The sequence below is a fragment of the Diplotaxodon limnothrissa genome, linkage group LG22 (genome assembly GCF_057381915.1).
Source record: "Diplotaxodon limnothrissa isolate DT_005_m linkage group LG22, D_limnothrissa_male_GT1.1, whole genome shotgun sequence".
Classification (NCBI taxonomy): domain Eukaryota; kingdom Metazoa; phylum Chordata; class Actinopteri; order Cichliformes; family Cichlidae; genus Diplotaxodon; species Diplotaxodon limnothrissa.
Window position 1 is genome coordinate 8,589,854 of NC_140616.1, and position 106,373 is coordinate 8,696,226.

Below are 106,373 nucleotides of genomic sequence, written 5' to 3' on the forward strand. Positions count from 1 at the left end.
ATAGCAGGAGGCTGTAAACGTTCCAAACTTCAGTCAAGAGAACAACTGAGATAATCCATCCACAATATGAGGTTAGTCATTAATATACTGCAACAACACGCGAATAGAGCAGCTGCGAGAGAATTCAACAGACTGTTTTGTTTCTCTTAATGCGCCTTATAACCCGGTGTGCCTTATGGTCCGAAAAATACTGTATGTTAATATAGGAAAAAAGTGATTTAGGGTTAGTGGAATAAAGTTTTACATGTTTATCAAATAATGTGGACGTGCGTTGTTAATCATGTGTGTTTCTGAAATAAAATCAAATACAGTGATGTTTGATAGAGTGATGGTTGTGCCAGCATTTTGTATCATTTCACTTTTCTTGTTCTTCAGTAGGAGTTGTGTATACTGTACCTGAAGATTATTAGAAAGTCTTTGTTTAAAGTTATAGCTGTTGTTTGCTCTGATCCAGTGTTCTGTGCTGAAGAGGTGTGGTCCCCTAACACTTATGCCGTCATTCAGTTTTGGGAATATGACGTGACTTTGAGAAGAACCGTGTAAGTGTGATGGGAGTTCTTTTTAAAGCTGTAAATATTACAGAACCCACTTGCTGCGCCTTGCCCCAGTTTCTCCAACAGCAGGAACTCAAATAACCCCACGCAGCTCCGTCATTTGTTTTTTCATCGAGGTAGCCGTGTCCACAAGGGGTGGAGTTGGCATGCACGGTGTGCCTGTGTGTGTGTGTAGCTGTGTCTCAGCTGGTACCTATCTTTGTGGCTTGTGTTTGTCTCTGTGCCTTTAAGAGGAGGGTCTGATATAAGTGTGTGTGGGTATTTCTCAAGCTGAGGAGGGGAGTGGTGGTGGTCTGGAATGATATGTACAGTTCAGAGTGGGAATACTGTGGCTGAGTGTGGGTGAGGAAGAAGGTGTGGACAGATAGCCAGGAGGGCTTTTATCAGCACTGAGGACACACAGATTCAAAGAGGGGTTTACACTGCCAGGGGAAAGTTAAAAGGAAAGTTTGAAGAGAGAAAGGTGCCCTAACCCTGACTCAGTATCAGCCAAGCCATGTCCATGCCCATGTTTGACCCAGGTCAGCGACTGCCAGAGGAGCAAGACTATGTTCAAGCCTATGAAAACGTCAGGGAGAAATATAAAGGTAACAACACCTCCTGTTTTCTTTTTGGAGTTTCAACTCAAATGATAACATGTTGAAAGCATGTTTGAATGGGAGGTGGGTGTGTAGAGTGAGTGCATGCCTCAGTGAGTATACTTGTTAAGCCTTGGCCAGCGTATTACTTTTAATTGATTCCATTTTGATTTTCATTGATGTTTCATGGAGTCTTTCTGTAAGCTGTGTTTCTAAAATAGCAATGGCATGGGCATGTGGATTGGTACTTTTGTCAGCTCTGCCAGTGATGTCTTTGTTGTTGTAGTTAACCCCCTGTATTGCAGACAGATCAACACGGAGAACATGGTTAAGTGGTGCACTTCTACAGGTGCAGTAACAGAACAGCTGCATCGATAAAACAAAGAGGACTCCTGTTCTGCATGCTTTGTGTCCTTCTCAGGCTAGGCTGCTGTCTTTGCATACAGGGGAATCTGTGGGCAGCGTGGGCACAGAGAGGTGAGACATTTGGCCTTTGGTTGAATGGCACAGGTCCAACAATGCAACGAGAATGATAAGAGCTGCCAGCCAACATGGTAGCGTATGAGAACAACATGTTTCCAGTTATGCAGCATGTGGGTAAAAGCCTACTTGTGAGTGTTTTTATTTTGTTTCAGAAAGAATTGCAGGGTTGATAGAAACAGGAAGTCCAGACGACTTGAAGATGCACCTGCACCTCATTTGTTTACTCGGTTCATGATTCTGAATTTGACCTGGAAGACAATCACCTCAATGCACTTGAAACCAGCTTCCATGCCATGTTCTCCCAGTTTGCATACATATGATAGTTGTGAAATTTGACACTGGTGCTCTTGATTGGTTAACCTTCAAAATTATGTCAAAACAAAGTTGTTTAAATTTAGCGCAGTTTCGTCTAACAGCATTAAGTGTATCCTTGAGGCCTATAATGACATTAAAGGATGCACTGATTGTGGAAGCTCACTGCCTTGGAAAGTTTTAACAGCACAAAATATGTGATGTGAAACTGTAGAGAAATATTGGCTGGTGCCACTGGAAAACTTCATCTTATTAGCCAATAAGTGATGGAGACAGTGTGACCGATACAAGCCATCTTTCTAATGACAATATTTTGAACATATCTGCATCAGTTATCATGGAGCAGACGTTGAATCAGATCATTATATAAATGGGACATCTCATATTTATATATATTTATTCCTGTGCTTGTGCATGAATCTGAGATTGGGTCTACGTGTTGTTTTTAATGTGTGTCAAGCTGATGGTTTGCAAATGCATTGATTTTTGCTCCAAGTTTGATAGATTAAGATGGATTAATTAATCCAGATTATCTTGTCTTGTTTTCTTATTGTATGGATGCGATTTATGGATTGATTCAGATCTATGTAGATCATCACAAAGACATTATTATGTCTTTGTAAGGCAGGTGAATTACATTGACATCTGCAGGTAATCTAGCTCAGGACACAGGCTGGCAGGAGCAGCTGTGCCGTCATGTTACACTTGTCAAACATGTCACACATCAGTGAGGAAACATCTCTTTTTCTAGAGCCTCAAATTAGTTTGTATGAGTCCCACACTGTGCACAACTCCACTGTTATAAAAGCATAATTGTTGAGAGGCACGATGAATAATTAGCAGAATGAATGATTAACATGTGTTGGAGGTAAAAACAGAACCCATAAGTGTGGGCCTGAAATTCCAGTTACAGGAAACTGTCAGTGCAAGTCTTCTCTGGGCCTTGGTATGCTGGGAACCGAGCAGTTCCATCCAGTCACATCAGTCTAGTAATTTTCTTCCCATGTGGTTGCCTACTGTGCATGTCACTGTGGGCAGTGTTCCTGCTGTGCCTCTCTGGCACCAGTCTGGTGCTCCACGCCCCTTTCATAACCTCCAGTCTCTCTGCCAAGATCAGACTTCCTGTTACTCTTTCTTATTGTTGGTTTTTAACCGGATGCTGTTTGTTTTAGATAATTGTACACTTAGAATAAATAGAACACATCTCCTTAAAGACGAGGAGATGGGCGATAACAAATATAAATGCTGTTTTTATCAGCCCTTACCTGTGGTTTCAGATGATCTGAGCTTTGAGCGAAAAGTAGGGTGCCGGGGTTTGTCGTGAGATGTCAGCCCCTTCTGTAAAGCTGTGTGTTGAGCTGTTGCATGTGTGTGCAGCTCTGTGTGTGAGCTGAATAATTCAAATATGGCCTAGATAAAGCAGTGTTCCTGTCATTTTAAAAGAAGCAGAAGAAAAGTTGAGTGTTGGAAGAAAAACTTTGATATGGAGCTGGATTAGAGAATTTAAGCTGGTCATTAATCACCTTAAGATGAAGCTACTCAATTAGTCCTATAATCAGGTGAAATTATTGAAACAACCATGAATTTATACTTGACTGGGATTGGTACACCACTCTATTTTTAGTCTGTGTTGACACCGGTTCAAAATTCACAACACAGGTGAGAGAGATCTGATCCTGATAAAGTGTCCATCATGCACAGATTGCATGTAGCAGGGGGAGGATGGACTGTTACTCTTGGCAGTATTCGTGCACACAGTATCACATGGTTAGGGATTAATTTCATATTCTAAAAGTTATTACTCCTGCGTGAGCTGGCTTATACATTTGTATAAGTTATTGCAACAGGTGAAATGCAGCTTCCTATGGGAGTGATGAAGGCTGGGTGAAGCTGTGTGTCAGAATAGCAACAGATCACATCTATTAGTGTAAAACATGCAGCCCTGCTTTAAATACGCGCTGCAAATGTATCCCTGGAGTTTACTCTGTCAGTCTTGGCATTATTCTGGTTGAAAGACAAGCTAAATAACTTCTGGCATTTAACTCAATGAGGAGTTTGTTATTAAGGTCGCGGTAACTTATTCCAGTCACATTTTACGTGTGTTGGACAAAACTCCTGAGATTATTCCATTATCAATGGTTGGCTGCAGTGTTGGAATTTCTTGGATAATCTAAAATGCTGACGCTGTAACATCGAAGGTTGGAGAAGCCTAATGAGTCCCCCAGATACAGCACAATTACCTGCACTTACTAATGACTCCAGTGACCCTGACCTTGTTGGGTTATCTTCACCTCAAATACTCATTCCTAAGAGGTTGGCTGATAGTTTTGTAGCCAAATGTCAGAGAAAGGATTCGCTCTAACTTTTGCTAAATATTCATCTTTTCAACCAAGTTGCAGAAGGAACAATGTTTCTAAAACACCATTCTAGTAAAGCTTAAAGAGTTTAAGCTTCCAAGTGACCATTAAAGAACTGAGCAATATAATCTTCTACAGCTACTTCTCATCCTAAGGATGAACTCCAACTTCACCATAATTGACTGTAGCCAGTATTAGTAGTCTAAGTTATGCTCTGCTGCCTTGCCACAGGATCAGTTCATCTACCTTCTGCAGGTTCTGGTTAGGAGGAGTGAGATCTATATTAGCTATAGTCCAAGGTGATGGAGTTATAATAAGTCTGACCACGGGACACAATCCTCTCTGGGGGAAGTAGCTAAATAATGTCAGTAAGTACTATAATAGCCAGCTGTAGGAAAAACATGAGACAGGAAAGCGAGTTAGCAACAGCTACATTTTCAGAATTTTCAAGAGTGTTTTCCACTAGTAAACTAATAGTGGTGGAATTCTTTCAGATGAAATGTAGTCATCAAATATAATTGGTAGGTGGTATTATGTGTGGGAAACACTGAATATATGTTAACAAGAGAACTGGAATAATACTTTGTTTTGCTCCTTTTAGCTTACAGGTGAACTGTGACAGGCGTCACATGGCAGTAGCTGTTTGTGCTGATGTGATCTTTGTGTTTGTTCTGTAAAGAGTTGGTCTGGGATGTAATCCTGCCTGCGAGGTGGATTTTGTCCCACTCCCCATTCTTAAACACACTTAAAAGAGTCAACATTGCGAGCTTCTGTGTGTAAATACTAACAGAGTTTACTTATAAAAGGGCTGCGATAAATTTGTCTTGTGAATCACTGTCGAGCTTGAGCACCCGCAGAGGAAGCCTCCGCTCAGTTCCAGTACTTGCCTCAGATAAGGTTTCATGCAACTTGACCTCACTTTCAAAAATAGTAATAGTGCTTAAGTTATGGACGCGTGATCACACATACACACAGATGTGTCCAGGTTGTAAAATAGGAAAAATATTCCTCTTCTGTCATTTAATATGTGCCAAGTGGACAACGCCTCTTTCTTTTTTCCCCCTGAATAATCCATTAACATCTATGAAGTTCTACAAAAAAAACACACTTTATTTGTATATTTTTTTTATATATATATTTCACATTATCATTACATTTACATTACATTTTTTTACATTTGTTTTGTCTAAGGAGCTTGGAAAGAAAAAGCGTCTGGACTTCTTTGAGTTGCTTGAAGACGTTTCACCTCTCATCCGAGAAGCTTCTTCAGTTCTAAGGGTCAAATGGTGGAGAGTCCCAGATTTAAACCCAGTGGGAGTTTCCCAATCCAATTCTTGGATGAGAGGTGAAACGTCTTCAAGCAACTCAAAGAAGTCCAGACGCTTTTTCTTTCCAAGCTCCTTGGACTACGATGACCTGGATGACTGAGAACCTTCACAGACATACATTTGTTTTGATTTTCATGTCCATGCATGTCCAGCTAATTTATTGATCTGAGCCTCCAAAGTGTAAAAACTCCTCATCCTGATCTGTTGAGCACTTTTGAACATCTGCAGATATTCTGACTGGTCTCTAACTGGTAATTACACGGCAAGCAACAACACATTCCTGATTAATAATCCACAGTTCAAGGCCAAACAGACAAATGCTGTTGGATGAATGACGTCTTTTCAAAAAGTTCAAAACCAATGTCCTATTTAAATGTGGCGGGTCTCATGCTCAAGACCGTCTCCTTGTGCATGTTTGGATAGTTTCAAGTGCTGTTTTTAGATCGCTTGATGGAAGTTTAGTTGTGCCCCCTAGCATTTTCATGCACTGATAGTTACTCTGCTCTGCAGCATAGCACAAGTTGAAGTCATGGAATTGAATTTGGTCTGAATGCATAATCAGAAGCCTTCTTCTTTGAGTTTCTGCCTGTCAAGACTATCGACACCGTCAGCTGAAAGCCTGAAAATAATCACGGAGAAAACTGTCAAGTCATCAGATAACACTCCTCTTAAAAACACACAAATTTATAAATCTTTTTTGCAGACATGAAAAGTTACAGGAGAAATAAAGGGGCACATGTATTGCCTGAGAGCTGCTGTCCTCTGACAGAGGACATACTCCTACATTATTCCCACATATGTTCACACCTACACTCCATCCCACTGTGCCAACAGCATGGCTCAGTATCTGGTAGATGAGTGAGGACTCAGAAGCTGCAGTAGGCCATTCTCACCTGTCTGTCTGCTAATTCTCTTGAGTTTATAAGGTGACCTTTTAGTCTGTATGTTCTGCTTAAACATGGTAAATGGACTCATTCTTATATAGCACTTTTATACCCTTGCAGAGGACTCAAAGCTCACCTTTAACCTCTATCACCTCTATTCACCTTTAAACATATTCCGTGCAGACTGCTGCACGTTAAGCATGTAAATCAGCAGCAACAACAAAATCCCACACGAGCAAGGTGAATATCATCTCGTTACAATGCAATCTTCTCATGGAAGTGATATGAATGTGGGTTTGATATGTATTATCTATTTAAAAATGGCTGCAGCCCAAGACCGACGCACATCACCACTCTGCAAAAACTGCTCAGTACTGCCTCAAGCCCAATGACAAAAACCCACCAGGGGTTGACTCTCAGACCAATCAAGAATCCGGAGGAATTCCTCACTCATGAGTTACAATTCTTTGCGATTATAAGTATCTTTATGTAAAAGGACCCAAACCTAAGTTGTCAAAATACTAATTTTAAGAATTATATTCAGTGAATCATTTCAGTTACAGCATGTATTTTGTGTGTGGTCGATCTTCAACTAGTGTAGATTTAGGCTTTTAACTTTTTATGTTGCTGCATTTAAAAAAAAAAAAAAAAAAAAAAGTGGTAGACCAGGCACAAGCTGTGTAATTATCTGAGTTATTATATGTAAAATTATCTGAAATCTGACCTTAGCTACACCAAGTTCTTCTTTCTGATGTTCATAAGGCCGTTCAACTTGTTAAACATATTCTAAAGCCAACAACAACCTCAGAAACGTCTTATTCCTGGATTAGGTACAGCGCTTTGAAATCTTAGAGGATATCAGCCAGTCTGCTGTGATTTTCAGAAACCTTTCAGTTCCTGCAGTAAGACTAGTCATCTGGCTGATTCTGTGCTGGTCATGCCTCTTTATCTAATAGATGCCCTCACATTCTTTCACGTAGTCCAAATCCTTTCTGATGATAAATGGCATATAGATGTAATTGGTTTGTGTCTCTGGTTTCTTTTGTGGAACTGCTTTAAGTCTGCGGAGGAATGGAAATCCTGACTGTGAACCGCCGTGAAGTGAACTCAGCCTGGCAAAGTTTGCTGGTGAGAGCCGCTGTAATTGAGATGGGATTTGTATTGGAGCAGAGGATTAGTGCCCTCCCAAATCCATGGAGTCAATAACAGCTGACGTTTGTTATGTAACCACACTGCAAAATGTTCAATGTATGAACTTTCTTTTAGTCTTTAACTAGATCAGAAATATTATATTTTTATTGTCACAGTCGCAGTGTTAAGTGGGCAACAAATAAACAAAGAAAAAAACGTTGCTCTGAAAATAGTCAGCTATAAGACTCGGACTGAAAATTATTGAAAAAGCAGCCAAAGTCCAGAGAAAAACTTTGAAAGACCTTCAGAAAGCCTGAAGAACTATTACTTAAGCAAGACTTTTGCACAGTACAGAGGGTCAGGAGGTTAGGAAATTAGTTTTAAAGCATTGCAGTTTGGATTATTGTTGTCACCCTACCAGGTGGACAGACAAGCAGCATGGACACCCCAGTTTGTGAATGCAATACCTCGAGAACGAGGTGAAGTAGGATTTTTAAATTGAATTTGTTGATGCGTCTATTAAACATCTGTGGATGCAATAATGCAAAAAGGAAGTCACCGGGATTTAAATTTATACCATACGTTCATCTGCTAGGAGGCTGAGGGGTAGCACTGGCAGTCACCAGTATTTTTGTAATACTGTGTATTCAGTTAGATTACACCAGATGTCTGTTGAGCTCTCAGCCACATGTAATTGTCTTGATTTTTGTATTTATTTATTTTTTGCACAAAAAAGAATAAATCTTTATGCATAAACTTTTGGCAATTTCTGTTTTTAAAAAAGTTTAAAAATAACTGATTATATTTGGACCAGCGGGCGGAGTGATGAGTAGCAAGCATGGTTACCAGGTGTGTGTATAGGTTTTATTGATGCATGGCACAAATACAGGTACCTGTTAACATACATGAGTCTGACACACCAAAACTAGAGAACAGGGATCTTGAACAGTTTTGTTTTGTTTTTTTCAATTTTGTTAGAGAAATGTATTAAAAATGCTCCAAACAATAAACATCACAAAATGTTTTTGTGGCACTGGTTTAGCTTTCTGCTAAAATCAACTGGTTTTCCAGCTTTCTGTGGAGTTGTTATGAAGAGGCCAAGCAGTTAGTTTAGTTTTGTTTTTGTTTTCAATTTTATTTTTAATTTATATGTTTTGTTTATTAGTCTTTAAACATGGGGACTGACTTGCTTTTGGAGTACCAAGTGGTCAATAGAGGAACTGCAGTTTTTGGTACCTCTATATTGTCTAAACTTTTCACTTACAGACGTTGCTGCAGCTGACTGAATGTTTGATCAAATTAACATATTAGTTGATAAAACACAAACAACACAGCTGAAGGTTGGACAGCTGTTATTCCCTTCGCTTGCCACTCTAACCGCACAGCTGCTTTAACTGTTTACTGTCCGTTTTAAGGCCAGAGAGAGCGAGAGAGAGGAAAAGAATCGATCAATAATCATCAACCTCAGGTCACTGAATAGGATGATGTCACTCTTTACTTCCCCACAGTGCTCTAAAGCACAGGTTTCGTACAGTGTGTCCGGTGGGTTATTGAGTGATAGCAGTGACACACAGAAAGATGTCTTTCTAATCTGTCTGAGAGGATGATGTCACTGGAGGAAAAATCATTCTGGTCGCAGGGAGATTTCAGTCTCCAGGATACAGTCATATACAAACTGTTATTTTATCCGTCTTGAGCGCTCTGCACAGTCAAGCTATAAAAGATTGTAAGTGCTTACAAAAATAGATTAAAATATAGTTCCACACCACGTGATATGATTTGTAGTTGCAGCATACTACAGCACAAAGTTCTGTATCCACAAATCCATTTCATTGACTGATTAAAGGAAAAGGTCTGTATTTTGGAATAAAGATCACTTTGGTTTTTCTGCTGCTTATAGTTAGATGAAAAACAGGATACAGTTCTCATGTCAAGCTGTTTAATATAAAACGCCATGTAGAAGCTCTCAGCATGAAGATAAAATAAGATGTACTTCCAAAACCAGAACTAGAACTAAGGAAGACAAAAGGCACTACTGCATAGGCGAGACAGGGAGAGGCAGAGATGGATAAAATAGAAACACAAGAAGGAACAACAAAAACTCGTCAGCACTGAAAGCCAGGATCGTGAGACAGGATGTACTCTTAGGTTTTTAATATAACTAGCTTGCTCAGTATGAGTACGTCTTCATTCATAATATTACAATTACTTCTTTCATCTCCCTGATAAAGACATTGTATTTGTGCAGCACATCCCACCTTACCTGAATACTTCTGCTCATCTCTTAGTCTAACCTTTGAATCAGGAAGCACAGAGATCCCAGCCTGATGTTTGTCCTGGGTCGCTGAACAATGGTGCTAACATCCCGTTTATGGCATGCTGCAGTAATCCCGACTAATGCCAGGAATGCCAGTAGGGAGCTGACTGGCATTCTCACTGTTTTTCTGCAGGGTTTGAAAATCCCTGCTGCTGCTTTTTTCACACACCACGACCCTTGAAGTCTGCAACTTCTATCTTCTTTTATTTTTTAATACTAACGAGGCTATGAGCAGTTTGTCTGGAGCGGTGATTCAACAATAACGTTTATATTGATTTCTGTCTCACCTCGTCTCATTTTTAGAGGTGAAACAGAATGAGCTCATCTCAGAAGTTACTACTCAAGTTATTTATTTTCTAGTGCTTTGCAACATTGAAAGAATTTAAAACAGAGTGCCTGCAAAAAGTAGCATATTAATTTCCCGGAGAAAGATACTGCAGAAGTTAAAAGCTCGATGAGTGTTTGAAAACGTGTTAGTGATCTTGATCTTATTCACACACAATGGATACGTTGTTCAGCGTAAATAAACTACTTCTGGGTGTCCTGACTCTGGTGAATCAGAGACACCCAAAAGGAAAACAGACATCCTCAATGTGTCTTTTTCAGAGTGCAGATCTGAAAGACAACAAGCCTTAAAACATATGTCATCATGACACATTCTGTGAATTCCTCTGGTGTTGTGGTCCTCCTGAAAAGTGCTCCTTTTCTCCTCTCTGAAAGGACTTTAGACAAAGCCTCATAGAACACACACACACACAGATTCCTCTGTGGTTGCTTTCTTTTCCTTTCCTTTCCTGGGAGCTTCTGTTACGCATAAATTGTGTAACCAAAATTCGATATAATGTAATAATTCTATTGCTGCGAAGACCAAAAAGTTTCAAAACGAAATAGTTGCATAAATGACTGGAAGCGTAACATGCAGTTAAATGCATTGAAAATAGTACTTGCCCAATATTTGAAGGTTTGGTATATGGTTGTGGCATAAAACCGGCAACACGAGTCTCGCTTTAGAATGTAAATGTTAACATAGTGAAGTTTTGCATAGATTTTATGCAAATACACACACACTCTATGTAAAAGATTAATGTAACTTTAAAGGATTTCTGTATTTACTTTTTAAATCTTAAACTTGCATTCTTTCTTATGACCAGTAGGGGGCGACTCCTCTGATCAAGTCAAAGAAAATAATCGTAAACATTTTTTTGATGACTTTACTTTCAGTCGGGTTTCACTACATGCTTTTGCCGTGTCCTCGACTTTCAGTCATTTTCACCCATCGCTGAGTTCATGTTGACAGCAAACTCAACAGGAGTCCACAAACCAGTCGATGTTGATGTTTTTTTTTTTAATTCCGTTAATATCGGGAAATTTGTCACCAAGTGGCCATGATATAAACAGGATGACATCCACCAGCTGTTGATGTTAAAATGGGCTCTTTTTATGTGTGAGATAATCAGGGAGTGGCAGTAGTGAAGAGATTATTTTTAGCTGCTGAATTCTCGGCTTGTTTGTTTGAGTTCAGATGAACTCCAACAACTGCACAGGGAGTTTAATATCACCGATGGACCTAGACAGGAACTGATGTGGGGGTATCACCACCTACTCCTCCACACGCCCCACCCTGAAGCCCAGAGTATGTTGGTGACACTCCAGCTTCTAATGGCTGAACTTCCATAGTGGGAGGAGCCACATCCCACAGAGGGGTGGAGCGGGTGTATCGGGTCTTCCACCTGGGATTAAAAGGCACTGGAGGCTTTGGCACCGCTGCTTGGAAACAGAAATATCATTCAAACTGGTGTGGAGCCAGGGGGCTTAATATACCTCACAATGATGTTTAGCTGGGAAATTGAATTTTCTCTGACTCCTCAAATATGCACAGAAACAATAGTTTTTACTGTGTAGGACTGTGCTGTTTTTAAGAGTAAACTCCAGGAATGAAATCCCCCAAAATAGTCACAGTTGAAAAGGAGAAAGTTGACAGTTAATCAAAAAACAAATCACTGAGTTATGTTTCTTTGTTATTGGCTCCAGCACAAGCTAGGAAATTCCTAAGGTGGTGTGCAAGTTTTGGTTTTGAACACTAACCCTTTTCCATCTCAAAACATTAGTGTGTAGGTGTTCAGAAAATGCTTATTATTGCCAGTGCTCCTCATCAAGGTGAGGTTCCTATGTGATTAAAGGTTCATGCACATTAATATTTACGTAAGAGGGAATATCTAACCTTAACATGGCCAAAGCTCTTTACTAAATCAAATTAAAATGAATTATTTCTGAGACTAGATTGTCCACTTTAATACCAGATGTTTTTATTAATGCACCCTGTGTAAGGTACATACATATCATGTAGAGAAATAAACCTGTTCCTTTCATTTTACTTCTTTTGTTAGAGTTTTTATGAAGCTGGTTTTTCAGGTTTCATGTGTAATGCAGAGTACGGTAAACTGAATTCCTCGACGGGCTGTAGTGAGAAATGAGAATCATGTCAAAGCCAGGCCCATAAAGCCCTTAACCAGTCAACCGCTAAACTTTATTAACGTTTATAATGTTCTCTTTACGGTTCAACAAGATGGTTACCCTGCAGCCAACTAACAACACACCATAACACAGGCCTGATTATGACCGATACTGGTACTATGGACTGTTTCGTAAAACCAGACGTATCCAGATGTAAATGCAAAGTCTTACATTTTTGTTCTTGCACATCTGTCTACAACTCTCACCTAGCTGAAAGTAGAAGCTTGCATTAAAAAAATAAACAACAAGAAAATATCTTTGAACTTCCACAAAACCACCGAAAAAGCAATCTTTAGAAATCGCTGCGGGAAGTCATCATCCTTCAGCCCGACTGCATTTGCTGGGGACAGTTAACTAATGCCAGCATGATGCCAAGTGAGCTTAAGAGGCACCTGGAAACCAAACATTCCTTCAGGGAAAAGCTTTGCCCACTTCAAAAGTTCAGTGGATAAGAAACAGGGATAGCAGGAGCGTCTGCTGGATTGTGTGGAAGTGTCTGATGTGGTAGTGGAACTTACTGCAAATCCCCCAAAATGTAGGTATGATGCATTAAAGTAAAAAAAATGGATAACACAGAGGCCATTTTTGCTGACATGAACAAAACCTTGCTTTTTGAGTCTTTGCAATGATGTATGTTACTCAGTCTCACATCTGTTCAAATCAGCCTTTAGTAGGTCTGTGCGATATGACCAAAATCTCATATCCCGATATAAGACATCTATCATCCAATAACGATATAAATCACAAAAATGTAACATTTTCTGTAAATTCTGTGAATCTCGGGCAGCTCGACTTGCGTGAAGTGTTTCCAGCTGGGCGTCATGTAGCTGGAGTCGAGTGTTTTAACCGATGCATGAAACTACATTTTTAGACATAAGTTGTAACGGCCGACGTTTTCTTTGTGAGTATTTATTACACGGCGTGCTGCAGGGAAAAGCCTGTTCTAACGTTTGAGTGTAAGGTTTATTTTTTAGCACCTGGCGGCTCTTTTTTACTTCTCATCCGTAAATAATCTGTTCTTTCACGTGATTCAGTTTAAGTCTCAACAGGATCTTGAGCTTTATTGCGAAAGGTTTATGTGGAACATAAACAAGCGGACACGCAATGGTTTTACCGACAACACATAAAAACAGGGGCTTGTCCGTCTGTAGTGTGGTTATATTAAATATAAGAGAAAGAGAGAACTTTAAGAAATTAATATAGCCACTACAGTGACCATCAAAACGATGAAAAAACATTGCCGTAAACGGTTTATTTTGCGACACCACGAAACAAACAATAGCGTAAAATGAAACGATAGACGTTTTTATATCGTCATCCGATATATATCGTTATATCGAACAGCCCTAGCCTTTAGCAACAGATTTGCTTTTTTTTTTTTATTCCTGTAAGGAAATATGCATGTGGAGGTGCATCTGTTTAGTTTGGCGCTCGCAACACTTTACAGACCAACGCTACGACTGGGTGGGCCTTATTTTTAACTTTAAGTGGTATATATGTTGCATGAGCATTTAAAGAGGCCCAAAATTGGGGATGGGTGTTTATTTTGACACACATGTGGTGTTTGCTGTTTGTCGTAACCACTGGTTTAATTTCCTCCCAGCTTAGTGAAGTCCTTTGCTCTACTCTGTTCTGCAGATCTGAGGCAGCTCGCGGTTGTTAAGCCGTGTTTCTTAACATACTTTCACAAAGCACTAAGACGAGGGGGAATGCCGCAGTTTTAGTGACTGAGTCATTAGATTAAACAGGTTTGCTTGTTCTAGAGTCACATGCATGCATCATGTGATTTAATAGTCTAACTTCTGAAAGTTCATATACGTGTCTGTTTGAGGAGCAAAGAGCAGTCAGGGTTTGCATCACTGGATTAAAATAATGAGTGGTTTGGACCAACATCAGTGTGAGTGAGTTGGCCTGTTTATTAGTCAAATTACTTGGTTGTTTTTTCATTCCTCTGTTTATCCATCTGTCAAACTTGATGTCTTGATTTTAAGAAAAACTTAAATGCATCTCAGCACGTTGGAATCTTTGTAGAATTCAAGGAGTCTTTCTTTTATTTATTTTTTCTTCAGTCAAATACTACTGATGTAAAGTTAAAGATTTCAGCATGGGAAGTGATCGAGTTTGACTCGCTCTCTGGGCCAGCCTCAAGTGGCCACTAGAAGAACTGCAGTTTCTAACACAAGACCAGCTCCAGTCGTTTGTCCTGCCTCACTGAAATGGTATGTTTTAGTGTGATGTGCACTGTCTTTATACTGCGCCAAATCACAGCAACAGTCGTCTCAAGGTACTTTATCTTGTAAGGGAGACACTTGAATAATACATACAGAGAAAAACCCAGCAGTCATATGACCCCCTATGAGCAAACACTTTGGAGACAGTGGGAAGGAAAAACTCCCTTTTAACAGGAAGAAACCTCCAGCTGAACCAGGCTCAGGGAGGGGCGGGGCCATCTGCTGCGACTGGTTGGGGTTGGGTCCCCAAGGACATTAAGACACTACCAGTAAAGCGCTTTGAGCCGAGTTGCTACATGTGACTTTTGTGTTGTTTTGGGGACTTTTTATTGTAAAAAAAATAAAATAAAATATGGAACTATAAATAAATGTAATTTGGTTGAGAATTTTGTTTTTTGTGATAGTTTTCTTGTACTCTAGAGGGAGTAATAAACAGGGCTGATTTGTGGATTACACAAATCTAAAAATGAGCGTTTGGTCTTGTTTGTTAATCTATCACAAACTGCATTATTGTAGGATCTGCTGTCATCATTTAAAGACTTAATCTCTTCCAGGTTCTCCCAATTAGCCCTTGCTTCTTGGGTCCCTGCTTATCTCTTTGCTGCTGTTGTAACTGGATCTGTGATGAGCCATTGATTTTTGTATTGATTGTAGAAGTGGTCATTACATCCTGCCTACATAACCTCCTCCATGATTGTGGCCTGTGCTTTGCTAAAATGTGCCAACATCACGATACTATTTGTCATGTAGGTGCTCTACAGTGGTGTAGTGTCTTTGGCATTTTTTTTTCTCACACTAGAACAACTGAAGCATCAGTGTGAAACAGTTTAAGGTCAGACACCAGCTGTTGAATTCAGCAGCTCTCTGTTAGGAGAGAAAATACACCTTTTGTAAAGTGTCTCAGTGAGAAAACATCCACGTCAGCAGCAGCAGCAGCTTCTTTTTTCCAGGGAATATTCAGCTATTTTTATTCCCGTCTGTCTACATGTGAGCTCAGAGATGTTTGTTTCTGCAGGATTTGAAGACATTTGTCCCCAGTGATTGATGCACGTCTCGTGTTTTTCATATACCTCATAAAACAACCTTGTTTTGTTAGATGTCAAAATTCTTTAAAGATGATTTATTGTCAGTGCTCGGTTTGCAGGCTGTTTGAAACATTTCAGCTATTTATGTTTTTTAATTGAAAGCAGCTGTCAGATCTGTGCGTCATGGATCAGGGGAACTTTTTAGACCTGCAACACTGAGAACCTTAAAAGCTCGTCCTTTGGCTTGTAACAGGTGCTTTTAAGTAGTCTGGCCACTGAACGATTAATTAGGAAGGGAAAAAAACTCTTAGCAGGGAAACACAGCCGACTCTGAGACTGAACCTTTCCCGTGAGTTTGATAGACGTAACCTACTCTTCCTTATTTGATTATGAGTAAACATAATCTGACTGGTTACAAAGGATTAGTCTAACTTAGGTCTTATAAGCCTATTACCACAACGTTGTCTGTGCTGACTCATTGCATTGTAAAGCAGATTTCTCCTTTAAAGGAGACTCTCAGGTTTAGACGAGGTTCTTGTACACATTGTGTTTCAGTGACTCATGAGTTTCACGTGTAGCTAAGCCGGCTCTCCTCGTAATCGTTACCTGTCAACTGTCATAATGCTTTGACACGTCAGCAGTAGAGAGCAGCACTGTTTCCACTCATGAACCAGAAAATGAGATTTTTCTCATCATCTTTTTTTTTTAATGTCTTGCCATAATGTTCCCTTTTTCATGTTTTTCTGAGAACTGTTTATTGCAGCTCAGCAAATGTCTGACTCCTCACATCTGAGCACAATTTATTTCAAATATTTTTGAAATACAGTTTCCAGAAGTTCAAACAAACCCTGCAGGTATCATCACCTCCACTTACCCCCGTCCACTCCAGCCACTAGATGGGGCAGGCTCAAAGAAAAAGCCACGCAGTCATGTTTAGGCTCCCAGAGTTGCATTTAGTAGATCTGTTATCGATGTCTGGCAATTACAAATCAAAAAATAAACTTTTTGTGCTTTGCTTGAATAGTCTCACTTGATTATAGTGCAGTTACTCTGGTGTGATGCATGTCCTATCACCTGCTATGTGTTTTTGAGTACAAATAAAATCTCTTTGAACAACTAGAATTGTTCTTTATTTAGTTGCATGCATCTACTGGAATTTGAAGCAAGAAAGTTTCCTGTGCTTTTATAAAAGTTCACAGATTCTTCATACAGCCGTGTGTTATGCTGATCACTCGTCAATCCTCTGTCGGTTTATTCGTGCTTAAGCAAAAAGCATTTTTGCTGTTGCTGACTTCAGGCACAATGCAGCGATGTCAGCCGGTCACTGGAGGCTTGAGGAGACTGCTGAGTCAAAGTCAGCATAACCTTGCTGTCATCTTCTAAAATATTTCTGTCAAGGCTCTGATAATGTAAGCCCTTTGATTGTTGGTTCATTGACAGGAACTTTCTTATGCTTTATCTGATGATAAGATTGAATGCTGAGAATGGCTGTTAATCCATGAGATGAAATGATGTGATCTTAGTTTGTTTTGTGGCTTTGATTAATGACTTCATTACTGTGACCTCTGCAGAGTTGAATCATGGTAGTGCTTAAAAAGATGCACGAGTGCATTTTATTAAGGCTCCAAAATTCAGTTTCCTAAAACTGCTCTGTCATCCAAAGCACCCTGAGGTCCCCTCTGCAGTACATTTAATGAAAATTAGAGGGACTCTTCCAGTCGAGTAGTGGAATACTTTATTGGGAGATGCTGAATCATAGTTAATGTTTCAGTGCAAAAATGAACAACACAGTGACTCTTTGTCAAGTTTATCTTAATTTTAGAGTCTAGATATGTTTGCAGGGGATTTGACCTTCATTTAAAGGTTTTTTCTTCCCTCCTATCACTCACGACTCGAGTCAAAAACGCTCTGCACTGCCTGCTCGACACCAGCTGCTTGCGTGCTAGTGATGTGATGGTGGAGGATGACTGGTTGAGGCACCTCCCTGTGAAACACCACAAGGATGAGAAGGAACAGCAAGAGGGAGGGGTAGGAGCTGGAAAAGAGGGAGGTGTGCTTCCCTCTTTCACAATTTCTTTGCTGACAGGGTTTGTGTGCAAGTGGGCAGAGAGAGAGAGAGAGAGAGAACAAAAACACTGAGCTGCCAAGTCCTGTGGGAGCAGAGAGGGAGAGGGAGGGAGGCAGAGAGTGGTAGAAACAGACTGCCGTTAGCTGAGGGACGTTTACATCCTCCAGCGTGGTGCTTCAGGGCTGAGCTGACATTGCAGGGCTCAAACTGCTGTTTGGAGACTCAGCAGCCGTGAGAATGGATCCTGGAAGGTCTATCCAGCATGAGATCAGCTCTCTCAAAGGTACCACGCCTGACTTTATTCCATAATTTCTTTTTTTTTAACTTCCTGACTTGTCATCACCATCATATGCTTTCAGGACCGCCTTGTTTTCCCACAATCCTTCTCTGGTCAGGACTTCCTCATTTGTATAGATGCAGGCTAAAGAAAAAGTTCAGTCGTGAGCGTTTCTGGGAGTTAAATGGGGGAATTATAGTCCCCTGTTCTCCCGCCTCGTTTCTGCGGATAACAGAGGTGAAAAGCTTTTCTTCCCCTTTGATGTCCAGGCGTGACCACAGGGGTTGGAGCAGGGGTCACTGTGAGGCGGTGTCTTTTATGAGCCTGGCTGGGTGGGTGGGTGTGTGTGTGTGAGATGCTGAGGGAGGCTGGTGCTGCTGCATGCGGCACATTGAATGCGTCTGCGCCGGGAGATGCAGAACTCAACGCCTGGTGCAGAGCGGCTGCTGCATCGCCGTGGTAACAGCAGGAATTATGGTTAAGCGTGAGTCCTGAGATGGGACCGGCGATGGTGCAGAGACGGAGCTGATCACACACAGCTCTACAGCCGTAGTCTGTGTTCTGTCTGCTGCTTGTTTGGCTGCAGCGAGCTTCGGTGTTTGCTTATAATTAGTGCTTACATCATCAGAGTTTGCTCCACCCACCTTCTCTTTTCAAGTGTCTCACTCAGCTGTACTTCAGTGTCACAGACGTCATAAATACAGTACTGCAAAGTGTCATTTTAACACTTATTATCCCCATTTTGAAGATTTTGATTTTTTAAATAAATATAAAAGCAAATTCACATTTTCATCAGCTCTATTACTTTTCTTTTGTTCAGTTTTAACCTTATGTTTAATATTTTGTCATATAGAATATAATGCATCTAGATATTCCTACTTTTTAAGCAGTTCTGTTACAGATTATGATTATTAGTTTTGGCTTCTGTAACATGGGAATTTTACAGCTTTTGAGATTAAAATGAAATATGTCTTATCCTATAAATGAAGGGTATCAAAATCAACCTTTAAAAGGTTCCTAGTTATATTTTTTTGATGAGTAGTTCCTGATTTATCTAATAAATATACTCATTTTAGAAGGCTGGCAGATTTCTTGTGAAAATGTTACAGAACTCAAATGGCTTTAACACTTGAAAAAATAATAACAAGTGAATATTTCTCTCAGATTTCATCTATAAAATGAAACATATGATGCTACCTGCTGATCCTGTGTTACAAGGGAAAAGGAAAGAGTTGTAGCTTTAGCACTGATATTTAAATGTAGGTCTCGTTCAAATCAATAGTTTAGAAAATTAGAAAAAGAAAGACCTTGTTAAGTTTAGGAATTCTAGCTGCGGTTTCATAATTTATGCATTTAAATGAATGTACATTTGTTCAGGTCATGGATATTGTTGCCTACTTCATGTAAGAGACAAATATATTTATATTTAGAGAGACAGAAAGCCCCTAATTTGAGGAGAGAACAACCAGACTGTTGCAGCTTTTTCTAATGCTGGTGTCTGTGTGGAGCTGTGGTTTGTCTGCAGTATTCTGGCAAAATGGGGTAACGCTTTGGAAAAGTTTTCCAGGCAGCGGAGGCATTTAAATGATCCTGGAGAGGGATCTGAAGGAGTCCTGCCCATTTGGATAGGCTGAGAATGTGTTCCCCAGGGCTGTGGAGACAAAGGCTCTTCGCTTCACTGAGCGCTCCCAATGGAGTTACTTAATATGTCGAACACCGCTGCTTACTCAGTCAGACTGAGTTCATTTGTAAGCATGTCGTCACTGCAGGACCATCACTCCCATTGTCTCTTTGTGTCACCTATTCTCAGACACTTGGTACAGAGTCAGGAGCCTGCTGGTGATCTGCTGTATGTCTTTAGAGGTGCATAGCAGCTATTATAGAAATTAGCATATTTTTTTCCTGTCTGCTTTACTGCTTTCTACAAGCTGATTCTCAGTCTTGACCCAATTATTTTAGCCTCATTTCAGGCTTATGTTGCTCTCAGTTGAAGAAAAGTTCTAAAAAAAAGTTATATTGTGGTGCATTCACTGACTCACTGAAATCTCTGCTTTTTCACTACCTGTTTTTTTTTTTCTTAAGTATTCTTTTTTGTATCGTTTTGCTCTCTTATAAAACAGTTTCCTGGCTTACCACACTAAATAAAGTGTTACTTTTTGTTTTATTCAAAATAGAAAATAACCAGAGTGAAGACATTCTCCTTTACTTTCAGCACTTTTTCTACCCCAGGGTTTCTCAAACTCTTGTCAGCAGGTTTTCTGTTATGAATGATGCTTTCTGAAGGATACGTGCTGGTGAAAGAAAGATGGCTGTGCTTTTCAGCAGCACAGGTCCACAGGATATCCAGTTAAAAGGAGTTCGGTGCAGGAGTCAAAGTACTTGACCTCTTGTGGTATTGTGTTGCAGGCAAAAAAGGTGAAGCAGGTCATTTTTAGAGGTATTTCCATATTTTAAACAGGTTTATATAATGAAATGGACTGCTATGTTTTTACATAAAATAAATAAATGTGTTTTATATAGATTAGTGTTAAAATGCATTTTGGGGTATTGGGGAAATCATGACAAAGTGAGGATGTTTTTTAAATAATGCCATCAGAAATACTTATCAGAAATGAAATAATCAAGAAAAACAACAGTTGAATACGTGGTTTGACCACCGCGCATGCAAGCACACTGGAGGTTGGCGAAAACATTCACCAGAAATGTTGCTTTTTGTTCCTCTTGAAGATAGCATCAAGATCTTATGATGTCTATGGAGATGTTTCCTTTCTAAATGAATTTAAACAGATCATGTGCTTTCCTGTTTGTAATGAATCAGGTGATCGTTATTAACCCACCAAGGAAAAGGGCTGCAAACACCACACAAGAATACAAGAAAACATTTGGAGATCCAGGGCTTAAACAGTGTATAAGACAAACTGTCATAAAAACAAAAAACATGAAATTTGGCATGATAATTAAAAAAAAAAAAAAGTCAACTTGAAAATTCCTGGATGACAACAGTAATTATGGCATGGACAGTTTGTTGATGCCCCATAATAACTCCAGTATATATCCATGTAGTGTGACTATATCCCAGCAGCTACAGGCCATGCTGCAGAAATGTCCCTTCATTGCAATGAGACCAGGGTAGCACTATTTGTAAGCTAAAAGCAGGAAGGCAACTGCTTCTTTTCTTGACCCTGTTAGATTTAGTCCTGTTCCGTCCACCGCAAAGTTATTGCTGTAGCCATGCGAAACACATAACACAACACCCACCAGTGCCGACAGCACAGCAATCCTTCAGAGATCTCACACTGCCGATGATGATATGTGAACATAATGCATAAGTGTCAAAAAAGTGCCCCAAATGCCCACGTTTGTTCATAAGTAAATCTGACCATATTTGGGAAACATTAATGTTCTTAATATTAATGTAAAGAAATATCTAAACATGGTGAAGCCTTAATTCCTGATTATGGCAGAAATAATCCTCAAATGCAGGGCTGTTCAAGTGCATGTTCATTTCATGCACAGCTGCAGCATTTATGATTAATCTTCTGCCTACTTCTCCATTTCATTGACTATTTGTGTGGTTTTTAACACAGAAACAAACGTGCTAATTTCCCACAGCTTTCTCTGTAAAGACTAATTGTCCAGCGCGTAAATGCACTGAAATTGTTGCACCATGAATCAGGAAATGGTGCCACTGACTAATTGTTACATCAGGCTGGCACCAATGTTGTGGGCCACATGATGCACATGGTCTTTGCTGGATTCTTGTAGTTAAATCCCCTTTTTTCCATTTACAATAACAGTAGCAGGCAGTCAGCGTCAGCCATTGTTTTTACTCTATAAAGAGTTATTTACTTTATGTACAAAGGGCTGAAAGACCAGCAGCTGAAAGCCTGTTTGCCAGTTAGACCTGCGGCTGATCTAATCAGCAGATTAAAGGCCTGAGTGGAGATCTTTGTGACTAACGAGAACAGAGACATACAGGAGGTGCTATGTATGGTCAGATAAGATGCTTGGTGACATTGTTTTGACAATTTAAGCGACCGTAGCTTCAGTAAGACAGTAGAACATACAATAGGGACACATTTAACAGCTGGAATAAATAGATTTGTGTTGGATAGTTTGATTAGATTAAAAAGTGGACTGTGCTTCGGTGAACAGATCTGATTTTGTGAGGTTAAAACGCCCTCGTCTTGATTGTCAGACCTGACTACCACATCCAGTTCAGTAATTAAACAGTACGTGGGCTTTCTTTGGTCAAATTTGACAAGTAAAATAACGTCATCATTGAGTTGTTATTAAAGACCTATATGATATAGATAGGAATCTGTAATTTAGGGATGAAGAAGTATTCCCCTTTGATTTGCTTACTCATTTTCCTACAGTTTCCCATGCATGTGTATCTCTGGTCATGCTCTGTTTCATATCTGCAGATATCTGCAAGAGATCACAGATTTCCTGTTGCTACTGCACTTTCTGTGAAGGGTATAAATGAGGGGCTGTCATCGTTGGGACAGAGAAGAGAAGGAACGCTGTTTGAAATATTAGTTACTCATAAGTTTACATCCAGGTTTCTATACAGCTTCATTTATTCACGGTGTATTTTTGTTTCTGCACACATCCTGTCTGTATTTTATGGATAGAGGGCTCATATATAGCTGTCTTAGTCTCAGTAGCTCGAAAAAGCTTCAGCTGATATCTGAGCTGCAGGAATTAGTCGATAACTATATTCAAGGTTTCTCTCTCTGCAGCCAGAGTTAAGATTCACTGCAGATGTGAAGACTAGGCTTGTTGCACAAAGCATTCCCCCTACACTCTGTGCACAGACATATATAAAACATGAAATCTTTGAGATTAGCTAAACATATGTCAGTATTCAGAATTTGTACTTAAGGTTTTCTGCTTTCTTTTGTCAGAAAAATCTACACATCGGCCAAAATGCCATCTTAAAGCTATCAGCTACTGTTTGGAGCTAATTTAACTTTGGGTAATTAATAAAAGATAAAATTAGATGTATTTGGACTGTAAAGAAAGGATGTCTTGTCTTGTCTTGTCTTGTATATCAAATACACTGGATACTAGCTACACTAGCTGTTCCCAGAATGGCAGACATGTCTTGATCTGTGGAAGATGACCTGCTTCACGAAGGCCTTGTGCTAAACTAACGAACACAACAATACTTAGTTACAGGTGACTTTGTATCACAGGTCTGTGGAACCACGATCCAGGTATACCTCAGTTTTTTTGTGCTGTGGTTTTGATTTACAGGTTTCTGGCTTTTCTATAGAGGTCAAAAACAAACAGAGCTGATGACTGGATTAATGACTGGAACACAAACAAAAACTATTATTTCCAATTCACGTTTTATCTGAATGATCTTTACACATCAACACACATGACAGAACTGTCTAGTAAAAAAGGTTCAATCACAAAATGAACACAAATCTTGTTCAGCTATTATAAACTGTAATCACCCAAATTTCAGCTTTTCTTAAATAACAAGTAGTTCCAGTTAGAAACATTAGCTGACCCACATTAGTGCAATTAAACAGAGGCAGTGTAGCCCCCTAATGGGGTCCTGTGTACTGAAGAGTGCTGGAGCTTTCAGCGAGGCTGTCAGTCATGCTGTTTGATAACTCTGGAAACGGTCCCCGCGAGTGCCCCCCTGAGTTGGCCGATGAGATTGCTTAATCCCATTAACCTTGGGTTTCCTGTAATTCAGAAGAGCAACTGCCTCCATAATTTGACACATCCTGTCTAATCATCCAATCCTTCCTCTAATCCCACTCTCAGTGGAGCGTAATTACATTCTTTATGCTTTGTTTTGTTTCAGCAGGGAAACTGAAACAAGGTGACCTCTGTGCCGCTTGTAAGACGGAGGGTTCACACGGCTAAGTTTCTTTCCCTAAAGTGGCCAGGAGGGGGCACTGTTAGTGCAGCTGCTGCGGCCTTAATGAGGCTATTGAGACGTCTGTTGTTAACATAGTTATTGCTGTTTGTTTGTTGATTCTTAAGATTTCAATTGTAATAAAAAATATAAAGGATTGGGTTTTAGAAATGGGAGAGAGTCTGCTTTGGAGGAAAGTTGAATTTCTCTTTTTTGCCTTTTTTTTCTCTCTTTCTAGGTAAGTTGCTGCTCCTGCCTTTTGTAACTTTGTGGGGTTCCAGGTGACAATAGGAGGCTGTCCGGTGTCACAGGACGGGTGAGCGCCTCCTGCTTGTGCATCAGATCTTTCTGTCCTTGCTTTTTACTCTAAAGTATCTTTTCATTTCTGTTAATGCAGGGGCATAATTAGACAAGCGAGTTTTGTATTTCGTTACAGTATGCAACTGTTCATTCCTCATTCCTTTGTGTGTGACAGTCTTCAAGTGAATGCTGCTTTTTATTTGGTATAATAGTCACTGGTACAACAGTGCTGTCGTTGTTTGTGGCACAAAGAGCTGCAGGCTGTTTGCCATCATGTCTTCTGTACTCTTTCTTCTGATGCCAAGCCAAGTGAGTAAACTGGATCTGCAGCTTGAGGCCATGTCTCGCTTTCCTTTTGCACTTTTATATCTCTGTCTTGTATCGTGTCTCAATCTCAATTTGCATCTCGCAATTATTTCAATATTCCGATATTTTTTGGGTCATTTTCTTGGTTTTGGTCAACAAGCAATTCCCAAATGTAAATATATTCAAGTTACAAGAGCATAAATTACTACTCCTTGAATTTCTTTCTTTATATACATGCACACACTATATTTTGCAAGTGTAAGAGTGGGCTGTATTCAAGGATCAGGGTGAAATCATATCCCTCCCACTGACATTTAACTTTGTCAGTAATTGTAAGTTTTAAAACCCTCGAGCTTGGTGCCGTTTCCAGAAGTTGCCTGGCATGAGACGACGTTATAAAAGCAACTGAGGCTGTTTGTCCGCCAACCCTCACCGCAGGCAAAACAGCCAGCAACAGCCAGCAAGGCGCCCTGCTGTATGAAAAGCCCTGTGAGACCCCTTCACTGCCACTTTCTATGAAGCAGATAACAGTTACTATCATGCTTATTTTTTTCTCTCGTGGGAGTGACAGTCTGGGAGTGATCTAGAAAAGGCCTGAGGAGGTGGGAATGTGGACGGGATCTGGACAGAGTGGAGGTGAAGCCCCAGTCACATTGTGTCAGGGCTGAGTTTACGAGGAGGCCGAGCTGATTTATAGGACTCCTCTAATGGCACTGAACACACATCATGCTGACATGTTGCTTCGGGGGTTTCCTGAGAGCGATGTCTTGTCAAAGTGCTTTTAAGTTTTGTTCTTGCTCGCTTGGTAGTAAACAAAACCCCATTGTGGGACCATGGTGGATCTATCACCCATTACCTTAAATCACCTTGGTGGGTAACATCCCCACAGTGACTACATTTTTGGACTTCTTCAGCTGGTAGTTAGTTGGACCTGCCTGAGAAGTTTGAGAATAAGGGTCTTTTAATAAGCCATGACTGAATATCTAACAATAAGAAACACAGGAGCTGTCTGATTGAAGCCCTGCAGCCTCCATGGAGAGAAAGTCAGTGAAGCGTGACTGTGTGCTGCTGTCAACATAGAGGCCAGTGGAAATCTGCACACCTGGCTTTATACTGGACATGGTCCAATGACTTCCTTTGGTGTTGATATGCACACTGAAAAATGTTTTGGTGAATTTACTCAACGCACCAAAGAAAATCATCTACGTCTTTGCTTAGTGAGCAAAATATACATAATTAACATAGCTTTTAATATGACACACTGTCACAAACTGTGCTTTTCACACACAATATCAAGCACATGTGAAATATACTTTGGTTTTCTCGCTGATTTAATCCCTCAAACCCTTAACTCAGCCCTCAACTTGATGATTTTCAAAAACTGTTTGCATTTTATTATCAGCCGTCCCATTATTGCTCAGTACCCGTCCGCGAAAACCAGAAGCAACAACAGTACTTACAAACATGGCTGAAGAAACCTCAGAGTCTAACACTGATTTTGCTTCGGAGACCTGGGACTTGAGGAAAGGGTTTTTCCACATCCAGTTATGTGAGCACAATTCAAGGAATTTTAGTGTTTCAGCTCCTCGTCTCGTCGTGTTGTCTCCTTCAACATAATGTCCAATGTCTCCACTCTTCTTGATGAAGACATAAATATACTCGATGGTCTTATTATATTCTCCGTATTTAATTTAACTTTTAAAACACACTTTAAATGAGATTAAACGTTCCTCTCACCACACGTTTAATCTCCATGTTTTTATGGAAGGCTGTGTAAATTAAGGATTAAAATAATCTGGAATGATTTTTATCATAAAAAGAGAATAAATGCAGGTCAGCCACATTTTAACTGTTTGCCACTTGATTAATTTAATATTTGTGGTTTTGTTGGCATAATTTAGCTCTTTTAAAATTACAAAGCCCTTTCATTGCAAAGAAAAGCATCTACATCAGTCAACCACAACACTGACAGATTCAAAAGAGCCAAAGAAATGCAGTGTTATCCCTTGAATTATGACATATAATACCAGGGATGGTGTTAATTAAATTTTAGGTTCAGTTATAATTTTAGCTTTCACGGACTGTTAAAATAAGATATTATTAAAATAAGTTATCTTTTCGTGCTTGGCCTATTATTCTCTAAAAGTTCAAATTCACTTCCCATCAGGGTGTCGCACTGAGTTCACGCTTATTTAGTTCATGTTCATGAAAATTTATGTAATTAAAAGACACATTTTACCTCTTTTTTTCTAATTATAATTTTTGTCACGATAAAGCACCTTGCAGGTCATCCTGCTGAAAACTGGTGCAGACTCCTAAAAACGGCTCCCCGACAGAACGATGCTCCCGACCACGCCCGAAAAACAGCTCAGGGAGAGCTTGAGGAACACAACAAAGAGCACAGTGTTGATGCTGCCTCCACACCCTCCAAGATTTTCATCCGAGAGTAAACTAGATACTCAGAGACCCCACTCTGCACCACATCAGATCTGTGTCCAGCTCTTTGATTGCACAAGGGGGTCCTGCACAGTATTTATTGTTTCTTTAACAAGGACGGTCAAAGTTATAGACATAAATATAAAATGCAAACATACCACATTTAATTGAAAGTGATAATTTAGACCTGTAGTCCCAATGCAGATCAGATAAATCTATGCAGGTGAAAATATACAGCTAATACATTACTTAAAAAACTAACATAATTAATTGTTTGAGATGTGCCTGAAGGGTTCGATCAATACACTGTCCCCTAATTATAACTGGTGAGGAGTGTTTGTTTACTCCCCTTTCCTAAGAACTTGTGGGTGATCTGTGTATAATCAGCTGGGATTCTCAGCAGTTTAAGTGCATTCCAGTGGTGAGCCAGTATCAAGGCAAAAGAAAAGAATACCAGAGAATTAAACTTGTCTCACAGCTTTTACACAGTAATCTCGATCGGTATGTTCAGTATGTTTTGAACAGTTCCTTCCTCGACAGTAAATCAATTAAAATGATATTTAGTGGTGATCCAGGGTTATGAGGAGGTCCGTCGATCCATGTTGAAGGCAAACGGAGCCTGTGGGCTCAGCAACAGGTTATATTTTAGGGGAGTATTCCTTTGAAATGCTCGAGTTGAGTTTCTTGGTTGGTGTGTGCGTGAATGGTAACGGAGCAACTCCAAAATAATGTCAAAACCAGAGTTTCTTTTGATGTTTTTATCACCTGAAACTTTTGGATCAGGTTGTGTGGTGAGCAGGAGAAGCTCTCAACATCTGGACGAGTGTGTCTGTTTCTTATTGTTGCCAGTAGCGATGCTATTGCCTCTGACCACTGTTCTGGCCTTGTACTCTATGCACTCATATTTCTTTGGTGCGTCATGTTACTGTGGCTGCAGGCATTCCTGGCCAGCCACGCCCTGCCATGGGTTTTGATGACTCATTGCAGTGGTCACTCACACACACACTTTCACATTTCCGTTGCTACGCTGTGGTTCCTCTTAATCATATGATGCTCCTATCTGATTTGGCGAAGTCTGGCGTTCATCCATTTTCTACTTTCCAAGTCGTCCATTTTAGGTTCAGGATTTTTCAAACCACCTTTGCACTGAGCTGCTTCATTCCTTCCCGTGTTGCCTCAGACTGGCTCAGAGGTCCATTAGTTTCTAACAGCATCAGCCATTTTTTTTTTCAGATGGTTTGTGATCCAAAGCTTTTATGCTGTGAACAGTATTTATAGTGGTTTGTGCATTACCAACAAAAACCTGTAGTCTAATAAGTTCGGCTTGACATTGTGATCCTTTAAAGCCAAATGAAAAACAATGCACTGATGCTGTTATCCATTTTGTGTTAATCAGTGATAAATATGCTTTTCAAATATTTGAATAGTTGCTACATTTTTCTAAAACTCACATGGTAACCATTTCTTGTCTTAATTACATATTTGTCCACATTTACCTGTGCATGGTAGGATAAAGCATGCTACTATCAGCACTGACAAGATTTTTGCTAAAACAAACACCAGCAACAACACAATAATGTTCTGCTCTCAGGCTTTGGTCACATTAGAGATTGTGTTCAGATTAGAGATTAGATGCTACTGATCAAACATGAGAAACATAAAGCTACAGCCATCAAAAATAGCTCAGGAAAAAAATAAGGCCTTGCCAAGTAAAGCTAACATGTCACAAGTCTGCCACAGCTCTGCACAGTCAGTAGTTTCCAGTAACCATTAAATGCTTGAAATACCCTGATACCACTCATCAGCCTGCAGACCTGTTTGAGTGTCAGCGATCTTCCTCTTGTTTGTCCCTCTTCTGCAGTAGGATGCTGCAGCATCTCACTCAAGGACAGTTTGACATCGAGGTGTGAAGTCAGGAAAGCTTGAATAGCCTTGTTGGCTGCCCTCAACTTAGCTGTCTGCTCATATACAGAGATATATAATTAGTGTCAGTCCCAGGTAGGCGTAAATCAAGTAGTCATACACACTAGGCCCAGGATCCTGCAGCAGCCACCAGGCCCAGGCTCTTCCAGCAGCCACCAGGCCCAGGCTCTTCCAGCAGCCACCAGGCCCAGGATCCTGCAGCAGCCACCAGGCCCAGGCTCTTCCAGCAGCCACCAGGCCCAGGCTCTTCCAGCAGCCACCAGGCCCAGGCTCTTCCAGCAGCCACCAGGCCCAGGATCCTCCAGCAGCCACCAGGCCCAGGATCCTCCAGCAGCCACTAGGCCCAGGATCCTCTAGCAAGGCACCAGCAAGTAAATCAACAGTGACTTCAACGGGCCATCACAAGGAAATACCAATCTCATCATTTTCAAAATGCCACCTAAAAAAGCAAACCCAGGAGTTGAAGGCAATTAACCAGTGAGGTTAATTGCCAGGACAGGCCGGGTTTCGGCAATCCTCAAGGGTGCTTCGCAACCAGTGGGCCTTAACGCTGTTAAGATGCCGCCTAAGAGGAGCAACGTTAATGAGGAGGAACTGGAGGACATAAAGAAATCCCTAAACTTTATGTCTGAAGAAATAACAACAATTTCCAAACAACAAAAACTGATACTCAATTTAATGGATGATATTAAAGAACTAAGAAGGCAGAGCGAGGAAAAGGACAAGAAGATTGCTATGCTGGAAGGACGGGTGTCAGATCTGGAACAATATTCAAGAGTAAATGATGTGATAGTGACAGGACTGGAAACCAAGCATCAGACATACGCACGGGTAGCAGCATCAGAGAGAGGGGAGCCACCCGAGCAAGAGCTACGCTCTTTGGAAGAGCAGGTAATGGCCTTCTTTAAAAGCAAAGGTATAGAAATGGACAGTAAAAATATTGAGGGATGCCATCCTCTTCCGAGAAAAAATCAAATACCTGCCATTATCATTCGTTTTGTTAATAGAAAACAGAAAAAAGAACTGCTCAAGCAAGGAAGAAAGCTAAAAGGTACAAATGTTTATTTAAATGAACACCTAATCAAGAAAAATGCAGACATTGCAAGACAAGCAAGAATATTAAGAAAACAGAAGAAAATACAGTCAACTTGGACGTCAGACTGTAAAATATTCATTAAGTTAAATGGAACACCAGAGCAGGCTAAGGTTCTAGTCATTAAAGAGATGACTGAACTAAAAAAATATAACTGATAAATGCAAAGCAGTGCTAAATATGATGGGACCGTCCAAGTGCACAACCAATGCAGATGTCTGACAATTTTCAACTAACAACTCATATAGATATTGAAAATAAGACATTGATGTATGACAGCAACATAGATCCTGATTGTAATTTCTTTAACAATAAGACAAATGAATGCAATTATTATACAAATGAGCAACTTAAAAAGGAATTCAAGGTAGAACAGGGTATAACAATGGTTCACTTTAATAGTCGAAGCTTATATGCAAACTTTCAATCCATCAAAGACTACATAACACAGTTTGAACAGCCATTCAATGTGATAGCCATATCGGAGACCTGGATAACTCCTGGAAAGGAAGAAGACTTTAAAATAAATGGATATGAATTCCTTCATGTAGACAGGATCAACAAGAAAGGAGGTGGGGTGGCACTTTACATTGATAAAAACCTAAAGTACAAAAGAATGGGAAGAATGACAACTGTTATTGATGGAGTGATGGAATGTTTATCAGTGGAAATAAGTATAGAAAAAAGGAAAAACCTAATTGTCAGTTGTATATATAGAACACCAGGATCTAAGATTGAGATATTTAAGGATAATATGGAGGACTTATTTACAAATATAAATCAGAAAAGAATGTTTATTTGTGGGGACTTTAATATTGACTTATTGAATCCAAATCATAATAAGAGTACAGAAGAATTTATTGATTCCATGTACAGCATCGGTTTATTTCCACTGATAACAAGACCGACCAGAATAACATCTCATTGTGCAACTCTATTAGATAATATATTTACAAATATAATAGAAGGAAAGATAAAAAGTGGGCTGTTAATCAATGATATAAGTGACCATTTACCAGTCTTTGCATCTTATAAATGCCATTATAAAGTGAACAACGATGGACATAAGATTATTTACAAAAGAATAAGAACAGAGAAGACCTTAAATTGTCTTAGAAATGAACTTTTAAAGCAAGATTGGAATATTGTGTATGAACAAACAGAAGTTAATAAAGCTTACGAAGGATTTTTAAGAACATTTAACACATTACTTGATAAAAACTGCCCAGTAATTGAAATCAATAGGAAACACAACTATGCAGGAAGACCATGGATGACAAAAGGACTACAAAATGCCAGCAAAAAAAAGAATACCCTATATCGAGAATTCATAAAAAAGAGAACAATAGAAACTGAAATGAAGTATAAAACTTACAAAAATAAATTAACTAATATAATGAGATCCTGTAAAAGAGAGTATTACATTAAAAGGTTAGAACACAATAAAGATAACACAAGAGATATATGGAATGTATTAAACAGAATAATCAAAAATGAATCAAGGAATAATGATTACCCTGGATACTTTATAGAAGGGACAAGAAGTATTAATAACATGGAAGAGATAGTAAATGGCTTTAATGAATTCTTCGTAAACATAGGGCCAAAACTGGCAGAAGAAATAAAGGTTGATGGAATAGAAAGGGACACTGGTGAAAATATTGAAAGGAATAGTAGCTCAATGTTTTTAAGAGCAGTGGAAGAGAAAGAGATTTATGACATAGTTAGAGGACTTAAGAACAAAACCAGTACAGACTGGAATGATATTGATATGGTAACGGTAAAGACAGTTATTGATGGTATCGTAAAACCATTAAAATATATATTCAACTTGTCGTTTCAAAAAGGAGTTTTTCCACAAAAAATGAAAGTTGCTAAAGTTATTCCCATTTACAAAACCGGTGAAAGACATCATTTTACAAACTATAGACCAGTGTCAATACTCTCCCAGTTCTCTAAGATACTGGAAAAACTCTTCATAAAAAGATTTGATAGTTTTGTGGAAAAATATGAATTAATGACAGATAGTCAGTATGGGTTCAGAAGCAACAGATCAACAGCTTTGGCACTGATAGATTTAATGGAAAAGATAACGGAATGTATGGATAATAAGAGGTATGCGCTCGGAGTTTTCTTAGATCTAAAGAAGGCGTTTGATACTGTTAATCATGAAATTCTATTAAAAAAACTGGAAAAGTACGGGTTTAGGGGAGTGGTTTTGGAATGGTTAAAAAGCTATGTAGGGAATAGGCAACAATATGTACAAATAAATGAATATAAATCTAATTTGATGGATATAGCTTGTGGAGTACCTCAAGGTTCAGTACTGGGTCCAAAAATGTTTATTATGTACTTAAATGATATCTGCAGAGTATCGGAGATTTTAAAGTTTGTAATATTTGCAGATGACACAAATATACTGTGTTCAGGTGTGGAGTTGCCACAGGTTTTGGGGATGATCACACAGGAATTAACGATATTAAAGAAGTGGTTTGATATAAATAAATTATCATTGAATCTAGATAAAACCAAATTTATGTTGTTTGGAAACCAAAAGAAAAACATCGAAGTAGAAATATGTGTTGACAATGTATATTTAGAAAGAGTAAATGAAATAAAATTTCTTGGGGTGATCATTGACCACAAGCTCTGTTGGAAGCCACACATTACTTATGTTCGGGGGAAATTGGCACGGGGCATTGCCGTCCTGGGGAAAGCAAAGCATATGTTGGATCAGAAAGCACTGCACATTTTATACTGTGCTTTACTACTGCCATATATGAGCTACTGTGTAGAGGTCTGGGGAAACACATACAAAAGTAACACACAAACAATAACTATAATACAGAAAAGGGCCATTAGATTAATAAATAATGTAGGGTACAGGGACCATACAAATGCACTCTTTGTCAAAATGCAAGCTATTAAATTCCAAGACTTGGTGAAGCTTAAAACAGCGCAAATAATGTATAAAGTAAGAAATAAATTGCTTCCCAAAGAAATCTGTAAATTGTTCATAGAAAGAGAAGGTGGGTATAACTTAAGAGGGAAATGGAATTTAAAAATACAAAGTGCTAGAACAACTTTAAGAACTATGTCTATCTCAATTGCAGGAGTTAAATTATGGAACAGTCTAACAGAAGAAATAAAAGACAGTCAAAACATAAAACAGTTTAAAGTAAAATATAAAAACCTAATTTTAAATAAGTATAAGAATGAAGAAAACGGGGTTAACCCAGGACGGTAATGTTGCTGGTAATGGTGTTGCGGTTCTTTTTTGTTTTTTTGTTTTGTTTTGGTTTGTTGTTTTTCCATAACTTGTGTATCTGCAAATATACACATTCTGTATTTTTCATATGAAAGAAACTATACTGTGGTGGGGCTTGCTAATTTCTTGTTTTTGATTTATGTATGTTATGTTTTGTTTTACTTCATATGTTTCATATGTTGTTTGTTTAATTTAAGACAAAAAAAATTAAATGAATGAGAGGTAAAACTTGAGGGGGTAGGGACAAATAAGTAAATACTTCAGCCTACTCCTTTTCAAACAAATAATGGAATGATATTTTGTAATGATTGTGAAGGCACATGTTTGAAATGTTTGAAATAAAAATGAACTGAACTGAACTGAACTGAATTTAAGGGTGTCTAAAAGCTGTGAAAAAGTAGCTTTCTTTCTGTTATTAGCTAAGAGAACAGAAAAGTGGACAGTGGTGAGCAACAGCCCGATCATGTCTAAATTTACTTCAAACCCACGCTCTGCAACATGTATCTAATACACGTATCTAATAAACATTGAGAAGTTCAGTATATTTAGATGGTGCAATGACTCACAGGCTGTGACACAAGGCTGCGTTTCCTCTGCTGTTTGTTTACAGGCTACATCCTTCTTGGTGCTGTCATGATAACAGCATAAAGACACTTCATACAAACAAACTCCTGCTGCCACAAGCAGCTCTCTCTTTCTCCTTTGATTAAAACAATTTCATTGCAGTGGGCAGCTTTGACCTGGCCAGTGTTTGGAGCTCCATTTATAGCTTCATTCTTTCACTTTGGTTGTTTTTCTTCTGGGACAGGCCCAAATCACACAGTGTTTATTCAGCTTAACAAGGACTCATTACTGCAGCAGAGACATGGCTCCATATGAAATTGATTAACTCCTCGCTGAGCACTGATAAAAATGCTTATGAGAAATTCTGCTTTCTCCTATGTGCATTTTTTAATGATGCTATCCGGGTAACAAGCATATACGTCCATGATGTTAAAATCAGATTTGTCAACATTAACCATCTATCAGTTCCCAAAAAACCTCTAGCTGTATTTTTGGTTTATATGGGATGTTTTAATTAAATGCATAATCAAAAAGCAATATATTAAACAGCCAACTGGATTTGTATTTGTATAATATTTCAACATTTGCAGTTTAATCAGGTGCGATTCATCTTTTTCTGATGAGATTTAAGTTTCCTTTTTCAAATACATTTAAACTAAACCATACTAAACTAAACTGCATTGTAGAGATTCCATCTCTAAAATTAGTATGAAACTGCTACAAGCTTTGTTGGTGAATCTTATCACTCTGTTTAGTTTAATGTTAGGTACACTTACTTTCTTGTGTGTGTTCTCTGTTTTTCACTCATATTTGTGAGTGGGCTGATGTGTAAGGGTAGAGATGTCCATATAAAGGTTCCATTATATGGAGTTTCCAGCAAATTTTAAATCCATGAGCCATTCTGCTAAAAGTTGACACCGTATCCATCTGCCTTGGGAAAAAATGTGCCTTTTAAATCACTAAAAGATTTTTGCACTCGTTTTACATGAGGTGGACAGATGTAAGTACTAACTCCAGAAGCACAGATGGATCAGAGAATAAGACGGATGACGCCTTTAATGCATACATTATCCAGAGGAATTTGGCCTCCATTGCACTGCAGACAGTTCAGTTTGCAGAATGTCCTCAGGACTTAACTGAACATCGTGTCAGGAACATGTTTTAAGTGCAATAGTTGCAGAATTTATCACCACACGTGTGTGTGAACTGTTTCAGCAATAGTCCTCCCAGCATTTTCCCACTGCTCCATTTCCAAATGTCAAAATGCAGACTTGAATTTAACGACTTGGAAGACAACCATACAGCTTAAACGACTCGCTATAAAGTACGCACTGGAATGTGGAGAGCATTTATCTGCCAGTAGAGTTGAATAGGTTTATTTTAAAGCACCCAGTGTCACTTTGAGTTGTCTTCATTCCCTCGACCTCGACCATCTGTTAGGGAAAATGTTCTAAAACACTTCTTCAGTAAAGACTCAGAGAAGAGAAACACACAGAAGTTCTTGCTAGCAAGGGCAGTCTCCACACTAAGAGACTCCAGTGAGAGAACTGCCCTGGTCTTTATTTATACTCTTGAGCGTATGTGTGTGTGTGTGTGTGGTGTGTGTGTGTGTGTGTGTGTGTGTGTGTGTGTGTGTCACTGCTGATCAAAAGGGTCATATAACATACAAACACAAAAGGTACATCCTTGGTCATAAAGAGGGTAGTCTCCCCCACCCTAGATGGCACGGTGAGGAAGTCCAGCAGTTAAAGCACTTAGACTGAAACAGACATAGCTACGTTAAAACAATAAAACAAGGTGCGACCTCTCCCACGCTCCCAGGCGTGGGGGTGCATTCCTGGGATGCACCCCAAGCCTGCAGCCTGTTAGAGATCACACACAATTAATTATATGCCTCTAAGTATACATGGTTGAATATTTTCTAATACAAATAACTACATGCAGTATTCTACCATATGCAAACTTATATCACTAAAAGATTATACTGACTACTAAATACAATTTTCCATTGACACCATCGCCACCATGGCAATGAGCTTTCATCATGACTTGGAGAGAGCAACAATAAACATCTACATTATTTATATCCAGACAAAGGTTGAGGATGCGTATATTTTTTATTTTTCCCATCAGGCTTTTTTAAATAAGATTGACTGGAGATCGTCAATCTCTAGATTGCATTTAAGAAAGGCTATAACTGAAGCTGTTAGAGGTGTGACGCAGGTGCAGACAGCTTCACTTCACTCCATCTATGATTCTGTGTTTGAAAACCAAACAAAAACTCTATTGTTGCCGCCAGTGTGTTTGATATAGAGCCACGGACAGGTAATGGAGAACACATGGCGATTAAGTCTCTGCATCCAGTGAGCCAACACAGTCCTCAAGTTTTTTTGATGAATCCCAAGACCACTAAATTCTTGCGCTGTGAGAGGCCTGTTTTCTTTTACCAGAAGAGTTCTTACCAGCTGTGCCATGCAGCAAGAATTTATCTGTGCTAGCAAAAAGATTGTGATTCATTCTTCCAGACATCTTCACTTAACGCTTCAGTATATCATTTCGAGTTCTATGACAGCCTATCGAAATACGATGGAACTGGCAGGAGATCATTTGCCGGGTATGATCTGCAGTGGAGCCTCATCTGGCGCAAAAGTTATTTGCGCTGATTGTTGCCATGCCCCAAAAGGGCGGGGTTATATCCATCTCCAGAATTCTGATTTATCAGTGGCAGTGTTTATGTGACTGCATAATGTTGAAATAGCTTAATACTGTTTGCCCCAGACCTGCTAGAGGGAGTCATCTTCCCTCTCCTGCATGCTCTTACTCAAAGCGATTTCTTATGAAACATTGCTCCCAGTAGAGCAATCAAGTTTCTTGACAAATGGGTTTGACACAAACAGGCAAAAGCTGATTTTCATTAAGCAGATTATAAAATTGATTGTTTGGAAAAATTATTAAAAAGCTTGAACCTCTGTATTTATTTCAACACTTCACCCTAATAGGTTTTCTGTTCAGAGATTTTAATGTGATCAGCAGAGATGTGCTCCTATATTCATTATTATTAAATGACTGTTAAATGTTGCAGCTGTCAGAGAGAAGAGGGAAAATTAGGAAGAATTAGGGAAAATCACCATCTCCTGCAGACTTTTTCCAAACCTCCTGTTTGTATTTTTAGCTCCACTGGCAGCTGTTGTTACCCTGGACTCTTATAACTGCTGTTCAGTCTCATTTGGTCTCAGAGGAGGTTGAGTAACATGGACCTAAACACAGGCACAATTGTCTTTTCTTATGGGGAAATCCACGACTTGATGGCTTTTCCATCTAGGTTTGCAGAATTGGCTGGCCGGAGATGTGGGCTATGAGTGAGGAAAGGAAAGCATGGAGACCAAAGATTATACACTGTTTGTACTTAATGTTTGACATTTAGGTTTGGTGTCTTTGAATAGCACTGAAGAACCTTTGGAAAACATTAGTGACCATGACTGTATATTATATTGGGCAAATTCAGTAGTTTAGAATACAAAGAGAGCCTTTCATTCTGGAACCTTGTATTTCATCAAAGTGACATTTTCAAAACCTCTTGCCTTTAAAAACACATGCCGATGATTCGCCACAGCTGTCCCTGTTTTGCACAGCATTGTATGCATGGTTGTTATCCCCTCAGGCCTGTTCGGTGTTGGTTGTGTCATCCCTGCCCCATATCAGATGTTTTAGCTTTCAGCTTGTTTTTTCCCTGTTATCTGTTACCTACACATCTGTTTGAATGTTAAAGTCTCATTTCATTCATGCATGTAACACGGTATATGTACTATTCTGCAGTGTGTCTGTCTTACAGATGATTGGATTACCACCCATCACCGCTAATTGTTGTATCCCTGTGTTATTACAGGTGTATTACTTCTAATGTCTGATGCTGTGTTAGAGTGCTGCACATTTTAAATCACCATCCTTTTACTGAAAATCTTCTGTGCAGTTATTTGTCCAAATGACTCTGAGGTATGCTAAAAGGCAGAATGTAATGTCTGGCTTTTTTGGTTTTAATTCTTTAGTTATTGCCAGGCTCCGTTTGGACTGTAGTCAACATACCACTAGCTCATTACAGTTACTCCAATCCTGCGTTATTAAGACCTTCAGTAAGTCCTGCAGTGACTTTACAAAAACTATTTTTATTGTTTTTGTCTCCAGTGCTGTTGGTAAACTCTTGTTGTTGTTCTCATCTGAGGCTGGTGAGGAAGGATTAAGATGACAACCTAGTGATGGTGAATTTGTGTGTGATGCACAGTTTTCTACACCATCAGCTCATATATGAAATAACTAATAGTACTAAAACTGGTTCACGTTAAGTAACTAGACATGAATAATATCTTGCATTTTAAATATTTATTTCATGATTATATATTGTCATACACTGTCTGATTTGTGCATAGATTTTGACGGATTATTTAGCAAAGAAAGAATTAATTGTTTGCGTTTTTATATATATAAAACCCACACTGTTTTTGCACTTTGTGTTGAAAGCTGGCTAAGGTAGCAGGGGTTTTGTAGCAGCGGCACTGCCCATTACCCACACAAGGTCCAAACCTCCTTTTCTCGTCTCTGTTTGGATCCTTTTGGTTTCTGTTTGCATCCTGTGTGCGCACACCCCTTTAGATTCTCCTCCTCTCTTCCCTCTCGCCTCTCATCCGCACTGTTTCTGTTTCGACTGGGGACTGAGAAGGTAGGAGGGGTTCTGAGCATCGCTGTTTCTCCATGCTGACTCATGATGACAACTGGGTAGATAAATGCTTCATCAAAGTGAATCCAAAATTATGTAGAATTAAGAATTTTTAACAGGTCTTCTTTGTGATATATTTCTCTATGCAAATACTGCACATTGAAGTGCTTATAGTATCTGAAGAAGGAATTCCTTGAGGATCTCAAAGAACACAAGGGAAGACATAATGGTGGCTGGAATGGTAATGCCATTAGCCAATCTGAAAGCAATCTACGAGCTTCTCTTCAAAGATGGCGTCATTGTGGTTAAGAAGGACAGGCGGCCACAGTCCATGCATCCTGATCTCAATGGGGTGAATAACCTAAAGGTGATCCGTGCCTTGGGCTCTCTCAAAACTAAAGGCTACGTCAGGGAGACTTTTGCCTGGAAACATGCCTATTATTATCTCACCAATGAAGGTATCGGGTACCTGCGAGATTACCTGCACCTGCCTCCAGAAATCATGCCTAGAACCCTTCATCGCATTTTTCGCCCTGGATTTTCTGCTCGAGTTCAAAGCGTGAAAGGCCCGAGATCTTCCATTTCAGAACTGAAGGCCCAAGGAAGAACCCAAGAGGGTGTTACGGACAGGCACGTTTACCGTCACAAGAGAGTTGAAGAAGAACAACCTGACAGACTTCCAAAAACCTTCAGAGGCTCCTACCAGATGTCCATTGGTCAGCCTAGAGATCAAAACACTACCTTGTTCAAGGTGGACAAAGACCTCTGCATAGAAGAGGAAAGTCACAGTAAAGTTTTCAATGCTTCTGTTCTCCACCATGAAGACAAAGCCACCAGAGGTCATTACTCAGTCGAGGAGGCCAAGCAAGGTTTTCATTCTCCTTCAGTTGTGATAAAGTTTCCAAAAGAAATCCAGACAGTTCAGAAGGTTCCTGGTGTTCCAGTAACAGAGGTCCTGCAGGAATCGTTTAAGAACACATGTGCTGAACCACAAACAGGTTATAAGGAGTCTGGACGTGTTGCTATGGCCACCATGAAGGTGCAGAAGACTACAACTGAGGAACCTGTAAAAGAACTGATCTTAAATGAGATGAGAAGAGAGACCAAATATCTGTTCTTGGGGGTTCTTGAAGAAGAGGTACCTGCGAGTGAATGCGGTATACAAATGGTAGCAGACCCCCAGGCAGTCCCTTTGATGGAAGAGCTTATTGATGATGAAGAGAAAGATGAAGACCTTCTCCATGAGGTTGTCAACTCAGCTCCGTTTGGATCTTCTGCTGACGTTGTGACAGAAGAATACCACAAGAAGTTGCCAGGTGATGTTGAGGAGATGAAACATGTGATGGTTGAAGTTTACAGCCCTGCAGATAAAAGTGAAACATCCAAGTGTGACACTTACAAATCTGTGCAAAATATTCCCGAGGAAAAAACAATGGAATCTGACATTACAGATACAGAGAATGAAAAAGACAGTGAGACAATAGTTTCTGCAGAAGTCATGATTTCTCATGATGCATCTGGAGCCTCCTCCACTGCAGCCACTAAAGCAGACCGTCCCGTCCCTATAGTCCCACCAGTTTACCCAGCTCTGAAGATCCCTCTGCTTCAGGTAGACTGCACCACTCTTACAGAAGAACCTGAAAAAGGTAAAGATGCTCAGAAGACCGGGCCTGACTTCCCTGAAGGTTTGAGCTTCTTCTAACTCCTCCTCCCGTTTCTTCCTCTTTCATTTGCAGTAAAGGCTATCTTGGTGTTGCTATGGCTGCTGGCTCTGTTTATGTGGATGAAGCAGAGATAATTTAATCTCGTCTCTTATTGATACAAATAATGGTCCTGTCATTTTTCATATAGCTAAATAACAACAGACTGTCAATTAGGTGTCATTTTACAGATGCGGATTGTGGCAACCAGTGGCCCACTTACACAGACAAGCTTTGTCTAAATGTGAATCATGCACATGTTTGCATACTGTATGTTAGTGAGGGTACAGTTATATTTTTAAAATGCATTAGTCCTCATTTTGTTTACTGTCACACATCTGCTTACGGGACTCACAGTAACTAAAACTCGAACTGTAGAAACATTAAGAATTTATAACAAATAAGAAAATAATGTGACTTTTATCCAACACTGATTATTGAGACACCTTGTAGATCATTCGTTTTATGTGGCCTGTGATGCTTTACCTCTGCTAGTCTTCTTAACTGGAAACACATATAACTCTTTCTTTGAGATGTTTCGAGGGTTAAAAACAAGCAAAAAGCAAAGATAACATATGAAGCTTCTACATGTTCAAACTGCATCTGTCAAGCAGATTATTACTGTCGTATATTCAGCAGAACAGGCAGTTTTGTTCTGCAGTGGTTGTGATCTATACTCAAACGAAAAACAGTGTGTTCAGTTCCCCAAGGAGAACAGCATCAACTACCCATTAATTCAATGAATATTTAATTAACGTCTTGTTATTTTTAAGGTAGCAAAATTATATTTATGTAGCACAGCAGGTACAAACTGCAGCACAACAATAGAGAGATCAAAACTAAACTGAAAGACTCACAAAAGCTCCTGAATTAATGAAAAGGGGTAAAGTTGATCATTTTAATTCATTAAAGAAATAGAAATTTAAAAAGATAATTATTAAATTAAAAATGTTTTTAAAAAAAGATGTAAAAATAAAGTAAATAGTAAACTTGAGAAAACCAACAAATTAAATTAAGTAAAACAACCAGAACTCAGTTAAAATTATAATTAAGACCAGCAACTACATGACTGACAAACACAACCAAACAAGAATCTTTTAATTTCTTTTACTTATTTATTTTTGTATTTTTGAAGCCTTAAAGATCAAAGAGGCTTCTCTGGTATTGGTGGAAGAACCTGTCAGCCTGTTGAAGCTGGTTCATAGTTTACTGACACGTCTGAGAGATATTGAGCTTCCAGACCAGAGAGATGTCTGCATCGTGTCAACAGACATTAAAATATTCAGATAAACTAAGTCTAAGTGGAGGCAGATACTGTAGTTACCTCTGTGTGGGTGTTATATGGTCAAATCTTCTTTTTTAACTTAAACTCTGGCAAACATGTTGTGGCGTTGTAGGGTATCTACAGGTGTCTAAACACAGTATTCAGTATTAAATCCATGCAAACATTTGTGCTGCTGCGTGCGCTACATCAATGTGGCTGATTCATTAATTCTGGCATCTGCTGTTCTGCAGCTGCATGCACTCGCGTGTCCATCTCTCTTCATCTCACAGAACATGCTGCATTTCACACGGCCCCCAAACTAGATATTAATACAGCGCATAAAGACTTATAAAAGATAAATGCTTCTGCAAATCCACGTGCTGAATTCCCTGGCTCTACCTTTTCAATATGACATCTGCCTGAGAACCTTCCATTGTCAGGCTGATATATGACTCAGCAGAGACTGGAAAAATGTGAGTGCCATTAAACCACACTCAGCTTTTCCTGTCTGTGCCTCCACAAAAAAGGGCGAAGCAGCAAAGCAGTCCAAAACACAGAGTGTGTGGCATTTGCCACCTTTCATCTAACCTCCACTTAGCCCAGCCTGCAATGAACATGAACTCCAACATTTAAAAAGACCATACTGTATTTGAGTGGGTTAGCTGCAGCAGAACACAGAGTGTGTGACCTGCTGACTCCTAATCTAGTGTGTGCTGCATTTTTCATATAATACAGTAAGAAAGAAAAATCATCAAGAAACCTGTTTTGGCTACGATGGAAATGAATTTTTCTAGAGACTTTATGGAGGCTCTGATTCAACACGGCCAAGGTAGGAAGTCTTTCTTGTTGGAACAGTTCTGTCTTCTTACCAAAAGGTGTCAGCACAGAAGTACTTTATGGCCAGTCTCAGGTTATCTAGCGGACCAAAGAGGATGAAGCAGGTTAGGGTGTGTCTCGCTGCCGCAGATCAGATAACAGCTGAATACTGGCCATTGTGTCTGGGATTAAGTACACAATCTTAAACACAGTGTTTAAGACGTTTTTAATATTGTTTTCTTAAAAAAACAATTGCATGTCTACCGTCTAGTTTATTTTGATCCTAAAAGAACTAATGTGTTTTTTTTAAAGATTAGGAGTAAAATTTATTATAGTTCATAACTTTAACATTGAAGACCTTAAGTTAGACACCTCCCACGCTGCCTGCTGGCTGCGTCCGGGATCAAGTTTCCTGGTGTAAAATCCAGAGGGGTGTGGGCTGCAGGATGGCCCCTGACTGGCTGCTTCACCTCTCTCCTCTGCACAAAATGGTCACAGTGAAAAAGAGGCAGACCAGGCAGGGCTCGGGAGTAATGGGCAACTGAATAGATAACATATCTTAAGATGCACTTTTGCATTCTTTGTCTGTTGGGCTCTAACTAATGATCCATATCTTTATTGATTAGTTTTAGGCCACATTAATCAACCAAAAAAAGTTCAGAAAAGGTGAAAATGTTGTTTTAAAAGCAGCTTAGAATTAAAGATAGTCAACTTTTAATTATATTTAAGCCACAAAAAGAGCAAAAATGAGAGCTGGGGATTTTTTTTTGACATTTTTGTTGTGACACTTCAAACTTTTTGTGTTATTTATATCTGATGTATCATGAACATTTATTTCATTGACTTTGTCAGTTGGGCAGAACTTTAAATAGTATACGAACAACATCTTATATCGCAATTCTACACAACTACATGATAAGTCTGAAAATATTGTCCAAGAACTGAGCTAATATGTCTGACCTGTGTAGTTTTTGTGTGATCAGATTAAAATGTTCCATCTGTGACTTTAAAACAAAGCCGAGCTATAGTAGCGTAGAGTGATGCACATCCTGTGGATACGGCTGCATAATTGCACTGTTTCCAATAAATCTTTTTTTTAACGGCTTTCACAGAGCCGCCTTTGTTATAGCTGGCAAAAGTCACGTTTTCCGTTCTTTGTCTAAATCCTGTAAGAAAAAATGTGAATGTGTCCCTGGGAGTCTCTCTGAAGCCTTGCACATGGATTCCATCCAGCGGCGCTCGCAGCAACCACCACGCATGAGATGCTGTTTCCACTGAGGAAAGCCTCACAAATTAAATCAAACTCGCAACGCTGTGTAGTTTGTACTTCCCAGCTGTGCCTCCGCTTTTCTCTCTTGCTCTCACTCTTTCCTTTTTTTTGGGTGTTTTTTCTGCACGCCCCCCCCTCGTTTTTATCAGAACATAATGTCATGAGGTCAGCTCTGACTCCTTGGCAGTTCTGCATTTTCTCTAAAAGTTGTGAAGACGCTGAGAGAAGATGGAGTTGTGCTGTTGCTTCTGCCCAGGACCTCCCAACGGTAGGTTTTATTTTTACCGGAATCTTTTTTTAGACTCTTTATCAGTGAACTTAAAGATACCAGATCAAGAATAAACTATGCTGAGGTTAATTTCTTGAATTATGCTTGCCATCTGAGGACACTGCCACTCCCAGTATCAGTACTTTAGATTAAAAACATCTCTCACATTCCTCACATTGCTTCGCTAGTCTTACCTACGCTGTTATGTGAAAGTTGGGCATTAATATCGGAGGCTTTTTAAGTGAAATTCTAAGAACTTCTGAATTAATTAAATGTGTAACTTTGTGGATTTTGGCTATGTTGCTTTCGCGGGAGTATGTAGAATGTGTATCACAATATGGGAATCATTGAGCGAGTGCATACCATGTGAGAAGAGGGGGAGTGGGCTGGCTCCTCCCATGAGGGAGTGGTGAAATGAATTTATTCCAGACGTCTCTACTGCTCCCCTGGATTTATTCCCTTTGTTCAATCCTCACTGTAACTAATTGCCAAATTGCAGTGCCAGTTTCTAAGGCTTTGGGGATTTGGTTGACATTTTCAAACAAGGATCATATAAGGTCTCTCCCCAAATCAACTGCCAGCACTTTAGACTAACAACGCCCACTTTTTCTTCTACACTTTTGCTTCTGGTCTTTGTGCCTAAACATAGCTTCTTTTTTTTTGTTTTAAATTTAGTGCAAACTATATTGTGTAAGACTATTCTGTATTCCCTTCTTTATATAGCATGACACAGTGCTCACGCTAAAGACAGCACGAGGTCGAGGCCGTCTCGACTATTTTTGCTTTCTCTATGGTGGCTGTTGGTGTGTGGCGTCGCTGTAAATGTGCGAGGGTGACACTCGTCTTGGTGTTGGGTTTCTGCACCACAGCTGATGTTCTTTTCGTTTGTTCTGACAACAGAGACCTTGGCAGCGATGCTGTTTTGCCTCAAGCAATATTTTATTTTTTTAAACAGTGATGCAAACAGGTGATGTGTGCATATTTCTGCAGGTGCAGTTAGTGTTTCACAACTCTGTGTTTCGAGTTAGGCTGGTGAGGAGAAGCTCCCACAGAGGAATTTCATTGTGATCATTTGGTGACAGAACTGTTTTAATAAAGGTGATTGACAGGTTTGAAAATGATTGCGCTTAAAGCGGCGTCCTTAAAAGGCATGCAGTCTGGTTCCAGAGGACATCTTCCCTCGAGGCTTTTCTCTGTTTTAACAAGAGAGCCAGGGTAAGATGGAGAAAAATGAAAAACACTTTAGGATTTAGAGCTAACAGTGCAGCTGGCAGTTCAGAGATGCTGAAACGGTTGGTTGTAAAACAGGATCCAGTTTAATCAGGCTCTGGGAAGCTTATACACACTGGTTGGGCTGTCCAAGCATAAGGAAACTATTAGAATTACGGGAAAATTGTGAAGTTACATAAGGAGAATGAATTGATAGGGAGCGGATGATTATGTGATGAGGGAAAATAAAATTGGGAGGCATGGCTTCAGTATAAATATTTGGAAAAGGCGGAAGGGGTTGGCCTGCGACTGTCTGTGACTCGTAAACCGCGATGGAAAATGGGCTTCAGTCGGTAAAAGAAAACTTATGGAGTGAATCAGTTGGAAACTTTGACTCCAGCTCACAGTGGATGTCCCTTAGTTTGCCTCTTATCAAGGCTGACCCGACTGAGCGTGCTCTGTGTGTGTGCTCGTCACACAAAACAGCCTCATATATTATTAACTCCTGCAGATAGTCTGCAGCTGGCAAGGAAAGCAGAGAGCAAGTTTCTGTAGGGCAAAACCAGTGGAGTTACTTGATCTGTGGACAAAGAGGACAAAACTTATTTTTAACAGCGTCAGAGCTCCTCGTGCTGCCAGAGTTACAGCTTTTACTTTTAAAAGAAGTGCAACTTAAACATGAATATATGAGAAACAGAGAGAGGAATTGTAAAAGTGCAGAGGAAAAAGGGGGAGGGAAAGAGTGCCGGAGTGAGAGAGATCAGCCACTTCTGCCAGAGGACTGAGTCACAGAGCAGAGCGAGGTGTGCTCTTTCACTCGTGTCTTGTAAAAGTCGCGGACAACTTAGCTGCAGCGCTCGTTTTAAAGTCCGGGGTGACACCACACCCCTAGACGCTCCCCTACTCCTCCCCTTTACTCCCCCCCTCCACCTTACCTTCCAACTCCCCCCCCCCCGCCGCTACCCTCCCCAACCCTCCCACCTTTCAGAGCCTGGGACTCTCCACTTTGTACCAGGCCCGATGCCGGCAAGCCCCCCTGGAAATGTGTTCCCAGCCCTTGTGGCTGTGGGCCACATCGTTACCTTGATCGTTTTCTGGCAGTGGAGAGTACGCAAGAAGCAAGGTAAGAAAAGCTTGAAAAACTCATCGCTTCAAGGCTTGCGCAGGGAGAGCTGACGGCGAGATCGGCAGATCAAAGATTTTCCTTTGCAAACAGTTTGTTGCCGGCAGTCCTGTTCTGTCGTCTCTACTCTCTCTCGTCCTCTGTGTTTTTGCAGCACACGCTCCTCTCTCTCTCTTCCTCACTGCCCCCCTCCTTTTTTTCCCCTCACACATCTCGGTTTCCTGTGCTATGGAGATGTTGCGATTAACCCTGTAAATGCTGGCTGGAGGGTGATGACGTCCGAAGAGCTGGAGTATTCTTGTGGAGAATGGGGTTTCGGCTTAGTCAGAGCTCTGACGGGCACTCCTCAGCTTCAGCTTTGCTCCTAAGTTGCAGTTTTTCCCTTCTGAAAACTATTCCATCATTTTTTTTTCCATCTTTGTTAAGATCTGGCTAAAGATCTATGTGTGCAGCTCTCTTAAAGTGACTGGATATAACTTTAATCTCTCCACTTTACAGACCTATCCCAGTTGTGGAGGCTGCTGTATTGTTAAAATGCTGGTTCAACCTGTTTCATCTTGGCACACTGGCGTTGTTAGGTTAACCATATCCTTTTGTTAACCAATCTTGCTGCAAGCATAGAAGAGTTACACGATGTTCAACTAAACTATGCAGCCTGAAGGTTGGTTGCATACTCTTTAATGTCATGACACACTCCTCAGGAAGGCCCACGTTATTGTTGACACAGCTTAACACTGTGGTGGTTGTCAGACACACCCCTGCAGGTGACACACCCTGGGGTGCTTTAAAGAATTTTTGACTGACAGTCTGCAGGTAAAAGAGAGAACAATTGTTGTTTTGTTTTTTTATTTTGTTTTGTCTTTCAAATGGGAAACCTGTTTGGCAGTTTAAAACAACCGTGCACATTTACTGGATAATCTATTTGCACATAAAATAGCCTTTACATGAAATCTCTCTCACCTAAATACGTTTTAAAAAACAAAACTAACATTTTGAAATAGTTGGCTGTTAAAGCTAAATTAGAGCACTACTGTACTATTATCTGACCAGTGCTCTCAGCTGTAAACTACACAATCAGGTTGTAGTTGGGTGGAGCAAGACACGCCTTGAGTAGATAAGAGCAGTTTTCACAACATTCCTCACATTGTTGTGAGCAGATGAATGATTTTCAAAGAATTCTGAAAAGTCTTTCCCCAAAAAGGAAAAGTCCCTGTCCAGAGACTTAATATCCAAAATATGATCAGAACATAAGCAAAACAGGAGAAATTAACAACACATGTATCCTCCTCTCCCTCTGTCTGCGTGACTCGAATGCGTGTGGTCTGTAAATTGCACGCAACTGAAGCCGCGATCAAAGGTTGCCAGGAAGTGCCGTTTGACTGGTAAATCGTGTGCCAACACTGCATTGCAAAACTAGGCCATGTATCATCACTAGCTCCTGTCGATATCAAGGTGCTTTGCATTTGGGGAAATCTGCTTTCAGCTCTGTTCTTGCCGCAGTGCAGACAGTAAGAGCTGCACATCAGGTGTGATCGTATTCCCTCTTTATAGCATATTTCTGGCGGCGGCAAGATCAATATCAGGCTGTCTGTTCATTGTTTACATTACAGATTCAGTCATTCAAGTCAAACATTTCGATTTAAGGACACAACCCGAGTCCACTTGTGTAAGTTGAACTGTAGTTTGCTGGAACACCAAGGTGCCTTTGACACAGGGGGAAGGTGGAAGTAGGTAAAAGGGACTTTACCCAGAGCCAGGTTTAAAAAAAGCTCCGTGCCACAGATGGTGACTGACTAATGGTAGTAAACTCGACACTGAGGACGGTGGCCTGCGTATCCTGGATACAGTCATAACAAACGATCATTTAGATCCTCGGGACGTTAGAAGAATCTAAGTCCTGCTTCATTAGAGGCTCCTGCTCATTTTGATCTGTTCTTTATGATCATTTAATGCCCTTCCCTGTTATTTTTGACTGCGTTTTTTTTTTTTTTTAACTTTGAGATTTCCTCTAATTGTTTTGTGCAAAGGTCTTTTTAAGACTCTCAAGATTAGGATACTGCATTCCCATCACAATAAAAGTCCTTAACAATATTGTCTAATCCATTTAGGAAACCACACCCAAATCTGCAACAGTATTAATGGCAGACTCAGACTGGCAGCCGTGTCTGCTAAACCGCGCGCCACAGACAGCACAGCGTAGGATCGGTTTCAGATTTGGTCTCGTGGTGTTCAGCCGTGACTCACTTTCCTGTCTCCTTTCACTGTGGTGGTAATAACAGACTGAGGAGGGAGGACGCCCCGCTGGGCAATAACTGAAAAACGAGAAAACATTCTGTTACTAAAGGACACAAAAACAATAAACAATGCACACCCAGCGTGTCCCTACATGCCCTTCACAATACCCAGCCTAACATAAAACACATTAGTGGTAAACCTCAATAGTAGCTGGGTTCATTGACTGTCATACACAGCATACAGTACAGCGTGTGTCTGCGCTGAGGGAGGGCCTTGGTTCTTATCCTCATCTCTGTCCTCGACTGTTTTTTCTATCTAGGCTGTTGCCGTATTGGCATCATCGTTATTAATGAAAAACGAAGCCACAGCCAATCAGATGCTTTCCGGATTGTACTGCAGGGCATTTTTCTGCATTCATAATTCTGTCAGTTTCGAAAAGATCCCCAACACCACACAACACCACCTAACCATGTCAGAGCCTCCGCCATGTTTTACAGTTTTACAACAGACACTGTTGCACTGCTCTTCTGACGTCTTCAAGACCTGTTGCCACTGATTTTCAGTCTGGTTCTTGAGTAATTTAATCATAATAAAAATAATTTAGAAATAATAATTTGACATATCTCAGCCTTTCCCCACCTTCCTTAAGAATGGCTTCCTGACAGCCACCATTCACTGAGAACATTTCTGATGAGCTTCACTGAACAATAGTTGCATCAATTGAAGTCCAGATGCATCTATTTCACACCTGTCAACGTGTTGTCTTTGGTATTTTCCATAGATTAATGTAAAGAAATGGGAACTCACTCAGGCTGCTAGTAACAAAGTGCCTAAAGAAACAGTTTAAAACTTTGTTTTAGACACATCACTAGTTAATCCCGTGAGTTACTACTGGTATTATTTTATTGCTTAATCAGAAGTTTTGTTACCAGATTGTACCTTAACCCGCCCCCAATTAAAAGAAATATAACTTCTTCATAAATTAATTCATGGTCATGGCAGTTGGATTCTGTCACATGCGGATTAACGAGGAGCCAGCACCTTTTCAGTTATGTGAAGTATTTCTTAAAGTTGCGCAAAAACGGAGAGAAAATGAGCCTCCTGTGTCGGGGATATTTACGAGGCACAGCTGTTATGGATGTGAAGGGAATGTGATGATTTATTACCGGGGGTAATGTGCGCTCTGCCCTCCTGTGAACAGTCACTGCGAGACAATGCACAGAACCTGTCACCGCCTGCAAGTTTCGCGTCTTCCCAGAAGTCATTCCTGTTTCTGCTTTGCATGTATGGGGCTGTCGGGGGTGTATGTTATGCAATCTTGTGAAAGGTACAGTTATCACGCGTGTTAAAATAAGGACGCGGTGTGCAGTGTCTCTCCGCGGCGCGTCTCAATGGCACAAGTCGTCTGACGGATCGGAGGAGGATGGAGCAGCCGGCAGCTCGCCACTTCTTCTCGCTAAACAAAACGAGTGGGTTGGGCTTGTGACAAAGAGTCTGCAATCTGACTCGACCCTGTTTTTTCTCCTCCATGCGAAGTTTGGAGGGCTGGTACTACACACGCGAGAAACCCACGAGTGAGGGGGGCGTTTTCGAGAAAGTCCAGCGCGCTCCGCGTTTACGCGCGGCACAAACAAACCGGGATGGCCGAAGTGGACGATACGGCGCAGGCTGCCCGGCCGTCCTGGTACGGCGGGCTGGAACGGGGATTTCTTTATCGACGGACTAATTACATCCATGAAATGAACTGCAGCGAAGTGGGGTCTCATCTGTACAGCCGAATGTGTTGCGCAGGTAGGTCCGATCACTGCGCCGCTCTATCCATCGCTCAGTGACTGTAATAGGAGGAGGCTCTGCTTGGGAGGGGCTGCTGGGGTGCTGATGGTGGTAATGTTAACCTTTTCCGTTCCTCCACCCATGATACAGCAAGCCCTGAGGGCCAAAACAGTGGACGTCCAGAACTAGATGATTGAAATTAGAGATGCTTAAAACTATTTTTTAATTATTTCGTTTTTATTGTGATTTATTTCCGGCATTTAGAAAACAAACCTCAGCCTGAGATAATCAGCTTTAAAGTCTTCATTCAGGCACCACAAAATCGATGTGACACAACAGATAAACACTGGCTTGTGCCATGGTCAATACCATCCTGTTTGCTGCTGTGTACAGGCAACACTGCTCATATCTGCGTCCCTATTCAAATTCAGTAAATATATCAATGGTATTTTAGACATATATAGAATTCAAAACTTGGAGAATGTTGTTTATTAGTAACATCAGTGATGAAAGTCTGATAATTAATTACTTTCCCACTGAGCAGATGATAAACTGTAAATCAGTTCGTCAACAGAAAGTTAATTTTGGATACTAAATCGTTTATTTAAGCATTTTTAGGTAAAAATAACTAAAAACCCTGTCAGCTTCCAGCTTCTTAAATCTTTAATTTTTAAGCCCTTTAAATGTCTCACGTTTGGCTCTTTTCAAATGTCTGCACTGGGCAGAGGTCTGTTATCTGAGAAAAGTTGATTTTACGATAACGAGGTTACTTCATGTCCTTGTATGCAGCTTCTTGACTCGATCATTTGTCTTGACGTTTGAATATAAAAGCGACTGAGTGACTCAGTACACAGTTAATTTGTCACTCTCCGGCTCACCCTGAATATTCTACAGGAATGGAAACTGTACTTGGTGTTTGTGTTTACCCTCTGATAACGCCCTGTGAATGTGTCATGTGTTTTGTGGACTTTGGCATTTTCAGTTCTAAGCAGAAATCCACTTTCCCCCTGCACTCGGGTGTTTCCCCAGATGTTCTGGGCCAAAATGGTGTTCTGATGGACTCTCAGCTTCTGTGTGTTTTTACTATGTTGTCACGGCAACCATGTACACAACACACTTTTCCCACACACAAAAATCATTTGCCCACTGACATATGTAAACACTGCAGGGCCCCAAGTGACCTTGAGCTTTCTTACCAGTAGTCTCAGGTCTCTTTAGGAGCACACAGGGATGATTGGAGCTACTAGTTGTTGTGACATTAAAATGGATTATGGCTTTAAATATTCAGCTTCCCATGTTTTGTGTTGTAGCCTTTCGACCAGAAGGGGGAGACAAACTGTGCTGAGCAGCAGTTTTCACATATGAAGATCATAAATCCAACAATTATCCAGTTCTCATCTGTTCGTAACCACAAGATTGTAAACACCATGTGTGGCTGATTACGCATGTTTTTGTGCACAAAGTGCTTGCAAGTGATGCTGATATTGCAAAAGTGATGCTGAAACATAATACGAGCAAGTTTAAATGCAGCTCTAAATTGCAGTGGTGGTCAGGACATATTCCTGTGTCGCCTTTGGGGTTATTAAGTTATTTTTCCAGCTGTGTTTGCTTTTTAAAAGGAATTCATTATACCGTTCAGGTATAATAGCAGACACTACCCGGTCGTCTTCTCTGACATGTGCATGTTTTCGTGCACTTGTCATTGTCAGCTCCGGGTTGGATCTGCCCCACCATGCCCTGGGGCTTTGGCAGAGTTTCTTCGCAAGTCATCCAGCATTCGTACCATCATGAACCCTAACAGGACCTGCGAACCAGATGATACAAGGTGTTGATTAACATTCCTGTCCTCAGTGGGACTGACATCGCGTGCTGTCTCTTGCAAAAAACACAAATAGGGGTGTGTTTTTTATTTTATTTTTAAAATTCTTTTAGGAGAGAGGCGGCTCCCCCTGTCTGTGAGGAGGGTCGGCTCGCCCTCAGCAGGAATTTACAGACTTAACACGCTGAGCTGTCACCTTAAAACTCCTATCAGCTCTCACTGCTCAGGATTATCGCTGTGTGTTATCAAGGACAGGGAAAGGAGGAATATCCACACAATGCTGCACTGTGTGCACCAGAGCGTCATTTAGATACTGGATAAGACAACTGTTTTGCAGTCTTAGAATTGAGGTGCAAAAAAGCGCTTATATCTCTTTGCCACCTTTAAAGCATTTTAGCAAACTGAGCTTTAAATGAATAAATCTAGTTAATTCAATGCCGAGTTTGATTACACCAGGATTTGTTCAAAGAAGCACAAATTTAGCTTCCAGTGCTTTCATGTCTTAAAACAAATACAGTTTAGCAAGTTTGGAAACTGGAAGTGATTACTTGCGGTTTTCAGTTCTTAAGCCTGCAGACAAATACTCTTTGCATTTGAAATTGAAAACTATAATCCACAGATTTTAGATTTTAGTGTGTCGATCAAAAGCCATTTTGCACAAATTATGTTTAGCTAACTTTAGCGTTTCTGCCTAGAGTCTTTGCTTTTGTTTGTAGCCCGTTGGCGTTCAGGGTCTGTTTAAAGTCTGAAGGTGCAGTCAAGGAAGCTTTCATGCCTCAGGTCCCAACAAGTCACCTCCCTTTATAGGCATCCAAAAAAATTCCTTTTCTTTACAGTGTTATGTCGGTAACTGCACGTAAAATTGGTGTTTTGCAGGGTGAAAGGTGTTGAAGGTATTTTAGTGTGGAGGTGCTATTTGTGATCACCTGGAACCAAATGGAAAAACAAATTCTGCACCCAGTTTTTCAGGGATGTTTGACAGAAGTTATTTGCATGAAGAAGATGCAAATGATTGTTGTCATGTGCACACACTGTTCAGTCTATCCATGCGGAGCCACAATAGCTGCTTTGTGTCTCGGATAATTTTCTACTGTCTGATGCTTGTCCACCCCCTCCATCCCACACCCTCTTTTTTTTTTTTTTTTGGTTTGTGGTATTGAACTGGCACGACAGGGTATTGGAGGTCCATCCAAGGGAAAATAGTCTAAATCAAATGCTTCAAATAAAACTGAAGTCCTGCAGTTTGTTCTCATTATTCTTTCTGGTGCTGAATTGTATCCCGAAGACGGCTCCCTCGGTGCCTTTTTATTCCTTAATTATCTCCTGATGGTGGAAGAGCTTTCATGCTCGAGGTTTTCTTGTGATTGTACTGTTTGGGGAAATAGCTGAGGACGTTCTTTCTGATGCCTCCTGGCTTCGGCTGTGTGCTCGGGACAAGTTTTTCCATTGATGCTTTGTGGCGTTGTGGTATGTCCCGCCACTCTGCCTCTGACCACACGCTGGTTGGTCAGAGGCACCGCTAGCTTGAGCAGTGGAGTTCAGTTGGGGTTAACAAGCTTCAGTGGTCCGTTTCTGTACAGCTTAGTCTAAATGAGGGAATGTCTCCTGTTCTGGATTAGTGATCTGTGGGGTCTTTGTGAAAATGAATCTTTGAAAATGAATCTTAGTGCAATAGTTAGCTGTAGCTACAAGATGAGTGGGATTCTAAACTGTTTTTTTTTTAATCCTCAAATTAAACAGAAAATAAAATTAAAAGTGCAAAGAATAATGTAAATTGAGGTCTGAGCTCTGGTTTGGGTGGGTGCTGTGTGAGGGTTTTTTCATGGGTGGGGTCTGGGTGTAGATAACAGGGCTGAACCAGGAGGAGAATCTTCCCTGCAGACCTCTCTGTGGTGAATGTCTCTGACATTGCTGCCTGCAGGCAGGCATTTTGCAAGAGGTGGTGAAAAAAAAATGTGGCGTTGAATGTCAGAGACAGCAAATGGAGATAGGGAGAAGAAAGGGAGCAAGTTCAGGAACTGAATCGGTGGCTTGAACACTCCCACTTAACTCCAGGAGCCCTCAGTGAGAAGCAGTGTTTCAGGCAATAAGAAAAAGTAGAAGTACACAACATCATCGCCTCTGAACCTGCAGAGGCTTCCGTGTGGTTTTGATAGCTGGCAGCATGGCGATGGAGCAGAGATTCAGAGCCTACTCCTCTGATAGTATGGGTAGTGATGGGGTGTTCGTAGAGGAGTCCTACTACCAGGGGGTGCTCAGGGCCATGGACCACAGAAAAGGTAGAGTTTATTCCAGCAGTGCTGCATTTTTGAGCTTTGTGTTTTTCTGCAGTTGCATTCTTTGGTTTGAAAATGGTTCAGTCTGTATATTAGCTCTTGGCTTGGCTTTGTTGTTTCGTGTATTACGTAAAAGTCCAAAAGTTGTGTCTGGATGTCTGAATTTGCAAAGAGTCAAGTCCAGAGCCTCTCTTTTAACAGATGGGCCACACCCCTTTTTGTGTCACATCTTTTCCTTTTTTATTTTTACTGGTGAACGTTCCTGTCAGACAGAAGAAATCTGTTTTGCTTTAATGTGAAATCCTAATTTGAGGTTTTGCAGCACAGATAAAATGTAGCCTGTTAAAAAGACGTTTGAAGTGACAGAGCCACTGAAATTCTTTAGAAGAAAGAGAGCACCCTATTTTGAGCATTGCAACAAGTCCGTGTAATAACATTCAACATCCCAGTTGCAGGATTTGGCAATGTGACTCATCCATGCACACTGTTTTTCAGGTGATCTAATATCTTGCACCTTTTTTTGTCACAAGGTGAACATATAAATCTGGGCTAAATCTGCAGCCTCAGGCTACAAAACTCAGCCAAGAAAACGCATTATTAGTCAGAGAGATCAGTAGATCTTGTGTTTCAGTGTGATGTATTCAGCCTGGTTATTTTAGGAATTTTTAGTGCTCCTTTCAGCCGACCTGAGAAACAGAAGTATCCCGAGCTGCTACATTTCATTTGTGCAGAAACGCATCTTTTATGTTTCGTAACACGTGTCCAACGTGTTTGCAAAGCCATATATGAAAAGCCCGAAATCAAAACCAGTGAAAAAGCAGAACTCATCTGTCTGCTTTTGAGGTTTATTTCACTTCTCTGTTGAGACCGCCTCGTGCGTGAGTGTGCCTGTGAGTCATGGACATAAAGCCACCGTGATTTGGGCGTTGGTGCCACGGGATGTCCTCTTCTTTGGTTCCCTCTTCATCTGATCACTTCTGTTAGCTTTGATCACAGAGCAGATAATACTATCAACTTCTTTACAGCATGTCACTGATGAGGAAAAAAACATTTGAACATTAAACATTTGTTTTGGTGAACTGCTCTGTATTTGACAAGCACCCTCATCGCCAACTGAAGCACTGCACCGAAGAGGTGAAGTGTACGTTTGATGGTTATCTCTTCAAGTGGCTGCTTAGATGGCAAAATTTAGGAAAAGCATTGCATATTATATGTTTGATACCTACTAGTATATGATAGGCTTGTTGGGAATAATCTGATTATGAAACGACTACAGCATTGCAGGCTGAAACATGTTCCAGCTGAGGTGCTGCTCCAGATGATGACAGAGATAATCTATTCAGTGTTCCCCTGATAAGCAGGGAATTCTTTGTTTTGCTGCAGTAAGTCTTCTGTAATGTGCTGTCCCTATTGGGCATCAGATGTCCGTGTCTGAGTCAAAGTCACATGTGACTTTTTGTTCTGTCCCTGGGCAAAACAAATATGTCTCACACTGTTTGTGACTCTGGGATGAAAAAACAGATAAAAAAGATTTGAAAGCGTTTTGCTGGAGGTTTTAATCTGAAGCAGGGCCATAAAGGCGGTTTAGGCTCAATAAACACAAATTATATTTAGTTTCGGCCATCATGTATCCAGGCCTATGGGTTAGATCAGCGGTCCCCAACCTTTTTTGTGCCACAGACCGGCCTTTAAGGTGTCGCGGATAAATACAACAAAATAAAATCATACGACCAAGACAAAAACTGTGGTGTTTTGTAAACATAATAATAAACGCAAATTCACTGTGTAATTGTGTAACTTTATTAGCAACGTCCTCCTGAAAAGTGGCAACAACATTGAGAGTAACATGCTCTCTGGTCACTATGGTAATGCGTAAATATTTCTTTCAAAATAAGACGCACAACTACCGAGTTAACAATAAAACCTCTGAAAACCATGAATTTCACCCCTGAGCCTCAAGACTCGCGGCCCGGTACCAAACGACTCACTGACCGGTATCGGTCCGTGGCCCGGGGGTTGGGGACCGCTGGGTTAGATGGCTGTATGTAGATGGTGGGCAATGCATGTACTTCTGTGCAAAAGTCACAGCCCAAAAAGTTTGGGAATCATTGTTTCAGACTTCTCAAGCTTGATATGGATGTAGTTCCCGTGTCTGTGAGTTATTCAAGGAAACTAGCCTTTGATGAGTATGATATTTAAAGTGATTATCTGCCATTAAGCTAGCATGCAAAAAAGAATGACTCCTCCTGTCTGCTGGCAGGTTAGACAGTCGTAAAGTAGTTTGTTTTGGAAAAGCCAAATACAAGATTTCTTTTTGGGGGTTTTTAATAATTGTGCTTATGGTTTGTTTCCGTAAGTCTGGACCACTGAGTTTGTAATACATGATTAGTGATAGTTGTTAAAAATGCAAAATCCCTTAAATTAACACCATAAATTAAACAGAGTGTATATTTGCTGTGTTTCCACAGATGAACGGGACAGAGTTCAGAAAAAGACCTTCACAAAATGGGTCAACAAGCACCTTGTGAAGGTAAGTTCTGCTTCAAACAACCCTCACCCATGAAAATACATACATTTCACTGCAGATAGATTAAAAATCTCCAAAAACCTATTAAAATGTTAAGTTTACGTCATGTGGAGTTTATAACTCAACTGTAATTCTCCATGGTAGGTAAAAAGGTCTCCTGCTGTCCTCAAATAACACCAAAAAGCTGGACTTTCTTTCATATCCCATCTGGTTTTAATAACTTAAATTACACAAAAACATTTTCTTAGGAGATGCGGCGCTATCTGATCTCACTGCTGGGAAACATTACCTGGAGATAAAACTGGAAGAGAATCTGAAACTAAATCAGATTTAGATTCTCCACACCTCCTTTTAAAAGCTTTGGAAAAGGTGAACAACAGATACAATAGCAACCGCGCTCTTTCCGTTAACTGTATGCATGTGAGGGGGTGAGTCACACGCACCTGGCCTCACTTTAGCTTGGCGCTCGGGAAGAGCGGTATCGTTGCCTGGGCTCGGTCAGGTTACGCATCTGGAATCCAGATGGTCGGGGCGGCTCATCAGGACTGTGCAGGGGGACAGGAAACTCCAGGACTCCACGTTGAATTAGTATTTGATTCAGTGTGAGGCGATCAGTGTTAAATACGTCTGAAACAACACTCAACAAATGTTCTGACCCTTACCCTTAAAAGGAAATGCTTCTAACTAGGTGAGGAGCAAAGTCCTGTTACAGTAAGAAATATTTTTGGTAGCTATCACTTAGCAGATTATCCCGACTAAAACAGCTTTCATAATAGCAATAATTAAACTGATTTATTAAGCATAACACCAAGATAATAACTGGTTTCAGCTTCTTAAATCTGATTTGCTGCCCATAAATTTTACAGTCAACATAAATTTAACATATCTTAGTTTTGCACCGATGGTCTGACAAAATGAGTGATTTAATATCTAATAGATATTTTCAGTTCTGGGAACTTGTGGTTCTCTGTGTAATTCAGAGGATAATCAAGTGATTAGCAAGATATAGGAGCCCTGAGTTTCAGTTCACTTCAATTTAGATTTAGCCAAATCACAACAACGTCTCTAGGCGTGTTATGCTGGAAAGTAATGGAGAAAACCTAGAGAAGGCCCCTATGAGCAGCACTAAGGTGATGTGGGAAGGAAAGAACAGTGCAGAGCCAGGTTCTGGGAGGAGCAGCCATCTGCTGTGACGGAAAAGAAAAAGGAGAGCTTAGAAAGATACGAAAAAACACACACTGAAAGTGAGAGAAGACACAGTCTAATGCGAGGCAGCAGTGGTAGATAAAAACCTTGACAGAAATGCTCAGTGCATCATGGGAAGTCCACTTGCAGCCTAAGCCTAGAGCAGCATCAATAAGGGATGGCTCAGGGTCACCTGATCCATCCTTAACCACAAACTCCAAAATGAAAGTTTTTTTAAAATGTGGAGGGAGTCTGTCTCAGTAAAATGTAAGAACATTTTGAACTAATGAGCTACTGGTTCGTAATTTTTATGTAGTAATTAGAAATAAGAATAATTTAAAATGTATTTTTGCTTCCTTAAAACGTAATGATTACTTGTAATGAAATGATTTCATGGGTGCCTTTAGTTCGTTAGTTTATTCCGAGCGACCATCCAAAACCTAAGGAAAGTCCAAATTGAATTTTCACATCTATGACATAAGACAGGAAATGTTTACATTTGAGTCATTTTATGAGTCACTGTGTTACTCATAAGTGGAGAAGGCAGGGATTTCTTAAAAGAATCCTTTAAAAAAACAAAAAACTTGTCATATGTCATGTTGCTATGACAACAGGAAACTAATAAAGAAATAAAACGCTAACTTTGTATGTTGGAATCTCAGGTTTCTAGCATTAGCAGGTGTTATATTTCTATAAGCAGATTGGTTCTGTCTCATAATTATTTTTTAAATAGCTGAAGTATAAACGTGGCCAAAGATTTAAATAATGAAGTCAGCGTGAGTCAAAAGCTCAGACCCAAGACTGCTGTAAACACTCAGCTTTAAGCATTTTTCTGCTCTTGGCTCCTTTTGATGTTAATAAGAGCTCCTATCCTTATATGATCATCTATGTGCCTGAGGCCCCGCCCACCTGAGGATCACACCTACTGTTTGCAAAGAGCAGCCTAACAGAAGAAAGTTGCTTTCGATCAGGTTATATTAAACAAGTTATTTTTAATATTTAATTTAAAATTGAACCATCAATTAGGGAAAGAAAAAAAAACAGTCCTATCTGGGCGGTGTCAGCTGGACCTTGTTGCGTCTCTACAACACTTTCATGTTGATGAATCCTTGTTTTAACACGGGAAGTGAAACGTGTTAAAGAATGTCTGCTGTCGTCCATGTGTATCCTGTGATACCGGGCTCCGTCCGAGATGACTCCCAGGCTTTGTCCATAGTCACTGTTTATTTCTCGGGTAATCCTTCTGATTTGGGTCCAAAAGACTTCAGGCAGTCTGGCCCTCAAGTCACTTTGGACTCATGGTCACAACAGAGTCATGAGATTAAACTATCCGGTTGTTCAGTGATGACGCGACGAATCCTACTTCCGGGTCTAAAGTAGTCTGCGTTTAATATGGCTTTTGTGTTGTTAACATGTTTAATGTTATGTATTTTCTTCTATTTGATCTCAAAAAGCTCCTAAAACAGTCAGCGACCACTGTTGACCTCCCTCGGCTTTTATTACCGCTAATCATTTATTTAAGCTCAGTTTTTAAAACCTTAGGATGTAACTACAGCCCAGCCCATGCAGCAGTATATGAATGGCTAGCCTCGTATTGTGGATGGATTATCTCAGTTGTTCTCCTGGCTGAAGTTTGGTCCTTTTACAGCATCCTGCCATGCGATTACATTTGTTCCTGACCACCGAGAACACTCACATTAACTTTTATCGAGTGGAAAAAAAGTTAGCTTGTTTATATTATGCTAACATAGCTGTGTCGCTAGCGGTCACGTAGCACATCATTATATACCAGCTAGCCCAACTTCAGTAACCCTACAAACGTCACTGCTATTTAGTTTTCTGTCTTCATTTATGCTGGAAGTGATAGCAGAGCTGTACGTTTTAATTTGTTTCCAAAACCCCGCAGTCAGGACATGCTATATTGTATTTAGATAGAAGCTAGCGAGCTAACTCCCTGCTAACTTCTAACTCCGTTAAATGTCATAAATTCCGTTTTCATGGATGCCTGGATGTTAAACTCAATTGTTACACCTGGTAGAGCAGAACGCTGATCATTTTATTAAAGATGAAAGACTTTAGACAGTTTTTCAACTCTCAGTAATGCCATAGTGATCGTTTGATATATGGACCTGCAGCGGAGTTTAGACCCAGACACGGCTAGTGACGTCAGACTGAACAACCGGATGAGGCCTGTAAGTCTCACGGTCAGCTGTCTGATAAATGCTATCTACTGTAGCTTGTTTTACACTTCACTTCAGATTGTGAGGAATGAAAAACAGATGCTGTTCTGTGTTTTATAAATCCTTTTTAGCTGGGTCAATCCCACTGAAACCAGTGCAGATCATAGAGAACTAGGGCTGCCACGATTTGTCGACTAGTCACGATTACGTCGACTATCAAAATCGTCGACGACTGATTTAATAGTCGACGTGTAGTTTGAAGCTTTGTAAGATCGCAAAAGACACAGGAATAATAGCAGGATTTAAGAGTGTAATAACGGACTGAAACAGAAGATGGCAGCACAGCATGTACAAGGATGCCAGCTGCCGTTAAACCCCGAAGAAGAAGAAGCAGCTGTGTCCCAGAATTCATAGCGTGGCCCAGCTTAGTTTCCAACAATGGCGGTAGCTAGTTAGTTTTAATATTACTCTTATTATTCTTTCTGGGTCACAAAATAAACGTTTAACATATTTTCAGGCGAGAATGTAGCTGTGTAAACCTCAAATATCTGCTCAGTTTATCAGGACACCGCATATTTTCAAAAGCGCTCCGACGTTTTCGGAGACATCTGTTACCCACTAGCTCGATAGCTAGCCGGGGGCTAGGTCACTAGCGCCGTGAGAACACCGGACTCCCGGCAAATTGTTTTCAAACCCACCGCCGTCTTTCGCTACTCAGGTTAAATATATATGAGTCACTTAGATAAATTAAAAATGTTATTGTTTGGCTTTTTTTTAGTATTTTATTTGTTCCTGAGTAAATCGGTTTGGCTGAGATTAAAGTTATAGTTTTTACACAGCTGAATAAACGTCAAGCAGACAGCTGATTATCAGAAGTGTGAGATGCTGGAGAATATACTCCGGTGTCCTGTTATATTTTAGATAGCAAGGAGTTTATTAAACTTTACCGAAACAATCTGCAAATTTCATTAAAATTGAATAAACTATCATCTTGTCTTTATTTTTAGTTAGCACCTTAAAAGCTTAAAGCTGTAAGCTAATGATAGTTATATAAGAGCAGATGCTGCTGGTGCAATAAGCTGTAGTTTTACGTCCAGTGGATGATGATCTGATTAGTCGACTAATCGCATAAATAATCGGTGACTAGTCGACTATCAAAATAATCGTTTGTGGCAGCCCTATAGAGAACTAAAGTACATATAATAAAATTAATACAGCGACATGCACATGTTTCTTTAGTTTGAGGGATAGAAGGAATCAAATTAAAGAATTTGAAACGGAAAGCAGCTGACTGTCCTTGTTTATCCATCAAATCACACCATCTGTCTCGCTGTTCCCACTGTCCTTTTATGTTTTACATCTTCTCACATCAAACTGTTTCTTCTTTCCATCCTTCACCCTGTCCTCCTGTTCTTTCCCACCAGCACTGGAAGGCAGAGGTAGGTGCTGTCTGTGAGCAGAGAGCTACGTGGACACACACACATTTGTTCCTCCCTGCATGTTTGTGTTGACATTTTTACCCTCCCTTGCCCTCTCTCCCTTTCATCCACCCTCTTTTACTGCTAACCTCTGATCCTTCCCCTCGCTGACTTCAGCTCTTTTCTGTCTACTTTTGGAGCATTTTCTGCAGTGCAGCATGTGTCTGCATGTTCTTTGGCTACAACAGCTCAAAAGTGTAACTACAAATAATAGTAAGGAGCACCCCTTTTATTACTGTGGCAGGTAATAAAAGGGGTGAAATCCTTAAAAAGCCAGAGCAAATTGCTTCTGCAGAAGGCAGAGGGTAAAAGCAGTCCCCCCACTGTTGTGTGTTCACGTTTTTCTTTTTATCTTAATTTGTTTGTAGATGAGATTTGTGACTTATAAAGTTACATTTTGTTTTCCGTTGTCAACTGTGAGGAACTCTCAGCAACTGTTTGTGTCGTGTGCAGTGATTCAGCACTGGTGCTGACATCATGGGAGTCTGAATGAAAAAATAATGTCCCTGTATGCATCAATACTGATAAAACTGGTTTCTTTCCTTTCTTTCCAGGCCCAGCGACACATCACTGACCTGTACGAGGACCTCAGAGATGGACACAACCTCATCTCCCTGTTGGAGGTGCTCTCTGGAGAGACTCTGGTAAGCTTTTGGTGGTATTTCACTTCCGATATTAGAATTTGTGCTTCTTCTGTAACCCCCTTGTCTTGTCTAGGCATTTCTTATCATCCCAGCTCTACTGCCCTACTCAGCGTATTTGCTGTAATCTTTGTTCTACTGTCCAGTCTACTCATTGTTAATTCAACCGCTTTAAATGTTAATAAGGCAGATATTACTCTGGATTTCTTCTTTCCACTTCTGCATGTGTTGACTTTAATTCTTTAGAGATTTTTGGACATTTCAGTACATGCTGAGGCTGTGCACACTCTTTTACTTTACTTAGCTTAGCACTAGTCTTTTTGGGAACACACCTTCTGGTGATGTAACCTTAAAACACTAATTTCATTCTTTGCTTCCATCGTTTAACCTCTCTGCACTGACTTGTTTGATCCCTGGTTTTTCCTTTGTCTAATTCCTGTTTGCTGACCTTTGCCCTGACCTTTCCCCCTTTGCCTCTGCCTTCCTCTCTTGCGATGCTCTTGCTGTGGTAGCCGAGGGAACGTGACGTTGTGAGGAACGTGCGGTTGGTGAGTGGCGCCTGGACTGTGGCTGGCCGCCTCCGCGGGCGTAGCATGTGTCACCACCCCAGGTGGCTGCTGGGTCGTGCATGATGATGGTCACACTCCCTGTGTATTGTCCCTTTCTGTGTCAACATTGTCCTCTTTCATTTTGTCAGTGAGTTGGCAGGTTCAGGAGCCATGATAGGAAACGTGGTTAAATTGGTGGCTTTATTCAGAATATTTGTAGTAATTATTTTAGCGTTTTCGTAAGTAAACATTAAAGTTAGCTTTCTTTAAGAATAGAAAAGAATAAACTAGAAAAATATACTGTTTTTGTTCTTAATGTAGCTTTATGTCCTTACCTCGTTAAAGGGCTGTATCATAAAAAGTGCAAAGACTCCACCCATAAAAATTAAGAAACATGCCTGATTTAATTTGTCAAGTCTCACCTTCAAGATCTTCTCCTGGTGCACCTCTGGATCACTTCCAGGATGGATGCCACTTTTAGATCACTTCACCATGGAAACCACATTATGACTGCTCGTATTTGTGCATCAGCAGTTTCCCCAAAGACCTCAGTGTGTCAGTATGTTTAGACTTTTCATGTCATGTCTGGTCTCAGATCCAAAGACAATTATATCAATGGAAAATGGCTGAATATACCAGCAGCAGTCATAGCATGTGCTTGTGCAATGAGGATTGATTTTGAAAACATTGCTAGACATTCCTGTTATATAAAGGTTGATTGACTTGGGAGATTTCCAGGATAGAGAGTATGAATTTCTATCTTCTGTTATAATACTTATTTGTAGTTGATTGTCTTTGTCCTTTTAATAACTGTTTATTTTATTATCAGTTTCAAATGGTGGTTTCTTACACTGTAGTGAAATCAAAGTCACTACAACCTAATTCTGCAGCTTAGAACTTGGAGCACGAGTGCATGTCAGGATCGCCACTCCTATAATTTCTAAGGCTTAAGAGTTCTTGAACCTTATGGAATCTGCTTGATTGGATTGCACTGCAGCTAAAAACAGAAAAGCAACATTTATCAGTCATCAGTTGACTCGGGGCAAAGTGTAATAATCCATTATCCAGGGAGCAGTGTTTGAAAGGTCTTGGAAAAAAAAGAAGAGTTGTGACTGATGATTGGGAGAATCACTGAGAATGTTTATCATTCATTATCATGCTTTCACCTGCAGACATCTTGGCTGGATCTCTGATGCACTTCAGGGTCTTGTAGGGTCAGCTCTGAACGCTTTGATCACAAACACGCAGAATTTGAATCACACTTCAAATTTGCTTTCTTTTAAATTTAAGTTTTCGAGTCCATGACTGTGAAAATATGTACAGTAGAGAATGGATCTTTGTGTTACTGGAGCCTGAAACACCTGTTCCTCAGTCATGGGGCTTTGCTGTTTGCTGACCTAAAGTGCTCCCTTCACTTCATGTTTGGTCTCATCTGGTCTCTTACAGCCTCGGGAGAAAGGCCGTATGCGCTTCCACAAGCTGCAGAATGTCCAGATCGCCCTGGACTTTCTCAAACACAGACAGGTAGTTAAGAAAAATAACAGTTTCATATTATGTTTTATTTTACTTAGTATTCAGCACAGTAAAAATATTTGTATCCACACCCTTTCAGGTCAAACTGGTCAACATCAGGAATGATGACATTGCAGATGGAAACCCCAAGCTGACCCTTGGCTTGATATGGACCATCATCCTTCACTTCCAGGTAATGTAGGACACTCATAAGTCATTTTGCTGTAAATTACTGTATGGCAGTAAAGCTAATCTAGAAGCAATTGGCAGTCACTATGATAATGCTTCTGGGCAATCTCACGTTAACAAACCAACCTTTACTCAATGAATGTAGAGAGAACTGCAGTTTTTACTGTATATGGAACACAAGAGACACCTATAGAATCACAGGCCAAATCTAATTAAAAAACATAAATTAGATAAATGGGTAAAGGTAATTATTATCCCAAAATTAAGTTTTTTTTTTGTTCCTTATTAAAACTTTATTTACAAACCACAGCTCTGACTCATTCCACAGCAGGTCTGAACAAACATGCTACTTCATGCTGAGGTTGCCATGATACCATAAATGCAGTGGTTAAAGGACTTAATGATAATTATTAGCAATGATGTTTTCACTCAAATTCATGAATAATTGCACTTAACTGTTCTTTGGAAAGGTATTAATGATTTATCATTATCAGCACGACTGTCGACAGCGACCAGCAACTGATTAGCTGTTAGCATGTCTATGCTAGCTACCTATAATTAATTTGGCTAATAACCAACAATGGGATTAGAGACCACACTTACTATTAGCTTCTCCTATTTCAGTGATGAACTGCACAAAGAAGCCTTCCTGTTATCTAAGGCTATTTTAATATGGCTTGTCTCTGTAACAGCACTCGAACACTTTAGTTCAAAACTTTCTCGATTTTTTTAGCACGAGTAGCAAAGCAAAGCAGCAGACAAACCTTATCTGTACTCTTGCATTTGTGCATAAATACAGTTGGGTCGAGTTTCCTGGCTTAGCTGTTATAAAGAAGCTGATTGTTTGTATTGATGGTGTTTCACTGTTCTGTAGCTTTACAGTCAGGATTTTGTAAGTGCCCTGGCTCTGCTCAAACTCCGAGTTCTCAGCATGTATTCAGCATGAACTGACTGATGCCTGATGGGACAGCTGAGTCGTATCTCCTCAGCTATGATGTGTTTTACTTTTAAACTGCACACTTAATAGATCTGATTATTCCACTGGATGAGTAACATGCGTTTTATACTTCATTGTAATTATTTTGCTTCTGTTTTCTGTTATTAGACGTTTGGCAGAAGATGGATTGTCACATGCCTGTGAATTTCAGATGCATTTTTATAGCTATATAGGTTTCCACCAAACTAAATATAAAGGTTTAACTTCCTATTTCATAACATAAACAGTATAAAATTGCTTATACTGCCTATAGCAACACACGCCACATTGGAAGAATCAGTCGGCAGGCAGATGTCTTCCTCATCTGGGAGAAAAGAGTGGGAGTACTTTCTTTGATGCTGTAATGACTGTGATGTTGAGATGTGCATGTGGGATCAGTCTCTGTGTCCCTCAGTATGACTCAGTGATTCCCATGGGAAAGCTGGCAGGAGACGTGGAAGCTCAGGCCTTCCTCAGAAGCTTTGCAGTGGGGAAAACAGAAATGGTCACTCACTGCTAATCAGTGCATAAAAGGTTGAATATTCTCTTTGCTGTAAAGCAGTAAAGCAAAAAAGTCATCTAGCAGACATTATTTCATCAAAACAAATCCAGAATTTTTTTCAGCACATGCTGTTATTAAAAACAATGGTGAATTTCCTCTGAGCTCCCCAGGTGCAGCTCACAGCTGACTAATGCACACAGGTGATTTGTCTATTAATAAAAAAAATAATGGTCCTGCTTCGTGACAGAGAAAGGGGAACGTTTTAAAACGAGAGGCAGCGAGGGTGGAGGTCCGGTTTCCACCCGCTGTCTGAGTCATTTTGTGCCCACGATGTAGCACAGGGGCTTCCCTCGTCAAGGAAAAATAACATAAGGAAGAAATGCCTTCTTTTTCCATTCTCCACCCTTTCCTGTCAAAAAAATGTAAGTAAAATTATTACTTCTGCTGTGACTCATCAGCCTTCCCCAAAACACTGGAAACGGATTGTGGTGGCGAAGCTGCGCTCGTTCCACTTACACACCATGAAATTTTAGAGCGATGGAAGTCACTTAACCCTAAAACAACCAAATGATTCTAGCGACTAAAACGACCAAGCGAGGTCCTGCAGGAACGCTTACTTTATGATATCCTGAAATTGTTGTAACGGCATTATGATTTTCAAGCATTTTTATGTATGAATATGAATGAACTGGCGACTCCGTAATACTTTTACTTTAATTTGATGTTGATCAAATTGTCATAAATATTTTAAATAATATGTACAGAATAAGTCAAAATATTTAAAAATACAGAAACATCTGAAAAATAGTCAGAACAAGATTCCTAGTTGTAGAATAATTACCAACAATTACAATAAAATCGTTTAAAAAAGCCTACATCTCCATGATGACAAATGAATCCATAAAACTAACATTAGATTGACAAATCCATGGCATGTACATGTTTACTATTGAAAATATCAGAATTGCACATATGATTCCACCTGATCACTTAAAGCTTAATGCATCACCAGCAACTAAAATATAGTAGACTCATCATACTCTTGAATGTTTTCTGGGTCTTATTGTTGTTAAAAGTCAGAAGGTTCTAATACAGAGACAACAAAAACTTGCTGATGTTTTGTTAAATCGTGCAGCAGGTTGTTTTTTCTGCATTGAGAAAAGAGGCAAAAAGAGTTTTCCAAAAGATTTCCTTTAATTGTTACAGCATGTGCGTAGTTTAGGTGAGACCTCCGCCCATCTGGTACGTGAACCAGGCAAACAAATACCAAAAACATTCAAAAGCACCATTTGTACCACACTGGGAAACTTCTGGGTGATGGATTCATGCTAATGGTCACACTCCGTCAAACAGCTTTAAAATGTGAGCAGTAAAATTCATGTCCAGGAGTTCAAAAGCTGAAACTCTAAAATGTGGTCTATTCTGTCCTTTCTCTTCTTTTATGAAGATCAACCATTTTGCTGTGGGAAACGTTGGTAGCATGCTCGTGTGACTCATAGCTTAGCCTCGCAGCTCTTAAAAAAAGACGTTTCCTGTGGTGTTTCTGCTGCACGGTCCAACTTTCGTTTACAGCTACTGAGACATTTATTGTAAAGTTTTGTTTGGCACAACAACACTGTAACTTTAGAAGATCATCAACTCAGTTGCTCATAAACAATTTCGCTCTAAAATTACTGTTTTCTGCTCGTGTAATTAAAAAGCATCCTCCAAAAAGCGAGCTTAATGGATGTCAGGAGCTCTCCGAGCAAAAGTGCCGTGTAACATTTGAGGTTTAAAATGTGACTCATCTCAAATCTGGAAGAAATGAGCAGGGAAAGTTTTACTCTGCCCTCCAATTAGCATTTCAGTCTTAGTTAATCTTTAAATGTGAAACTCAAGACAAGTTGAAAAATAATAATCATCCCATCCATCCATTTTCTGCCGCTTTCTCCGTGTTCGGGTTGTAAGCAAAGAAGTCTAAGCAGAGACATTAGAGTAAATGTCATCAGCCACCACCTCCAGGTCTTCCAGGAAAAGAAGACCTCTTAATAAATATCACCTTTTAAAATTCCTATTATATAGTGTTGCATCTCTGCCGCTTTCTTTAAAGGAAACAAGAACAGGAAAAAAATGGTAGTGTACTAGCTAATACCACCTTTGTGCAAGAACTGAATGGGAGAAAGTTGTCTAGAAAAGCCACAGACGAGCTGTGAGCACAGTAACACAAGTCTAACTGATATGAAAGGAGATCTCTGTAGTTCGTATGACTGACTGTTTGCCCGTCTTGCCCTACAGATCTCAGATATTCAGGTGAACGGTCAGTCGGACGACATGACGGCCAAAGAGAAGCTGCTGCTGTGGTCTCAGAGGATGGTGGAGGGATACCAGGGCCTGCGCTGCGACAACTTCACCGGCAGCTGGAGGGATGGCAAGCTGTTCAACGCCATCATACACAAACACAGGTGAGCAGCATCCTCAGTGAGGTGTTTTGATTTTAACTCGGCCTTGCGTGAATAGAAATCATGGCCATTTGTACCACAGAGGTGTTTTTCAAGCGTCACAGACACATTTTCTAGTTGGAAAGACTTGCCTGGACTTGGGGATCTTGTAACACCGCAGGCAGGAATTTTACACGTTTAACCTTTTGCATATTTCACGTTGTTGTTTCTTCCTTTATTTATCGGCATAGATCCAGGCAGCAATCCTAAATTCATATTTGAATTTGGCATTCGTGCAGTGTTGGACTTGTCAGGACACAAATATGGAACACTTACTATAAATCAAACATTAAGAGAAAAGTCAAGGGAGACTTCATTCATTATTTCATTCATTCATTCTGAATTCAGATATTTTGTAACTAAAAACATTTCCTTAAACTCCAGTATTTAACATTTATGAGTTACATCTAAATGCATGATTTTCAGCAAACTGTAACTTTATTAGTATAATTTCATTAGTTAAATTATGTATTTTTGTTTGCGTCTTTAATGCTATGATTTACTGGGACACTTAATTTAACTTGTGAGCTCTTATTAAGTCCACCTGTGTGTAAAAACCATCTGTGGTCAGTTTGTGCAAAGCTATTTAAGTTTCTATAAGAGTAGAAAAGACGTATATAAAAGGATATAATTGACCATGTGGCTTGCAGGAGTTTTTATTGGATGTAACATAACTTCCAAAGAAGCTTAATCAGATTTTCTGCTGTTCAACATGTCCCAAACAATCTCTGGTTCATCAAAATAAGGTTAAATAGAAAGTAATTCGGATGGAAATGCTTTATTTTGTTGTATGTATGAGTAAAAAATAGAACAAAATAAACCATTTGCTGCTGTTCAAAACTGTCACTATAAGAAGTGTCGTGACTTTAAGTGTACTACAGCTGCCGTTGTCCTTGTCAGTAAGGAAACTGGTGTTTAACAGCCACCCATCAAACCCGAAGGAGGTGACTATACGCTCGAAACATGTACTTTGGGTGGAGTGCCACTTTGATTCTGTTTGCACAAACCTCCAGCTCCTGCAGCACATGGCAGACAAAACAGCACACTATTAGAAAGTCGACTTGAGCTGGCATTATTCTGTGAAATAAGAGACAGAACGGGTGTATCATATTAAATTGAGGAAAAAAGGGCTGCCCTGGAGGTGGAGGCTTGGCAGGTTACAGCAAAACGCTAGCACTCGAACTCCTCTGCCACAGTTTCTTTCTTGGTAGAGGAAGAGAAGGATGTGCTGAGGACTGCAGTGAGGACTCTAAAAAAACAAAATAAGAAAACTGACAATAACTATTTGGATCCCAGCAGGAAGCGGCAAGACTGGAATTTCTAACTGGTTTCCATTGCGTCACGTTTTGGGTTTTTTTTTAATTAGCTTCTGCTTTTGCAAAATCAAAGCTTGGAAACTTGGCTCTTACTACGATGCACAGCCTGAAGAGAAAGTTCCGCTCGAAGAGGCGTCTGAACAGCGCCTCCAGCAGCACGTTGGGCTCCCTCAGTGACCTGGATGAGCGGGTGATCATGTTCTGTGAGGATGTTCCCACCGAGAGCTCATTTGACTCGGGTCAAAGCTCGCACAGCTTATGTGCCCGCCCCAGTCGAGGCTCCCAGAGCGAGGAGCAGGAGCTAGGATTAGAGCGTCACGTCATGCACCTGAGCAGAGAAAGACACTCCTACAGACAGGCGCGCTATGGTGACAGAGAACCCCAAAAGGAGTACTACATACAGAGAGTTGTGGAAGTGTATGGAGAATTTACTGGATATTCTGTGTCCTTATGCAACCTTTCTCTCTGAAGTTTATTGGATTTTGATCCCTTAAGATGCTCTGAGCTTGTTCCCGCATGTTATTACATTGCGGTAAACTTCCTGGCAAAGTGCACAGAGAAAAAAAACTGTCTGTGTTGTTTAATTTTAATCTTCATTGTGGTAGCAAGTCTTGTCTTTGCCTGCCCTTCATATTGTAATAGAGATACTAGACGTGACCAGCTAGCCTCCAGCAACTTGACTCATGAAATATGTAACTTGTATCATTTTAACCTGTCAATAGAGCTTCAGAGATTATTTATCAATTAGTGTTTTCATGAAAAAAATGGGATTATTAAATAGTTTTCAGAAGCATTTTTGCTGATATTTATACTGAAAACCGATATTTTTTGCACATTTTAGGGCATTTTTTATAATTTAACACTCAGATTAAGCCCAACCTTGTTAATTAACCTCATGTTTTCTTGCCGTCATCTATCATTTAAATCAAATCTGGATCAGCAGTAATAAAGTGTATTGCTCTGATTCCGCTCACTGTTCTTCCTGGCTGATTACTGCCTGCAGACCCTCTCTGATCGATATGAGTCAAGTGTACCGACAGTCCAACCAGCAGAACCTGGAGCAGGCCTTCAGCGTGGCAGAGAGAGAGCTGGGTGTCACCAGACTGCTGGACCCCGAAGGTGAGCACAGTCACCCTCAAACATTTAGTTTAGGGAACACTTAAGCATGAGTTTAGTCACTTTTAATTGTAGGCAAAGCGTTTTCCCTTTCCTTTAATTCTCCTGCCTGCACTGCTGTACGAGTGGAAATCTACGTATTAGCTGTTAATAGTTTGATATTTATATGCTGCAAAACGGGAACGAATACATGAGTGAGTGTTTTTGTGTTTTAATATTTCAGAGGTCCCACAAATAGACTTGGTATTCAAGTTGGTAGCTAAGGAACTTCAAGTCACCACTCATCCATCTTTTTCATTTCCCTGAAACATGACAGTTTTTTTCCGTCTTTGTTGCTCTGTACAGATGTCGATGTGCCCCATCCAGATGAGAAATCCATCATCACATATGTGTCCTCTCTGTATGATGCCATGCCCAGGGTACCAGACGTCCAGGATGGTGTCAAAGCCAATGTGAGCCCACCTTTTTGTCATCACTGATTAATTATTCAGCAGCAGAGGCAACATCTCGGGTGCCGCCTTTTATCTGCAGCAGTAAAATGCAAAATATAAATGCAATATTAAGAGTTATTCTTATTTAAATGCCCTGAGCTTGCATTATAGTCATTATAAGCTTGCATTTACTTATTATTATTATTATTATATGTAAAATACATAGAAATGATCATCCTGTTAATTTTGAAGTTGCAGCCTGAGAAATTTAGCACAAAAGAAATCACATGTGGACAATCTGGAAAACATCAGCATGTAATTATTTTGAACATCTGTGCTTCAGGAGCTGGAGCTGCGTTGGCAGGAGTACTATGAGCTGGTCACCATGCTGCTGCAGTGGATCAGACACCACATCCTCGTTTTTGAGGAGAGGAAGTTCCCCACCAGCTACGAAGAGATTGAGGTGACTAGATCACGTCCTACAATCTGAAAGAATCAGTGTGACACAGATCAAGTAGCTGACGATCAACGTGTTTTTTGTTCTTTTGTTATTTACGTTTATCATCTGCAGGTTCTTTGGCGTCAGTTTCTGAAGTTCAAGGAAACGGAGCTTCCTGCCAAAGAGGCAGACAAGAACCGCTCCAAACACATCTTCAAGTCTTTTGAGGTGAGATTTCCCAGCAGAACAAAAATCAGCAGTCACAAAAAATATGAAGGGATGAAAGGCTAATATTTTAAATAGTTATCCCACCAAACCGCAGCACATAACAAATAGTCTTGGTTCCAAATACATTTCTGTATTTGTAAACGACAGATAAAAAGAAGATAGATTTGCAAAAGCAAAGTGCAAAACAAATAGAAAATAGTGTCCATTTATTTGCAGTAATAAACTAAAATCCCACCTGTTTTTCCACGCTTACAAAAGTCACTAAAAAAATACATAAATTAAAGGACATCTTTCCAAATACTGCTATGTCCACGGCCCACTGAGCGTACCCCTTCAGTCTGAAAATCTTTTAAGGAAAATCTTCCCACCATCAATAAATTAGACCCAGTTTTATAAATGTTTATTTTTTCCCTGGAGCACAGAATTATCGCTTAAGATAAATAATCTGAGACTGAGCAGAATTTGAGGCCTTAAATGATCACAGATATTATCTTATGTTTTTTTGTATGTTGTTTGTTATCTTTCGCAGGGTGCGGTTCAGGCTGGTCAGGTCAAAGTGCCGCCAGGTTATCACCCTTTAGATGTGGAGAAGGAATGGGGTCGTCTGCATGTCGCCATCCTGGAGAGGGAGCGTCTCCTCAGGACTGAATTTGAGAGGTAACCAGGCTGTTATCCAAACCTCATCACATGCGCTGTGTTGCCAAAGCACAAAACGGCAGCAAAACCACAAAGCATGAGGAAACTGTTCCAGTTTGACCACGAGCATGACTCATCTCCTAATGATAACGTCCACTTTGGCAATAAAATTAAACTGAGTCGGCTTTGTGGATTAGTAAGTACCGATCATATTAGGGCAAACACATGATGGCTGTGTCGTCTCCATGGCAATAGCCTTAGACTAAATAGTCTCTCATAAAGTTGTTGTCTAATCACAAGGAAGGGAGGGCACAGCTTCTAGTTTAGTTGTTTCAGATCATCTCTGCATTGCTGGGCACACACAGCTCAAAAAGGAGCAACAACATGGCTTTCATGCATCAGGGATATGCGTTAAAGTATTTATTCCGCCAGAAGACGGAGTGAGTGCTTTAATATATCCTTTCAAAGTTTTTCTTTTTTAAATTATTATTAACATTTTTACTTTTGAGAAAGAAGAGAAAGTATCCTGTAGGGAAATCCCTGCTTGTCAGTTTGCACTGTTTGAATTCTTTTCTGACCTCTGACCTTTCATCTTCCCTGCAGGCTGGAGCGACTTCAGAGGGTTGTCAGCAAGGTCCAGATGGAGTCAGGGGTGTGCGAGGAGCAGCTCAACCAGGTGGAGACTCTGCTGCAGACGGTGAGACACAAACTCTTAAGGACAGCCAATAAAAGCATCTTTGTGCAAATTATTTGCAGTAAAATAAAGAGATGTGAAAACTTGTCTGTTGAAGGATGTGAGGCTGATGAGCTCAGGGAAACCTGCAAAGCACACAGCAGAGATGGAGGCAGATCTGGAAAAAGCAGAAGGGATGATCCGCCTCCTCTTCAATGACGTTCAGCTGCTAAAAGATGGACGCCACCTTCAAGCTGAACAAATGTATCGCAGGTACAAAAGAAATCAAGCTCTACAGACATCATGGGATTTAATCAATTTAATTAGTCAATTTTTTCCTTTCTAATTACTTTAAATGTCAAACTAGTGAATCTTAGAACTTTACATTTTAAATCGATTAACGTTTTTTTCATCACATGTTTCTGTCTTTAGAGTTTATCGCCTCCATGAGCGGCTTGTAAACCTCCGTAGCGAGTACAATCTGCGCCTCAAGTCAGGTGTGACCATCACACAAATCCCCATGACGCAGATCCCCATGACCCAAGTCCACACGACCCAGGTCCACAGCGCCCAGGTCCTGCAGCAGGCCCCCGTGAGGGTGCGGCCCGAGCTGGATGAAGTCACGCTGCGCTACATCCAGGATCTGCTGAGCTGGGTGGAGGAAAACCAGCGACGGGTGGACGAAGGGCAGTGGGGCTCGGACCTTCCCAGCGTGGAGTCCCAGCTGGGCAGCCAACGAGGCCTCCATCAGTGTGTGGAGGAGTTCCGCTCCAAGATAGACAGAGCCAAGGCTGATGAGGTATGTTGGCACCAAGTATCCGCGACAGTGTTGTAGATGAGGCAGAGAGAGATTTAATCTCAGGAGGAAAATTGGTATTTGGCAGTAGAGCGTTAGCTTAGTGTCCACCTCTGAATCGCTGCACACATCCTGGATTTTTCCGGCAATTTGTGTAAAAGAATGAGATTTTGCAAAGAGGTGGATTTAACCTGGAAGCCTTATGTTTCATAAATGAGACACCAGCAATGACAAGCAAAAAACGTGTTGGGTAGTTATGAACTGAAATGTGGACTTTCTGTGGAAATTGTTGAACAGACTGAACTCTCATCAGTAGTTCTTCTTAATGATCTCTTTCTACGGCGTCTCTCATCTGTTCCAGAGTCAGATTTCACCTGCCAGCAAAGCTGCTTACCGTGACTATCTGGGAAAACTGGAGCTACAATACGGCAAGCTCCTGGTAAATACGAACGAGTCGCTAAAATCAAAAAACACTGTTGTCTTGTAGAGAGGTCAAACTCGACAGCTGTTTTCATTGAAGTTCAGAAACACCCTGAAAATTTTCCTTGATGTTTTAAATACCATCCAGTTTTCTTCCTAACCCTGCAAAAATGTTTCCTAACGTGTCACCATTACTGTAGAACTCCTCAAAGGCTCGCCTGCGCTACATGGACCAGCTTCATGCCTTTGTCACTTCAGCAACCAAAGAGCTGATGTGGCTGAATGAGAAAGAGGAAGAGGAGGTGAACTACGACTGGAGCGAGCGAAACACCAACATGGCAGCCAAGAAAGAAAACTACTCTGTACAGTAATACTGAGATGTTCTTGTGGGTTTCTCATTTCTTGTTATGACGATGGTACTGATATGATTGGTTGTCGTTTCTGTGGAGCAGGGTTTGATGAGAGAGTTGGAGCTCCGGGAGAAGAAAGTGAACGGTGTCCAGACCACAGGAGACAAACTGCTGAGGGACGGACACCCAGCCAAGAAGACCATCGAGGTGGGACGCTGAGCACATGTTGTTGAACTTTAAATATAAATTATTATTTTCTTCTCATATGTGCTTTTTCTTCTCTCCCCTTCCATCCTTCCTCTTCCTCAGGCCTTCACTGGAGCCCTGCAGACTCAGTGGAGTTGGATCCTCCAGCTGTGCTGCTGCATTGAAACTCACCTGAAAGAAAACACTGCCTACTATCAGGTATGATTATCAGCATGACAAGGTATCCACACTTAAAGACTGCTCTCCGCATGTCTGGCGAGTTAGCTGGCCGTCACTAAATCTGTCCCTTTCTGCAGGTTTTTAATGTGTTTTAAACCACTGCAGCTTAATTGGTCTACTTTTCTCTCGATCCAGTTCTTCTCTGACGTGAAGGAGGCAGAGGAGAAGATTAAAAAGATCCAAGACACTATGAAGAGGAAGTACACCTGCGACCGCACCATCACGGTCACACGGCTGGAAGATCTGCTTCAGGATGCAGCTGTGGGTTTATTCACCAGTGTTTTGCTCCTTTAAGCTCATCCAGAAACTGTGAACTGGCAAACAAATCCACACCGTTAAAGCAGCATGAAATATTTACTCTTCTGTTTGTGGGAGCTTCGTTTTAGGCTGCATGTCTTTGAATTATTGAATTAGAGTTTGAGAATTTTATGTGCTCTTCCCAGGATGAGAAAGAGCAACTGAATGAGTTCAAAACTCACCTGGAAGGCCTGAAGCGGAGAGCCAAGACCATCGTCCAGCTGAAACCACGTAACCCTGCTACTCCGATAAAGGGAAAGCTGCCCGTCCAGGCTGTTTGTGACTTCAAGCAGATGGAGGTAAGCCATAGACTTCCTAAGTTGTTTATGGTGAGTGTGAAATTCTTAATTGAGTTTCAACTTGTGTCCTGCTTTGGTTCACTTCTATTACGCTGAAAGGACATAACATTAAAAAAAATATACAGTAAAATCTAGCCAGTTATGAGCTGCTGTTTTCATCTTCTTCCAGATCACAGTCCACAGAGGCGATGAATGCGCTCTGCTGAATAACTCGCAGCCCTACAAGTGGAAGGTGCTGAATGATAAAGGCAACGAGGCGTCTGTCCCATCTATCTGCTTCCTGATTCCACCCACCAACAGGGACGCTGTGAACAGTGTTGCCGGGTGAGTCAAAGAACACCCGGCTGAATTTGTAACGCATGCGCACGTTTGTGTGTGCACACGCTGGAGACTAACCTCCACCTCACGTTCTTCAGGCTGGACGGAAACCTCCAGAGGCTGCAGAACATGTGGCAGACGCTGTTTGTGGACATGAAGAGCCTGCTGTCCTGGCAGTACCTGATGAGAGACATCCACATCATTAAAAGCTGGAACATCAGCATGGTAACAGCACAATGTGAAACCTTTCGGAAAATAGTTTTTGGTGGTATCAATGAAAGCAGGGCTGAAATGACTGCTGTTGGGGTGCATTTTACCTCATTTTGCAATAACATTAGATTTATGCCTGTGAGGCAGAAAAACTCTAATGGGGCTAATAATAGACAGCAAAACTTCAAAGATTACTCAGCTGCACATGTTATGCAGAAATGGAAGTGCGAACTATGTCTAGATGGTATCTGAGGATACGTGGAAGGATATCTGGGTAAGACAGATTAAGATTAACTCAAGATCCTGTCAGTAGATCTGCTGAACAGAACAGTACACATTAGTTATTCTCTAGTATATCAATTTGCTGTCAAAACAGTTCATAAAAACTTCCCCCCAAAATATTGATAGGTAACGATTATGCATGTGCAGATTTGTTGTTACGATCAATTGATTTTTCTTCAAAAACATTATGAAACATTATTTTTACTTGGTTTATAGTTGATAATTGCACTCTCCTCGGTACTGTACATACAGACACAGCTTTCTATTGAACTGCTGTTTTCATGATGTTTGATATCAGCCACCATCCTTGTTACCACTGTAGTTTAAGACGCTGAGGGTGGAGGAGTACCGACTAGCACTGAGGAACCTGGAGCAGCACTATCAGGACTTCCTGAGAGACAGCCAGGACTCCCAGATGTTTGGGGCTGAGGATCGTATGCAGGTGGAGTCCAACTACAACCTAGCCAACCAGCACTACAACACAATGGTCAGCTCTGCAGAGCAAGGTTTGCACAGTTTCTTTCTGAAACATCAGTTTCTTTTATCACCTCAGCATTTCCTGAAACATTTTCATGTCTGTGTTCTGTTTACATATTTTTTAAAAATCATTTCTCATTTGCACGAGTTGTGTTTCAGTCATTTGTGTGTAAGTTGACCGTTGCATTCACATTTCAGACTATGTGCCACCCAGAGCAGGTAAGGTGTTTCCAATAAAGTGGCCGATGTGCGCTAGGAGCTTTTGACTGGCTGAGAGCTGTTGTTCTGTCATGTTTCATTTCATGCTTCACCTCAATCAACTTAATCATCCTCATAGATTCTGGGAATCCCTCCTAACATCACTTATCAATGCATTCCTGTCTCTGTGCATGGATTTTAATGGCAGCTGATCCCCACTATTAATCAACGAATGGAAAAAGCACTTAATTGATCAAATTAACACATATGAAATATAGCCAACATGGAACAATTAATGCATGAAGAAGTACATTCAGTTTGCAGATCATGGAAAATTCTAATCTAGCTTAATGAGATTTATGATTTTTTGAGAAATCAGAATTTTTTTTTAATTCTTAGGAGATTAAATTGGTTAACAAAAATTTAACCATCCAGAGAAACACAGGCAATTCTGTGAAATAACTGCTTTAACTTTTAGGATCCTGAAACTAATACTGCACCTCTTACAGTTAGTTCAAATTCTTAAATTGCTAAAAATGGCTTATATAAAGAGATTTAGTCGTCTTTTAAATACATATAAAATCCAATATGTGTTGTTCCAACTAGGAGAGCAAGACGAGACTGTGTGCAAAACCTACCTGACGAAGATCAAGGACCTTCGGCTGAGGCTGGAAGGCTGCGAGAATCGAACGGTGACGCGTCTCCGCCAGCCTGTCGACAAGGAACCACTGAAAGCCTGCGCCCTGAAGACGGCAGAGCAAATGGTGCAAAACACAAAGATGAATGCAGAAATAAATATGAGTAAACAATAAGTGGTCGTCTAGCAAGTTATCTTCCTGTTTGTTTGTAACAGAAAGTGCAGTCTGAGCTGGAGGGCTTGAAGAACGACTTGAGCTCCATTGCTGAAAAGACCGAGGAGGTTCTGGCTTCTCCTCAGCAGTCCAGCTCCGCCCCGATGCTGCGCTCTGAACTGGACATGACTCTGAAGAAGATGGATCATGTTTACGGCCTCTCCTCGGTCTACCTGGACAAGTGAGGCTTAGCGATTCTCCCAAGAACTTGCTGATGGATTTTAAGCCACAGCTATGTGTTTGCGTTTTTTTGCTGTTCCTAAAGTGCGAACATCTTGTTTTCAGGCTGAAGACGATCGATGTCGTGATCAGAAACACTAAAGATGCAGAAGACACGCTGAAGAGTTACGAGACTCGTCTGCGCGACGTCAGTAAAGTTCCTGGTGATGAGAAGGAAGTGGAGGATCAGCGCAGTCAGCTGAAGGTATCAAGATGTTTCTGCATTTTCCAGGTTTGTTTCTGTGTCAGACTGCTTCATTTTTGTGGTAATTTTGCTGTTTTCTGTGTGCAGTCCATGCGTGCCGAAGCAGAGGCCAACCAGGTGATATTCGACCGCCTGCAGGACGAGCTTAGGAGGGCGACGGCTATGAATGACAAAATGACGAGGATTCACAGCGAGCGCGATGCTGATCTGGAGCATTACCGTCAACTGGTCGGAAGCCTCCTGGAGCGGTGGCAAGCTGTGTTTGCACAGATGGACCTGAGGCAGCGGGAGCTCGGCCTCCTGGGGCGCAACATGAACTCCTACCGCGAAAGTTACGAGTGGCTCATCCGCTGGCTCGAAGAAGCGAAGCAGAGGCAGGAGAAAATTCAGGCTGTGCCAATCGGGGACAGCAAGGCTCTCAGGGAGCAGCTGGCACAGGAGAAGGTATTGTAAAGGGAAAGAATAAGTTGTGTGGGGCAAAGCGTAGAAGAGTCATCATGCCCTCTGGTGTTCACTGGGGTGTCACAAAAAAATAAAAAAATTCACTCCACTTATATTTTTGACTCCCCTGGTGTGAATCATGCTTGGTTTGTGAAGTATGCACTGAAATAGTTTCTAATCATGATATATTCTCTGTTTTAAATCATATTTACAGAAACTCCTGGGAGAAATTGAGAAAAACAAGGAGGAGGTTGAAAATTGCCAGAAAAATGCAAAGGCTTATATCGACTCTGTCAAAGTAAATACTGAAAATTTTCAACTTTTAAAAAAATAAAAGTTTGCTGCTTAACTTAACATTAATTTTTCCCCCTTCTTGTTTTCAGGACTACGAGTTCCAGATTTTGACCTACAAAGCCCTCCAGGATCCCATAGCATCTCCTCTGAAAAAGCCCAAAATGGAGTGTGCATCCGATAACATCATTCAGGAGGTAGGCCTTACAAACACAGCTGTTGAGCTGCCAGCAGTAGGTGGACCAGGTGTTCCACTTCATGTGGACTGAACAGCGTGTTTATTTCTTATTCCTCGTCCAACATATCAGGACATGTTTTGATTGACTCTAGCTTTCAACAGTCAGACACAGCAGGACCAACAGTTTTTGAACAGTCTGGCTGTGAAGGAAGTAGGGGAAGCTTTCATGATGGTTAACCTGTCACTGTGTTTAGCTGCCAACAGGAAAAATCTGTGCAAATCTCAGCAGAACATGATGGAAACTAACAGAAGGGAAACTAAATGCAGCTTCAATAAAGATCTATAAGCTGCTTGTATTTAATTATGTTGAAGAAGACTGTTAATCAGGCATATTTGTTCTTTAAACATGAAACTAACTCAATGATTATCCCGAAATTGTCACCTCTGCCCATTTTGGCATTTTGGGAATACATTCTGCTTTCTCCTCACATTAAAAGTCAAGAGGAGAGCATCGCATATGAGGATATATGACTAAAAAAAGAATAATCATTCATTCGATTTAGTGAAGTGAATTTTACTTTGTTTTTTTCAGTATGTTACGCTGAGAACACGCTACAGTGAGCTGTTGACTCTCACCAGTCAGTACATCAAATTCATCACAGACACACAGCGCCGCCTGGAGGAAGAAGAGGTAAGTGTGCACACTCAGTAGACACAACAGTGCAGTTAAGTCCTCACTAATGTAATGTATGGCAAATCGTTTTCCATCAAACAGCATCAAAATTGTGTGTCTGTTACCAAGAGTGCAGACATAATTTTAGGCATACAGTGCTGAAGCAAACAATTTCATCCTACTGTTACCGCACATCACATCCCCACTACGCTATATGTCTCTCATTCCCCGACACTATGTGTATTTAGCCAAATCATTTCACACGATCTGTAAACATGACTGTGATTTGGCCCTGAATTCAGTCACATTTTCAAACTGCTCAACTGCTTTTCCAACAATTTAAATTTGATAATCACTTCTTCATTTCTTCCTGAAACCCCCCACACTCGTATTTTAAAGGCTTCAGGCTTCCTACCTTCTCAGATGCATTATTTTAAAATTTACCTTTGCTTCCCCTCCCCGCCCTTTTTTCTTCCTTTCTAACTTTCTGTTTTGTTTGATCCCTTTGACCTGCTCGCCAGTGCTTTGTCATGATGAGTATTAATCACGTGCTTAAGAGATGAATTAACCCCAAAGCACCAGGTATTTAAAAACAATCCTCTCAGCCCATTTCATTCGTCTTCACGTCAGATTCGTGTCTGTAGTGAAGGGAAGGTTCACGCGTATTTGGAAATCTTTCATTATTGACGGTGTTCTTGGTTCAGTAATAACTTAGGAACTTTAATTTATCTGGCTGAGCATCAGCTTACTGTAAGATGTTGGTTTTGGAAGTCTAGATATTGTCATTTAATGAGATTTGCAAGCTATTATAATTGTTTCTCTTGCCTTAATAAATCAAATTATAATGTAGCTGATTGTTGACGGTACTGTTTAGCACCACAGCAAATTAAGATTTCACATTCTGATTAGCCTTTAGATTTTTAAAATCCCTGAATGGGAGCGGTGTTTTCACACGTCCAAAACTCAAAGATTCGTTTTAAAGAGAAAGACAAGCAGCAAAGCCAGTCAATTTTTTTTTTTGTTGTTGTTTATTTTACTACTTGTTGTGCCCGATAAATCTGCCAAATCAAACACGCAGAGCTAGCTGCTGTGGCAGCCCCTTATGAACAAGGGAGCTTGATAAATGACAGTTGAGTGATTGCTTCTAATGATTTCCTCTAGCAAATAAAATGTGGAAACTATGTTCTATTACAAAAGAAATCAGCTCCTCTCTCAAACCAGACGTCAGTTTAAAGGTCAATGTGACAGGTTTCTAAAGTGTTGAACCTTCCTTGTAGGTATCAGTCACCACAACAACACCTTCTTATCTAACAGAACTCATCTCAGACTTGAGGGATCTTGGATTTGTGTCGTGTCACGTGCATTTAAATCCAAGCTTGCTGTGTTAAATGTTACATGAAGTCATGCTGTGTTTGCTGCATCACTATGCTCGATGTTCTTTTCATCCCGATTGCTGCAAAAATATATATGTTTGATTATTTAATCTGCACTCGGCACTTTTTGCATGCTGCTAATTATTTATCATTTGCCTATTTTCTTTCCTATTATTTTACACTTTTCAATAAACCTATTTATGTTAAGAAAATCAATGAGTGGTGGAGAGAAATGTATAAAATTGTGACTGAATTAAATTCTAGTGATTACATATCCAAGTTTTTCACTAAAATACATCACCAGCAACAAAACCTCCACACCTTCAAAATATTAACACTGTGACGAGTTCACTTGTAAACAGAATTTGCAGTTGTTTTTACCAACTCCACAATAATAATGACCGTATAATATTACCAGACTTTTTACACAGATTATGCATGAAAGCAACTTGTAGTGTTGTCCGGTGTTGTGAAGTAAAGTGTCATACATTGTGTGCCATACGTTAAATGAACGTGAAAAGCATTTCCCAATGCAGAATTATCTCTCCAGTTAAAAATCTGTGTTGTGTATATTTAGCCATAACTATGCCTATAGTTGTATTTTATAATCTAAAACCTCTAACATGCAGCTCCCTTCACTCTTTTATTAATGCAGAAAGCTTCTGAAAAAGTTAAAGAAGCGGAGAGGAAACGGATGGCAGAGATGCAGGCGGAATTAGATAAGCAGAAACAGTTGGCTGAAGCTCACGCTAAGTCTGTGGCCAAAGCAGAGAAAGAGGCCGAGGAGCTGAAGTTAAAGATGAAGGAAGAGGCCAATAAGAGACAAGACGTTGCAGTGGATGCTGAAAAACAGAAGCAAAACATTCAGCAGGAGCTGCATCAGCTGAAGAGTCTGTCAGAGCAGGAGATCAAGTCCAAGAGTCAGCAGCTGGAAGAGGCGCTCATCAGTCGTACCAAGATCGAGGAAGAAATCCACATAATTAGGATTCAGTTGGAGGCAACAATGAAACAGAAGGGCACAGCTGAGACTGAGTTACAGCAGCTCAGAGACAAAGCTGCTGAAGCTGAGAAGCTCAGGAAGGCTGCTCAAGACGAGGCGGAAAGGCTTCGCAAACAGGTGACTGAGGAGACTCAGAAAAAGAAAAATGCTGAAGATGAGCTAAAGCGTAAATCTGAAGCCGAAAAAGAGGCAGCCAAACAAAAGCAGAAAGCACTGGATGACCTGCAGAAATTTAAACTACAAGCCGAAGAGGCAGAGAGGCGCATGAAACAGGCTGAGGAGGAAAAACTGAGGCAGATTAAAGTTGTAGAAGAGGTGGCACAGAAGTCTGCTGCCACACAGTTGCAAACCAAAGCTATGTCATTCAATGAACAGGCAACAAAACTGGAAGAATCCCTCAAGAAAGAGCAGGGAACTGTTCTTCAGCTACAGGAGGAAGCCGAAAAACTCAGGAAACAACAAGAAGAAGCTAACAAAGCCAGGGAGCAAGCAGAGAAAGAGCTGGAAACATGGAGACAGAAAGCCAATGAAGCCCTCCGCTTGAGGCTACAAGCTGAGGAGGAAGCTCAAAAGAAGAGTCAGGCTCAAGAGGAAGCAGAGAGGCAGAAGGTTGAAGCAGAGCGAGATGCCAAGAAAAGGGCTAAAGCTGAAGATGCTGCACTTAAACAGAAGGAGAATGCAGAAACGGAGCTGGAAAAACAGAGGAAATTTGCTGAACAGATAGCCCAACAAAAACTTTCTGCAGAGCAAGAATGCATACGCTTAAAGGCTGACTTTGAACATGCTGAGCAGCAGAGGGGTCTGTTGGATAGTGAGCTCCAGCGTTTGAAGAACGAGGTGAATGCTGCAGAAAAACAGAGAAAACAGCTCGAAGACGAACTGGCTAAAGTCAGAAGTGAAATGGACGCTCTGCTACAGATGAAGACTGAAGCTGAGAAGGTGACACTGTCAAACACAGAAAAGAGCAAACAGCTTCTTGAGTCTGAAGCGCAGAAAATGAAACAACTGGCTGAGGAAGCTGCTAGACTGAGATCAGTCGCCGAAGAGGCGAAGAAGCAGAGGCAGACTGCAGAAGATGAGGCAGCCCAGCAAAGAGCTGAGGCGGAAAAAATCCTTAAGGAAAAACTGTCTGCTATCAATGAGGCAACTCGGCTAAAGACTGAAGCGGAAATCGCCCTCAAAGCTAAAGAAGCAGAGAATGAAAGACTAAAGAGAAAAGCTGAGGAGGAAGCTTATCAAAGAAAGCTGCTGGAGGACCAAGCTGCTCAGCATAAGCTAGAGATTGAGGAGAAAATCACACACCTTAAGAGCTCATCTGACTCTGAGCTGGTGAGACAAAAAACTATTGTGGAAGAAACTTTGAGGCAAAAGAAGGTGGTCGAAGAGGAGATTCATATCATCAGAATCAACTTTGAGAAAGCCTCAAAAGAGAAGTCAGATCTAGAGGGTGAATTAAAGAAACTGAAGTATCTTGCAGATGAGACTGAGAAGAGCAAACTTAAGGCTGAAAAAGAGGCAGACAAACTAAAAAAGCTTGCTGCAGAGGAAGAGAAGAAGAGGAAAGAGGCTGAGGAGAAGGTGAAGAGGATAACTGCAGCCGAAGAGGAGGCAGCTCGTCAATGCAAAGCTGCTCAGGAGGAAGTCGAACGCCTCAAAAAGAACGCAGAAGAAGCGAATAAGCAGAAAGAGCAAGCTGAGAAAGAGGCAGAAAAGCAGGTCATTGTAGCCAAAGAGGCAGCACAAAAATGCAGTGCCGCAGAGCAGAAAACTCAAGATGTTCTCAGTAAGAATAAAGAAGATAGCCTTGCTCAGGAGAAGCTTAAAGACGAATTCAAAAATGCTAAGAAACTTGCAGAAGCTGCTCAGAAAGCCAAAGAGAAAGCTGAGAAAGAGGCTGCCTTGCTCCGCCAAAAAGCAGAAGAAGCTGAAAAGCTGAAGAAAGCTGCAGAAGAAGAAGCCGCTAAACAGGCCAAAGCTCAGAAGGATGCAGAGAAACTGAGAAAAGAAGCAGAGGAAGAGGCCTCTAAGCGAGCTGCAGCTGAGCAAGCAGCACTAAAGCAGAAGCAGCAGGCTGATGCAGAGATGGCCAAGCACAAAAAAGAGGCAGAACAAGCACTTACACAGAAGTCGCAGGTGGAGAAGGAACTGACACTGGTTAAACTTCAGCTGGATGAAACTGATAAGCAGAAGAAGGTGTTGGATGAAGAGCTTCAGCGAGTTAAAGGTGAAGTAAATGACGCTGTCAAGCAAAAAGCACAGGTGGAGGATGAGTTGTCGAAAGTCAAGATCCAGATGGAAGAACTCCTGAAGCTTAAGCTCAAAATTGAGGAAGAAAACCGGCGCCTGATGAAGAAGGACAAAGACAGTACACAGAAATTACTTGCAGAGGAAGCAGAGAAAATGAAGAGCCTTGCAGAGGAAGCTGCTAGACTCAGCGTGGAAGCTGAAGAAGCTGCCAGACAAAGGCAGATTGCTGAATCTGACTTGGCTGAACAGAGGGCACTTGCAGAGAAAATGCTAAAAGAGAAAATGCAGGCCATCCAAGAGGCTACAAAACTAAAAGCTGAAGCAGAGGAACTCCAGAAACAGAAGGACCAGGCACAGGAAAAAGCTAAAAAACTTTTGGAGGACAAACAACAGATCCAACAGCGCCTTGATAAGGAGACAGAGGATTTCCAGAAATCCCTGGAAGCCGAGCGAAAGAGGCAGTTTGAAGTTGCAGCTGAAGCAGAGAAACTGAAAGTGAAGGTGAAAGAGCTCAGCGATGCTCAAGCTAAAGCTGAAACGGAGGCAAAGAAATTCAAGAAGCAAGCCGACGAAGCAAAAACTCGTCTCCAACAGACTGAAAAACAAACGACAGAAATCGTTGTGCAGAAGTTGGAGACACAGAGGCTACAGAGCACGAGAGAAGCTGATGACCTGAAGAAAGCCCTAGCAGACCTTGAAAAGGAGAAAGAGAAACTGAAAAAGGATGCAGAGGAGCTTCAGAAGAAATCTAAAGAGGTATTGTGGCCTGTATTAACACTGCTATTCAGTTTAAAGACGCTTATAGTTAATATTGTCCTGTTAAACATGTAAGTGACAGTAGAGTGTTTGTGTTAGCATGCTTAAATACATTACAGAAGGATATAGTAGCAGTACAATATGTGTGTGTGTGTTTTTTTTAAGGGGCTGAATTTTGTTTTTATTGGGCAAAGCTAGATTAGCAGTACCCAGTCTAGCTAAATTAACTAACTGCTAACCGTAGCTTCATAGAGACATGAAAGTGTTATTGATATTTTAAATATATAGATATACTGAGTTATTTCTTCAAATATCTAAGATGCATTTATTGATGAGTGATATTTCACTAACAGTTTACTGCCGTTTTAAAAAAATATATTTTTCTTAACAGATGGAAAATGCCCAACAAGCACAAATTGAGCAGCAGAAAGCTATACTTCAGCAGTCTTTCATCACTGAGAAGGATGTCCTGTTGAAGAGAGAAAAGGCTGTTGAAGATGAGAAAAAGAAGCTTGAAAAGCAGTTTGAGGATGAAGTAAACAAGGCCAAGGCTCTTAAAGATGAACAAGAACGTCAGCGTAAGCTAATGGACGAGGAAAGGAAGAAACTTCAGGCCATTATGGATGAAGCTGTAAAGAAACAAAAGGAGGCTGAAGCAGAGATGAAAAACAGAGAGAGAGAATTGGACGTGCTAGAAAAGAAAAGGATTGAACAAGAAAAACTTTTGGAAGAGGAGAACAAAAAGCTCAGAGAGAGACTTCAGAATCTTGAGGTTGCTTCAAAGCAGGGTTCATCAACAACAAAAGAAATCCAAGTTCAGACCGATGAGGTCCCGGAGGAACAGCTAGTTGCTATGACAATGGTAGGAACAACAAAGAAAGTTTTCAATGGCTCTGTTGAGGATGGGCTGAAGAAAGATGGAGAATCAATGTTGGCATTTGACGGAATAAGAGAGAAGGTTCCTGCTGAAAGGCTTCATGAAGTTGGTGTCTTGACCAAGAAGGAATTTGATAAATTGAAAAAGGGCAAAGTTTCTGTACAAGAACTCGGAAAAACAGAGAAGCTAAAAGCATATCTTAAGGGAGAGAGCTGTGTTGGAGGCGTCCTGACTCCTTCCAAAGAAAAAATGAGTCTCTATCAGGCCATGACAGAGAAGAAGATTACTCCAAACACTGCTACAATGCTCCTGGAAGCTCAAGCAGCATCAGGCTTCATTGTTGATCCAGTGAAAAACAAGCTTCTGTCTGTAGATGAGGCTGTTAAGGAGGAGTTAATTGGCCCTGAACTTCATGACAAGATGCTGTCTGCAGAGCGGGCAGCCACTGGTTTTAAAGATCCTTTTACTGGAGCCAAAATCTCTCTTTTTGAGGCCATGAAGAAGGGACTTATTGAGAAGGATCAGGCCACCAAATTCCTAGATGTACAGCTTGCAACTGGTGGCATTATTGACCCCATCAACAGCCACAGAGTTCCCCTTCAAACAGCCTACAAGCAGGGTCAGTTTGATGCAGATATCAACAAAAAACTCAGCGATCCCAGCGATGACTGCAAGTTATTCATTGACCCAAGCACACAGGAGCAACTCACTTATAAACAGTTACTGGAAAAATGCAACAAGGATGCAGAGACTGGCCTGCTGATATTACCAGTGACAGAGAAAGCAGCTCAAACAGAGAGAACATACACAGATGTGGAGACTAAAGACATATTCAGTAAATCAAACGTTGATGTTCCTTTTGGAAAGTTCAAAGGAAAAACTGTCACCATTTGGGAAGTCATAAATTCAGAATACTTCACAGAAGAACAAAGAAGAGAGCTGATCCGTCAGTACAAGACTGGCAAGATCACAGTGGAAAAGATCATCAAAATTGTCATCACTGTTGTGGAAGACAAGGAGAAGAACAAGGAAAATGTGTTCAATGGCTTGAGGGCTCCAGTCTCTGCCAATGAACTGCTAGAGTCCAAGGTTATAAACAAAGATGTGTTCAACAAGTTGAGTAATGGAAAGATAACAGTTAAAGAGATCTCTGAGATGGATCCTGTGAAGAAGGCACTGAATGGGACGCCCAGCATTGCTGGACTGTTCTATGAACCAACCAAGGAGAAAATGCCTTTCTATCAAGCTATGAAAAAAGAATTACTTTCTCCAGAAACGGCCTTGAATCTTCTTGAAGCTCAAGCAGCAACAGGGTTTATAATTGATCCTGTAAAAAATGAAAGAGTCCCCGTTGATGAAGCTGTTAAGTCGAGTCTTGTTGGCCCAGAGCTGCATGAGCGTCTTCTGTCAGCAGAGAGAGCTATCAGTGGCTACAGAGATCCATACACAGGAAAAAATGTATCTCTATTTGAAGCCATGAAAAAAGGCCTTATCAAGAGAGAACATGGCATCCGTCTGCTAGAAGCACAACTTTCAACAGGTGGAATTATTGACCCCATTAAAAGCTATCGCATCCCACATGAAATCGCCTGCAAGCGTGGGTATTTTGACGAAGAAATCGGCAAGACCTTGAACACAAACACAGACGAGACAAAGGTCTTCTGTGATCCCAACTCACAAGAGGATGCAACTTATGCTCAGCTCTTGAATAAATGTGTCATAGACAAAGAAACTGGACTTCCATTGCTCTCTCTCTCAAAGAAGGCTCCAAAGCCAAAGGAAGACAAACAGATTACAGAAGCTAAAACAAAGGAAGCTTTGAACCAAGCCACCATGGAACTGGAGTATGGACCTTTCAAAGGGAGGAAAGTCACAATCTGGGAAATCATACACTCTGAATACATCACTGAGGAACAAAGGATAGAACTGATTCGCCAGTACAGAATGGGTTATGTGACAATTGAAAAGCTGATAAAGATTGTGATAACAATGGTTGATGAAAAAGAAGACAAAACAAAAGAAGAGGCCTGCTTTGAAGGCTTAAGGGCTCCAGTCACTGCCAGTTCATTACTTGATTCCAACATCATTGATAAGGCTACATTTGAGCAACTCCAAAATGGTAAAAAGACACCCAAAGAAGTCAGTGAAACTGATAAAGTCCGGAAGTACCTGCGGGGCACAGACCGCATTGATGGTATCACAATGGGAGATTCAGATGAAAAGTTAAGCATCTATCAAGCAATAAAAAAAGGTATTTTGCAACAGAGCACTGGGCTCACATTACTTGAGGCCCAAGCAGGAACTGGTTTCATAACAGATCCGGTCAAAAACCTGAAATACTCTGTAGATGATGCTGTGAAAGCTGGAGTCGTTGGTCCAGAGCTTCACGAGAAACTCCTCTCAGCAGAAAAAGCAGTGACAGGATACAAAGATCCATATACAGGCAATAAAATTTCTCTGTTGCAAGCCATGAAGAAAGAGCTTGTACTGAGGGAGCATGCTATTCCTCTTCTTGAAGCCCAGTTTGCCACTGGAGGGATAATTGATCCAGTTAGCAGCCATCGTGTTCCCAATGATGTGGCCATTCAGCGTGGCTACTTCAGCAAACAAATGGCTAAATCTTTCAGTGAACCCACAGGTGATGTTAAGGGCTTCACTAATCCCAACACCAATGGAAGAGTGACCTACAAGGAGCTGCTGGAGAAATGCAAAAGAGAGCCCAACACTGGTCTGTGCTACCTCCCCCTGTCAGAGGTTGAATCTCCTGCTCCTGTTGAGAAGTCTTACCAGTACTCAGAGGAGCAAGCCCAAACAGATCTAGCTAATACTCAAATTGACATCCCACTCAAGAGTTTTGCAGGAAAGAGTATGACCATTTGGGAAGTCATGAACTCAAATTTTCTTCCAGCAGAAGAGAGGCGCCGCCTCATGGAGCAGTATCGCTTGGGGCAAATCACAAGAGAAAGAATGCTAATTGTCATCATTGAAATAATTGAACAAAGGGAGACACTAAAGTCTGAGCAGAGTATGTCATGTGATGTAATCAGAAGAAGGGTTACGATTGATGAGCTGTACAATGCCCGAATTATTGACTTGCACACATACAACCTTCTGAAACAAGAAAAGATGAATATTCGGGAAGTAATGGAAATGCCAACAGTAAAGCAGTACCTCTTTGGCACTGGTTGTATTGCTGGAATTATGTCAGACAGTCCTCCCAAGATCAGCATTTACCAGGCTATGAAGAATGGAAAGATTAAGCCCGAAGTTGCTTTGAATCTCCTTGAGGCCCAAGCTGCGACTGGATTCATGATTGATCCAGTTAAAGACGAACTTCTAACAGTTGATGAATCTGTACGTAAGGGGCTTGTAGGTCCTGAACTCCATGATAAACTTCTCTCTGCTGAGAGAGCAGTTACAGGTTACAAGGATCCATACACTGGAAAAGTGATTTCTCTCTTTCAGGCAATGAAAAAAGACCTCATATCTGAGGATTATGCCTTAAGGCTTTTGGAGGCCCAGAATGCCACTGGAGGACTGATGGATCCTGAATACTACTTCCATCTCCCCATAGATGTTGCCATGCAGCGTGGATACATCAACAAGGAGACACTAGAGAGAATAACTGAGCCTACTGCGGATGTGCGAGGTTATACTGATCCAACAACAGATGAGAAACAGTCCTATGCTCAGCTGCTGAAAAGATGCAGAGTGGATAAAGAAAGTGGTTTGCGGCTGCTTTCACTGGCAGACAGAAGGCTTCTCTTTAAGGGTCTAAGAAAACAAATCACTGTGGATGAGCTGCTCCGCTCGCAGATTATCAACCAAAAGACATACAGTGATCTCACTGAGGGGATCATCACAGTGGAGGAGGTCAGCAGGGATGTGAAGAAGTACCTTGAGGGGACCAGCTGTATTGCTGGTGTGTTTGTAGAATCAAGCAAAGACCGTCTATCAATTTACCAAGCGATGAAGAAAAACATGATCAGACCAGGGACTGCCTTTGAGCTTCTTGAGGCTCAAGCTGCCACAGGTTATGTAATTGATCCAATTAAGAACCTAAAACTAAATGTCAATGAAGCTGTTAAAATGGGTGTTGTTGGTCCAGAGTTTAAAGACAAACTCCTCTCAGCTGAGCGAGCTGTGACAGGCTACAAAGACCCTTATTCTGGCAAGGTTATCTCTCTTTTCCAGGCAATGAAAAAGGGACTCATTCTGAAAGACCATGGCATTCGTCTGCTGGAGGCTCAGATCGCTACTGGTGGAATAATTGATCCACAAGAGAGTCTCCGATTGCCAGTAGAAACAGCCTATGAACGTGGCCTCTTTGATGAAGAAATGAATGGTATCCTCACTGACCCTTCTGATGACACCAAGGGCTTCTTTGACCCCAACACTGAGGAAAACCTCACCTACCTGCAGCTGATGGAGAGATGTATGATAGACCCAGAGACTGGCCTTGCTCTTCTGCTACTGAAAGAAAAGAAGCGTGAGAGAAAGACATCGTCCAAATCTTCTGTTCGCAAACGAAGGGTTGTCATCGTCGATCCAGAGTCTGGCAAAGAGATGTCTGTGTATGAAGCGTATCAGAAAGGACTTATTGACCACCAGACCTATCTAGAACTTGCAGAGCAGGAGTGTGAATGGGAGGAAATTACTATCACTTCATCTGACGGAGTTGTGAAATCCATGATCATTGATAGGAGGTCTGGTCGACAGTATGATATCGATGATGCAATCTCAAGGGGCTTGATTGATAAGTCGGCCCTGGATCAGTATCGATCAGGAATGCTGTCCATCACAGAATTTGCAGACATGCTATCTGGAAATATGAGCGGAAGCAGATCACGCTCATCCTCCTTTGGCTCCTCTTCTTCCTACCCCATGAGCCCAATACCTTCCATAAAAACACCAGCAACCACATGGACTGACCCAACAGAGGAAACTGGCCCTATAGCTGGTATTTTAGACACAGAGACATTAGAGAAGGTGTCTGTCACAGAGGCCATCCACAGAAACCTTGTTGATAATATAACAGGTCAAAGGCTGCTGGAAGCTCAGGCCTGCACAGGAGGCATCCTTGACCCAAACACTGGAGAGAAATTCTCAGTTGCAGATGCAATGAATAAAGGGCTTGTGGATAAAATTATGGTGGACCGTATCAGTTTAGCTCAGAAGGCGTACAATGGATTTGAAGATCCAAGGACTAAAACCAAAATGTCAGCAGCCCAAGCTCTAAAGAAAGGCTGGCTGTACTATGAGGCCGGACAACGGTTCCTAGAGGTCCAGTATCTCACCGGTGGATTGATTGAACCGGATGCTACAGGCAGAGTCTCCATAGATGAGGCCGTGAGGAAGGGCACCTTAGATGCACGCACTGCACAGAAGTTACGAGACGTTAGTGCATATTCAAAATACCTCACGTGCCCTAAAACCAAGCTGAAGATCTCCTACAAGGATGCAATTGAAAGGAGCATGACAGAGGAGGGAACTGGTCTGCGACTACTTGAAGCCTCATCTCAGTCAAGCAAAGGCCTTTACAGTCCCTATAGCATCAGTGGGTCTGGCTCTGCTTCTGGTTCACGGTCTGGCTCTAGAACTGGTTCCAGGTCAGGCTCCAGAAGAGGCAGCATGGATGCTACAGGATCAAGCTTCACAACAACCTTCTCTTCTTCTTCCTACAGTTCCCCAAGCTATGGCCGCAGATACTGATCTGTAAGGGAAGGATGTGCTATAAAGCCACAATGCTCACCAGATGCCTAACTCTCAGTGGAATAAAGACTACCTTTATTCTGCTCTGCATGGGGCTGTTACATAACTTTCAAGTTGAATTATTTTGTTTATTGTATATGTCACATTTACATTTAGTGTTCATGCTTTCTCATCAGACTTTCTGATTATGTACTGTAAGCAGCTAGCAACCGCTCATTATTTTCAGTATCTATCACAGATGTTTCAAGTGTACATGATATTTTTTAAGTTTAACATCATAAGCATTTACTGTTCCAAAAACACTTAAATGAAATACCGTGTTACACTGTAACCAAAAGTGTTCATGACCCTTAGCTTAAACTGTTAGAACCAAATTGGATGTAAAAACTCAAATTCCTGTACATGTGTATATTTCTGAAAATTTTATCTAAAGAAAGATAAAAAGCAACTCTGCAGAGCAGAATATTGAGTCTCCTGAGGATTAATAAAACCGCTTTAAGGATATGCCAAGCTTCAAGATCTTTTGTCTCCTGGGCAACACTGCCGTACAGACTCTACCCGTATCTGAAGTCTTCTCCATTCCCATTTGTCTGTCTTAAAACCTGGACTTCCAAGAGCAAGCTCCCACAAATGAAACGATAATGTAGCTTAATATGACCATTAACACCGTCAGAAACTTCTGGACTTTACACATCAAACTTCAAGACCAACACAATTAAATTCCAGCCTTTCTGGACACTTTAAAAGGTAGGTAGACATTTATGATTTGATTACTTACATTTTGTGATTGTGTAATTCAGGGAAGTCTAATGTTTGTGTTGAATTCTTCTGATTCACAGTTCACCTTGCTCAGATGTCTTCCAGAGACCCATGGTGTAATTTGGACTTTGACCTTCACTGTAATCAAGAATTTTATGCAACAGCACTGAAACACATTTGCGCATATAATATTTTATCAGTTTGTTTTAACAGTGGACCATTTTGAAACTTGCATCCAACCTTGAACTCATTTAAATAAAGGCCTAAACCATGCTTTGTAAGTGCCTGCAAAATACTGTTTAACACTTTACTGGGTTGATGAGTATTAGGAGACGTTTCATGCTGTAAACTGACTGAAAAAGCAGTGCTATCCATAATTTAATAAATAGTGTGTTATCAGGTAAGCCTTTTTACAGTCTGTTCCAGTATGTCACAAATACTTCAAGTATTTTTCCCCCTTCAAAGGCAAATAATGTCTGTACAGTATACTGACGATTATACAGAGCGCAGTTGCTATAAGCCATGAGTTAGCATTTCTTTGAGAAAGACCTTTAAGCTTTGCACCAGACCCAGTATTTGTATTTTACACTACGTATAGCTGTTTTCAGTTAAATCTCCTTTGTAAACACAATGGATCTGTATCATTTTATTTTCATACTCTAAACGTGCATGAATAACTAACATTTAAAAGGTGCAAAAATGAAATCAATCTGTATCCATTAAAGCGTTTTGTTTTGTTATATTTTGAAAGGTTTGAAGGATGTATTTTACTGAGGGTCGTCAAGCCTTGTTTAAAATGGTGTATTTATAATAAAAATGGTGATGAGGAATTTTAATGTAACACCCACCCTGTGTAAATAAACAGGAAAATGAAATGTTTTCTCAAGTGTATTCATTGCAATGAAGAATATTTAGCAGTTTTCAGTCAACTATGAGCAACACATTCACTGATTAAAAATGTCGGTGCATGGTCTATTTTTTTTTTTAAGTACATCAATATAGACTAGTTTACTGGGGGTTTAATCCTATAATTAAACTTTATTTTTATTCGTAGTCTTTATATGACAGTGGAGAAAGTAGCCACAGCTACAAAGTGCACTGACAGGCTGCCGGACACTGGCGCCACCGGGCCCTCTGACCACTGCTGGTTCTCAGTCATCCAGGTCATCGTAGTCAAAGGAGCTTGCAAAGAAAAGCATCTGGACTTCTTTAAGTTGCTTGAAGACGTTTCACCTCTCATCCAAGAAGCTTTTTAGTATCTTGCCCAAGGATATTTGGCATAAGCAGTCAGGAGGCAGCCTGGGATTGAACCACGACCTTCTGATTTGTGGCTGACCTGCTCTGCGACCTGAGCTACAGCCACAGCATGGATGTAATGCATCGATGGCCAAAACTTCATCCCCTTAGCTATAGATTGAAATAAAATTTAAAAAAAGTTATGAGAAAAGAAATACATAATTTAAACCAAATTCATTTACATTTTATTCATATGCTCAGTCTGCAACTGGATTGAAATGTGTATCAGTTACAGAGGGAGGGAGGGTTAATCTTTGGAATTGTCCGGAAAAAATTAAACATACCAAAATTACACTTTTGTACAAAAATTGCATTATTATCCAGTAGTGTGATAACGTTTCAGTGTCAAGTTACTTGATGATGATAAGAGCTCATCTGGAGCTGGGCTAACATGAGAGGTTTACTATATTTAATTTTTCTTCTTCTGCCGTGATTTAAATCTAAGGTTAAAGGTATGTTTGATTTAATTTTCCTCATGTGTGGATTGTTTTGTCAGAGGCACGTTTGATGTCCTTCGGCTACAGCTTAATTTTTCTGTGATGTAAATAAAACAAAAAACTTTAGTTACAACAAAAATAAATGAGGCAGTTGTTAATAAGTAGCAGGAAAAGAGCTATTCAGATCTAAAAAAAAATATATAGATCTGTCGCGTTCCCATTTCTTGAGCTGGGGGTAGATTTGCCAGATCATGGTAAGGTTGAGGGATTTCAGGACTTTGGGTCTGTTCAAGGGTGTAGATTTGGCATGGACGGAAGGGACGTGTCCCCACCAATATCCAGCGATTATTGAATTGTCCCCACCAATAATTTGATCTCTGCGAATAAAGAAAAACAAACCCGATAGAAAGAAAAAACGATCTGTCAACGTCTCATCCATCCAGCGGTGCAGAAAGAGTCAAATTACGTTCTCTACTGGAGTCCTACGTCATGTGACAAATCTGGCCAATGTGATTGGCTGTGCCTTTCAGGGAGCTCTGTTTAGTTTTAGCAGCGGCAAACCTGCGCTGTGAGGAGGACGGCAGGAAAACGGAAGATCCTGGATATAAGAAAGTATTTTTCAAAGAAACCTGTAAGTCGCTTAAAGTCAAGTTCACTCATAAAATGTGTCCGTCACAATAACGTTACAGGCTATGCTAGGCTTTGGCCCACATCAGTCTAAAACTGTATGCAACCATGAATAACGTGTTTTGGAAACTAACTGCACAACATGCAGCACTATTAGTTATCTCAGTCTCCCACAGTAGCATTTCTAATTTTGATTGAAACTGTCAGAGAAAACGGCAGCCTCGAGCAAGTCAGGGTATTAGTTTACAGAGGCTGTTAAAATTATATGTCTAACGTTAAAATGTTGGTGACACAATAATTTCATCCTAGTGGTACTGACATATTCATAGGGTTAATTTTTGAGACAAAATATCATGAGGTAGTTATGATTTTGCAAATATTCCACCTTTTAGTGCAGTTTGCACAAATTGTTTTTAAAATGCACTCACCCTACAAACATTACTGATGAGTCAAGATCTGCACAAATTGACAGAAACACTGAAGCAGCTCCACATTTTATTCTTATTGTCATGTATGTCCTATTTGTCAGGTGACAGAAGAACCAACACAAAGCTCAGAGAGCAATGGTAACACAAGATCACAGGTGAAGTTGGATGATGACTTGGTGGTTCATGACTGTATTTGAAGCACATGTGTGGCTGCATGTATTTGGAATGTCTCACTGTTATTCATCAGGTGACAGGCAGCTCTGCCATGTTGTAGCTCGGACAGAGGTGAAGAGGCAAGGTCACAGGTGACTGACTGATGATTTGGTGCTGTAGATTAACTAGTATTTATTAAATACTAATTAATACTAAATAATTATTAACAATTGTTAGGCTGCTGGTGTAAATTGATTCATTAGTGTTTATTTGACAAAGAATCTGAATTGACACGTCTCACTTTTTATATGGCACGAATCAATGTGTTATTTTATCATGTGGCAATATGTCCTAGTGCAGTCAGAGGGGAAGAGCCAGGGCCAAAGGTGAGGCACATCAAGCACATAGTAATAATTTTAATCTGAGGATAAAACGCATATACTGAGGCTGGAAGAAGCTTCAGTGCTCTCAGAAGACTAAAAACATGGCTAAGGTCAACAGTGACTCAAATGAGATTAAACAATGCTGCTGTATGCCATGTCCACCAGGAGAGCTGGACAGTATAGATGTAAAACAAATATGCCAGCAGTTTATCTCAGTTAACGAGAGGAGCAGGCATGTGTTTGGCTCCTTCACATAGCGGACATTGAGTTTTTGTGTGGGACACCAACAGTCCGTGTCTGTTGCTGTAACAGTAGTTCATGTTTAGAATAAAAAATCCCAGCTCACTGAGTTGATAGGGGCAATGGTGCCTAAAATGTTGCATAATTTTGCTGAGAGATCTTTTACTTTGTGGTAATCTTAGATGAGTAGTTTTATGGACAAAAACCAGCAGGTCATTCAGTGTTCCCTTAGTGCTAATGTATCAGAGATGTTGGTGTACTGTAACTGAACTAATGTTGTTAATTTCTTAAAGTCATATTCTTTTATTGTCATGACTCTATTTTTATTTTTGTATGATACCTGATTTATATGGAATATGGCTGAAGTAAACTAAAGTCTAAAATACTTAAGCAATTTAACATTATATATTTCACATATAAAACTATGAATTGTAATTTTAAATGGTTTAAAAGCATGTAGAATAGCACATGTAGGCAAGTATATTTCTCCTTTTTTTTTTTATCAAGAAGCAAAGACAAAAAAGGGGGGGAAAAAAGAAACAGGGCAGGGTTCGGTGGTTGAATCATCCGTCCCCACCAATGCCAAAACCAAATCTACGCCCTTGGGTCTGTTCATGGTAATCTTTTTTTAAAAAACAGATTTTTTTTCATGTACTCAAATTAATGGGACATTTTTATTATAATGTAGTAAAAGAAAAAAAGACCAATTCTGAGCCAGGAAATTAACATGAAAATGAAATAATTCATACAAACAGTATCTCTTCAAAAAAAAAAGATCTACATTTTTTTGTCTCTGTCTTAAATGTTAACCCTCAGGCTGTGTTTGAAAATATTTATTGTGTGTAAAAATTTGCTTAAATGTTTTTTTGTTTGTTTGTTTTTGATGGGCAGTAAGAGATAAGAGGTGTTCAACTATTTGATTTCAACATCTTATAGTTTCTCCTCAAACATTTGTGCTGCCTTCAGAGGCTCCAAATGCAATTACACTGTAATAAATCAGTAATTTCTTAAATAGGATTTAATTTGCATAAGTAGGCTATATATCATATTTCTATCTAGAAGATAACAAGGATCTGTTCATTTGCTCCTCCTTGAAAAAACTGCAAATAAAAAAAAAACAAAAAAAAAACCTTAAATAAAAGTGCACGTAGCCTATTCACTTTTTCTTGGTTTCTTTGGTTCGTTCCCCAAATTATCCTTAAAAAATTTCAAAGCACCAAGTTCTTGAAATGCTTTATGCAAACCAGCACCACATCTTTTGCCTCTCAAAACTACCTCATGTCGCTTTCATCATATGCATTGTCTTGGAGATCCCTAAAAAAGACATCCACCTTGGTCCCTAATGGACATAAATGTCCATTCCCCAAAAAGTGCAATAAAAATATTATGTATTAATATTTTTTTCCACTTTAAATTGGTCAGTCTTTTAAAACTACTTCTCCCTGAAATATTCATATAAAGTTTTAATTATATTTTCGTTGTTTTAACCCTTTAAATCCCAGTTGTATTACATGAGCGCCCTGTTTTTTTAGCCCCAAAAAACAAAAAAACTAAATATTTTCCAAAAAAAACATTTGAAGTAATATTTGATTGTTATTATAATTAGGCCTTTAGATGGGTCAAAGATTGGCACCAAAATTCATTTTGACCTGCCATTATTTTTTTTGCAGGAGCACATTAAAAAATGCATGCCTAAGGACAATTCCCCAAAAAGTGCAATAAAAATATTAAATATTAATTTTTTTTTTCACTTTAAATTGGTCAGTCTTTTAAAACTACTTCTCCCTGAAATATTCATATAAAGTTTTAATTATATTTTCGTTGTTTTAACCCTTTAAATTACAAAAAAACTAAAAAAAAAACTAAAAAACTAAATATTTTCCCAAAAAAACATTTGAAGTAATATTTGATTGTTATTATAATTAGGCCTTTAGATGGACTAAAGATTGGCACCAACAGTCATTTCGATCGCCTTTTATTTTTTTTTTTCAGGACCAGAAAATGGTCTCCAGGCGGCAAATGCTCCTCCTCTAGGCCGAAATAAGTGCATGTTGCCGGGGTAAGTCGCGACGATCACCGGGGCACGATCACCGGGGACTGCTTTTTCCAGCCCACACGTCCGATACCACGTGACAACAAATACGTCATTTCCTGTTGACTAAAAAAAAAATGCACCCTCTCATGGTCCTAGGGACCAAAAAATGGTCCCGCCCGATCAGCGGGCGAAGCCGCTGCTGCACGCCGGAAATGAGGCTTCATTTCCGGCAGGTCTGTCCAAGCAGCCCGCTGTTTTCCAGCAGAGGTCAAATGTGAAGCAAGGGCGCCACCCGGTGGACAAATAAAAACTTTACAACTCTAAGGCCTGTAGTCCAAAACGAAACCTAAGCTGGAAACCTGACGATCCCTTTGACCGTAATTTTTCTGGCGTGAAAAATAGCGTTTATAATGGGTTTCAATGTGGACATTTTTGTCCAAAGGGACTAAGGTGGATGGATTGCTGTAACTTAGCCATTTTAGGCTGATTTAATGAATTGACACCACAATTAAAAAAAATAAGTAAAAAAAACATTCTTTGACAAATTTGGCTATATTCCACTCAACACAGTGAAGATGGTTTAAAACTAAAAATGCAAAAGACAATAAATGTCCCTAAGGATCTCCAAGGGTTTAAAAGAAAGTCGGAAAAACCTGCTGTCAGTTTTATTTATATAGCGCTGTTATGGAGGCTGATACAAGATTGCGCAGGGTTTCACTGCAATCAGCAGAAGAGACCCAGTTACTGAAGCAAGTGTTATAGCTGTACAGCACAGTGGAAAAAAAAACTTTGCAGCTGACACCTGCACTGGGTGGATTAAAAAAAAGTCCAAGGTTTTGGTGAGGTTTTGCAAAACTTACTCTCAAACTAACGAAATTATACGAATGACATACTGTACAAATGACATTTTGCTGTAGGTTTATCTTTACTTATAAAAAATTATCTAAAATGTACATTTCGTTCTAAGATGTAATGAGAAACATTTTTGCCCCAGAGTGACCTGACATTAGCAGCCTGCTCTGACCAATCAACTTGCCAAATTTGATTGGTCAGGCAAATTGAGAAACTCAGCACTTGATTGGCTCACTGCCCGTGGGACAATGAGAGTGACAGATTTCCCAGACTTGAAATTGATACTTTTTCCTCTGTATCTCTCTCTCGCTCTTTTTTTTTAAAACATAGTTCACGTTGGGTCACACGAGTGGGCCCATTTGGTTGATTTAGTGCGGACACCACGGTTAATGAAATGTCCATGTCTTTACCTAAAGACTCAGCAGGGACAAACGACTACGCAGGGAAGCCAAAATGCGCCCGGTGCCGACACCACGGGATTATCGTCCCGAAGAAGGGCCACACAAAAATCTGCCCTTTCTTGAAGTGCCAGTGCTGGAAATGCTACCTGATAACGGAGAGGACGAAGATCGCCGCCCTACAGAGGGAAATGAAAAGAGCCGTGAAAGAGACCCGGCCTGGAGCCAGAGGGGTTAACGCGCAGGGGGACAAGGCTTTTGGGACCTCGAACCCAGATGGGGGTGCTCCATCCACATCTGAACCGATGTGCCCGCCACCCGCCTACCCTTGGAGTAGGCCTGAGGCGGGAGGACAGCCCGAGTCCGTCTGTCGCGACAGCAGGGATGTGCTGCCGTCGGCTGGTGGTAAATTTACACCTCTCACTAAGCTAATACTGTTAATTATGAAATATGAAACGTTGAGCTCAACGGACTGGATTAACGTGAAGTGGGAAAGTCGTTAATATAAGCAACGAATTAGCGAATTAAACGAATTAGCAAAATTAGCAAAAAATTTAAAACTCAACTGACATCTTTCTCTCTCTCCTGTATTAGCATGTATGGGAGCTTGTTTCCGCCAATAAATACGAACTTTTGACTGGCAGAATTAAGCCAACTGTCCGGTTACTATATCGCTATTAAAATTTCTTAATTGCTTAATAGCTCAAATTTTTAAGGTTATTATCTCAATTTGTAGTTATTTTCACAGAAATTTGAATTAGTAAGTTGAAATTTTGAAATAATAATCTGACATTCTTATGTCCTTCATAGGATTTCAGTTGATAGATTGTTTTGGAAAAAACAAAAACAAAAAAAACCCCAATATAGTTTTGTTTTTGTCAACTTTTCAGTTCATGGATGAAGGATGACAGGCTGCCAGACTGAAGTATTAGACTTAAATGAATTAAGTTTGAGGCAATTAATCAGATCAAATCACATTTTCAAATCATGTAAAAGCTATTTTGTAATAAAACCCTTCAGTCTGGCAAAAACAATGCTAAAACGATGAGAGCCTCTGCTGAACTTCTGGACAATAGGTCCTAACATTAGTGAATTCTGAAAATGCTAAATGAATGTGTCATGCAGATAAGTGTATTACTGAAAGGGTTAGACTGTTGTTGTGTAGCATTTCCTTTTTAAAATGGACCGCTCCAACTTTATGTCAACACTTACTGAATAAAGAAAGAAAGAAAAAAAAAGATAGATTGTTTTGGTTTTTTTTTTTAAATTATTATTATTATTTGTTTTTAATGCATCTACATATGCATTAAAAACATATCCATGATTCTGAATTAAATACCTGCACAAAAAAAGAGAAAAAAGTGTGAGAGAATAGTTTGACTTGTCTTTTCACAAATGTAATATCTTTAGGACATTAAGAGGGACAGAGAGGGGCTGAAGTTAGCAGGTTTAAACCTCATGGAGCACTGATATTCTAATTCATACAAAGTGAGACATTTTACTGTGACTTATTTAAAGTATAAAAGTAATACTAATGATAATTTTGTTTATGGTCTTTGCTGATTATTCTTGTCACAAAGTTTAACAACTTGTGCCGGAGGTGCACCCACTTGATGAAATATTCAGTGTTATTGTTTCATTATATATAACAATAAACTATATAATTAAATAGTTTAAACTACATTCATAAACTGTATTTGTTAATATTTGCATAATCATTGATGTGGGTGTACATCCATGCAAACGAATCTCTTTTTTCTTTTCCACTGTGCATCTAATTTTGTGTGATTTTTTTTTAATATTACTGACCTACTTTGTCTTGTCTTGTATTTATTTTATTTATTTATAATATTTATTGTATTTATTGGGCTATTCTCACTATTTTTTAGGAATTTCCTGGGTAAATAAATAATATCTTATTTTTCTCATTTCATCTGATCTTTTAAATTCTGTGTGTTTTAGTGTATTTTCATCTTGATCCATAGTTTTGGGTTAACCCCTAAAAAAATAAATAGACTTAATAACTCAAAATTTAGACTTACTCAGAAGTAACCTAAAAATGTCTTCAGTGTTGAGTGTGAGTAAGAGTTGTGTCTTTAAATGTACAGTAGCTTATAATGCTTTATCTTTCCTTCCAGATTCACCTTTTTTCAGTGAATTCAGGCAGATGGCACGTCTGCCTCTTGTTCACTTTCCAGTTAGCATGCCAGGCTATCACGCCAGCAGCTATCCCTCTCCATCTCATCAATTCCTGCCCAAAATGTGGCTGCCCCCTGTACATGTTGGGTACCTTTACCCTCCCCCACTACAGCCTGGTCCTCCAGCTGTAAGCCACTGTTTCTACTACACTACATGAAAGATGTGCTGAAAAAAATGGCTGCAATGATCTTCGAAATGTTTCGTTAATATTGTTTAGACAGAGATGTGTAATGCAATAAATATGCTTGTATCTCTGTCAGGCTTGCAGGGGAGCCTTCTTTACCCATCAGTCACTGCCTGAGACTTTTAAGGAAGAGCTGATGTCACGGCAGCACCCACCACCTCCTGCACCCAGAGCCACTGAGCAGGAAGCTGCTCAGCAAGTTGATGAGGGGAATGAATCATAAAAAAAATATGTATGTATGTTTTCCCTGTTATTAAGTTATTGTGTTTCTTGTTCCCTTGTTCCAGTTCATGTTTAGGTTCTTGAATTGTTGTTGAATTGTTTAAAATTTATAGGTTACACATCTGTTTTATTTTCTGGATTTTCAAAATCAGTTGTTAAATGTTTTATTAGGATTTTATTTTATTTTTTAAAATATTTACTGTTGTTCAAATTTCCATTAAAGTATATGTCAACATATCTATGTAGCGTTTCCTTTATATATATTTTTATTTTATTATAGTTTGTTTTGTAACTGAGCCATATTGTTTGGTAGTTGTTGTTTTCTTTTGTTTGTTTGTTTTGTTGTTGTTTCCGAGCACTTTGAATTAGCCCCTGAATTCTGCAAGTTGTCCACAAGGGGGAGCAGAAACACTTTCAGTCTAATCCAGGGGTTTCAAACTGACTTCAGTGACTCCACACAGTCAAGTTATAGCTCAGTTGTTCAAATTAAACAGTTATATGTGAGTTATTCAAATTAAATAACATTATTTTTAGTGTATATAATTCATTTGATTTGTAAAGGTCAAAAATACTTTGACCATGGGGTCATTTTTGCAGATGTGTAGTAATACAGGAACAGCAGTGCAGTTTATTAGAAAACTGAAGATATTCACTGCAGTTCTCACCAAACCATCGGGTGATATCGGACTTTTCTAAAGTCTGGCTTTTATCCAGTGACTGTGAAGAAAGAAGGGAAGTTTTTTTTCTGTGTTTTTGAAGTCAAACTTACCCAAACAATTCCAAACATGCACCACTCTACCTGCAGTGGCTCTGCGGCCCAGTAGAGGGCCCTGCTGTACAGTTTGAGTCTCTTCACTCAGCAAAAAAACAAGAATGCTCCCACATTTTCCTCATTTTTTGTGTTACATTGAAAGAAGAGCCAAAAGTATTAGTGTTGTTTATTACACTTAATAGGAATAAGTAACAATGCTGGAGAAATGTCTTGACATAGCTACAGCACACTGTAAATAGGCAGATACATCAGTGGTCCAGCATTAAATCATGTCTGGTACTAAAATGAGTAACATATTAAGCACTTTGTGCTCTCTTGGCTGTCCCTGGGCATTCACTGACCCTTTCACTCATTCACGCTGATCTATTTAGCATCTTGGTGCTGTGCTTTCGCCATACTGGTGAGATTTTCATCAGAACGATCCATGTGTGCATGAGCAACTTCAAGCCAAATCCCTAAGTGCAGCACTCAGGAGGCCGGGGATTGCCTGAATTCCTGAGAATACAGATAAATAATAGATGACATTCTTCTTTATTCGTCTTTTCTCCTCTTTCTCTTTGCATCCCTGCTGTTTTTTCCTCTTCCTTTTTTTTTTTCCTGTTTTGTCCCTTTGGACTTACAGGAAGGTCTTCAGTCAGAACTGGATTCATTTACGGCCCTTTTATTCTAACCTCCTGAGAACCGAGGAAAGGAGCAAATCTTCCCACTTAACTTTTTTGTGATTTCCTTCCTCTTTGGCGGTATTAGAGGCCACCCAAACACACGGGGGATGTCAGTGGGGAAAGCCCTGGGTGTCCTCTATTTATTACATCAGGACTTAGTAAGATAGCTCAAATAAGTCAAAAGATACAGACCAAAAACAAATGTCCATTGCAAAGGACATACATGAATAGGCTTGTTCTCAGGAGGATATTATAATTTCTATAAATTGTTTGTTTTTAATGAATGCCTTAATTTTAAATAAAATAATAAAGATGCATGAAGTGTAAAACATGTGGGGGTGAAAACAGATTCTGCTCCAAGTATTTAAGAGAATAGGATTATAAGGGCAACTCATCATAAGAGCAATGAGCGCCTGTGATATTGTTTGCATGTATAAATATAAGGAAAGCACACAGGGGTGCTTCAAATACGCCAACAATAGCAAATGAAAGCCAACCTAATGCTGCTCGTTATAGCCAGTAAAAGCTGATCCAGGTGCCCAGTGAGTTCTTTTAAGGTAGTCTTTCTTAAGGAGGGAGAAGACCTATCACCTGGCTGAAAGCATGGCTTTTAACAGTTTTGGGTAGTGCTGCTTTTCTCTTCTCAATAAAATTCAATTTTATTTACTTAGTGCCCAATCACAATGACAGTCACCCCAAGGGTTTTATGTTGCGGTAAAGACTCTACAGTAATAGAGAGAAAAGTGGGAAAGAAAAACTCCCTTTTAACAGGAAGAAATGTCAGACAGAACCAGGCTGAGGGAGGTGCAGGCAGCTGCTACGAGTGGATGGAGGTAAGGGGAGGGAGACGGGACAAAAGACACACTGTGGAAAAGTTAACAGTAACTAATTATTAAATGCAGAGTGGTGTATAAACCCATATAAACACGAGAAGCTCCCAGCAGCCAGGAAGCGTAACTAAGGGAGGGTTCTGAAATATAAAATCTGAGTTTACATCTGGACTTCAGATTTGCTCCACTGTTCACAAAGTGTCAGAGATTATAAGGATCAAAGGTTTTAAAGAAAAATTCATCAGGACAAAGAAACAAACTGAAATCAGTCATTGCAGATTAAATAAAGTGAGTTAACAGCATTACTTGCATGAATGCAGATCTGCAGAACAGGTTCTTTAGGTCAACATTACCAACACGCAATTCTTCTTCAGCATAAAACTTGCCTCACATGCCTTTAGCCCCATGATCGGAAGATTGGGGGTTCGAATCCACTGAACGACTACCCTGAGGTACCCCTGAGCGAGGTGCGATCCCTACACACTGCTCCCCAGGCGCCCGGTGGCTGCCCACTGCTTCACCGAGTGAATGGGTTAAATGCAGAGAGGAATTTCCCCACGGGGATCAATAAAGTATGCATTATTATCATTATTAAACATGACAGTGAATGTCAGCAACAAAGAACAAGCAAGTGTATTTACTTTCAACAATGCGGGGTCTCCAGGTAACTGAAAAAGCACCAACTGTGAATCTTTTGATCTTGTGTTGAATTATTCCAACTCAAACATGTTCAGATTCCTGGTGAAAAACTCAGTACGTTTGATAGAAAAAGATCAGAGACGTCTGATGTTTTGTAGGTTTTAGTCTAAAAATTGAAAAAGAAAAACAGCTAAACCAAGGCTGGGTTGATATTTATATCACGCAGTATGCTTCCAGGATTCACTTTATAATGGTTGGTAAAAATTTTCCAGTTGCCGCCTACACACAGCCCCGAGGAAAATTCATATCCTCACAGACTCTCCTGAGTTATCCAGGTATGTAAGGTTGGCGTCAGTTACAGTGAACACATAAGCAGCTTAGATGAACTTGTTTTATTGAAAGCTTAAGCTAGTGTTATGCTGCACACTGCAGAGGTGAAGCTTTTGAAACCAAAAATCAGCAATGGAAAATCACTCGGTCTATATTTTTCTTTAGTTCTGTTTGCAAAAATGCACTTAAAGAAATGCAAAAGTACTCATTATTCACCCAATGCATCATGCATTGTTTTAGTCTTGCATTATTTAACTGGTAAAAGTGATTGCTGTATGTTAAAGGTCCCCAGTTGTGTTTTCAGACATCATCACACTGTCTGTTTCACAGTCTGCACTGATGCCTAACAGTGCATTTTCTTGCATGACTGTTCAACCCGCCCAAACAAAAACAATTAGAAACTCTGCCTGTGGAACTTGTGACTGACAATAGGTTCTAAAGATAATGATCTTCAGCAGCGCTTTTAGCGAGTGCATGTAATTGTGTAGTGGTGTTTTCAGTTTTAACCAAACTTGGCAGCTTTGTGATCTCCAAAATTGAGCGTTGTTCAGACATTGTTAAGAGAACAAATCATAATGTTTTCCTAACTCAAACCATTTATTTATTGTCTTGCCGCCCCAAACTGCAAGCAAAAAGAAAACACTGACATAATGCATCAACAACATGACATGAAATAAGGATTT

General features: G+C 40.4%; 2 protein-coding genes across 8 annotated transcripts; both read left to right on the forward strand.

Annotated features, from left to right (window-relative positions):
- The first annotated feature begins 853 nt into the window (after positions 1 to 853).
- pleca (plectin a) lies at positions 854 to 93,863 on the forward strand. 7 transcript variants are annotated; one of them, XM_085346915.1, is made up of 35 exons: positions 854 to 1,141; positions 56,763 to 56,824; positions 61,611 to 61,625; positions 62,219 to 62,308; positions 64,300 to 64,377; positions 64,466 to 64,558; positions 68,307 to 68,473; positions 70,829 to 70,944; positions 71,287 to 71,393; positions 71,716 to 71,835; positions 71,944 to 72,039; positions 72,569 to 72,696; positions 73,279 to 73,372; positions 73,467 to 73,621; positions 73,781 to 74,147; positions 74,506 to 74,583; positions 74,765 to 74,926; positions 75,017 to 75,121; positions 75,224 to 75,319; positions 75,476 to 75,601; positions 75,784 to 75,936; positions 76,106 to 76,260; positions 76,353 to 76,479; positions 77,069 to 77,252; positions 77,422 to 77,442; positions 78,028 to 78,185; positions 78,275 to 78,453; positions 78,558 to 78,696; positions 78,784 to 79,140; positions 79,352 to 79,435; positions 79,521 to 79,625; positions 80,199 to 80,297; positions 82,308 to 85,655; positions 86,047 to 92,991; positions 93,084 to 93,863. In XM_085346915.1, the coding sequence occupies exons 1-34, from the start codon at positions 1,051 to 1,053 to the stop codon at positions 92,242 to 92,244; spliced, it is 13,653 nt and encodes a 4,550-aa protein (XP_085203041.1). In that variant the 5' UTR covers positions 854 to 1,050; the 3' UTR covers positions 92,245 to 92,991; positions 93,084 to 93,863. The 7 variants fall into 7 exon arrangements, with proteins under 7 accessions (XP_085203041.1, XP_085203043.1, XP_085203042.1 ...); XM_085346917.1 differs by lacking the exon at positions 854 to 1,141 and adding an exon at positions 38,714 to 40,226; XM_085346916.1 differs by lacking the exon at positions 854 to 1,141 and adding an exon at positions 43,277 to 43,859.
- Positions 93,864 to 99,848: 5,985 nt separating this feature from the next.
- Positions 99,849 to 102,458, forward strand: LOC146609364 (uncharacterized). Its single transcript, XM_085346920.1, has 3 exons — positions 99,849 to 100,257; positions 101,991 to 102,178; positions 102,312 to 102,458. Exons 1-3 carry the CDS (start codon positions 99,849 to 99,851, stop codon positions 102,456 to 102,458), a joined length of 744 nt encoding a protein of 247 aa, XP_085203046.1.
- Positions 102,459 to 106,373: the final 3,915 nt, after the last annotated feature.

Coding starts and splice junctions, on each gene's coding strand:
- pleca (XM_085346917.1), top strand. CDS start 38,768: ATGGTGGCTGGAATGGTAATGCCATTAGCCAATCTGAAAGCAATCTAC. Junction 72,040..72,568: donor ACATCTTCAAGTCTTTTGAG/GTGAGATTTCCC, acceptor TATCTTTCGCAG/GGTGCGGTTCAGGCTGGTCA. Junction 77,443..78,027: donor CTATGTGCCACCCAGAGCAG/GTAAGGTGTTTC, acceptor TGTTCCAACTAG/GAGAGCAAGACGAGACTGTG.
- LOC146609364 (XM_085346920.1), top strand. CDS start 99,849: ATGTCCATGTCTTTACCTAAAGACTCAGCAGGGACAAACGACTACGCA. Junction 100,258..101,990: donor TGTGCTGCCGTCGGCTGGTG/GTAAATTTACAC, acceptor CTTTCCTTCCAG/ATTCACCTTTTTTCAGTGAA. Junction 102,179..102,311: donor TACAGCCTGGTCCTCCAGCT/GTAAGCCACTGT, acceptor TATCTCTGTCAG/GCTTGCAGGGGAGCCTTCTT.